The sequence below is a fragment of the Capricornis sumatraensis genome, unplaced genomic scaffold (genome assembly GCF_032405125.1).
Source record: "Capricornis sumatraensis isolate serow.1 unplaced genomic scaffold, serow.2 scaffold1, whole genome shotgun sequence".
NCBI lineage: Eukaryota > Metazoa > Chordata > Mammalia > Artiodactyla > Bovidae > Capricornis > Capricornis sumatraensis.
Window position 1 is genome coordinate 8,735,516 of NW_027184612.1, and position 139,950 is coordinate 8,875,465.

Consider the following 139,950-nt stretch of genomic DNA (forward strand, 5'->3'; position numbering starts at 1 on the left):
GGGCATGCACGTGCGCTTTCCTTCCAGGCTGTAGCAGCAATGTCACGCTTCCCGTCGCGTGGATCATAGGATCTGTGGTTTTCCCTCGAGGCTTTCCCTCGAGGCTTTCCCACAGGGCTGTCCCACGTGCCACCGTGGTGTGAGTCGATCCTCGGCGTGAAAGATGAGCCAGTGCAGGGCAAAGAGCTTCCTCTGGAATGGACTGAGACATCTGGGGGACTCTTGGAATGGTGGTACGACCATGGAGTTCCTCTCGCCTTTCCTGTTGAGAGTGCCTCCTCTTGAGATGCGACGGGAACGCCGGGAATTCTTTCCCGTTGAAAGCAGGCAAAGGATCCCTCATCTCGAGCTACGAGGGGGAAACGGGGCTCCTCTGGATGTGGGCGGGACCATCCTGCTTCCTCTCGAGTGGAGACGGGTATGGAAGTGAACTTCTTGAGTTGCAGCAAGGGTGTGAAAGACCCTTTCGAAGTTCCAGAGGTTAGGTGTCATTAGTCTCCAGACGCCTCATCGGAAATAGGCCTCATCTCGCCTGGAAGGGAGAACTTCCTGGATTTTCTCGAGATGCGGCAGGTGTTCTCGAGTTACGACGGGGACCTCAGGGACCCGCCCTGGTGGCCTCAGGAGAGGCCAGTCCACATGCGAGTTGCTAGGGGGCCTCGCGGGATTCCTCTCCCGTCGATACCGGGGCCAAAAACCTTGTGTGGAGTCAGGGCCGGAAACGAGGATTCCTCTCAGGGGCTGACATGGATCTTTGGGTACTTCTGGAGTCTCCGCAGGGGAGTCAGGCCTCGTCTCGAGTGGGGGCATGCACGTGCGTTTTCTTTCCAGGCTGTAGCAGCAATGTCACGCTTCCCGTCGCGTGGATCAAAGGATCTGTGGTTTTCCCTCGAGGCTTTCCCACAGGGCTGTCCCACGTTCCACCGTGGTGTGAGTCGATCCTCGGCGTGAAACATGAGCCAGTGCAGGGCAAAGAGGTTCCTCTGGAATGGACTGAGACATCTGGGGGACTCTTGGAATGGTGGTACGACCATGGAGTTCCTCTCGCCTTTCCTGTTGAGAGTGCCTCCTCTTGAGATGCGACGGGAACGCCGGGAATTCTTTCCCGTTGAAAGCAGGGAAAGGATCCCTCATCTCGAGCTCCGAGGGGGAAACGGGGCTCCTCTGGATGTGGGCGGGACCATCGTGCTTCCTCTCTAGTGGAGACGGGTATTGCCGGGGTCCAGCCCCGGTGGATCCAGGGAATTCGAAGGGTGGACGGCGTTGGCGTGGAAAGACTTGTTTATTTATTAATATAAGATTAGATTAAGAAACTGTAGTGCAGTAGGAAGATTAAGTGGAGAAAGAGGGCTGAATAGCTTGGTTTACGCGGAAGACCAATAAAATTCCAGACAAGGAATTTGCACCATCTACGTTGGGCCACCGGTGCCCGCTTGAATATCTAAGGGTGCCTCGCCTTAAGCTCCCTTTCTCGCGGATCTTAATAACCAGGGCAAATAAGTAGACCTGGCGAGCCTCCGCGCCCCAGATGGAAATTCAGCCTGAAATTAAAGTAAAGAGCAGAGGGAAGAAAAGGGAGAGAAAAAGAGAGAGAGAGAGAGACACGGGGGGAGCCATATTCCCAAGACACCAGGCCGAGACTAGTCCGAGAAACTGGTCTGAGAATCTGGTCCCGTCCTTTATTGTTCAGAAGGCCTTTTATACTTTTGATAAAACATGGAGATCAATGGGTAACACAAAGTTATGCAGCGTTAGCAGTCCAGACTCTTATCAAAACCAGGCTTTTCTCTCTGCATACCTAATTGTATACACAAGTCTTAGGTAATTTACATCATCTTCCAACCAAAAGGGCCAATTAACATTTTACAGCCTTTTTTCTGATAAGGGTTTGTCAACCACAAGACTTATTTGTGTTGATCTTCCCAAGGTCTGGTGCCACTCTCGGAAAGCACTAAAGAAAGTTACATTCTTAGACAGCAAGGATACAGCAACTTATAACAAGTAGAGGGAGTGCAGTGATTTATAGCAAAAGAGAAGCAATTAACTCAAAAGTCTAGTGTTGCTAACATCAAAACTACTATGTATCTTTTTCTACATCCTGCTTACATTAACATCCTTCCAGGTGCCTAAAAGATAAAGAATAAGGAGGTCTGGCAGCAATCCTTGAGTCAACAGTGAAAACCCTCTACCAATATAATTTTTAACTCTTTAGAAAAGGCTCTGTATCTTTAAGATGCTTTTAAGCTTTGTGCCTCCCGCGGTTGGGGGGCTGTAAGCAATTCACAAGCTGTAAGCTTTGTGCCTCTCGCGGTTGGGGGGCTGTAAGCAATTCACAAGCTGTAAGAGGTCTGGGGAACCTGTTAGGCAGACTAGAGAGCTATCAGAGGGGTTTAACTGAAACATCCCTTTCAAATGCAGAAGACTAAAACCCTGAATTGACTTTTTTCCAGAGAATATCAGAAAAGTGGAAAAGCAGAGCACAAAAGCCGGCAGATTTTTGCTGGGGTACATGCTTAGGAATATCCAGAGGGGTCCCTGAAGTCTGAGCACGCCTTGCGTATGTCAGCTTCCTTCCTCATGACCTTGTCACGGGCGGGATTCCTCACACTGGCTTCCGGCAACTCCCCCTTCTTTATTAGTTTTTTAAAAAAATTAGGTGCAGTTCAGTCGCGAGATTCCGAATGCTCTGCCGAAGAGTCCTGACAACACAAGGAAGCACGATTACAAGGAGCAGGATTATGGCACCCACAGCAGCATAGCTAGAGACAGTAGTCAGAAGAGTTTTTCCAGAAATGAAGTCAGAGAAGGTGTGGAAAAAGTCATTGGCTTCTCCTGCGGCGGTAAAATCTAATCGGGAGTGTTCCAAGGTCTGAATCTGATTATGAAGTTTCCCTAAATCTAAACTAATATCTGAGCTGTTCCAGACACCTAAAATATGATTTTTGACCCTCTCCCATTTAAAATCTGTCTCATTTACTTTCAGGGATGTAACACATATCCACCGGTAATCGGCATGACATGAAAGAGACAATTTCATTTTCAGACTCTGTAATTCATTCCCAATATGCATTACTGCTTCTTCTAAGGCATCAATCCTTATTTCTAGCTTCCTATCTATAATTTCCTGGGTTGCCAGCGTTAGAGAAACATTTTTGGATACGGTGTCAACATATTGGGCAGTATACACTTGTTGAGACAATGATAATGCCGCCACAGTAACAGAAGTAATTGCGGTTATCAAAGCTGATATTCCCAAAACAAGTAAGCCCACAAACCGTCGTGTTCGCATTAAATCTTGTAGCTGTTGCAGTACAGCTAGGCCATGGTTATCATACCAATACGTGGCTACAGTTACAGGTACCATGAGATAGGGCGGACGTTTTAAAACCATGAAAGAGCAAACTTTATATTGAGGAGTTAAACAGGATGAAAGCATACATTGTTCACAAGACACTACATGGGGTCCACCTGTATAATTCAATTGTATGTTAAGTCTTTCAGAATCATTAGTGAAAAGAAAAACATAAGGAGAGGGTAGACAAGCTAAAATAGAGTAAATAGAGGTATTTTTTGGTCGGATTAAAATAATAGGGGCGGTAGCCGCAAGGGCTCTCCAAATTTCTGGCTGCCAAAAGGTTTTACCTCTAGTTATATAAGACAGCATAGGGGGAACAAATTGGTTATGATGCCGTCTGGTGGCAACTAACGGCCAAGAAATTGAATATTCTTTCCAATTATCCAATCTATTGATAAAGTCATCGTCAGACTCAGGGTCTTGACCTGGATTTGGGTTGCTCCAGTCCTGAATCGCACAATTTCTTCCTCCCGGCATATTGTAATCTACTCTCGAATTATAAATACAAGATTTCCAAATCGGATATCCTGAATGATCATCTATAGTTTTCCAAATAACATCTGAGGGAGCAACATCATCACAATTTGGATATTCTGATGGAGTTTTGAGAGACAAAGACTTATAGGGGCCAAGGACCCCAGGCATACGGGCTCGTAATATCCAAGCAGACCGATCCCCTATAGATGCAAATTTAGAGGTTGGGGAATCTGTCATAACTGCTTTTGTGGAGGCTCCAATGCATCCTGTCTTGGTAAAGAAGTCTCCTGTAAGGCCAGGAGGAAAATTAAAGCAGACAGGAAAATCATCTGCTAGTCCTTTAAAGGTATAATTGAAATTAATAGGGTATTGGTCTTTTGTATAGGAAGTATAAGATCCTCCCAAAAGGCGAGGCTGGTCTGTACTAACTCGTATGGGGTCACTGTTCCAAGTAACAACTTGGAAAGTTGGAGGATCCGGGAGAAACGCCCAATATTTGGTTGGAATGGGAGCAGCGCTTACCTGGCAAGAGAGCAAGGCAAGCATGGCAATAAACACCTTTTCAGGAGAGACTGACGATCCCTGTAGGGTAGCTATCCCCTGTGCCTGGCGACAGAGAGCTTTAATCTGTCCCCAGGTGGGCAAGGAGGCTTGTTGGGTTGACTGAGCTGGGCGTCCTAATGGATTCCTGCGAGGCAAAAAATCAGGGGGTGCAATATCCTGTATCTGAAGTCGTGACATCTGTCCAGTGGGTGGCTCCGATCCGCGCCTATCCGGGATCTCCAATGTCAGCTGTCCTGGGGTCAGCGGCGTTTCCCGTGCTGGCGGAGGGAGCGGGGGAAGAGGGAGTTTCTTCCTTTTTAGAGATCGCGGTGGCGGGGGATTCTGGTATCCGGGGAGCTGAGACATGGCGAATTAGTCTGTCTGGAACCCAAATCGGAGCGTCCGCGTCCTGTGGAAAAACACAAGCATACCCTCGCCCATTGGTTAATAAGGGGTCAGGACCTTTCCATTGTCCGGAAAGAAGGTCCCTCCATTTTACTAATGGTTTTGCATTCAATTGCTCTGGGCACCAATGGCGAAGCATTGCAGTGTTTCCGGATGAATCAGCATTTAAGTTATTTATTACGAAAAGAGCATGTTGCAAAATCTGATGGGGGGAACTATATTTAAATTCCCCTTCTTTTAGTTTTTGAATATGGATTTTCAGTGTTTGATGTGCTCTTTCCACAATGGCTTGTCCTTGTGGGTTATAAGGGATGCCGGTGTTATGTTTAATTTGAAATCTTGTACAGAATTGCTGAAAAGATTTAGAAGTGTAAGCAGGAGCATTATCAGTTTTTAAAGCTTTTGGCAAGCCCAGATAGGAAAAGCATGTAAAAAGATGTTGTATTACATCTTTAACTGCTTCCCCTGTACGAGCAGTGGCAATAATAACATGAGAGAAGGTATCTACAGTTACATGAACAAAAGACAGTTTTCCAAATGAAGAGACATGGGTTACATCCATTTGCCAGAGTGCATTAGGTTTGAGACCGCGAGGGTTAACTCCCAGAGGCAAAGCATTCACGGTAGTAGGACAATGTGAACAAGAACGAACAATCTCTCGGGCAGATTCTCGAGGAATTTGAAACTGGTATCGTAAGGCAGTGGCATTTTGGTGATGAAGTGAGTGAGAAGCTCGAGCTTCTTCAAAAACAGAAGCCACTGAAATCCTGGTTAACGAATCTGCCAATTCATTGAGAGCATTTAAAGGGCCAGGCAGGCCGGAATGAGCCCGAATGTGGCCGATAAAGAACGCCCGATTTCTTTTCCATATTTGCTGCTGCAGTTTAGTTAACAAATGGAAGATAGCAGTTTTGTTTTCAGGCAAAACTGCAGTCTCAATGTGTGGAAACAGCCTGACCACATACTGAGAGTCAGAATAAAGGTTAAATTCTTTCTCCGCAAACATAACAAAGGCCTCAATAACAGCTGTGATTTCAGCCCTTTGAGCTGAAGTTTCTTGTGTTTCCAAAAGTTTTTGATGATCTCTTGTGACTATAGAGGCTCTACCGTTAGCCGATCCATCAGTAAAGACTACCTGAGCATCTGAAATAGGGAACTGTTTACACCGGACAGGAAAAATAACTGGATGGTTAGACATAAAATTTAGTAAAACATGCGAGGGTAAATGATGCAAAATTTGACCACAGTAATTCCCTATGGCAATCTGCCAGTCTTCATCAAACATTAAAAGAGCATCAAGCTGCTCCTTATTATATGGAATTACAATCTCTGATGGCTCTTTACCAAACAATTCAATGCTCCGCTTCCTTCCTTTTAGCATTAATGTGGCAATTAAACCAGGATAAGAAGCCACGACTTTTTTAGCTTGGGTAGGAAGATGGATCCATTCTAAAGGGCCGCGTTGCCACAGAACTCCCGTAGGCGCCGTTGGAGTAGCTAGGCAAAGGAACTGCCACGTCATCGTCAAATCAATTCTTTTTACATAGCTATTTGATAAGGCTGCTTCTACTTTGCCTAGGGCTTCTTGAGCCTCAGCTGTTAATTGTCTTTTTGAGGTTGGATCAGGATCCCCGCGTAAAGTGTTAAAAAGAGGTTTTAATTCGGCAGTGGTTAATTTTAAATATGGTCTAATCCAATTAATATCACCTAAGAGTTTTTGATAATCATTTAAAGTAATAAGATGGTCTTTTCTCAATTGCAGCGGGGTATGAGTCACCGTTTCCGAATTTATGACTCTTCCTAAGTAAGTTATGGGCGGATTGATTTGAATTTTTTCTGGGGCAATTTTTAGGCCTCTGTCTGTCAATGCCTGGGTCAGGTCCTGGAGCACAGTCTGCAGGTGAACTCTATCAGGATGAGCTATTAAAATATCATCCATATAGTGAATCATATACACGTGTTCATATTTAGCCCTAGTATCTTCTAGAGCGGCATTAACAAATTTTTGGCATAAAGTAGGGCTATTTTTCATTCCCTGAGGCAGAACCTTCCACTGAAACCGTAAATAAGGCTGTTTAAGATTTTCTGATGGCAGACTAAAGGCAAATCGCTTTTTATCCTCAGGATTTAAGGGAATAGTGAAAAAACAATCTTGTAAATCAATAACAATTATATTATATCCCTCTGGAACGGCTACTGGGGAAGGGAGCCCAGGCTGTAAGGCCCCCATGTCCTCCATGGTGGCATTAATAGCTCTCAAATCCTGTAAAAGTCGCCATTTACCAGATTTTTTCTTAATGACAAAAATAGGAGTGTTCCAGGGGCTATTGGAGGGCTCAATATGTCCCAATTCTAATTGTTCAAAGATTAATGCTTTAGCTGCCAATAATTTTTCCTTATGCAGAGGCCACTGTTCTACCCACACCGGATCTTGAGATTTCCATGTGATGGGGTCGGCAGCAAAAACAATGGCCTCAATTATAAATTTGGATATCCCAATCCAGCACGTAGCTTGCGAGGAGTTGGGCAAATTGGCTCAATTATTCCTGTCTGTTGTTTACCCAATCCTTTTGATGGATCATAGCCCATCTGCAACATCTGAGAGGTCACTTTATCATCAGGGCTAAAAAGTAACACTCCCATTTGAGATAGCACGTCCCTCCCCCACAGGGTAAGGGGGAGCGAAGGAACGACATAAGGTTGGAAAGTTCCACGGGTATCCTCAAATTGCCAATCTAAAATTTTTGCACTTTTGGCTATTGTGGGGGCTCTTCCTATCCCCACCAAGTTATTTTCAGTAGTATGTGTGGGCCAGGAGCTGGGCCAGTCTTTTCCTGAAATGCAAGAAACATCTGCTCCTGTGTCTAATAACCCCACAATAGACTTGCCATTAATCAGGATAGTCTTCATAGGACGTTTCTGAGTAATTTCTGTTATCCAAAAAACCATATCACTAGACCCAAATCCTTTATCCTGCCTTTCATTTTGAGTAGCTGTGCGCCCAATTGCAGTGTGGTAAGGCAAAAGCAAAAGTTGGGCTATTCTTTGTCCCTGATGTATTTGGAAAGTTTTAGTTGGGGGTGAAATCATTATCTGGATTTCTCCTGTATAATCTGAGTCAATTACTCCAGGGATGATTGTGAGACCTTGCATAGCTAAGGAACTTCTGCCTAGTATAATTCCTACTAAACCTGTTGGTAATGGGCCTTTAACTCCTGTAGGTATTTTTACAGTGGGGCTATCTGGTGTTAATATTGCTGAGGTGGTGGAACTGAGGTCCAGTCCTGCGCTGCCTGGGGTTGCTCTGATGAGTTCTGCGATGGGACGAAGGGAATGAATGGGTTCAGTGAGGCTGCCCCAATTGTTGTCGGGGCCTGAGGCTGGCCCCTCAATCCGTTTCCCGACTGCTGGTCGGGGCCCCAAAAGGCTCCATTTCTATGGAATTGTGACCTACATTCTTTTGCCCAGTGATATCCTTTTTGACAACGAGGGCAGAGAGATCTAGGGAGATTAGTAGGCACAGCCGGGGAGGGAGAATTCGGCAGAGAAGAACCGGCTGCTTTTTGGGGACAAGCTCGCATAAGGTGCCCTTCCCGTCCGCAAGAGAAGCAGGCCTTGGATAAACCAATATTCTGGCCTGGACTACTGGAATGACTCTTTGACGGGTTATTTCTATTTGTAAAAAAGGACTGTACTGCCTGCTGGTAAGAATTTCCCTTTATGGCTGCAGCTATGGCAACGCCCTGCATCATCGCTGGTCCTACATCTGCACATTGCCTGATATAATCTATTATTTCCCCAGTTTTTTTAATAGGACGTAAAATGGCCTGGCAGGTAGAATTAGCATTTTCAAATGCCAGTTGTTTTATCAATATACTAGCTGCCTCAGTGTTGGAAATTACTCTGTTGACTGCCTCTGCAAGTCTTGATATAAAGTCTTCATATGGCTCTTCTGGTTTTTGTTTAACATTTGAGAAGGAAGAGGTAGATTCTTTCCCTTCAGGCAACAAACGCCAAGCCCCAAGGGCGCAGGCGGTTACTTGATCTAAAGTGGTTTTATCTAATCCCATTTGATCTCTAAGTGTTCCAAAATCATTAGTCCCTGCCAACATATTTTTTATAATATATCTTGGGCCATATTTTTGGTTAGCATCAGCCTGTTTTTGGGCTAGATCTTCATATTCAGTTCTCCAAAGTACATATTGACCTCCAGACAGACAAGCTTTAGCGACTGTCTTCCAGTCATGGGGTGTCATCCATCTGCCCGCTAAAGCTTCCACCAATGATACAGTGTACGGGGCTTTAGGCCCATACAAAGCACAAGCCTGTTTGAGTTCTTTAATCATTTTCATTGGAATGGGTTCCCAGTGGGGGGCTGTTCTCCCACCACTTCCACCAAATATTATGGGGAAACAAGCCTCAAGGTGGGGATCAAGTTCATCATCTGGGCTAGAGAAAACTCTTCTTCGGGGAGCTTCTAGTGGAGGCCCCTCACCCTTATAGGGAGGGGGGGCAAGGGGTGTCCTATGTCACTTTCTTCGTACTTTGGGAATTTTTTATCCGTTCTGTGTTTAGGTCTTACGGATGTTTTATCTGGGGAATCTGGCCTTAAACTCTCAGGTGCATATAATCTGATGGGGGACATTTGTCTTGAGCCTCTGGAAGCAGAAGGCTTAATTAAGGAAATTTCTCTTGAATTTGTGGAAGCAGGTGGTCTGGTTGGGGAAGTTTTTATTAAGCTCTTTGGAGCAGATAATCTAATTGGAGAAGTTTCTCTTAAACTCCTTGGAGCATCTTTATTTAATAAAGACCAGTCCTCATCAGAATGATCTTGACTTACTTCCTCTTCCAAATCTTCCTCATCTGAAAGCTGCTCTTTTTTGTCATCTCTATCTATTACCTTTTCTTGGGCAGTCATTGCAGCTATCATTTGACTCAACTGCCGATAGTTAGGTGTAGCCTCCTTTTCATCACTCTCCTCTTCGATAGATACCTTTTTCTCTGCACTTTCCTCTTTAAGATGTACCTTTTCAGATTCAGGGGCAGGGTCTAGAGCGTCCCTAATTATATTCCATAAGGAAAAGGCGTCAGTAGGCACCTTTTGTGAGCCATGTTCAGCATGGTAAGTTTTTAGTTGTTTTCCTACTCTCTCCCAGGTGTCTAAGTTAACAGTGCCTTCTTCTGGAAACCAGGGACACTGTTCTTGTACAAAGGAAAAAAATGAATGAATATTGGATTTTTTAACTTTAATTCCTCGTTTAGTTAGTAACTGCAAGATTACTCCTGTAAAAAGCTGTCTTTCTTTTGATTCACTGTTACCCATGTCAGAAAATTAAGTCTTATAGAAAAGTCTACCTCAACAAAAAGGTTTTACCTTTGGCGAGGGGGGTTTTGTTTTCAACCCTAAGATAGCAGGTTTCTTTTCAACCTCTAGAGCACCAGGTTTCTCTTAAACCCTTGAACACTTCCCACTCCTCCTCACCCTGTCTATCCTACAGGGGGGTCCGCGGCACCCTGAGTGGGGTCCTAGCCGTCCCGAACACTCAACACTGGGGGAGTACCCGAAAGTACTCCGGGGGGAGTGATTAAGTCACTCCGGGGGGGAGCAACAGAGAGTGCTCCGGGGGGAGCAACAGAGAGTGCTCCGGGGGGAGCTACAGAGAGTGCTCCGGGGGGAGCTTTTGCTCCGAGGAACCTACCTTCGAATAGCCTGTTCCGGGCGCCACTTGCCGGGGTCCAGCCCCGGTGGATCCAGGGAATTCGAAGGGTGGACGGCGTTGGCGTGGAAAGACTTGTTTATTTATTAATATAAGATTAGATTAAGAAACTGTAGTGCAGTAGGAAGATTAAGTGGAGAAAGAGGGCTGAATAGCTTGGTTTACGCGGAAGACCAATAAAATTCCAGACAAGGAATTTGCACCATCTACGTTGGGCCACCGGTGCCCGCTTGAATATCTAAGGGTGCCTCGCCTTAAGCTCCCTTTCTCGCGGATCTTAATAACCAGGGCAAATAAGTAGACCTGGCGAGCCTCCGCGCCCCAGATGGAAATTCAGCCTGAAATTAAAGTAAAGAGCAGAGGGAAGAAAAGGGAGAGAAAAAGAGAGAGAGAGAGAGACAGGGGGGGAGCCAGATTCCCAAGAAACCAGGCCGAGACTAGTCCGAGAAACTGGTCTGAGAATCTGGTCCCGTCCTTTATTGTTCAGAAGGCCTTTTATACTTTTGATAAAACATGGAGATCAATGGGTAACACAAAGTTATGCAGCGTTAGCAGTCCAGACTCTTATCAAAACCAGGCTTTTCTCTCTGCATACCTAATTGTATACACAAGTCTTAGGTAATTTACATCATCTTCCAACCAAAAGGGCCAATTAACATTTTACAGCCTTTTTTCTGATAAGGGTTTGTCAACCACAAGACTTATTTGTGTTGATCTTCCCAAGGTCTGGTGCCACTCTCGGAAAGCACTAAAGAAAGTTACATTCTTAGACAGCAAGGATACAGCAACTTATAACAAGTAGAGGGAGTGCAGTGATTTATAGCAAAAGAGAAGCAATTAACTCAAAAGTCTAGTGTTGCTAACATCAAAACTACTATGTATCTTTTTCTACATCCTGCTTACATTAACATCCTTCCAGGTGCCTAAAAGATAAAGAATAAGGAGGTCTGGCAGCAATCCTTGAGTCAACAGTGAAAATCCTCTACCAATATAATTTTTAACTCTTTAGAAAAGGCTCTGTATCTTTAAGATGCTTTTAAGCTTTGTGTCTCCCGCGGTTGGGGGGCTGTAAGCAATTCACAAGCTGTAAGCTTTGTGCCTCTCGCGGTTGGGGGGCTGTAAGCAATTCACAAGCTGTAAGAGGTCTGGGGAACCTGTTAGGCAGACTAGAGAGCTATCAGAGGGGTTTAACTGAAACATCCCTTTCAAATGCAGAAGACTAAAACCCTGAATTGACTTTTTTCCAGAGAATATCAGAAAAGTGGAAAAGCAGAGCACAAAAGCCAGCAGATTTTTGCTGGGGTACATGCTTAGGAATATCCAGAGGGGTCCCTGAAGTCTGAGCACGCCTTGCGTATGTCAGCTTCCTTCCTCATGACCTTGTCACGGGCGGGATTCCTCACACTGGCTTCCGGCAGGGTATGGTGGTGAACTTCTTGAGTTGCAGCAAGGCTGTGAAAGACCCTTTCGAAGTTCCAGAGGTAAGGTGTCATTAGTCTCCAGACGCCTCATCGGAAATAGGCCTCATCTCGCCTGGAAGGGAGAACTTCCTGGATTTTCTCGAGTTGCGGCAGGTGTTCTGGAGTTACGACGGGGACCTCAGGGACCCGCCCTGGTGGCCTCAGGAGAGGCCAGTCCCTATGCGAGTTGCTAGGGGGCCTCTCGGGATTCCTCTCCCGTCGATACCGGGGCCAAAAACCTTGTGTGGAGTCAGGGCCGGAACCGAGGATTCCTCTCAGGGGCTGACATGGATCTTTGGGTACTTCTGGAGTCTCCCCAGGGGAGTCAGGCCTCGTCTCGAGTGGGGGCATGCACGTGCACTTTCCTTCCAGGCTGTAGCAGCAATGTCACGCTTCCCGTCGCGTGGATCAAATGATCTGTGGTTTTCCCTCGAGGCGTTCCCTCGAGGCTTTCCCACAGGGCTGTCCCATGTGACACCGTGGTGTGAGTCGATTCTCGGCGTGAAAAATGAGCCAGTGCAGGGCAAAGAGGTTCCTCAGGAATGGACTGAGACATCTGGGGGACTCTTGGAATGGTGGTACGACCATGGAGTTCCTCTCGCCTTTCCTGTTGAGAGTGCCTCCTCTTGAGATGCGACGGGAACGCCGGGAATTCTTTCCCGTTGAAAGCAGGGAAAGGATCCCTCATCTCGAGCTACGAGGGGGAAACGGGGCTCCTCTGGATGTGGGCGGGACCATCGTGCTTCCTCTCGAGTGGAGACGGGTATGGCGGTGAACTTCTTGAGTTGCAGCAAGGGTGTGAAAGACCCTTTGGAAGTTCCAGAGGTTAGGTGTCATTAGTCTCCAGACGCCTCATCGGAAATAGGCCTCATCTCGCCTGGAAGGGAGAACTTCCTGGATTTTCTCGAGTTGCGGCAGGTGTTCTGGAGTTACGACGGGGACCTCAGGGACCCGCCCTGGTGGCCTCAGGAGAGGCCAGTCCCCATGCGAGTTGTTAGGGGGCCTCTCGGGATTCCTCTCCCGTCGATACCGGGGCCAAAAACCTTGTGTGGAGTCAGGGCCGGAACCGAGGATTCCTCTCAGGGGCTGACATGGATCTTTGGGTACTTCTGGAGTCTCCCCAGGGGAGTCAGGCCTCGTCTCGAGTGGGGGCATGCACGTGCGCTTTCCTTCCAGGCTTTAGGAGCAATGTCACGCTTCCCGTCGCGTGGATCAAAGGATCTGTGGTTTTCCCTCGAGGCCTTCCCTCGAGGCTTTCCCACAGGGCTGTCCCACGTGCGACCGTGGTGTGAGTCGATCCTCGGCGTGAAAGATGAGCCAGTGCAGGGCAAAGAGGTTCCTCTGGAATGGACTGAGACATCTGGGGGACTCTTGGAATGGTGGTACGACCATGGAGTTCCTCTCGCCTTTCCTGTTGAGAGTGCCTCCTCTTGAGATGCGACGGGAACGCCGGGAATTCTTTCCCGTTGAAAGCAGGGAAAGGATCCCTCATCTCGAGCTCCGAGGGGGAAACGGGGCTCCTCTGGATGTGGGCGGGACCATCGTGCTTCCTCTCGAGTGGAGACGGGTATGGCGGTGAACTTCTTGAGTTGCAGCAAGGGTGTGAAAGACCCTTTCGAAGTTCCAGAGTTTAGGTGTCATTAGTCTCCAGACGCCTCGTCGGAAATAGGCCTCATCTCGCCTGGAAGGGAGAACTTCCTGGATTTTCTCGAGTTGAGGCAGGTGTTCTCGAGTTACGACGGGGACCTCAGGGACCCGCCCTGGTGGCCTCAGGAGAGGCCAGTCCCCATGCGAGTTGCTAGGGGGCCTCTCGGGATTCCTCTCCCGTCGATACCGGGGCCAAAAACCTTGTGTGGAGTCAGGGCCGGAACCGAGGATTCCTCTCAGGGGCTGACATGGATCTTTGGGTACTTCTGGAGTCTCCCCAGGGGAGTCAGGCCTCGTCTCGAGTGGGTGCATGCACGTGCGCTTTCCTTCCAGGCTGTAGCAGCAATGTCACGCTTCCCGTCGCGTGGATCAAAGGATCTGTGGTTTTCCCTCGAGGCTTTCCCTCGAGGCTTTCCCACAGGGCTGTCCCACGTGCCACCGTGTTGTGAGTCGATCCTCGGCGTGAAAGATGAGCCAGTGCAGGGCAAAGAGGTTCCTCTGGAATTGACTGAGACATCTGGGGGACTCTTGGAATGGTGGTACGACCATGGAGTTCCTCTCGCCTTTCCTGTTGAGAGTGCCTCCTCTTGAGATGCGACGGGAACGCCGGGAATACTTTCCCGTTGAAAGCAGGGAAAGGATCCCTCATCTCGAGCTACGAGGGGGAAACGGGGCTCCTCTGGATGTGGGCGGGACCATCGTGCTTCCTCTCGAGTGGAGACGGGTATGGCGGTGAACTTCTTGAGTTGCAGCAAGGGTGTGAAAGACCCTTTCGAAGTTCCAGAGGTTAGGTGTCATTAGTCTCCAGAGGCCTCATCGGAAATAGGCCTCATCTCGCCTGGAAGGGAGAACTTCCTGGATTTGCTCGAGTTGCGGCAGGTGTTCTCGAGTTACGACGGGGACCTCAGGGACCCGCCCTGGTGGCCTCAGGAGAGGCCAGTCCGCATGGGAGTTGCTAGGGGGCCTCTCGGGATTCCACTCCCGTCGATACCAGGGCCAAAAAGCTTGTGTGGAGTCAGGGCCGGAACCGAGGATTCCTCTCAGGGGCTGACATGGATCTTTGGGTACTTCTGGAGTCTCCCCAGGGGAGTCAGGCCTCGTCTCGAGTGGGGGCATGCACGTGCGCTTTCCTTCCAGGCTGTAGCAGCAATGTCACGCTTCCCGTCCCGTGGATCAAAGGATCTGTGGTTTTCCCTCGAGGCTTTCCCTCGAGGCTTTCCCACAGGGCTGTCCCACGTGCCACCGTGTTGTGAGTCGATCCTCGGCGTGAAAGATGAGCCAGTGCAGGGCAAAGAGGTTCCTCTGGAATGGACTGAGACATCTGGGGGACTCTTGGAATGGTGGTACGACCATGGAGTTCCTCTCGCCTTTCCTGTTGAGAGTGCCTCCTCTTGAGATGCGACGGGAACGCCGGGAATACTTTCCCGTTGAAACCAGGGAAAGGATCCCTCATCTCTAGCTACGAGGGGGAAACGGGGCTCCTCTGGATGTGGGCGGGACCATCGTGCTTCCTCTCGAGTGGAGACGGGTATGGCGGTGAACTTCTTGAGTTGCAGCAAGGGTGTGAAAGACCCTTTCGAAGTTCCAGAGGTTTGGTGTCATTAGTCTCCAGAGGCCTCATCGGAAATAGGCCTCATCTCGCCTGGAAGGGAGAACTTCCTGGATTTTGTCGAGTTGCGGCAGTTGTTCTCGAGTTGCGACGGGGACCTCAGGGACCCGCCCTGGTGGCCTCCGGAGAGGCCAGTCCCCATGCGAGTTGCTAGGGGGCCTCTCGGGATTCCTCTCCCGTCGATACCGGGGCCAAAAACCTTGTGTGGAGTCAGGGCCGGAACCGAGGATTCCTCTCAGGGGCTGACATGGATCTTTGGGTACTTCTGGAGTCTCCCCAGTGGAGTCAGGCCTCGTCTCGAGTGGGGGCATGCACGTGCGCTTTCCTTCCAGGCTGTAGCAGCAATGTCACGCTTCCCGTCGCGTGGATCAAAGGATCTCTGGTTTTCCCTCGAGGCTTTCTCTCGAGGCTTTCCCACAGGGCTGTCCCACGTGCCACCGTGGTGTGAGTCGATCCTCGGCGTGAAAGATGAGCCAGTGCAGGGCAAAGAGGTTCCTCTGGAATGGACTGAGACATCTGGGGGACTCTTGGAATGGTGGTACGACCATGGAGTTCCTCTCGCCTTTCCTGTTGAGAGTGCCTCCTCTTGAGATGCGACGGGAACGCAGGGAATTCTTTCCCGTTGAAAGCAGGGAAAGGATCCCTCATCTCGAGCTACGAGGGGGAAACGGGGCTCCTTTGGATGTGGTCGGGACCATCGTGCTTCCTCTCGAGTGGAGACGGGTATGGTGGTGAACTTCTTGAGTGGCAGCAAGGATGTGAAAGACCCTTTCGAAGTTCCAGAGGTTAGGTGTCATTAGTCTCCAGACGCCTGATCGGAAATAGGCCTCATCTCGCCTGGAAGGGAGAACTTCCTGGATTTTCTCCAGTTGCGGCAGGTGTTCTCGAGTTACGACGGGGACCTCAGGGACCGGCCCTGGTGGCCTCAGGAGAGGCCAGTCCCCATGCGAGTTGCTAGGGGGCCTCTCGGGATTCCTCTCCCGTCGATACCGGGGCCAAAAAGCTTGTGTGGAGTCAGGGCCGGAACCGAGGATTCCTCTCAGGGGCTGACATGGATCTTTGGGTACTTCTGGAGTCTCCCCAGGGGAGTCAGGCCTCGTCTCGAGTGGGGGCATGCACGTGCGCTTTCCTTCCAGGTTGTAGCAGCAATGTCACGCTTCCCGTCGCGTGGATCAAAGGATCTGTGGTTTTCCCTCGAGGCTTTCCCTCGAGGCTTTCCCACAGGGCTGTCCCACGTGCCACCGTGTTGTGAGTCGATCCTCGGCGTGAAAGATGAGCCAGTGCAGGGCAAAGAGGTTCCTCTGGAATGGACTGAGACATCTGGGGGACTCTTGGAATGGTGGTACGACCATGGAGTTCCTCTCGCCTTTCCTGTTGAGAGTGCCTCCTCTTGAGATGCGACGGGAACGCCGGGAATTCTTTCCCGTTGAAAGCAGGGAAAGGATCCCTCATCTCGAGCTCCGAGGGGGAAACGGGGCTCCTCTGGATGTGGGCGGGACCATCGTGCTTCCTCTCGAGTGGAGACGGGTATGGCGGTGAACTTCTTGAGTTGCAGCAAGGGTGTGAAAGACCCTTTCGAAGTTCCAGAGGTTTGGTGTCATTAGTCTCCAGAGGCCTCATCGGAAATAGGCCTCATCTCGCCTGGAAGGGAGAACTTCCTGGATTTTCTCGAGTTGCGGCAGGTGTTCTCGAGTTACGACGGGGACCTCAGGGACCCGCCCTGGTGGCCTCAGGAGAGGCCAGTCCCCATGCGAGTTGCTACGGGGCCTCTCGGGATTCCTCTCCCGTCGATACCGGGGCCAAAAACCTTGTGTGGAGTCAGGGCCGGAACCGAGGATTCCTCTCAGGGGCTGACATGGATCTTTGGGTACTTCTGGAGTCTCCCCAGTGGAGTCAGGCCTCGTCTCGAGTGGGGGCATGCACGTGCGCTTTCCTTCCAGGCTGTAGCAGCAATGTCACGCTTCCCGTCGCGTGGATCATAGGATCTGTGGTTTTCCCTCGAGGCTTTCCCTCGAGGCTTTCCCACAGGGCTGTCCCACGTGCCACCGTGGTGTGAGTCGATCCTCGGCGTGAAAGATGAGCCAGTGCAGGGCAAAGAGGTTCCTCTGGAATGGTCTGAGACATCTGGGGGACTCTTGGAATGGTGGTACGACCATGGAGATCCTCTCGCCTTTCCTGTTGAGAGTGCCTCCTCTTGAGATGCGACGGGAACGCCGGGAATTCTTTCCCGTTGAAAGCAGGGAAAGAATCCCTCATCTCGAGCACCGAGGGGGAAACGGGGCTCCTCTGGATGTGGGCGGGACCATCGTGCTTCCTCTCGAATGGAGACGGGTATGGCGGAGAACTTCTTGAGTTGCAGCAAGGGTGTGAAAGACCCTTTCAAAGTTCCAGAGGTTAGGTGTCATTAGTCTCCAGATGCCTCATCGGAAATAGGCCTCATCTCGCCTGGAAGGGAGAACTTCCTGGATTTTCTCGAGTTGCGGCAGGTGTTCTCGAGTTACGACGGGGACCTCAGGGACCGGCCCTGGTGGCCTCAGGAGAGGCCAGTCCACATGCGAGTTGCTAGGGGGCCTCTCGGGATTCCTCTCCCGTCGATACCGGGGCCAAAAAGCTTGTGTGGAGTCAGGGCCGGAACCGAGGATTCCTCTCAGGGGCTGACATGGATCTTTGGGTACTTCTGGAGTCTCCCCAGGGGAGTCAGGCCTCGTCTCGAGTGGGGGCATGCACGTGCGCTTTCCTTCCAGGCTGTAGCAGCAATGTCACGCTTCCCGTCGCGTGGATCAAAGGATCTGTGGTTTTCCCTCGAGGCTTTCCCTCGAGCCTTTCCCACAGGGCTGTCCCACGTGCCACCGTGGTGTGAGTCGATCCTCGGCGTGAAAGATGAGCCAGTGCAGGGCAAAGAGGTTCCTCTGGAATAGACTGAGACATCTGGGGGACTCTTGGAATGGTGGTACGACCATGGAGTTCCTCTCGCCTTTCCTGTTGAGAGTGCCTCCTCTTGAGATGCGACGGGAACGCCGGGAATTCTTTCCCGTTGAAAGCAGGGAAAGGATCCCTCATCTCGAGCTACGAGGGGGAAACGGGGCTCCTCTGGATGTGGGCGGGACCATCGTGCTTCCTCTCTAGTGGAGATGGGTATGGTGGTGAACTTCTTGAGTTGCAGCAAGGCTGTGAAAGACCCTTTCGAAGTTCCAGAGGTAAGGTGTCATTAGTCTCCAGACGCCTCATAGGAAATAGGCCTCATCTCGCCTGGAAGGGAGAACTTCCTGGATTTTCTCGAGTTGCGGCAGGTGTTCTCGAGTTACGACGGGGACCTCAGGGACCCGCCCTGGTGGCCTCAGGAGAGGCCAGTCCCTATGCGAGTTGCTAGGGGGCCTCTCGGGATTCCTCTCCCGTCGATACCGGGGCCAAAAACCTTGTGAGGAGTCAGGGCCGGAACCGAGGATTCCTCTCAGGGGCTGACATGGATCTTTGGGTACTTCTGGAGTCTCCCCAGGGGAGTCAGGCCTCGTCTCGAGTGGGGGCATGCACGTGCACTTTCCTTCCAGGCTGTAGCAGCAATGTCACAATTCCCGTCGCGTGGATCAAATGATGTGTAGTTTTCCCTCGAGGCTTTCCCACAGGGCTGTCCCACGTGCCACCGTGGTGTGAGTCGATCCTCGGCGTGAAAGATGAGCCAGTGCAGGGCAAAGAGGTTCCTCTGGAATGGACTGAGACATCTGGGGGACTCTTGGAATGGTGGTACGACCATGGAGTTCCTCTCGCCTTTCCTGTTGAGAGTGCCACCTCTTGAGATGCGACGGGAACGCCGGGAATTTTTCCCGTTGAAAGCAGGGAAAGGATCCCTCATCTCGAGCTACGAGGGGGAAACGGGGCTCCTCTGGATGTAGGCGGGACCATCGTGCTTTCTCTCGAGTGGAGACGGGTATGGCGGTGAACTTCTTGAGTTGCAGCAAGGGTGTGAAAGACCCTTTCGAAGTTCCAGAGGTTAGGTGTCATTAGTCTCCAGACGCCTCATCGGAAATAGGCCTCATCTCGCCTGGAAGGGAGAACTTCCTTGATTTTCTCGAGTTGCGGCAGGTGTTCTCGAGTTACGACGGGGACCTCAGGGACCCGCCCTGTTGGCCTCAGGAGAGGCCAGTCCCTATGCGTGTTGCTTGGGGGCCCCTCGGTATTCCTCTCCCGTCGATACCAGGGCCAAAAACCTTGTGTGGTGTCAGGGCCGGAACCGAGGATTCCTCTCAGGGACTGATATGGATCTTTGGGTACTTCTGGAGTCTCGCCAGGGGAGACAGGCCTCGTCTCGTGTGGGGGCATGCACGTGCCCTTTCCTTAAAGGCTGTAGCAGCAATGTCACGCTTCCCGTCGCGTGGATCAAAGGATCTATGGTTTTCCCTCGAGGCTTTCCCTCGAGGCTTTCTCACAGGGCTGTCCCACGTGACACCGTGGTGTGAGTCGATTCTCGGCGTGAAAAATGAGCCAGTGCAGGGCAAAGAGGTTCCTCTGGAATGGACTGAGACATCTGGGGGAGTCTTGGAATGGTGGTACGACCATGGAGTTCCTCTCGCCTTTCCTGTTGAGAGTGCCTCCTCTTGAGATGCGACGGGAACGCCGGGAATTCTTTCCCGTTGAAAGCAGGGAAAGGATCCCTCATCTCGAGCTCCGAGGGGGAAACGGGGCTCCTCTGGATGTGGGCGGGACCATCGTGCTTCCTCTCGAGTGGAGACGGGTATGGCGGTGAACTTCTTGAGTTGCAGCAAGGGTGTGAAAGACCCTTTCGAAGTTCCAGAGGTTAGGTGTCATTAGTCTCCAGACGCCTCATCGGAAATAGGCCTCATCTCGCCTGGAAGGGAGAACTTCCTGGATTTTCTCGAGTTGCGGCAGGTGTTCTCGAGTTACGACGGGGACCTCAGGGACCCGCCCTGGTGGCCTCAGGAGAGGCCAGTCCCCATGCGAGTTGTTAGGGGGCCTCTCGGGATTCCTCTCCCGTCGATACCGGGGCCAAAAACCTTGTGTGGAGTCAGGGCCGGAACCGAGGATTCCTCTCAGGGGCTGACATGGATCTTTGGGTACTTCTGGAGTCTCCCCAGGGGAGTCAGGCCTCGTCTCGAGTGGGGGCATGCACGTGCGCTTTCCTTCCAGGCTGTAGCAGCAATGTCACGCTTCCCGTCGTGTGGATCAAAGGATCTGTGGTTTTCCCTCGAGGCTTTCCCTCGAGGCTTTCCCACAGGGCTGTCCCACGTGCCACCGTGTTGTGAGTCGATCCTCGGCGTGAAAGATGAGCCAGTGCAGGGCAAAGAGGTTCCTCTGGAATGGACTGAGACATCTGGGGGACTCTTGGAATGGTGGTACGACCATGGAGTTCTTCTCGCCTTTCCTCTTGAGAGTGCCTCCCCTTGAGATGCGACGGGAACGCCGGGAATACTTTCCCGTTGAAAGCAGGGAAAGGATCCCTCATCTCGAGCTACGAGGGGGATACGGGGCTCCTCTGGATGTGGGCGGGACCATCGTGCTTTCTCTCGAGTGGAGACGGGTATGGCGGTGAACTTCTTGAGTTGCAGCAAGGGTGTGAAAGACCCTTTCGAAGTTCCAGAGGTTTGTTGTCATTAGTCTCCAGAGGCCTCATCGGAAATAGGCCTCATCTCGCCTGGAAGGGAGAACTTCCTGGATTTTCTCGAGTTGCGGCAGGTGTTCTCGAGTTACGACGGGGACCTCAGGGACCCGCCCTGGTGGCCTCAGGAGAGGTCAGTCCCCATGAGAGTTGCTAGGGGGCCTCTCGGGATTCCTCTCCCATCGATACCGGGGCCAAAAAGCTTGTGTGGAGTCAGGGCCGGAACCGAGAATTCCTCTCAGGGGCTGACATGGATCTTTGGGTACTTCTGGAGTCTCCCCAGGGGAGTCAGGCCTCGTCTCGAGTGGGGGCATGCACGTGCGCTTTCCTTCCAGCCTGTAGCAGCAATGTCACGCTTCCCGGCGCGTGGATCAAAGGATCTCTGGTTTTCCCTCTAGGCTTTCCCACAGGGCTGTCCAACGTGCCACCGTGTTGTGAGTCGATCCTCGGCGTGAAAGATGAGCCAGTGCAGGGCAAAGAGGTTCCTCTGGAATGCACTGAGACATCTGGGGGACTCTTGGAATGGTGGTACGACCATGGAGTTCCTCTCGCCTTTCCTGTTGAGAGTGCCTCCGCTTGAGATGCGACGGGAACGCCGGGAATTCTTTCCCGTTGAAACCAGGGAAAGGATCCCTCATCTCGAGCTACGAGGGGGAAACGGGGCTCCTCTGGATGTGGGCGGGACCATCGTGCTTCCTCTCGAGTGGAGACGGGTATGGCGGTGAACTTCTTGAGTTGCAGCAAGGGTGTGAAAGACCCTTTCGAAGTTCCAGAGGTTTGGTGTCATTAGTCTCCAGAGGCCTCATCGGAAATAGGCCTCATCTCGCCTGGAAGGGAGAACTTCCTGGATTTTCTCGAGTTGCGGCAGGTGTTCTCGAGTTACGACGGGGACCTCAGGGACCCGCCCTGGTGGCCTCCGGAGAGGCCAGTCCCCATGCGAGTTGCTAGGGGGCCTCTCGGGATTCCTATCCCGTCGATACCGGGGCCAAAAACCTTGTGTGGAGTCAGGGCCGGAACCGAGGATTCCTCTCAGGGGCTGACATGGATCTTTGGGTACTTCTGGAGTCTCCCCAGTGGAGTCAGGCCTCGTCTCGAGTGGGGGCCTGCACGTGCGCTTTCCTTCCAGGCTGTAGCAGCAATGTCACGCTTCCCGTCGCGTGGATCAAAGGATCTGTGGTTTTCCCTCGAGGCTTTCCCTCGAGGCTTTCCCACAGGGCTGTCCCACGTGCCACCGTGGTGTGAGTCGATCCTCGGCGTGAAAGATGAGCCAGTGCAGGGCAAAGAGGTTCCTCTGGAATGGACTGAGACATCTGGGGGACTCTTGGAATGGTGGTACGACCATGGAGTTCCTCTCGCCTTTCCTGTTGAGAGTGCCTCCTCTTGAGATGCGACGGGAACGCCGGGAATTCTTTCCCGTTGAAAGCAGGGAAAGGATCCCTCATCTCGAGCTAGGAGGGGGAAACGGGGCTCCTCTGGATGTGGGCGGGACCATCGTGCTTCCTCTCGAGTGGAGACGGGTATGGCGGTGAACTTCTTGAGTTGCAGCAAGGGTGTGAAAGTCCCTTTCGAAGTTCCAGAAGTTAGGTGTCATTAGTCTCCAGACGCCTCATCGGAAATAGGCCTCATCTCGCCTGGAAGGGAGAACTTCCTGGATTTTCTCGAGTTGTGGCAGGTGTTCTCGAGTTACGACGGGGACCTCAGGGACCCGCCCTGGTGGCCTCAGGAGAGGCCAGTCCCCATGCGAGTTGCTAGGGGGCCTCTCGGAATTCCTCTCCCGTCGATACCGGGGCCAAAAAGCTTGTGTGGAGTCAGGGCCGGAACCGAGGATTCCTCTCAGTGGCTGACATGGATCTTTGGGTACTTCTGGAGTCTCCCCACGGGAGTCAGGCCTCGTCTCGAGTGGGGGCATGCACGTGCGCTTTCCTTCCAGGCTGTAGCAGCAATGTCACGCTTCCCGTCGCGTGGATCAAAGGATCTGTGGTTTTCCCTCGAGGCTTTCCCTCGAGGCTTTCCCACAGGGCTGTCCCACGTACCACCGTGTTGTGAGTCGATCCTCGGCGTGAAAGATGAGCCAGTGCAGGGCAAAGAGGTTCCTCTGGAATGGACTGAGACATCTGGGGGACTCTTGGAATGGTGGTACGACCATGGAGTTCCTCTCGTCTTTCCTGTTGAGAGTGCCTCCTCTTGAGATGCGACGGGAACGCCGGGAATTCTTTCCCGTTGAAAGCAGGCAAAGGATCCGTCATCTCGAGCTACGAGGGGGAAACTGGGCTCCTCTGGATGTGGGCGGGACCATCGTGCTTCCTCTCGAGTGGAGACGGGTATGGCGGTGAACTTCTTGAGTCGCAGCAAGGGTGTGAAAGACCCTTTCGAAGTTCCAGAGGTTAGGTGTCATTAGTCTCCAGACGCCTCATCAGAAATAGGCCTCATCTCGCCTGGAAGGGAGAACTTCCTGGATTTTCTCGAGTTGCGGCAGGTGCCTTCGAGTTACGACGGGGACCTCAGGGACCCGCCCTGGTGGCCTCAGGAGAGGCCAGTCCCCATGCGAGTTGATAGGGGGCCTCTCGGGATTCCTCTCCCGTCGATACCGGGGCCAAAAACCTTGTGTGGAGTCAGGGCCGGAACCGAGGATTCCTCTCAGGGGCTGACATGGATCTTTGGGTACTTCTGGAGTCTCCCCAGGGGAGTCAGGCCTCGTCTCGAGTGGGGGCATGCACGTGCGCTTTCCTTCCAGGCTGTAGCAGCAATGTCACGCTTCCCGTCGCGTGGATCAAAGGATCTGTGGTTTTCCCTCGAGGCTTTCCCTCGAGGCTTTCCCTCGAGGCTTTCCCACAGGGCTGTCCCACGTGCCACCGTGTTGTGAGTCGATCCTCGGCGTGAAAGATGAGCCAGTGCAGGGCAAAGAGGTTCCTCTGGAATGGACTGAGACATCTGGGGGACTCTTGGAATGGTGGTACGACCATGGAGTTCCTCTCGCCTTTCCTGTTGAGAGTGCCTCCTCTTGAGATGCGACGGGAACGCAGGGAATTCTTTCCCGTTGAAAGCAGGGAAAGGATCCCTCATCTCGAGCTACGAGGGGGAAACGGGGCTCCTTTGGATGTGGTCGGGACCATCGTGCTTCCTCTCGAGTGGAGACGGGTATGGTGGTGAACTTCTTGAGTCGCAGCAAGGGTGTGAAAGACCCTTTCGAAGTTCCAGAGGTTAGGTGTCATTAGTCTCCAGACGCCTCATCGGAAATAGCCCTCATTTCGCCTGGAAGGGAGAACTTCCTGGATTTCTCGAGGTGCGGCAGGTGTTCTCGAGTTACGACGGGGACCTCAGGGACCGGCCCTGGTGGCCTCAGGAGAGGCCAGTCCCCATGCGAGTTGCTAGGGGGCCTCTCGGGATTCCTCTCCCGTCGATACCGGGGCCAAAAACCTTGTGTGGAGTCAGGGCCGGAACCGAGGATACCTCTCAGGGGCTGATATGGATCTTTGGATACTTCTGGAGTCTCGACAGGGAGACAGGCCTCGTTTCGTGAGGGGGCATGCACGTGCACTTTCCTTCCAGGCTTTAGCAGCAATGTCACGCTTCCCGTGGCGTGGATCAAAGGATCTGTGGTTTTCCTCGAGCCTTGCCCTCGAGGCTTTCCCACAGGGCTGTCCCATGTGCCACCGTGGTGTGAGTCGATCCTCGGCGTGAAAGATGAGCCACTGCAGGGCAAAGAGGTTCCTCTGTAATGGACTGAGACATCTGGGGGACTCTTGGAATGGTGGTACGACCATGGAGTTCCTCTCGCCTTTCCTGTTGAGAGTGCCTCCGCTTGAGATGCGACGGGAACGCTGGGAATTCTTTCCCGTTGAAAGCAGGGAAAGGATCCCTCCTCTCGAGCTACAAGGTGGAAACGGAGCTCCTCTGGATGTGGGCGGGACCATCGTGCTTCCTCTCGAGTGGAGACGGGTATGGCGGTGAACTTCCTTAGTTGCAGCAAGGGTGTGAAAGACCCTTTCGAAGTTCCAGAGGTTAGGTGTCATTAGTCTCCAGAGGCCTCATCGGAAATAGGCCTCATCTCGCCTGGAAGGGAGAACTTCCTGGATTTTCTCGAGTTGCGGCAGGTGTTCTCGAGTTACGACGGGGACCTCAGGGACCCGCCCTGGTGGCCTCAGGAAAGGGTAGTCCCCTGGAGAGTTGCTAGGGGGCCTCTCGGGATTCCTCTCCCATCGATACCGGGGCTAAAATCCTTCTGTGGAGTCAGGGCCGAAACCGAGGATTCCTCTCAGGGGTTGACATGGATCTCTGGGTATGTCTGGAGTCTCCCCAGGGGAGTCAAGCCTCGTCTCGAGGGGGGGCATGCACGTGCGCTTTCCTTCCAGGCTGTAGCAGCAATGTCATGCTTCCCGTTGCGTGGATCAAAGGATCTGTGGTTTTCCCTCGAGGCTTTCCCTCGAGGCTTTACCACAGGGCTGTTCCACGTGCAACCGTGATGTGAGTCGATCCTCGGCGTGAAAGATGAGCCAGTGCAGGGCAAAGAGGTTCCTCTGGAATTGACTGAGACATCTGGGGGACTCTTGGAATGGTGGTACGACCATGGAGTTCCTCTCGCCTTTCCTGTTGAGAGTGCCTCCTCTTGAGATGCGACGGGAACGCCGGGAATTCTTTCCCGTTGAAAGCAGGGAAAGGATCCCTCATCTCGAGCTACGAGGGGGAAACGGGGCTCCTCTGGATGTGGGCGGGACCATCGTGCTTCTTCTCGAGTGGAGACGGGTATGGCGGTGAACTTCTTGAGTTGCAGCAAGGGTGTGAAAGACCCTTTCGAAGTTCCAGAGGTTAGGTGTCATTAGTCTCCAGACGCCTCATCGGAAATAGGCCTCATCTCGCCTGGAAGGGAGAACTTCCTGGATTTTCTCGAGTTGCGGCAGGAGTTCTCGAGTTACGACGCGGACCTCAGGGACCCGCCCTGGTGGACTCAGGAGAGTCCAGTCCCCATGCGAGGTGCTAGGGGGCCTCTCGGGATTCCTCTCCCGTCGATACCGGGGCCAAAAACTTTGTGCGGAGTTAGGGTCAGAATCGAGGATTCCTCTCAGGGGCTGACATGGATCTTTATGTACTTGTGGAGTCTCCCCAGGGGAGTCAGGCCTCGTCTCGAGTGGGGGCATGCATGTGCGCTTTCCTTCCAGGCTGTAGCAGCAATGTCACGCTTCCCGTCGCGTGGATCAAAGGATCTGTGGTTTTCCCTCGAGGCTTTCCCTCGAGGCTTTCCCACAGGGCTGTCCCATGTGCCACCGTGGTGTGAGTCGATCCTCGGCGTGAAAGATGAGCCAGTGCAGGGCAAAGAGGTTCCTCTGGAATGGACTGAGACATCTGGGGGACTCTTGGAATGGTGGTACGACCATGGAGTTCCTCTCGCCTTTCCTGTTGAGAGTGCCTCCTCTTGAGATGCGACGGGAACGCCGGGAATTCTTTCCCGTTGAAAGCAGGGAAAGGATCCCTCATCTCGAGCTCCGAGGGGGAAACGGGGCTCCTCTGGATGTGGGCGGGACCATCGTGCTTCCTCTCAAGTGGAGACGGGTATGGCGGTGAACTTCTTGAGTTGCAGCAAGGGTGTGAAAGACCCTTTCGAAGTTCCAGAGGTTAGGTGTCATTAGTCTCCAGACGCCTCATCGGAAATAGGCCTCATCTCGCCTGGAAGGGAGAACTTCCTGGATTTTCCGAGTTGTGGCAGGTGATCTCGAGTTACGACGGGGACCTCAGGGACCCGCCCTGGTGGCCTCAGGAGTGGCCAGTCCCCATGCGAGGTGCTAGGGGGCCTCTCGGGATTCCTCTCCCGTCGATACCGGGGCCAAAAACCTTGTGTGGAGTCAGGGCCGGAACCGAGGATTCCTCTCAAGGGCTGACATGGATCTTGGGGTACTTGTGGAGTCTCCCCAGGGGAGTCAGGCCTCGTCTCGAGTGGGGGCATGCATGTGCGCATTCCTTCCAGGCTGTAGCAGCAATGTCACGCTTCCCGTTGTGTGGATCAAAGGATCTGTGGTTTTCCCTCGAGGCTTTCCCTCGAGGCTTTCCCACTGGGCTGTTCCACGTGCCACCGTGATGTGAGTCGATTCTCGGCGTGAAAGATGAGCCAGTGCAGGGCAAAGAGGTTCCTCTGGAATGGACTGAGACATCTGGGGGACTCTTGGAATGGTGGTACGACCATGGAGTTCCTCTCGCCTTTCCTGTTGAGAGTGCCTCCTCTTGAGATGCGACGGGAACGCCGGGAATTCGTTCCCGTTGAAAGCAGGGAAAGGGTCCCTCATCTCGAGCTACGAGGTGGAAACGGGGCTCCTCTGGATGTGGGCGGGACCATCGTGCTTCCTCTCGAGTGGAGACGGGTATGGCGGTGAACTTCTTGAGTTGCAGCAAGGGTGTGAAAGACCCTTTCGAAGTTCCAGAGGTTAGGTGTCATTAGTCTCCAGACGCCTCATCGGAAATAGGCCTCATCTCGCCTGGAAGGGAGAACTTCCTGGATTTTCTCGAGTTGCGGCAGGAGTTCTCGAGTTACGACGCGGACCTCAGGGACCCGCCCTGGTGGACTCAGGAGAGGCCAGTCCCCATGCGAGGTGCTAGGGGGCCTCTCGGGATTCCTCTCCCGTCGATACCGGGGCCAAAAACCTTGTGCGGAGTTAGGGTCAGAATCGAGGATTCCTCTCAGGGGCTGACATGGATCTTTGTGTACTTGTGGAGTCTCCCCAGGGGAGTCAGGCCTCGTCTCGAGTGGGGGCATGCATGTGCGCTTTCCTTCCAGGCTGTAGCAGCAATGTCACGCTTCCCGTCGCGTGGATCAAAGGATCTGTGGTTTTCCCTCGAGGCTTTCCCTCGAGGCTTTCCCACAGGGCTGTCCCATGTGCCACCGTGGTGTGAGTCGATCCTCGGCGTGAAAGATGAGCCAGTGCAGGGCAAAGAGGTTCCTCTGGAATGGACTGAGACATCTGGGGGACTCTTGGAATGGTGGTACGACCATGGAGTTCCTCTGGCCTTTCCTGTTGAGAGTGCCTCCTCTTGAGATGCGACGGGAACGCCGGGAATTCTTTCCCGTTGAAAGCAGGGAAAGGATCCCTCATCTCGAGCTACGAGGGGGAAACGGGGCTCCTCTGGATGTGGGCGGGACCATCGTGCTTCCTCTCGTGTGGAGACGGGTATGGCGGTGAACTTCTTGAGTTGCAGCAAGGGTGTGAAAGACCCTTTCGAAGTTCCAGAGGTTAGGTGTCATTAGTCTCCAGACGCCTCATCGGAAATAGGCCTCATCTCGCCTGGAAGGGAGAACTTCCTGGATTTTCTCGAGTTGTGGCAGGTGTTCTCGAGTTACGACGGGGACCTCAGGGACCCGCCCTGGTGGCCTCAGGAGTGGCCAGTCCCCATGCGAGGTGCTAGGGGGCCTCTCGGGATTCCTCTCCCGTCGATACCGGGGCCAAAAACCTTGTGTGGAGTCAGGGCCGGAACCGAGGATTCCTCTCAAGGGCTGACATGGATCTTTGGGTACTTGTGGAGTCTCCCCAGGGGAGTCAGGCCTCGTCTCGAGTGGGGGCATGCATGTGCGCATTCCTTCCAGGCTGTAGCAGCAATGTCACGCTTCCCGTTGCGTGGATCAAAGGATCTGTGGTTTTCCCTCGAGGCTTTCCCTCGAGGCTTTCCCACAGGGCTGTTCCACGTGCCACCGTGATGTGAGTCGATTCTCGGCGTGAAAGATGAGCCAGTGCAGGGCAAAGAGGTTCCTCTGGAATGGACTGAGACATCTGGGGGACTCTTGGAATGGTGGTACGACCATGGAGTTCCTCTCGCCTTTCCTGTTGAGAGTGCCTCCTCTTGAGATGCGACGGGAACGCCGGGAATTCGTTCCCGTTGAAAGCAGGGAAAGGATCCCTCATCTCGAGCTACGAGGTGGAAACGGGGCTCCTCTGGATGTGGGCGTGACCATCGTGCTTCCTCTCGAGTGGAGACGGGTATGGCGGTGAACTTCTTGAGTTGCAGCAAGGGTGTGAAAGACCCTTTCGAAGTTCCAGAGGTTAGGTGTCATTAGTCTCCAGACGCCTCATCGGAAATAGGCCTCATCTCTCCTGGAAGGGAGAACTTCCTGGATTTTCTCGAGTTGCGGCAGGTGTTCTCGAGTTACGACGCGGACTACAGGGACCCGCCCTGGTGGACTCAGGAGAGGCCAGTCCCCATGCGAGGTGCTAGGGGGCCTCTCGGGATTCCTCTCCCGTCGATACCGGGGCCAAAAACCTTGTGCGGAGTCTGGGCCAGAACCGAGGATTCCTCTCAGGGGCTGACATGGATCTTTGGGTACTTCTGGTGTCTCTCCAGGGGAGTCAGGCCTCGTCTCGAGTGGGGGCATGCACGTGCGCTTTCCTTCCAGGCTGTAGCAGCAATGTCACGCTTCCCGTCGCGTGGATCAAAGGATCTGTGGTTTTCTCTCGAGGCTTTCCCACAGGGCTGTCCCACGTGCCACCGTGGTGTGAGTCGATCCTCGGCGTGAAAGATGAGCCAGTGCAGGGCAAAGAGGTTCCTCTGGAATGGACTGAGACATCTGGGGGACTCTTGGAATGGTGGTACGACCATGGAGTTCCTCTCGCCTTTCCTGTTGAGAGTGCCTCCTCTTGAGATGCGACGGGAACGCCGGCAATTCTTTCCCGTGGAAAGCAGGGAAAGGATCCCTCATCTCGAGCTACGAGGGGGACACGGGGCTCCTCTGAATCTGGGCGGGACCATCGTGCTTCCCTTCGAGTGGAGACGGGTATGGCGGTGAACTTCTTGAGTTGCAGCAAGGGTGTGAAAGACCCTTTCGAAGTTCCAGAGGTTAGGTGTCATTAGTCTCCAGACGCCTCATCGGAAATAGGCCTAATCTCGCCTGGAAGGGAGAACTTCCTGGATTTTCTCGAGTTGCGGCAGGTGTTCTCGAATTACGACGGGGACCTCAGGGACCCGCCCTGGTGGCCTAAGGAGAGGCCAGTCCCCATGCGAGTTGCTAGGGGGCCTCTTGGGGTTCCTCTCCCGTCAATTCCGGGGCCATAAACCTTGTGTGTAGTCAGGGCCGGAACCGAGGATTCCTCTCAGGGGCTGACATGGATCTTTGGGTACTTCTGGAGTCTCCCCAGGGGAGTCAGGCCTCGTCTCGAGTGGGCGCATGCACGTGCGCTTTCCTTCGAGGCTGTAGCAGCAATGTCACGCTTCTTGTGGCGTGGATCAAAGGATCTGTGGTTTTCCCTCGAGGCTTTCCCTCGAGGCTTTCCCACAGGGCTGTCCCACGTGCCACCGTGGTGTGAATCGATCCTCGGGGTGAAAGATGAGCCAGTGCAGGGCAAAGAAGTTCCTCTGGAATGGACTGAGACATCTGGGGGACTCTTGGAATGGTGGTACGACCATGGAGTTCCTCTCGACTTTCCTGTTGAGAGTGCCTCCTCTTGAGATGCGATGGGAACGCCGGGAATTCTTTCCCGTTGAAAGCAGGGAAAGGATCCGTCATCTCGAGCTCCGAGGAGTAAACGGGGCTCCTATAGATGTGGGCGGGACCATCGTGCTTCCTCACGAGTGGAGACGGGTATGGCGGTGAACTTCTTGAGTTGCAGCAAGGGAGTGAAAGACCCTTTCGAAGTTCCAAACGTTAGGGGTCATTAGTCTCCAACGCCTCATCGCAAATAGGCCTCATCTCGCCTGGAAGGGAGAACTTCCTGGATTTTCTCGAGTTGCGGCAGGTGTTCTCGAGTTACGACGGGGACCTCAGGGACCCGCCCTGGTGGCCTCAGGAGAGGCCAGTCCCCATGCGAGGTGATAGGGGGCCTCTCGGGATTCCTCTCCCGTCGATACCGGGGCCATAAACCTTGTGTGGAGTCAGGGCCGGAACCGAGGATTCTTCTCAGGGGCTGAGATGGATCTTTGGGTACTTCTGAGGTCTCCCCAGCGGAGTCAGGCCTCGTCTCGAGTGGGGGCATGCACGTGCGCTTTCCTTCCAGGCTGTAGCAGCAATGTCACGCTTCCCGTGGCGTGGATCAAAGGATCTGTGGTTTTCCCTCGAGGCTTTCCCACAGGGCTGTCCCACGTGCCACCGTGGTGTGAGTCGATCCTAGGCGTGAAAGATGAGCCAGTGCAGGGCAAAGAGGTTCCTCTGGAATGGACTGAGACATCTTGGGGACTCTTGGCATGGTGGTACGACCATGGAGTTCCTCTCGCCTTTCCTGTTGAGAGTGCCTCCTCTTGAGATGCGATGGGAACGCTGGGAATTCTTTCCCGTTGAAAGCAGGGAAAGGATCCCTCATCTCGAGCTAAGAGGGGGAAACGGGGCTCCTCTGGATGTGGACGGGACCATCGTGCTTACTCTCGAGTGGAGATGGGTATGGCGGTGAACTTCCTGAGTTGCAGCAAGGGTGTGAAAGATCCTTTCGAAGTTCCAGAGGTTAGGTGTCATTAGTCTCCTGATGCCTCATCGGAAATAGGCCTCATCTCGCCTGGAAGGGAGAACTTCCTGGATATTCTCGAGTTGCGGCAGGTGTTCTCGAGTTACGACGGGGACTTCAGGGACCCGCCCTGGTGGCCTCAGGAGAGGCCAGTCCCCATGCGAGTTGCTAGGGGGCCTCTCGGTATTCCTCTCCCGCCGATACCGGGGCCAAAAACCTTGTGTGGAGTCAGGGCCGGAACCGAGGATTCCTCTCACGGGTGACATGGATCTTGGGTACTTCTGGAGTCTCCCCAGGGGAGTCAGGCCTCGTCTCGAGTGGGGGCATGCACGTGCGCTTTCCTTCCAGGCTGTAGCAGCAATGGCACGCTTCCCGTCGTGTGGATCAAAGGATCTGTGGTTTTCCCTCGAGGCTTTCCCTCGAGGCTTTCCCACAGGGCTGTCCCACGTGCCACCGTGGTGTGAGTCGATCCTAGGCGTGAAAGATGAGCCAGTGCAGGGCAAAGAGTTTCCTCTGGAATGGACTGAGACATCTGGGGGACTCTTGGAATGGTGGTACGACCATGGAGTTCCTCTCGCCTTTCCTGTTGAGAGTGCCTCCTCTTGAGATGCGACGGGAACGCCGGGAATTCTTTCCCGTCGAATGCAGGGAAAGGATCCCTCATCTCGAGCTACGAGGGGGAAACGGGGCTCCTCTGGATGTGGGCGGGACCGTCGTGCTTCCTCTCGAGTGGAGACGGGTATGGTGGTGAACTTCTTGAGTTGCAGCAAGGGTGTGAAAGACCCTTTCGAAGTTCCAGAGGTTAGGTGTCATTAGTCTCCAGACGCCTCATCGGAAATAGGCCTCATCTCGCCTGGAAGGGAGAACTTCCTGGATTTTCTCGAGTTGCGGCAGGTGTTCTCGAGTTACGACGGGGACCTCAGGGACCCGCCCGATGGCCTCAGGAGAGGCCAGGCCCATGCGAGTTGCTAGGGGGCCCCTCGGGATTCCTCTCCTGTCGATACCGGGGCCAAAAACCTTGTGTGGAGTCAGGGCCGGAACCGAGGATTCCTCTCAGGGGTGACATGGATCTTTGGGTACTTCTGGAGTCTCCCCAGGGGAGTCAGGCCTCGTCTCGAGTGGGGGCATGCACGTGCGCTTTCCTTCCAGGCTGTAGCAGCAATGTCACGCTTCCCGTCGCGTGGATCAAAGGATCTGTGGTTTTCCCCCGAGGCTTTCCCACAGGGCTGTCCCACGTGCCACCGTGGTGTGAGTCGATCCTCGGCGTGAAAGATGAGCCAGTGCAGGGCAACGAGGTTCCACTGGAATGGACTGAAACATCTGGGGGACTCTTGGAATGGTGGTACGACCATGGAGTTCCTCTCGCCTTTCCTGTTGAGAGTGCCTCCTCTTGAGATTCGACGGGAACGCCGGGAATTCTTTCCCGTTGAAAGCAGGGAAAGGATCCCTCATCTCGAACTCCGAGGGGGAAACGGGGCTCCTCTGGATGTGGGCGGGACCATCGTGCTTCCTCTCGAGTGGAGACGGGTATGGCGGTGAACTTCTTGAGTTGCAGCAAGGGTGTGAAAGACCCTTTCGAAGTTCCAGAGGTTAGGTGTCATTAGTCTCCAGACGCCTCATCGGAAATAGGCCTCATCTCGCCTGGAAGGGAGAATTTCCTAGATTTTCTCGAGTTGCGGCAGGTGTTCTCGAGTTACGACGGGGACCTCAGGGACCCGCCCTGGTGGCCTCAGGAGAGGCCATTCCCCATGCGAGTTGCTAGGGGGCCTCTCGGGATTCCTCTCCCGTCGATACCGGGGCCAAAAACCTTGTGTGGAGTCAGGGCCGGATCCGAGGATTCCTCTCAGGGGCTGACATGGATCTTTGGGTACTTCTGGAGTCTCCCCAGGGGAGTCAGGCCTCGTCTCGAGTGGGGGCATGCACGTGTGCTTTCCTTACAGGCTGTAGCAGCAATGTCACGCTTCCCGTGGCGTGGATCAAAGGATCTGTGGTTTTCCCTCGAGTCTTTCCCACAGGGCTGTCCCACGTGCCACCGTGGTGTGAGTCGATCCTCGGCGTGAAAGATGAGCCAGTGCAGGGCAAAGAGGTTCCTCTGGAATGGACTGAGACATCTGGGGGACTCTTGGAATGGTGGTACGACCATGGAGTTCCCCTCGCCTTTCCTGTTGAGAGTGCCTCCTCTTGAGATGCGACGGGAACGCCGGGAATTCTTTCCCGTTGAAAGCAGGGAAAGGATCGCTCATCTCGAGCTAGGAGGGGGAAACGGGGCTCCTCTGGATGTGGGCGGGACCATCGTGCTTCCTCTCGAGTGGAGACGGGTGTGGCGGTGAACTTCTTGAGTTGCAGCAAGGGTGTGAAAGACCCTTTCGAAGTTCCAGAGGTTAGGTGTCATTAGTCTCCAGACGCCTCATCGGAAATAGGCCTCATCTCGCCTGGAAGGGGGAACTTCCTGGAATTTCTCGAGTTGTGGCAGGTGTTCTCGAGTTACGACGGGGACCTCAGGGACCCGCCCTGGTGGCCTCAGGAGATGCCAGTCCCCATGCGAGTTGCTAGGGGGCCTCTCGGGATTCCTCTCCCGTCGATACCGGGGCCAAAAACCTTGTGTGGAGTCAGGGCCTGAACCGAGGATTCCTCTCAGGGGCTGACATGGATCTTTGGGTACTTCTGGAGTCTCCCCAGGGGAGTCAGGCCTCGTCTCGAATCGGGGCATGCACGTGCACTTTCCTTCCAGGCTGTAGCAGCAATGTCACGCTTCCCGTGGCGTGGATCAAAGGATCTGTGGTTTTCCCTCGAGGCTTTCCCTCGAGGCTTTCCCACAGGGCTGTCCCACGTGCCACCGTGGTGTGAGTCGATCCTCGGCGTGAAAGATGAGCCAGTGCATGGCAAAGAGCTTACTCTGGAATGGACTGAGACATCTGGGGGACTCTTGGAATGGTGGTACGACCATGGAGTTCCTCTCGCCTTTCCTGTTGAGAGTGCCTCCGCTTGAGATGCGACGGGAACGCCGGGAATTCTTTCCCATTGAAAGCAGGGAAAGGATTCCTCATCTCGAGCTACGAGGGGGAAAGGGGGCTCCTCTGGATGTGGGCGGGACGATCGTGCTTCCTCTCGAGTGGAGACGGGTATGGCGGTGAACTTCTTGAGTTGCAGCAAGGGTGTGAAAGACCCTTTCGAAGTTCCAGAGGTTAGGTGTCATTAGTCTCCAGACGCCTCATCGGAAATAGGCCTCATCCTGCCTGGAAGGGAGAACTTCCTGGATTTTCTCGAGTTGCGGCAGGTGTTCTCGAGTTACGACGGGGAACTCAGGGATCCGCCATGGTGGCCTCAGGAGAGGCCAGTCCCCATGCGAGTTGCTAGGGGGCCTCTCGGGATTCCTCTCCCGTCGATACCCGGGCCAAAAACCTTGTGTGGAGTCAGGGCCGGAACCGAGGATTCCTCTCACGGGCTGATATGGATCTTTGGGTACTTCTGGAGTCTCGCCAGGGGAGACAGGCCTCATCTCGAGTGGGGGCATGCACGTGCGCTTTCCTTCCAGGCTGTAGCAGCAATGTCACGCTTCCCATCGCGTGGATCAAAGGATCTGTGGTTTTCCCTCGAGGCTTTCCCTCGAGGCTTTCCCACAGGGCTGTCCCACGTGCCACCGTGGTGTGAGTCGATCCTCGGCGTGAAAGATGAGCCAGTGCAGGGCAAAGAGGTTCCTCTGGAATGGACTGAGACATCTGGGGGACTCTTGGAATGGTGGTACAACCATGGAGTTCCTCTCGCCTTTCCTGTTGAGAGTGCCTCCTCTTGAGATGCGACGGGAACGCCGGGAATTCTTTCCCGTTGAACGCAGGGAAAGGATCGCTCATCTCGAGCTAGGAGGGGGAAACGGGGCTCCTCTGGATGTGGGCGGGACCATCGTGCTTCCTCTCGAGTGGAGACGGGTATGGCGGTGAACTTCTTGAGTTGCAGCAAGGGTGTGAAAGACCCTTTCGAAGTTCCAGAGGTTAGGTGTCATTAGTCTCCAGACGCCTCATCGGAAATAGGCCTCATCTCGCCTGGAAGGGAGAACTTCCTGGATTTTCTCGAGTTGCGGCAGGTGTTCTCGAGTTACGACGGGGACCTCAGGGACCCGCCCTGGTGGCCTCAGGAGAGGCCAGTCCCCATGCGAGTTGCTAGGGGGCCTCTCGGGATTCCTCTCCCGTCGATACCGGGGCCAAAAACCTTGTGTGGAGTCAGGGCCGGAACCGAGGATTCCTCTCAGGGGCTGACATGGATCTGTGGGTACTTGTGGAGTCTCCCCATGGGAGTCAGGCCTCGTCTCGAGTGGGGGCATGCACGTGCGCTTTCCTTCCAGGCTGTAGCAGCAATGTCACGCTTCCCGTCGCGTGGATCAAAGGATCTGTGGTTTTCCCTCGAGGCTTTCCCTCGAGGCTTTCCCACAGGGCTGTCCCACGTGCCACCGTGGTGTGAGTCGATCCTCGGCGTGAAAGATGAGCCAGTGCAGGGCAAAGAGGTTCCTCTGGAATGGACTGAGACATCTGGGGGACTCTTGGAATGGTGGTACGACCATGGAGTTCCCCTCGCCTTTCCTGTTGAGAGTGCCTCCTCTTGAGATGCGACGGGAACGCCGGGAATTCTTTCCCGTTGAAAGCAGGGAAAGGATCGCTCATCTCGAGCTAGGAAGGGGAAACGGGGCTCCTCTGGATGTGGGCGGGACCATCGTGCTTCCTCTCGAGTGGAGACGGGTGTGGCGGTGAACTTCTTGAGTTGCAGCAAGGGTGTGAAAGACCCTTTCGAAGTTCCAGAGGTTAGGTGTCATTAGTCTCCAGACGCCTCATCGGAAATAGGCCTCATCTCGCCTGGAAGGGGGAACTTCCTGGAATTTCTCGAGTTGTGGCAGGTGTTCTCGAGTTACGACGGGGACCTCAGGGACCCGCCCTGGTGGCCTCAGGAGATGCCAGTCCCCATGCGAGTTGCTAGAGGGCCTCTCGGGATTCCTCTCCCGTCGATACCGGGGCCAAAAACCTTGTGTGGAGTCAGGGCCTGAACCGAGGATTCCTCTCAGGGGCTGACATGGATCTTTGGGTACTTCTGGAGTCTCCCCAGGGGAGTCCGGCCTCGTCTCGAATCGGGGCATGCACGTGCACTTTCCTTCCAGGCTGTAGCAGAAATGTCACGTTTCCCGTGGCGTGGATCAAAGGATCTGTGGTTTTCCCTCGAGGCTTTCCCTCGAGGCTTTCCCACAGGGCTGTCCCACGTGCCACCGTGGTGTGAGTCGATCCTCGGCGTGAAAGATGAGCCAGTGCAGGGCAAAGAGGTTCCTCTGGAATGGACTGAGACATCTGGGGGACTCTTGGAATGGTGGTACGACCATGGAGTTCCTCTCGCCTTTCCTGTTGAGAGTGCCTCCGCTTGAGATGCGACGGGAACGCCGGGAATTCTTTCCCATTGAAAGCAGGGAAAGGATTCCTCATCTCGAGCTACGAGGGGGAAAGGGGGCTCCTCTGGATGTGGGCGCGACGATCGTGCTTCCTCTCGAGTGGAGACGGGTATGGCGGTGAACTTCTTGAGTTGCAGCAAGGGTGTGAAAGACCCTTTCGAAGTTCCAGAGGTTAGGTGTCGTTAGTCTCCAGACGCCTCATCGGAAATAGGCCTCATCTCGCCTGGAAGGGGGAACTTCCTGGAATTTCTCGAGTTGTGGCAGGTGTTCTCGAGTTACGACGGGGACCTCAGGGACCCGCCCTGGTGGCCTCAGGAGAGGCCAGTCCCCATGCGAGTTGCTAGGGGGCCTCTCGGGATTCCTCTCCCGTCGATACCGGGGCCAAAAACCTTGTGTGGAGTCAGGGCCTGAACCGAGGATTCCTCTCACGGGCTGACATGGATCTTTGGGTACTTCTGGAGTCTCCCCAGGGGAGTCAGGCCTCGTCTCGAGTCGGGGCATGCACGTGCACTTTCCTTCCAGGCTGTAGCAGCAATGTCACGCTTCCCGTGGCGTGGATCAAAGGATCTGTGGTTTTCCCTCGAGGCTTTCCCTCGAGGCTTTCCCACAGGGCTGTCCCACGTGCCACCGTGGTGTGAGTCGATCCTCGGCGTGAAAGATGAGCCAGTGCAGGGCAAAGAGGTTCCTCTGGAATGGACTGAGACATCTGGGGGACTCTTGGAATGGTGGTACGACCATGGAGTTCCTCTCGCCTTTCCTGTTGAGAGTGCCTCCGCTTAAGAGGCGACGGGAACGCCGGGAACTCTTTCCCATTGAAAGCAGGGAAAGGATTCCTCATCTCGAGCTACGAGGGGGAAAGGGGGCTCCTCTGGATGTGGGCGGGACGATCGTGCTTCCTCTCGAGTGGAGACGGGTATGGCGGTGAACTTCTTGAGTTGCAGCAAGGGTGTGAAAGACACTTTCGAAGTTCCAGAGGTTAGGTGTCATTAGTCTCCAGACGCCTCATCGGAAATAGGCCTCATCCTGCCTGGAAGGGAGAACTTCCTGGATTTTCTCGAGTTGCGGCAGGTGTTCTCGAGTTACGACGGGGACCTCAGGGACCCGCCCTGGTGGCCTCAGGAGAGGCCAGTCCCCATGCGTGTTGCTAGGGGGCCTCTCGGGATTCCTCTCCCGTCGATACCCGGGCCAAAAACCTTGTGTGGAGTCAGGGCCGGAACCGAGGATTCCTCTCACGGGCTGATATGGATCTTTGGGTACTTCTGGAGTCTCCCCAGGGGAGTCAGGCCTCGTCTCGAGTCGGGGCATGCACGTGAACTTTCCTTCCATGCTGTAGCAGCAATGTCACGCTTCCCGTGGCGTGGATCAAAGGATCTGTGGTTTTCCCTCGAGGCTTTCCCTCGAGGCTTTCCCACAGGGCTGTCCCTCGTGCCACCGTGGTGTGAGTCGATCCTCGGCGTGAAAGATGAGCCAGTGCAGGGCAAAGAGGTTCCTCTGGAATGAACTGAGACATCTGGGGGACTCTTGAAATGGTGGTACGACCATGGAGTTCCTCTCGCCTTTCCTGTTGAGAGTGCCTCCGCTTGAGATGCGACGGGAACGCCGGGAATTCTTTCCCATTGAAAGCAGGGAAAGGATCCCTCATCTCGAGCTACGAGGGGGAAAGGGGGCTCCTCTGGATGTGGGCGGGACGATCGTGCTTCCTCTCGAGTGGAGACGGGTATGGCGGTGAACTTCTTGAGTTGCAGCAAGGGTGTGAAAGACCCTTTCGAAGTTCCAGAGGTCAGGTGTCATTAGTCTCCAGACGCCTCATCGGAAATAGGCCTCATCTCGCCTGGAAGGGGGAACTTCCTGGAATTTCTCGAGTTGTGGCAGGTGTTCTCGAGTTACGACGGGGACCTCAGGGACCCGCCCTGGTGGCCTCAGGAGAGGCCAGTCCCCATGCGAGTTGCTAGGGGGCCTCTCGGGATTCCTCTCCCGTCGATACCGGGGCCAAAAACCTTGTGTGGAGTCAGGGCCGGAACCGAGGATTCCTCTCACGGGCTGACATGGATCTTTGGGTACTTCTGGAGTCTCCCCAGGGGAGTCAGGCCTCGTCTCGAGTCGGGGCATGCACGTGCACTTTCCTTCCAGGCTGTAGCAGCAATGTCACGCTTCCCGTGGCGTGGATCAAAGGATCTGTGGTTTTCCCTCGAGGCTTTCCCTCGAGGCTTTCCCACAGGGCTGTCCCACGTGCCACCGTGGTGTGAGTCGATCCTCGGCGTGAAAGATGAGCCAGTGCAGGGCAAAGAGCTTCCTCTGGAATGGACTGAGACATCTGGGGGACTCTTGGAATGGTGGTACGACCATGGAGTTCCTCTCGCCTTTCCTGTTGAGAGTGCCTCCGCTTGAGATGCGACGGGAACGCCGGGAACTCTTTCCCATTGAAAGCAGGGAAAGGATTGCTCATCTCGAGCTACGAGGGGGAAAGGGGGCTCCTCTGGATGTGGGCGGGACGATCGTGCTTCCTCTCGAGTGGAGACGGGTATGGCGGTGAACTTCTTGAGTTGCAGCAAGGGTGTGAAAGACCCTTTCGAAGTTCCAGAGGTTAGGTGTCATTAGTCTCCAGACGCCTCATCGGAAATAGGCCTCATCCTGCCTGGAAGGGAGAACTTCCTGGATTTTCTCGAGTTGCGGCAGGTGTTCTCGAGTTACGACGGGGACCTCAGGGACCCGCCCTGGTGGCCTCAGGAGAGGCCAGTTCCCATGCGAGTTGCTAGGGGGCCTCTCGGGATTCCTCTCCCGTCGATACCCGGGCCAAAAACCTTGTGTGGAGTCAGGGCCGGAACCGAGGATGCCTCTCACGGGCTGATATGGATCTTTGGGTACTTCTGGAGTCTCGCCAGGGGAGAGAGGACCCATCTCGAGTGGGGGCATGCACGTGCGCTTTCCTTCCAGGCTGTAGCAGCAATGTCACGCTTCCCATCGCGTGGATCAAAGGATCTGTGGTTTTCCCACAGGGCTCTCCCACGTGCCACCGTGGTGTGAGTCGATCCTCGGCGTGAAAGATGAGCCAGTGCAGGGCAAAGAGGTTCCTCTGGAATGGACTGAGACATCTGGGGGACTCTTGGAATGGTGGTACAACCATGGAGTTCCTCTCGCCTTTCCTGTTGAGAGTGCCTCCTCTTGAGATGCGACGGGAACGCCGGGAATTCTTTCCCGTTGAAAGCAGGGAAAGGATTCCTCATCTCGAGCTACGAGGCGGAAACGGGGCTCCGCTGGATGTGGGCGGGACCATCGTGCTTCCTCTAGAGTGGAGAAGGGAATGGCGGTGAACTTCTTGAGTTGCAGCAAGGGTGTGAAAGACCCTTTCGAAGTTCCAGAGGTTAGGTGTCATTAGTCTCCAGACGCCTCATCGGAAATAGGCCTCATCTCGCCTGGAAGGGAGAACTTCCTGGATTTTCTCGAGTTGAGGCAGGTGTTCTCGAGTTACGACAGGGACCTCAGGGACCCGCCCTGGTGGCCTCAGGAGAGGCCAGTCCCCATGCGAGTTGCTAGGGGGCCTCTCGGGATTCCTCTCCCGCCGATACCGGGGCCAAAAACCTTGTGTGGAGTCAGGGCCGGAACCGAGGATTCCTCTCAGGGGCTGACATGGATCTTTGGGTACTTCTGGTGTCTCCCCAGGGGAGTCAGGCCTCGTCTCGAGTCGGGGCATGCACGTGCACTTTCCTTCCAGGCTGTAGCAGCAATGTCACGCTTCCCGTGGCGTGGATCAAAGGATCTGTGGTTTTCCCTCGAGGCTTTCCCTCGAGGCTTTCCCACAGGGCTGTCCCACATGCCACTGTGGTGTGAGTCGATCCTCGGCGTGAAAGATGAGCGAGTGCAGGGCAAAGAGCTTCCTCTGGAATGGACTGAGACATCTGGGGGACTCTTGGAATGGTGGTACCACCATGAAGTTCCTCTCGCCTTTCCTGTTGAGAGTGCCTCCGCTTGAGATGCGACGGGAACGCCGGGAATTCTTTCCCATTGAACGCAGGGAAAGGATTCCTCATCTCGAGCTACGAGGGGTAAAGGGGGCTCCTATGGATGTGGGCGGGACGATCGTGCTTCCTCTCGAGTGGAGCCGGGTATGGCGGTGAACTTCTTGAGTTGCAGCAAGGGTGTGAAAGACCCTTTCGAAGTTCCAGAGGTTAGGTGTCATTAGTCTCCAGACGCCTCATCGGAAATAGGCCTCATCTCGCCTGGAAGGGGGAACTTCCTGGAATATCTCGAGTTGCGGCAGGTGTTCTCGAGTTAAGACGGGGACCTCAGGGACCCGCCCTGGTGGCCTCAGGAGAGGCCAGTCCCCATGCGAGTTGCTAGGGGGCCTCTCGGGATTCCTCTCCCGTCGATACCGGGGCCAAAAACCTTGTGTGGAGTCAGGGCCGTAACCGAGGATTCCTCTCAGGGGCTGACATGGATCTTTGGGTACTTCTGGAGTCTCCCCAGGGGAGTCAGGCCTCGTCTCGAGTCGGGGCATGCACGTGCACTTTCCTTCCAGGCTGTAGCAGCAATGTCACGCTTCCCGTGGCGTGGATCAAAGGATCTGTGGTTTTCCCTCGAAGCTTTCCCTCGAGGCTTTCCCACAGGGCTGTCCCACGTGCCACCGTGGTGTGAGTCGATCCTCGGCGTGAAAGATGAGCCAGTGCAGGGCAAAGAGGTTCCTCTGGAATGGACTGAGACATCTGGGGGACTCTTGAAATGGTGGTAAGACCATGCAGTTCCTCTCGCCTTTCTTGTTGAGAGTGCCTCCCCTGAGATGCAACGGGAAAGCCGGGAATTCTTTCCCGTTGAAAGCAGGGAAAGGATCCCTCATCTCGAGCTACGAGGGGGAAACGGGGCTCCTCTGGATGTGGGCGGGACCATCGTGCTTCCTCTCGAGTGGAGACGGGTATGGCGGTGAACTTATTGAGTTGCAGAAAGGGTGTGAAAGACCCTTTCGAAGGTCCAGAGGTTAGGTGTCATTAGTCTCCAGACGCCTCATCGGAAATAGGCCTCATCTCGCCTGGAAGGGGAAACTTCCTGGAATTTCTCGAGTTGCGGCAGGTGTTCTCGAGTTACGACGGGGACCTCAGGGACCCGCCCTGGTGGCCTCAGGAGAGGCCAGTCCCCATGCGAGTTGCTAGGGGGCCTCTCGGGATTCCTCTCCCGTCGATACCGGGGCCAAAAACCTTGTGTGGAGTCAGGGCCGGAACCGAGGATTCCTCTCAGGGGCTGACATGGATCTTTGGGTACTTCTGGAGTCTCCCCAGGGGAGTCAGGCCTCGTCTCGAGTCGGGGCATGCACGTGCACTTTCCTTCCAGGCTGTAGCAGCAATGTCACGCTTCCCGTGGCGTGGATCAAAGGATCTGTGGTTTTCCCTCGAGGCTTTCCCTCGAGGCTTTCCCACAGGGCTGTCCAACGTGCCACCGTGGTGTAAGTCGATCCTCGGCGTGAAAGCTGAGCCAGTGCAGGGCAAAGAGGTTCCTCTGGAATGGACTGAGACATCTGGGGGACTCTTGGAATGGTGGTACGACCATGGAGTTCCTCTCGCCTTTCCTGTGGAGAGTGCCTCCCCTTGAGATGCGACGGGAACGCCGGGAATTCTTTCCCATTGAAAGCAGGGAAAGGATTCCTCATCTCGAGCTACGAGGGGGAAAGGGGGCTCCTCTGGATGTGGGCGGGAGGATCGTGCTTCCTCTCGAGTGGAGACGGGTATGTCGGTGAACTTCTTGAGTTACAGGAAGGGTGTGAAAGACCCTTTCGAAGTTCCAGAGGTTAGATGTCATTAGTCTCCAGACGCCTCATCAGAAATAGGCCTCATCTCGCCTGGAAGGGAGAACTTCCTGGATTTTCTCGAGTTGCGGCAGGTGTTCTCGAGTTACGACGGGGACCTCAGGGACCCGCCCTGGTGGCCTCAGGAGAGGCCAGTCCCCATGCGAGTTGCTAGGGGGCCTCTCGGGATTCCTCTCCCGTCGATACCCGGGTCAAAAACCTTGTGTGGAGTCAGGGCCGGAACCGAGGATTCCTCTCACGGGCTGATATGGATCTTTGGGTACTTCTGGAGTCTCGCCAGGGGAGAGAGGCCTCATCTCGAGTGGGGGCATGCACGTGCGCTTTCCTTCCAGGCTGTAGCAGCAATGTCAAGCTTCCCATCGCGTGGATCAAAGGATCTGTGGTTTTCCCTCGCGGCTTTCCCTCGAGGTTTTCCCACAGGGCTGTCCCACGTGCCACCGTGGTGTGAGTCGATCCTCGGCGTGAAAGATGAGCCAGTGCAGGGCAAAGAGGTTCCTCTGGAATGGACTGAGACATCTGGGGGACTCTTGGAATGGTGGTACGACCATGGAGTTCCTCTCGCCTTTCCTGTTGAGAGTGCCTCCTCTTGAGATGCGACGGGAACGCCGGGAATTCTTTCCCGTTGAAAGCAGGGAAAGGATCCCTCATCTCGAGCTACGAGGGGGAAACGGGGCTCCTCTGGATGTGGGCGGGACCATCGTGCTTCCTCTCGAGTGGAGACGGGTGTGGCGGTGAACTTCTTGAGTTGCAGCAAGGGTGTGAAAGACCCTTTCGAAGTTCCAGAGGTTAGGTGTCATTAGTCTCCAGACGCCTCATTGGAAATAGGCCTCATCTCGCCTGGAAGGGGGAACTTCCAGGAATTTCTCGAGTTGTGGCAGGTGTTCTCGAGTTACGACGGGGACCTCAGGGACCCGCCCTGGTGGCCTTAGGAGAGGCCAGTCCCCATGCGAGTTGCTAGGGGGCCTCTCGGGATTCCTCTCCCGTCGATACCGGGGCCAAAAACCTTGTGTGGAGTCAGGGCCGGAACCGAGGATTCCTCTCAGTGGCTGACATGTATCTTTGGGTACTTCTGGAGTCTCCCCAGGGGAGTCAGGCCTCGTCTCGAGTGGGGGCATGCACGTGTGCTTTCCTTCAAGGCTGTAGCAGCAATGTTACGCTTCCCGTGGCGTGAATCAAACGATCTGTGGTTTTCCCTCGAGGCTTTCCCTCGAGGCTTTCCCACAGGGCTGTCCCACGTGCCACCGTGGTGTGAGTCGATCCTCGGCGTGAAAGATGAGCCAGTGCAGGGCAAAGAGGTTCCTCTGGAATGGACTGAGACATCTGGGGGACTCTTGGAATGGTGGTACGACCATGGAGTTCCTCTCTCCTTTCCTGTTGAGAGTGCCTCCTCTTGAGATGCGACGGGAACGCCGGGAATTCTTTCCCGTTGAAAGCAGGGAAAGGATCCCTCATCTCGAGCTCCGAGGGGGAAACGGGGCTCCTCTGGATGTGGGCGGGACCAACGTGCTTCCTCTAGAGTGGAGACGGGTATGGCGGTGAACTTCTTGAGTTGCAGCAAGAGTGTGAAAGACCCTTTCGAAGTTCCAGAGGTTAGGTGTCAGTAGTCTCCAGACGCTTGATCGGAAATAGGCCTCATCTCGCCTGGAAGGGAGAACTTCCTGGATTTTCTCGAGTTGCGGCAGGTGTTCTCGAGTTACGACGGGGACCTCAGGGACCCGCCCTGGTGGCCTCAGGAGAGGCCAGTCCCCATGCGACTTGCTAGGGGGCCTCTCGGGATTCCTCTCCCGTCGATACCGGGGCCAAAAACATTGTGTGGAGTCAGGGCCGGAAACGAAGATTCCTCTCAGGGGCTGACATGTATCTTTGGGTACTTCTGGAGTCTCCCCAGGGGAGTCAGGCCTCGTCTCGAGTCGGGGCATGCACGTGCACTTTCCTTCCAGGCTGTAGCAGCAATGTCACGCTTCCCGTGGCGTGGATCAAAGGATCTATGGTTTTCCCTCGAGGCTTTCCCTCGAGGCTTTCCCACAGGGCTGTCCCACGTGCCACCGTGGTGTGAGTCGATCCTCGGCGTGAAAGATGAGCCAGTGCAGGGCAATGAGCTTCCTCTGGAATGGACTGAGACATCTGGGGGACTCTTGGAATGGTGGTACGACCATGGAGTTCCTCTCTCCTTTCCTGTTGAGAGTGCCTCCGCTTCAGATGCGACGGGAACGCCGGGAATTCTTTCCCATTGAAAGCAGGGAAAGGATTCCTCATCTCGAGCTATGAGGGGGATAGGGGGCTCCTCTGGATGTGGGCGGGACGATCGTGCTTCCTCTCGAGTGGAGACGGGTATGGCGGTGAACTTCTTGAGTTGCAGCAAGGGTGTGAAAGACCCTTTCGAAGTTCCAGAGGTTAGGTGTCATTAGTCTCCAGACGCGTCATCGGAAATAGGCCTCATCTCGCCTGGAAGGGAGAACTTCCTGGATTTTCTCGAGTTGCGGCAGGTGTTCTCGAGTTACGACGGGGACCTCAACTACCCGCCCTGGTGGCCTCAGGAGAGGCCAGTCCCCATGCGAGTTGCTAGGGGGCCTCTCGGGATTCCTCTCCCGTCGATACCGGGGCCAAAAACCTTGTGTGGAGTCAGGGCCGGAACCGAGGAATCCTCTCAGGGGCTGACATGAATCTTTGGGTACTTCTGTAGTCTCCCCATGGGAGTCAGGCCTCGTCTCGAGTGGGGGCATGCACGTGCGCTTTCCTTCCAGGCTGTAGCAGCAATGTCACGCTTCCCGTGGCGTGGATCAAAGGATCTGTGTTTTTCCCTCGAGGCTTTCCCTCGAGGCTTTCCCACAGGGCTGTCCCACGTGCCACCGTGGTGTGAGTCGATTCTCGGCGTGAAAGATGAGCCAGTGCAGGGCAAAGAGGTTCCTCTGGAATGGACTGAGACATCTGGGGGACTCTTGGAATGGTGGTACGACCATGGAGTTCCTCTCGTCTTTCCTGTTGAGAGTGCCTCCGCTTGAAATGCGACGGGAACGCCGGGAATTCTTTCCCATTGAAAGCAGGGAAAGGATTCCTCATCTCGAGCTACGAGGGGGAAAGGGGGCTCCTCTGGATGTGGGCGGGACGATCGTGCTTCCTCTCGAGTGGAGACGGGTATGGCGGTGAACTTCTTGAGTTGCAACAAGGGTGTGAAAGACCCTTTCGAAGTTCCAGAGGTTAGGTGTCATTAGTCTCCAGACGCCTCATCGGAAATAGGCCTCATCTCGCCTGGAAGGGAGAACTTCCTGGATTTTCTCGAGTTGCGGCAGGTGTTCTCGAGTTACGACGGGGACCTCAGGGACCGGCCCTGGTGGCCTCAGGAGAGGCCAGTCCCCATGCGAGTTGCTATGGGGCCTCTCGGGATTCCTCTCCCATCGATACCCGGGCCAAAAACCTTGTGTGGAGTCAGGGCCGGAACCGAGGATTCCTCTCACTGGCTGATATGGATCTTTGGGTACTTCTGGAGTCTCGCCAGGGGAGACAGGCCTCATCTCGAGTGGGGGCATGCACGTGCGCTTTCCTTCCAGGCTGTAGCAGCAATGTCACGCTTCCCATCGCGTGGATCAAAGGATCTGTGGTTTTCCCTCGAGGCTTTCCCTCGAGGCTTTCCCACAGGGCTGTCCCACGTGTCACCGTGGTGTGAGTCGATCCTCGGCGTGAAAGATGAGCCAGTGCAGGGCAAAGAGGTTCCTCTGGAATGGACTGAGACATCTGGGGGACTCTTGGAATGGTGGTACGACCATCGAGTTCCTCTCGCCTTTCCTGTTGAGAGTGCCTCCTCTTGAGATGCGACGGGAACGCCGGGAATTCTTTCCCGTTGAAAGCAGGGAAAGGATCGCTCATCTCGAGCTAGGAGGGGGAAACGGGGCTCCTCTGGATGTGGGCGGGACCATCGTGCTTCCTCTCGAGTCGAGACGGGTATGGCGGTGAACTTCTTGAGTTGCAGCAAGGGTGTGAAAGACCCTTTCGAAGTTCCAGAGGTTAGGTGTCATTAGTCTCCAGACGCCTCATCGGAAATAGGCCTCATCTCGCCTGGAAGGGAGAACTTCCTGGATTTTCTCGAGTTGCGGCAGGTGTTCTCGAGTTACGACGGGGACCTCAGGGACCCGCCCTGGTGGCCTCAGGAGAGGCCAGTCCCCATGCGAGTTGCTAGGGGGCCTCTCGGGATTCCTCTCCCGTCGATAACGGAGCCAAAAACCTTGTGTGGAGTCAGGGCCGGAACCGAGGATTCCTCTCAGGGGCTGACATGGATCTGTGGGTACTTCTGGAGTCTCCCCATGGGAGTCAGGCCTCGTCTCGAGTGGGGGCATGCACGTGCGCTTTCCTTCCAGGCTGTAGCAGCAATGTCACGCTTCCCGTGGCGTGGATCAAAGGATCTGTGGTTTTCCCTCGAGGCTTTCCCTCGAGGCTTTCCCACAGGGCTGTCCCACGTGCCACCGGGGTGTGAGTCGATCCTCGACATGAAAGATGAGCCAGTGCAGGGCAAAGAGGTTCCTCTGGAATGGACTGAGACATCTGGTGGACTCTTGGAATGGTGGTACGACCATGGAGTTCCTCTCGCCTTTCCTGTTGAGAGTGCCTCCTCTTGAGATGCGACGGGAACGTCGGGAATTCTTTCCCGTTGAAAGCAGGGACAGGATCCCTCATCTCGAGCTACGAGGGGGAAACGGGGCTCCTCTGGATGTGGGCGGGACCATCGTGCTTCCTCTCGAGTGGAGACGGGTGTGGCGGTGAACTTCTTGAGTTGCAGCAAGGGTGTGAAAGACCCTTTCGAAGTTCCAGAGGTTAGGTGTCATTAGTCTCCAGACGCCTCATCGGAAATAGGCCTCATCTCGCCTGGAAGGGGGAAGTTCCTGGAATTTCTCGAGTTGTGGCAGGTGTTCTCGAGTTACGACGGGGACCTCAGGGACCCGCCCTGGTGGCCTCAGGAGAGGCCAGTCCCCATGCGAGTTGCTAGGGGGCCTCTCGGGATTCGTCTCCCGTCAATACCGGGGCCAAAAACCTTGTGTGGAGTCAGGGCCTGAACCGAGGATTCCTCTCAGGGGCTGACATGGATCTTTGGGTACTTCTGGAGTCTCCTCAGGGGAGTCAGGCCTCGTCTCGAGTCGGGGCATGCACGTGCACTTTCCTTCCAGGCTGTAGCAGCAATGTCACGCTTCCCGTCGCGTGGATCAAAGGATCTGTGGTTTTCCCTCGAGGCTTTCCCTCGAGGCTTTCCCACAGGGCTGTCCCACGTGCCACCGTGGTGTGAGTCGATCCTCGGCGTGAAAGATGAGCCAGTGCAGGGCAAAGAGCTTCCTCTGGAATGGACTGAGACATCTGGGGGACTCTTGGAATGGTGGTACGACCATGGAGTTCCTCTCGCCTTTCCTGTTGAGAGTGCCTCCTCTTGAGATGCAACGGGAACGCCGGGAATTCTTTCCCGTTGAAAGCAGGGAAAGGATCCCTCATCTCGAGCTACGAGGGGGAAAGGGGGCTTCTCTGGATGTGGGCGGGACGATCGTGCTTCCTCTCGAGTGGAGACGGGTATGGCGGTGAACTTCTTGAGTTGCAGCAAGGGTGTGAAAGACCCTTTCGAAGTTCCAGAGGTTAGGTGTCATTAGTCTCCAGACGCCTCATCGGAAATAGGCCTCATCTCGCCTGGAAGGGGGAACTTCCTGGAATATCTCGAGTTGCGGCAGGTGTTCTCGAGTTACGAAGGGGACCTCAGTGACCCGCCCTGGTGGCCTCAGGAGAGGCCAGTCCCCATGCGAGTTGCTAGGGGGCCTCTCGGGATTCCTCTCCCGTCGATACCCGGGCCAAAAACCTTGTGTGGAGTCAGGGCCGAAACCGAGGATTCCTCTCACGGGCTGATATGGATCTTTGGGTACTTCTGGAGTCTCGCCAGGGGAGACAGGCCTCATCTCGAGTGGGGGCATGCACGTGCGCTTTCCTTCCAGGCTGTAGCAGCAATGTCACGCTTCCCGTGGCGTGGATCAAAGGATCTATGGTTTTCCCTCGAGGCTTTCCCTCGAGGCTTTCCCACAGGGCTGTCCCACGTGCCACCGTGGTGTGAGTCGATCCTCGGAGTGAAAGATGAGCCAGTGCAGGGCAAAGAGGTTCCTCTGGAATGGACTGAGACATCTGGGGGACTCTTGGAATGGTGGTACGACCATGGAATTCCACTCGCCTTTCCTGTTGAGAGTGCCTCCTCTTGAGATGCGGCGGGAACGCCGGGAATTCTTTCCCGTTGAAAGCAGGAAAACGATCGCTCATCTCGAGCTAGGAGGGGGAAACGGGGCTCCTCTGGATGTGGGCGGGACCATCGTGCTTCCTCTAGAGTGGAGACGGGTATGGCGGTGAACTTCTTGAGTTGCAGCAAGGGTGTGAAAGACCCTTTCGAAGTTCCAGAGTTTAGGTGTCAGTAGTCTCCAGACGCTTGATCGGAAATAGGCCTCATCTCGCCTGGAAGGGAGAACTTCCTGGATTTTCTCGAGTTGCGGCAGGTGTTCTCGAGTTACGACGGGGACCTCAGGGACCCGCCCTGGTGGCCTCAGGAGAGGCCAGTCCCCATGCGACTTGCTAGGGGGCCTCTCGGGATTCCTCTCCCGTCGATACCGGGGCCAAAAACATTGTGTGGAGTCAGGGCCGGAAACGAAGATTCCTCTCAGGGGCTGACATGTATCTTTGGGTACTTCTGGAGTCTCCCCAGGGGAGTCAGGCCTCGTCTCGAGTCGGGGCATGCACGTGCACTTTCCTTCCAGGCTGTAGCAGCAATGTCACGCTTCCCGTGGCGTGGATCAAAGGATCTATGGTTTTCCCTCGAGGCTTTCCCTCGAGGCTTTCCCACAGGGCTGTCCCACGTGCCACCGTGGTGTGAGTCGATCCTCGGCGTGAAAGATGAGCCAGTGCAGGGCAATGAGCTTCCTCTGGAATGGACTGAGACATCTGGGGGACTCTTGGAATGGTGGTACGACCATGGAGTTCCTCTCTCCTTTCCTGTTGAGAGTGCCTCCGCTTCAGATGCGACGGGAACGCCGGGAATTCTTTCCCATTGAAAGCAGGGAAAGGATTCCTCATCTCGAGCTATGAGGGGGATAGGGGGCTCCTCTGGATGTGGGCGGGACGATCGTGCTTCCTCTCGAGTGGAGACGGGTATGGCGGTGAACTTCTTGAGTTGCAGCAAGGGTGTGAAAGACCCTTTCGAAGTTCCAGAGGTTAGGTGTCATTAGTCTCCAGACGCGTCATCGGAAATAGGCCTCATCTCGCCTGGAAGGGAGAACTTCCTGGATTTTCTCGAGTTGCGGCAGGTGTTCTCGAGTTACGACGGGGACCTCAACTACCCGCCCTGGTGGCCTCAGGAGAGGCCAGTCCCCATGCGAGTTGCTAGGGGGCCTCTCGGGATTCCTCTCCCGTCGATACCGGGGCCAAAAACCTTGTGTGGAGTCAGGGCCGGAACCGAGGAATCCTCTCAGGGGCTGACATGAATCTTTGGGTACTTCTGTAGTCTCCCCATGGGAGTCAGGCCTCGTCTCGAGTGGGGGCATGCACGTGCGCTTTCCTTCCAGGCTGTAGCAGCAATGTCACGCTTCCCGTGGCGTGGATCAAAGGATCTGTGTTTTTCCCTCGAGGCTTTCCCTCGAGGCTTTCCCACAGGGCTGTCCCACGTGCCACCGTGGTGTGAGTCGATTCTCGGCGTGAAAGATGAGCCAGTGCAGGGCAAAGAGGTTCCTCTGGAATGGACTGAGACATCTGGGGGACTCTTGGAATGGTGGTACGACCATGGAGTTCCTCTCGTCTTTCCTGTTGAGAGTGCCTCCGCTTGAAATGCGACGGGAACGCCGGGAATTCTTTCCCATTGAAAGCAGGGAAAGGATTCCTCATCTCGAGCTACGAGGGGGAAAGGGGGCTCCTCTGGATGTGGGCGGGACGATCGTGCTTCCTCTCGAGTGGAGACGGGTATGGCGGTGAACTTCTTGAGTTGCAACAAGGGTGTGAAAGACCCTTTCGAAGTTCCAGAGGTTAGGTGTCATTAGTCTCCAGACGCCTCATCGGAAATAGGCCTCATCTCGCCTGGAAGGGAGAACTTCCTGGATTTTCTCGAGTTGCGGCAGGTGTTCTCGAGTTACGACGGGGACCTCAGGGACCGGCCCTGGTGGCCTCAGGAGAGGCCAGTCCCCATGCGAGTTGCTATGGGGCCTCTCGGGATTCCTCTCCCATCGATACCCGGGCCAAAAACCTTGTGTGGAGTCAGGGCCGGAACCGAGGATTCCTCTCACTGGCTGATATGGATCTTTGGGTACTTCTGGAGTCTCGCCAGGGGAGACAGGCCTCATCTCGAGTGGGGGCATGCACGTGCGCTTTCCTTCCAGGCAGTAGCAGCAATGTCACGCTTCCCATCGCGTGGATCAAAAGATCTGTGGTTTTCCCTTGAGGCATTCCCTCGAGGCTTTCCCACAGGGCTGTCCCAAGTGCCACCGTGGTGTGAGTCGATCCTCGGCGTGAAAGATGAGCCAGTGCAGGGAAAGAGGTTCCTCTTGAATGGACTGAGACATCTGGGGGACTCTTGGAATGGTGGTAAGACCATGGAGTTCCTCTCGCCTTTCCTGTTGAGAGTGCCTCCTCTTGAGATGCGAAGGGAACGCCGGGAATTCTTTCCCGTTGAAAGCAGGGAAAGAATCCCTCATCTCGAGCTAGGAGGGGGAAACGGGGCTCCTCTGGATGTGGGCAGGACCTTCGTGCTTCCTCTCGAGTGGAGACGGGTATGGCGGTGAACTTCTTGAGTTGCAGCAAGGGTGTGAAAGACCCTTTCGAAGTTCCAGAGGTTAGGTGTCATTAGTCTCCAGACGCCGGATCGGAAATAGGCCTCATCTCGCCTGGAAGGGAGAACTTCCTGGATTTTCTCGAGTTGCGGCAGGTGTTCTCGAGTTACGACGGGGACCTCAGGGACCCGCCCTGGTGGCCTCAGGAGAGGCCAGTCCCCATGCGAGTTGCTAGGGGGCCTCTCGGGATTCCTCTCCCGTCGATACCGGGGCCAAAAACCTTGTGTGGAGTCAGGGCCCGAACCGAGGATTCCTCTCAGGGGCTGATATGGATCTTTGGGTACTTCTGGAGTCTCGCCAGGGGAGACAGGTCTCGTCTCGAGTCGGGGCATGCACGTGCACTTTCCTTCCAGGCTGTAGCAGCAATGTCACGCTTCCCGTCGCGTGGATCAAAGGATCTGTGGTTTTCCCTCGAGGCTTTCCCTCGAGGCTTTCCCACAGGGCTGTCCCACGTGCCACCGTGGTGTGAGTCGATCCTCGGCGTGAAAGATGAGCCAGTGCAGGGCAAAGAGGTTCCTCTGGAATGGACTGAGACATCTGGGGGACTCTTGGAATGGTGGTACGACCATGGAGTTCCTCTCGCCTTTGCTGTTGAGAGTGCCTCCTCTTGAGATGGGACGGGAACACCGGGAATTCCTTCCCGTTGAAAGCAGGGAAAGGATCCCTCATCTCGAGCTACGAGGGGGAAACGGGGCTCCTCTGGATGTGGGCGAGACCATCGTGCTTCCTCTCGAGTGGAGACGGGTATGGCGGTGAACTTCTTGAGTTGCAGCAAGGGTGTGAAAGACCCTTTCGAAGTTCCAGAGGTTAGGTGTCATTAGTCTCCAGACGCCGGATCGGAAATAGGCCTCATCTCGCCTGGAAGGGAGAACTTCCTGGATTTTCTCGAGTTGCGGCAGGTGTTCTCGAGTTACGACGGGGACCTCAGGGACCCGCCCTGGTGGCCTCAGGAGAGGCCAGTCCCCATGCGACTTGCTATGGGGCCTCTCGGGATTCCTCTCCCGTTGATACCGGGGCCAAAAACCTTGTGTGGAGTCAGGGCCGGAACCGAGGATTCCTCTCAGGGGCTGACATGGATCTTTGGGTACTTCTGGAGTCTCCCCAGGGGAGTCAGGCCTCGTCTCGAGTGGGGGCATGCACGTGCGCTTTCCTTCAAGGCTGTAGCAGCAATGTCACGCTTCCCGTGGCGTGAATCAAACGATCTGTGGTTTTCCCTCGAGGCTTTCCCTCGAGGCTTTCCCACAGGGCTGTCCCACGTGCCACCGTGGTGTGAGTCGATCCTCGGCGTGAAAGATGAGCCAGTGCAGGGAAAGAGGTTCCTCTTGAATGGACTGAGACATCTGGGGGACTCTTGGAATGGTGGTAAGACCATGGAGTTCCTCTCGCCTTTCCTGTTGAGAGTGCCTCCTCTTGAGATGCGAAGGGAACGCCGGGAATTCTTTCCCGTTGAAAGCAGGGAAAGAATCCCTCATCTCGAGCTAGGAGGGGGAAACGGGGCTCCTCTGGATGTGGGCGGGACCATCGTGCTTCCTCTCGAGTGGAGACGGGTATGGCGGTGAACTTCTTGAGTTGCAGCAAGGGTGTGAAAGACCCTTTCGAAGTTCCAGAGGTTAGGTGTCATTAGTCTCCAGACGCCTCATCGGAAATAGGCCTCATCTCGCCTGGAAGGGAGAACTTCCTGGATTTTCTCGAGTTGCGGCAGTTGTTCTCGAGTTACGACGGGGACCTCAGGGACCCGCCCTGGTGGCCTCAGGAGAGGCCAGTCCCCATGCGAGTTGCTAAGGGCCCTCTCGGGATTCCTCTCCCGTCGATACTGGAGCCAAAAACCTTGTGTGGTGTCAGGGCCGGAACCGAGGATTTCTCTCAGGGGCTGACATGGATTTTTGGGTACTTCTGGAGTCTCCCCAGGGGAGTCAGGCCTTGTCTCGAGTCGGGGCATGCACGTGCGCTTTCCTTCCAGGCTGTAGCAGCAATGTCACGCTACCCATCGCGTGGATCAAAGGACCTGTGGTTTTCCCTCGAGGCTTTCCCTCGAGGCTTTCCCACAGGGCTGTCCCACGTGCCACCGTGGTGTGAGTAGATCCTCGGCGTGAAAGATGAGCCAGTGTAGGGCAAAGAGCTTCCTCTGGAATGGACTGAGACATCTGGGGGACTCTTGGAATGGTGGTACGACCATGGAGTTCCCCTCGCCTTTCCTGTTGAGAGTGCCTCCTCTTGAGATGCGACGGGAACGCCCGGAATTCTTTCCCGTTGAAAGCAGGGAGAGAATCCCTCATCTCGAGCTACGAGGGGGAAACGGGGCTCCTATGGATGTGGGCGGGACCATCGTGCTTCCTCTCGAGTGGAGACGGGTGTGGCGGTGAACTTCTTGAGTTGCAGCAAGGGTGTGAAAGACCCTTTGGAAGTTCCAGAGGTTAGGTGTCATTAGTCTCCAGACGCCTAATCGGAAATAGGCCTCATCTCGCCTGGAAGGGGGAACTTCCTGGAATTTCTCGAGTTGTGGCAGGTGTTCTCGAGTTATGACGGGGACCTCAGGGACCCGCCCTGGTGGCCTCAGGAGAGGCCAGTCCCCATGCGAGTTGCTAGGGGGCCTCTCGGGATTCCTCTCCCGTCGATACCGGGGCAAAAACCTTGTGTGGAGTCAGGGCCGGAACCGAGGATTCCTCTCAGGGGCTGACATGGATCTTTGGGTACTTCTGGAGTCTCCCCAGGGGAGTCAGGCCTCGTCTCGAGTCGGGGCATGCACGTGCACTTTCCTTCCAGGCTGTAGCAGCAATGTCACGCTTCCCGTGGCGTGGATCAAAGGATCTGTGGTTTTCCCTCGAGGCTTTCCCTCGAGGCTTTCCCACAGGGCTGTCCCACGTGCCACCGTGGTGTGAGTCGATCCTCGGCGTGAAAGATGAGCCAGTGCAGGGCAAAGAGGTTCCTCTGGAATGGACTGAGACATCTGGGGGACTCTTGGAATGGTGGTACGACCATGGAGTTCCTCTCGCCTTTCCTGTTGAGAGTGCCTCCGCTTGAGATGCGACGGGAACGCCGGGAATTCTTTCCCATTGAAAGCAGGGAAAGGATTCCTCATCTCGAGCTACGAGGGGGAAAGGGGGATCCTCTGGATGTGGGCGGGACGATCGTGCTTCCTCTCGAGTGGAGACGGGTATGGCGGTGAACTTCTTGAGTTGCAGCAAGGGTGTGAAAGACCCTTTCGAAGTTCCAGAGGTTAGGTGTCATTAGTCTCCAGACACCTCATCGGAAATAGGCCTCATCTCGCCTGGAAGGGAGAACTTCCTGGATTTTCTCGAGTTGCGGCAGGTGTTCTCGAGTTACGACGGGGACCTCAGGGACCCGCCCTGGTGGCCTCAGGAGAGGCCAGTCCCCATGCGAGTTGCTAGGGGGCCTCTCGGGATTCCTCTCCCGTCGATACCCGGGCCAAAAACCTTGTGTGGAGTCAGGGCCGGAACCGAGGATTCCTCTCACGGGCTGATATGGATCTTTGGGTACTTCTGGAGTCTCGCCAGGGGAGAGAGGCCTCATCTCGAGTGGGGGCATGCACGTGCGCTTTCCTTCCAGGCTGTAGCAGCAATGTCAAGCTTCCCATCGCGTGGATCAAAGGATCTGTGGTTTTCCCTCGAGGCTTTCCCTCGAGGCTTTCCCACAGGGCTGTCCCACGTGCCACCGTGGTGTGAGTCGATCCTCGGCGTGAAAGATGAGCCAGTGCAGGGCAAAGAGGTTCCTCTGGAATGGACTGAGACATCTGGGGGACTCTTGGAATGGTGGTACGACCATGGAGTTCCTCTCGCCTTTGCTGTTGAGAGTGCCTCCTCTTGAGATGGGACGGGAACACCGGGAATTCTTTCCCGTTGAAAGCAGGGAAAGGATCCCTCATCTCGAGCTACGAGGGGGAAACGGGGCTCCTCTGGATGTGGGCGAGACCATCGTGCTTCCTCTCGAGTGGAGACGGGTATGGCGGTGAACTTCTTGAGTTGCAGCAAGGGTGTGAAAGACCCTTTCGAAGTTCCAGAGGTTAGGTGTCATTAGTCTCCAGACGCCGGATCGGAAATAGGCCTCATCTCGCCTGGAAGGGAGAACTTCCTGGATTTTCTCGAGTTGCGGCAGGTGTTCTCGAGTTACGACGGGGACCTCAGGGACCCGCCCTGGTGGCCTCAGGAGAGGCCAGTCCCCATGCGACTTGCTAGGGGGCCTCTCGGGATTCCTCTCCCGTCGATACCGGGGCCAAAAACCTTGTGTGGAGTCAGGGCCGGAACCGAGGATTCCTCTCAGTGGCTGACATGGATCTTTGGGTACTTCTGGAGTCTCCCCAGGGGAGTCAGGCCTCGTCTCGAGTGGGGGCATGCACGTGCGCTTTCCTTCAAGGCTGTAGCAGCAATGTCACGCTTCCCGTGGCGTGAATCAAACGATCTGTGGTTTTCCCTCGAGGCTTTCCCTCGAGGCTTTCCCACAGGGCTGTCCCAAGTGCCACCGTGGTGTGAGTCGATCCTCGGCGTGAAAGATGAGCCAGTGCAGGGAAAGAGGTTCCTCTTGAATGGACTGAGACATCTGGGGGACTCTTGGAATGGTGGTAAGACCATGGAGTTCCTCTCGCCTTTCCTGTTGAGAGTGCCTCCTCTTGAGATGCGAAGGGAACGCCGGGAATTCTTTCCCGTTGAAAGCAGGGAAAGAATCCCTCATCTCGAGCTAGGAGGGGGAAACGGGGCTCCTCTGGATGTGGGCAGGACCTTCGTGCTTCCTCTCGAGTGGAGACGGGTATGGCGGTGAACTTCTTGAGTTGCAGCAAGGGTGTGAAAGACCCTTTCGAAGTTCCAGAGGTTAGGTGTCATTAGTCTCCAGACGCCGGATCGGAAATAGGCCTCATCTCGCCTGGAAGGGAGAACTTCCTGGATTTTCTCGAGTTGCGGCAGGTGTTCTCGAGTTACGACGGGGACCTCAGGGACCCGCCCTGGTGGCCTCAGGAGAGGCCAGTCCCCATGCGAGTTGCTAGGGGGCCTCTCGGGATTCCTCTCCCGTCGATACCGGGGCCAAAAACCTTGTGTGGAGTCAGGGCCCGAACCGAGGATTCCTCTCAGGGGCTGATATGGATCTTTGGGTACTTCTGGAGTCTCGCCAGGGGAGACAGGTCTCGTCTCGAGTCGGGGCATGCACGTGCACTTTCCTTCCAGGCTGTAGCATCAATGTCACGCTTCCCGTCGCGTGGATCAAAGGATCTGTGGTTTTCCCTCGAGGCTTTCCCTCGAGGCTTTCCCACAGGGCTGTCCCACGTGCCACCGTGGTGTGAGTCGATCCTCGGCGTGAAAGATGAGCCAGTGCAGGGCAAAGAGGTTCCTCTGGAATGGACTGAGACATCTGGGGGACTCTTGGAATGGTGGTACGACCATGGAGTTCCTCTCGCCTTTGCTGTTGAGAGTGCCTCCTCTTGAGATGGGACGGGAACACCGGGAATTCTTTCCCGTTGAAAGCAGGGAAAGGATCCCTCATCTCGAGCTACGAGGGGGAAACGGGGCTGCTCTGGATGTGGGCGAGACCATCGTGCTTCCTCTCGAGTGGAGACGGGTATGGCGGTGAACTTCTTGAGTTGCAGCAAGGGTGTGAAAGACCCTTTCGAAGTTCCAGAGGTTAGGTGTCATTAGTCTCCAGACGCCTCATCGGAAATAGGCCTCATCTCGCCTGGAAGGGAGAACTTCCTGGATTTTCTCGAGTTGCGGCAGGTGTTCTCGAGTTACGACGGGGACCTCAGGGACCCGCCCTGGTGGCCTCAGGAGAGGCCAGTCCCCATGCGACTTGCTATGGGGCCTCTCGGGATTCCTCTCCCGTCGATACCGGGGACAAAAACCTTGTGTGGAGTCAGGGCCGGAACCGAGGATTCCTCTCAGGGGCTGACATGGATCTTTGGGTACTTCTGGAGTCTCCCCAGGGGAGTCAGGCCTCGTCTCGAGTCGGGGCATGCACGTGCACTTTCCTTCCAGGCTGTAGCAGCAATGTCACGCTTCCCGTGGCGTGGATCAAAGGATCTGTGGTTTTCCCTCGAGGCTTTCCCTCGAGGCTTTCCCACAGGGCTGTCCCACGTGCCACCGTGGTGTGAGTCGATCCTCGGCGTGAAAGATGAGCCAGTGCAGGGCAAAGAGCTTCCTCTGGAATGGACTGAGACATCTGGGGGACTCTTGGAATGGTGGTACGACCATGGAGTTCCTCTCGACTTTCCTGTTGAGAGTGCCTCCGCTTGAGATGTGACGGGAACGCCGGGAATTCTTTCCCATTGAAAGCAGGGAAAGGATTCCTCATCTCGAGCTACGACGGGGAAAGGGGGCTCCTCTGGATGTGGGCGGGACGATCGTGCTTCCTCTCGAGTGGAGACGGGTATGGCGGTGAACTTCTTGAGTTGCAGCAAGGGTGTGAAAGACCCTTTCGAAGTTCCAGAGGTTAGGTGTCATTAGTCTCCAGACGCCTCATCGGAAATAGGCCTCATCTCGCCTGGAAGGGAGAACTTCCTGGATTTTCTCGAGTTGCGGCAGGTGTTCTCGAGTTACGACGGGGACCTCAGGGACCCGCCCTGGTGGCCTCAGGAGAGGCCAGTCCCCATGCGACTTGCTAGGGAGCCTCTCGGGATTCCTCTCCCATCGATACCGGGGCCAAAAACCTTGTGTGGAGTCAGGGCCGGAACCGAGGATTCCTCTCAGTGGCTGACATGGATCTTTGGGTACTTCTGGAGTCTCCCCAGGGGAGTCAGGCCTCGTCTCGAGTGGGGGCATGCACGTGCGCTTTCCTTCAAGGCTGTAGCAGCAATGTCACGCTTCCCGTGGCGTGAATCAAACGATCTGTGGTTTTCCCTCGAGGCTTTCCCTCGAGGCTTTCCCACAGGGCTGTCCCACGTGCCACCGTGGTGTGAGTCGATCCTCGGCGTGAAAGATGAGCCAGTGCAGGGAAAGAGGTTCCTCTTGAATGGACTGAGACATCTGGGGGACTCTTGGAATGGTGGTAAGACCATGGAGTTCCTCTCGCCTTTCCTGTTGAGAGTGCCTCCTCTTGAGATGCGAAGGGAACGCCGGGAATTCTTTCCCGTTGAAAGCAGGGAAAGAATCCCTCATCTCGAGCTAGGAGGGGGAAACGGGGCTCCTCTGGATGTGGGCGGGACCATCGTGCTTCCTCTCGAGTGGAGACGGGTATGGCGGTGAACTTCTTGAGTTGCAGCAAGGGTGTGAAAGACCCTTTCGAAGTTCCAGAGGTTAGGTGTCATTAGTCTCCAGACGCCTCATCGGAAATAGGCCTCATCTCGCCTGGAAGGGAGAACTTCCTGGATTTTCTCGAGTTGCGGCAGTTGTTCTCGAGTTACGACGGGGACCTCAGGTACCCGCCCTGGTGGCCTCAGGAGAGGCCAGTCCCCATGCGAGTTGCTAAGGGCCCTCTCGGGATTCCTCTCCCGTCGATACTGGGGCCAAAAACCTTGTGTGGTGTCAGGGCCGGAACCGAGGATTTCTCTCAGGGGCTGACATGGATTTTTGGGTACTTCTGGAGTCTGCCCAGGGGAGTCAGGCCTTGTCTCGAGTCGGGGCATGCACGTGCGCTTTCCTTCCAGGCTGTAGCAGCAATGTCACGCTACCCATCGTGTGGATCAAAGGACCTGGGTTTTCCCTCGAGGCTTTCCCTCGAGGCTTTCCCACAGGGCTGTCCCACGTGCCACCGTGGTGTGAGTAGATCCTCGGCGTGAAAGATGAGCCAGTGTAGGGCAAAGAGCTTCCTCTGGAATGGACTGAGACATCTGGGGGACTCTTGGAATGGTGGTACGACCATGGAGTTCCCCTCGCCTTTCCTGTTGAGAGTGCCTCCTCTTGAGATGCGACGGGAACGCCCGGAATTCTTTCCCGTTGAAAGCAGGGAGAGAATCCCTCATCTCGAGCTACGAGGGGGAAACGGGGCTCCTATGGATGTGGGCGGGACCATCGTGCTTCCTCTCGAGTGGAGACGGGTGTGGCGGTGAACTTCTTGAGTTGCAGCAAGGGTGTGAAAGACCCTTTGGAAGTTCCAGAGGTTAGGTGTCATTAGTCTCCAGACGCCTAATCGGAAATAGGCCTCATCTCGCCTGGAAGGGGGAACTTCCTGGAATTTCTCGAGTTGTGGCAGGTGTTCTCGAGTTATGACGGGGACCTCAGGGACCCGCCCTGGTGGCCTCAGGAGAGGCCAGTCCCCATGCGAGTTGCTAGGGGGCCTCTCGGGATTCCTCTCCCGTCGATACCGGGGCAAAAACCTTGTGTGGAGTCAGGGCCGGAACCGAGGATTCCTCTCAGGGGCTGACATGGATCTTTGGGTACTTCTGGAGTCTCCCCAGGGGAGTCAGGCCTCGTCTCGAGTCGGGGCATGCACGTGCACTTTCCTTCCAGGCTGTAGCAGCAATGTCACGCTTCCCGTGGCGTGGATCAAAGGATCTGTGGTTTTCCCTCGAGGCTTTCCCTCGAGGCTTTCCCACAGGGCTGTCCCACGTGCCACCGTGGTGTGAGTCGATCCTCGGCGTGAAAGATGAGCCAGTGCAGGGCAAAGAGGTTCCTCTGGAATGGACTGAGACATCTGGGGGACTCTTGGAATGGTGGTACGACCATGGAGTTCCTCTCGCCTTTCCTGTTGAGAGTGCCTCCGCTTGAGATGCGACGGGAACGCCGGGAATTCTTTCCCATTGAAAGCAGGGAAAGGATTCCTCATCTCGAGCTACGAGGGGGAAAGGGGGATCCTCTGGATGTGGGCGGGACGATCGTGCTTCCTCTCGAGTGGAGACGGGTATGGCGGTGAACTTCTTGAGTTGCAGCAAGGGTGTGAAAGACCCTTTCGAAGTTCCAGAGGTTAGGTGTCATTAGTCTCCAGACGCCTCATCGGAAATAGGCCTCATCTCGCCTGGAAGGGAGAACTTCCTGGATTTTCTCGAGTTGCGGCAGGTGTTCTCGAGTTACGACGGGGACCTCAGGGACCCGCCCTGGTGGCCTCAGGAGAGGCCAGTCCCCATGCGAGTTGCTAGGGGGCCTCTCGGGATTCCTCTCCCGTCGATACCCGGGCCAAAAACCTTGTGTGGAGTCAGGGCCGGAACCGAGGATTCCTCTCACGGGCTGATATGGATCTTTGGGTACTTCTGGAGTCTCGCCAGGGGAGAGAGGCCTCATCTCGAGTGGGGGCATGCACGTGCGCTTTCCTTCCAGGCTGTAGCAGCAATGTCAAGCTTCCCATCGCGTGGATCAAAGGATCTGTGGTTTTCCCTCGAGGCTTTCCCTCGAGGCTTTCCCACAGGGCTGTCCCACGTGCCACCGTGGTGTGAGTCGATCCTCGGCGTGAAAGATGAGCCAGTGCAGGGCAAAGAGGTTCCTCTGGAATGGACTGAGACATCTGGGGGACTCTTGGAATGGTGGTACGACCATGGAGTTCCTCTCTCCTTTCCAGTTGAGAGTGCCTCCTCTTGAGATGCGACGGGAACGCCGGGAATTCTTTCCCGTTGAAAGCAGGGAAAGGATCCCTCATCTCGAGCTCCGAGGGGGAAACGGGGCTCCTCTGGATGTGGGCGGGACCAACGTGCTTCCTATCGAGTGGAGACGGGTATGGCGGTGAACTTCTTGAGTTGCAGCAAGGGTGTGAAAGACCCTTTCGAAGTTCCAGAGGTTAGGTGTCATTAGTCTCCAGACGCCTCATCGGAAATAGGCCTCATCTCGCCTGGAAGGGAGAACTTCCTGGATTTTCTCGAGTTGCGGCAGGTGTTCTCGAGTTACGACGGGGACCTCTGGGACCCGCCCTGGTGGCCTCAGGAGAGGCCAGTCCCCATGCGACTTGCTAGGGGGCCTCTCGGGATTCCTCTCCCGTCGATACCGGGGCCAAAAACCTTGTGTGGATTCAGGGCCGGAACCGAGGATTCCTCTCAGGGGCTGACATGGATCTTTGGGTACTTCTGGAGTCTCGCCAGGGGAGACAGGCCTCATCTCGAGTGGGGGCATGCACGTGCGCTTTCCTTCCAGGCTGTAACAGCAATGTCACGCTTCCCATCGCGTGGATCAAAGGATCTGTGGTTTTCCCTCGAGGCTTTCCCACAGGGCTGTCCCACGTGCCACCGTGGTGTGAGTCGATCCTCGGCGTGAAATATGAGCCAGTGCAGGGCAAAGAGGTTCCTCTGGAATGGACTGAGACATCTGGGGGACTCTTGGAATGGTGGTACGACCATGGAGTTCCTCTCGCGTTTCCTGTTGAGACTGCCTCCTCTTGAGATGCGACGGGAACGCCGGGAATTCTTTCCCGTTGAAAGCAGGGAAAGGATCCCTCATCTCGAGCTACGAGGAGGAAACGGGGCTCCTCTGGATGTGGGCGGGACCATCGTGCTTCCTCTCGAGAGGAGACGGGTGTGGCGGTGAACTTCTTGAGTTGCAGCAAGGGTGTGAAAGACCCTTTCGAAGTTCCAGAGGTTAGGTGTCATTAGTCTCCAGACGCCTCATTGGAAATAGGCCTCATCTCGCCTGGAAGGGGGAACTTCCAGGAATTTCTCGAGTTGTGGCAGGTGTTCTCGAGTTACGACGGGGACCTCAGGGACCCGCCCTGGTGGCCTTAGGAGAGGCCAGTCCCCATGCGAGTTGCTAGGGTGCCTCTCGGGATTCCTCTTCCGTCGATACCGGGGCCAAAAACCTTGTGTGGAGTCAGGGCCGGAACCGAGGATTCCTCTCAGTGGCTGACATGTATCTTTGGGTACTTCTGGAGTCTCCCCAGGGGAGTCAGGCCTCGTCTCGAGTGGGGGCATGCACGTGTGCTTTCCTTCAAGGCTGTAGCAGCAATGTCACGCTTCCCGTGGCGTGGATCAAAGTATCTGTGGTTTTCCCTCGAGGCTTTCCCTCGAGGCTTTCCCACAGGGCTGTCCCACGTGCCACCGTGGTGTGAGTCGATCCTCGGCGTGAAAGATGAGCCAGTGCAGGGCAAAGAGGTTCCTCTGGAATGGACTGAGACATCTGGGGGACTCTTGGAATGGTGGTACGACCATGGAGTTCCCCTCGCCTTTCCTGTTGAGAGTGCCTCCTCTTGAGATGCGACGGGAACGCCGGGAATTCTTTCCCGTTGAAAGCAGGGAAAGGATCCCACATCTCGAGCTACGAGGGGGAAACGGGGCTCCTCTGGATGTGGGCGGGACCATCGTGCTTCCTCTCGAGTGGAGACGGGTATGGCGGTGAACTTCTTGAGTTGCAGCAAGGGTGTGAAAGACCCTTTCGAAGTTCCAGAGGTTAGGTGTCATTAGTCTCCAGACGCCTCATCGGAAATAGGCCTCATCTCGCCTGGAAGAGAGAACTTCCTGGATTTTCTCGAGTTGCGGCAGGTGTTCTCGAGTTACGACGGGGACCTCAGGGACCCGCCCTGGTGGCCTCAGGAGAGGCCAGTCCCCATGCGTGTTGCTAGGGGGCCTCTCGGGATTCCTCTCCCATCGATACCGGGGCCAAAAACCTTGTGTGGAGTTAGGGCCGGAACCGAGGATTCCTTTCAGGGGCTGATATGGATCTTTGGGTACTTCTGGAGTCTCGCCAGGGGAGACAGGCCTCATCTCGAGTGGGGGCATGCACGTGCGCTTTCCTTCCAGGCAGTAGCAGCAATGTCACGCTTCCCATCGCGTGGATCAAAAGATCTGTGGTTTTCCCTCGAGGCTTTCCCACAGGGCTGTCCCACGTGCCACCGTGGTGTGAGTCGATCCTCGGCGTGAAAGATGAGCCAGTGCAGGGCAAAGAGGTTCCTCTGGAATGGACTGAGACATCTGGGGGACTCTTGGAATGGTGGTACGACCATGGAGTTCCTCTCTCCTTTCCAGTTGAGAGTGCCTCCTCTTGAGATGCGACGGGAACGCCGGGAATTCTTTCCCGTTGAAAGCAGGGAAAGGATCCCTCATCTCGAGCTCCGAGGGGGAAACGGGGCTCCTCTGGATGTGGGCGGGACCAACGTGCTTCCTATCGAGTGGAGACGGGTATGGCGGTGAACTTCTTGAGTTGCAGCAAGGGTGTGAAAGACCCTTTCGAAGTTCCAGAGGTTAGGTGTCATTAGTCTCCAGACGCCTCATCGGAAATAGGCCTCATCTCGCCTGGAAGGGAGAACTTCCTGGATTTTCTCGAGTTGCGGCAGGTGTTCTCGAGTTACGACGGGGACCTCTGGGACCCGCCCTGGTGGCCTCAGGAGAGGCCAGTCCCCATGCGACTTGCTAGGGGGCCTCTCGGGATTCCTCTCCCGTCGATACCGGGGCCAAAAACCTTGTGTGGATTCAGGGCCGGAACCGAGGATTCCTCTCAGGGGCTGACATGGATCTTTGGGTACTTCTGGAGTCTCCCCAGGGGAGTCAGGCCTCGTCTCGAGTCGGGGCATGCACGTGCACTTTCCTTCCAGGCTGTAGCAGCAATGTCACGCTTCCCCTGGCGTGGATCAAAGGATCTGTGGTTTTCCCTCGAGGCTTTCCCTCGAGGCTTTCCCACAGGGCTGTCCCACGTGCCACCGTGGTGTGAGTCGATCCTCGGCGTGAAAGATGAGCCAGTGCAGGGCAAAGAGCTTCCTCTCGAATGGACTGAGACATCTGGGGGACTCTTGGAATGGTGGTACGACCATGGAGTTCCTCTCGCCTTTCCTGTTGAGAGTGCCTCCGCTTGAGATGTGACGGGAACGCCGGGAATTCTTTCCCATTGAAAGCAGGGAAAGGATTCCTCATCTCGAGCTACGAGGGGGAAAGGGGGCTCCTCTGGATGTGGGCGGGACGATCGTGCTTCCTCTCGAGTGGAGACGGGTATGGCGGTGAACTTCTTGAGTTGCAGCAAGGGTGTGAAAGACCCTTTCGAAGTTCCAGAGGTTAGGTGTCATTAGTCTCCAGACGCCTCATCGGAAATAGGCCTCATCTCGCCTGGAAGGGGGAACTTCCTGGAATTTCTCGAGTTGCGGCAGGTGTTCTCGAGTTACGACGGGGACCTCAGGGACCCGCCCTGGTGGCCTCAGGAGAGGCCAGTCCCCATGCGAGTTGCTAGGGGGCCTCTCGGGATTCCTCTCCCATCGATACCGGGGCCAAAAACCTTGTGTGGAGTTAGGGCCGGAACCGAGGATTCCTTTCAGGGGCTGATATGTATCTTTGGGTACTTCTGGAGTCTCGCCAGGGGAGACAGGCCTCATCTCGAGTGGGGGCATGCACGTGCGCTTTCCTTCCAGGCTGTAACAGCAATGTCACGCTTCCCATCGCGTGGATCAAAGGATCTGTGGTTTTCCCTCGAGGCTTTCCCACAGGGCTGTCCCACGTGCCACCGTGGTGTGAGTCGATCCTCGGCGTGAAATATGAGCCAGTGCAGGGCAAAGAGGTTCCTCTGGAATGGACTGAGACATCTGGGGGACTCTTGGAATGGTGGTACGACCATGGAGTTCCTCTCGCGTTTCCTGTTGAGACTGCCTCCTCTTGAGATGCGACGGGAACGCCGGGAATTCTTTCCCGTTGAAAGCAGGGAAAGGATCCCTCATCTCGAGCTACGAGGAGGAAACGGGGCTCCTCTGGATGTGGGCGGGACCAACGTGCTTCCTCTAGAGTGGAGACGGGTATGGCGGTGAACTTCTTGAGTTGCAGCAAGGGTGTGAAAGACCCTTTCGAAGTTCTAGAGGTTAGGTGTCATTAGTCTCCAGACGCCTCATCGGAAATAGGCCTCATCTCGCCTGGAAGGGAGAACTTCCTGGATTTTCTCGAGTTGCGGCAGGTGTTCTCGAGTTACGACGGGGACCTCAGGGACCCGCCCTGGTGGCCTCAGGAGAGGCCAGTCCCCATGCGAGTTGCTAGGGGGCCTCTCGGGATTCCTCTCCCGTCGATACCGGGGCCAAAAACCTTGTGTGGAGTCAGGGCCCGAACCGAGGATTCCTTTCAGGGGCTGATATGTATCTTTGGGTACTTCTGGAGTCTCGCCAGGGGAGACAAGTCTCGTCTCGAGTCGGGGCATGCACGTGCACTTTCCTTCCAGGCTGTAGCAGCAATGTCACGCTTCCCGTCGCGTGGATCAAAGGATCTGTGGTTTTCCCTCGAGGCTTTCCCTCGAGGCTTTCCCACAGGGCTGTCCCACGTGCCACCGTGGTGTGAGTCGATCCTCGGCGTGAAAGATGAGCCAGTGCAGGGCAAAGAGGTTCCTCTGGAATGGACTGAGACATCTGGGGGACTCTTGGAATGGTGGTACGACCATGGAGTTCCTCTCGCCTTTGCTGTTGAGAGTGCCTCCTCTTGAGATGGGACGGGAACACCGGGAATTCTTTCCCGTTGAAAGCAGGGAAAGGATCCCTCATCTCGAGCTACGAGGGGGAAACGGGGCTCCTCTGGATGTGGGCGAGACCATCTTGCTTTCTCTCGAGTGGAGACGGGTATGGCGGTGAACTTCTTGAGTTGCAGCAAGGGTGTGAAAGACCCTTTCGAAGTTCCAGAGGTTAGGTGTCATTAATCTCCAGACGCCTCATCGGAAATAGGCCTCATCTCGCCTGGAAGGGAGAACTTCCTGGATTTTCTCGAGTTGCGGCAGGTGTTCTCGAGTTACGACGGGGACCTCAGGGACCCGCCCTGGTGGCCTCAGGAGAGGCCAGTCCCCATGCGACTTGCTAGGGGGCCTCTCGGGATTCCTCTCCCGTCGATACCGGGGCCAAAAACCTTGTGTGGAGTCAGGGCCGGAACCGAGGATTCCTCTCAGGGGCTGACATGGATCTTTGGGTACTTCTGGAGTCTCCCCAGGGGAGTCAGGCCTCGTCTCGAGTCGGGGCATGCACGTGCACTTTCCTTCCAGGCTGTAGCAGCAATGTCACGCTTCCCGTGGCGTGGATCAAAGGATCTGTGGTTTTCCCTCGAGGCTTTCCCTCGAGGCTTTCCCACAGGGCTGTCCCACGTGCCACCATGGTGTGAGTCGATCCTCGGCGTGAAAGATGAGCCAGTGCAGGGCAAAGAGGTTCCTCTGGAATGGACTGAGACATCTGGGGGACTCTTGGAATGGTGGTACGACCATGGAGTTCCTCTCGCCTTTCCTGTTGAGTGGCTCCGGTTGAGATGTGACGGGAACGCCGGGAATTCTTTCCCATTGAAAGCAGGGAAAGGATTCCTCATCTCGAGCTACGAGGGGGAAAGGGGGCTCCTCTGGATGTGGGCGGGACGATCGTGCTTCCTCTCGAGTGGAGACGGGTATGGCGGTGAACTTCTTGAGTTGCAGCAAGGGTGTGAAAGACCCTTTCGAAGTTCCAGAGGTTAGGTGTCATTAGTCTCCAGACGCCTCATCGGAAATAGGCCTCATCTCGCCTGGAAGGGGGAACTTCCTGGAATTTCTCGAGTTGCGGCAGGTGTTCTCGAGTTACGACGGGGACCTCAGGGACCCGCCCTGGTGGCCTCAGGAGAGGCCAGTCCCCATGCGAGTTGCTAGGGGGCCTCTCGGGATTCCTCTCCCATCGATACCGGGGCCAAAAACCTTGTGTGGAGTTAGGGCCGGAACCGAGGATTCCTTTCAGGGGCTGATATGTATCTTTGGGTACTTCTGGAGTCTCGCCAGGGGAGACAGGCCTCATCTCGAGTGGGGGCATGCACGTGCGCTTTCCTTCCAGGCTGTAACAGCAATGTCACGCTTCCCATCGCGTGGATCAAAGGATCTGTGGTTTTCCCTCGAGGCTTTCCCACAGGGCTGTCCCACGTGCCACCGTGGTGTGAGTCGATCCTCGGCGTGAAATATGAGCCAGTGCAGGGCAAAGAGGTTCCTCTGGAATGGACTGAGACATCTGGGGGACTCTTGGAATGGTGGTACGACCATGGAGTTCCTCTCGCCTTTCCTGTTGAGAGTGCCTCCTCTTGAGATGCGACGGGAACGCCGGGAATTCTTTCCCGTTGAAAGCAGGGAAAGGATCCCTCATCTCGAGCTACGAGGAGGAAACGGGGCTCCTCTGGATGTGGGCGGGACCATCGTGCTTCCTCTCGAGAGGAGACGGGTGTGGCGGTGAACTTCTTGAGTTGCAGCAAGGGTGTGAAAGACCCTTTCGAAGTTCCAGAGGTTAGGTGTCATTAGTCTCCAGACGCCTCATTGGAAATGGGCCTCATCTCGCCTGGAAGGTGGAACTTCCAGGAATTTCTCGAGTTGTGGTAGGTGTTCTCGAGTTACGACGGGGACCTCAGGGACCCGCCCTGGTGGCCTTAGGAGAGGCCAGTCCCCATGCGAGTTGCTAGGGGGCCTCTCGGGATTCCTCTCCCGTCGATACCGGGGCCAAAAACCTTGTGTGGAGTCAGGGCCGGAACCGAGGATTCCTCTCAGTGGCTGACATGTATCTTTGGGTACTTCTGGAGTCTCCCCAGGGGAGTCAGGCCTCGTCTCGAGTGGGGGCATGCACGTGTGCTTTCATTCAAGGCTGTAGCAGCAATGTCACGCTTCCCGTGGCGTGAATCAAACGATCTGTGGCTTTCCCTCGAGGCTTTCCCTCGAGGCTTTCCCACAGGGCTGTCCCACGTGCCACCGTGGTGTGAGTCGATCCTCGGCGTGAAAGATGAGCCAGTGCAGGGCAAAGAGGTTCCTCTTGAATGGACTGAGACATCTGGGGGACTCTTGGAATGGTGGTACGACCATGGAGTTCCTCTCGCCTTTCCTGTTGAGAGTGCCTCCTCTTGAGATGCGAAGGGAACGCCGGGAATGCTTTCCCGTTGAAAGCAGGGAAAGGATCCCTCATCTCGAGCTACGAGGGGGAAACGGGGCTCCTCTGGATGTGGGCGGGACCATCGTGCTTCCTCTCGAGTGGAGACGGGTATGGCGGTGAACTTCTTGAGTTGCAGCAAGGCTGTGAAAGACCCTTTCGAAGTTCCAGAGGTTAGGTGTCATTAGTCTCCAGACGCCTCATCGGAAATAGGCCTCATCTCGCCTGGAAGGGAGAACTTCCTGGATTTTCTCGAGTTGCGGCAGGTGTTCTCGAGTTACGACGGGGACCTCAGGGACCCGCCCTGGTGGCCTCAGGAGAGGCCAGTCCCCATGCGACTTGCTAGGGAGCCTCTCGGGATTCCTCTCCCATCGATACCGGGGCCAAAAACCTTGTGTGGAGTCAGGGCCGGAACCGAGGATTCCTCTCAGTGGCTGACATGGATCTTTGGGTACTTCTGGAGTCTCCCCAGGGGAGTCAGGCCTCGTCTCGAGTGGGGGCATGCACGTGCGCTTTCCTTCAAGGCTGTAGCAGCAATGTCACGCTTCCCGTGGCGTGAATCAAACGATCTGTGGTTTTCCCTCGAGGCTTTCCCTCGAGGCTTTCCCACAGGGCTGTCCCACGTGCCACCGTGGTGTGAGTGGATCCTCGGCGTGAAAGATGAGCCAGTGCAGGGAAAGAGGTTCCTCTTGAATGGACTGAGACATCTGGGGGACTCTTGGAATGGTGGTACGACCATGGAGTTCCTCTCGCCTTTCCTGTTGAGAGTGCCTCCTCTTGAGATGCGAAGGGAACGCCGGGAATTCTTTCCCGTTGAAAGCAGGGAAAGAATCCCTCATCTCGAGCTAGGAGGGGGAAACGGGGCTCCTCTGGATGTGGGCGGGACCATCGTGCTTCCTCTCGAGTGGAGACGGGTATGGCGGTGAACTTCTTGAGTTGCAGCAAGGGTGTGAAAGACCCTTTCGAAGTTCCAGAGGTTAGGTGTCATTAGTCTCCAGACGCCTCTTCGGAAATAGGCCTCATCTCGCCTGGAAGGGAGAACTTCCTGGATTTTCTCGAGTTGCGGCAGTTGTTCTCGAGTTACGACGGGGACCTCAGGGACCCGCCCTGGTGGCCTCAGGAGAGGCCAGTCCCCATGCGAGTTGCTAAGGGCCCTCTCGGGATTCCTCTCCCGTCGATACTGGGGCCAAAAACCTTGTGTGGTGTCAGGGCCGGAACCGAGGATTTCTCTCAGGGGCTGACATGGATTTTTGGGTACTTCTGGAGTCTCCCCAGGGGAGTCAGGCCTTGTCTCGAGTCGAGGCATGCACGTGCGCTTTCCTTCCAGGCTGTAGCAGCAATGTCACGCTACCCATCGCGTGGATCAAAGGATCTGTGGTTTTCCCTCGAGGCTTTCCCACAGGGCTGTCCCACGTGCCACCGTGGTGTGAGTCGATCCTCGGCGTGAAAGATGAGCCAGTGCAGGGCAAAGAGGTTCCTCTGGAATGGACTGAGACATCTGGGGGACTCTTGGAATGGTGGTACGACCATGGAGTTCCTCTCGCCTTTCCTGTTGAGAGTGCCTCCTCTTGAGATGCGACGGGAACGCCGGGAATTTTTTCCCGTTGAAAGCAGGGAAAGGATCGCACATCTCGAGCTAGGAGGGGGAAACGGGGCTCCTCTGGATGTGGGCGGGACCATCGTGCTTCCTCTAGAGTGGAGACGGTTATGGCGGTGAACTTCTTGAGTTGCAGCAAGGGTGTGAAAGACCCTTTCGAAGTTCCAGAGTTTAGGTGTCATTAGTCTCCAGACGCCTCATCGGAAATAGGCCTCATCTCGCCTGGAAGGGAGAACTTCCTGGATTTTCTCGAGTTGCGGCAGGTGTTCTCGAGTTACGACGGGGACCTCAGGGACCCGCCCTGGTGGCCTCAGGAGAGGCCAGTCCCCATGCGAGTTGCTAGGGGCCCTCTCGAGATTCCTCTCCCGTCGATACTGGGGCCAAAAACCTTGTGTGGTGTCAAGGCCGGAACCGAGGATTTCTTTCAGGGGCTGACATGGATCTTTGGGTACTTCTGGAGTCTCCCCAGGGGAGTCAGGCCTTGTCTCGAGTCGGGGCATGCACGTGCGCTTTCCTTCCAGGCTGTAGCAGCAATGTCACGCTTCCCGTGGCGTGGATCAAAGGACCTGTGGTTTTCCCTCGAGGCTTTCCCTCGAGGCTTTCCCACAGGGCTGTCCCACGTGCCACCGTGGTGTGAGTCGATCCTCGGCGTGAAAGATGAGCCAGTGTAGGGCAAAGAGCTTCCTCTGGAATGGACTGAGACATCTGGGGGACTCTTGGAATGGTGGTACGACCATGGAGTTCCCCTCGCCTTTCCTGTTGAGAGTGCCTCCTCTTGAGATGCGACGGGAACGCCGGGAATTCTTTCCTGTTGAAAGCAGGGAAAGGATCCCTCATCTCGAGCTACGAGGGGGAAACGGGGCTCCTCTGGATGTGGGCGGGACCATCGTGCTTCCTCTCGAGTGGAGACGGGTGTGGCGGTGAACTTCTTGAGTTGCAGCAAGGGTGTGAAAGACCCTTTCGAAGTTCCAGAGGTTAGGTGTCATTAGTCTCCAGACGCCTCATCGGAAATAGGCCTCATCTCGCCTGGAAGGGGGAACTTCCTGGAATTTCTCGAGTTGTGGCAGGTGTTCTCGAGTTATGACGGGGACCTCAGGGACCCGCCCTGGTGGCCTCAGGAGAGGCCAGTCCCCATGCGAGTTGCTAGGGGGCCTCTCGGGATTCCTCTCCCGTCGATACCGGGGCAAAAACCTTGTGTGGAGTCACGGCCGGAACCGAGGATTCCTCTCAGGGGCTGACATGGATCTTTGGGTACTTCTGGAGTCTCCCCAGGGGAGTCAGGGCTCGTCTCGAGTCGGGGCATGCACGTGCACTTTCCTTCCAGGCTGTAGCAGCAATGTCACGCTTCCCGTGGCGTGGATCAAAGGATCTGTGGTTTTCCCTCGAGGCTTTCCCTCGAGGCTTTCCCACAGGGCTGTCCCACGTGCCACCGTGGTGTGAGTCGATCCTCGGCGTGACAGATGAGCCAGTGCAGGGCAAAGAGGTTCCTCTGGAATGGACTGAGACATCTGGGGGACTCTTGGAATGGTGGTACGACCATGGAGTTCCTCTCGCCTTTCCTGTTGAGAGTGCCTCCGCTTGAGATGCGACGGGAACGCCGGGAATTCTTTCCCATTGAAAGCAGGGAAAGGATTCCTCATCTCGAGCTACGAGGGGGAAAGGGGGATCCCCTGGATGTGGGCGGGACGATCGTGCTTCCTCTCGAGTGGAGACGGGTATGGCGGTGAACTTCTTGAGTTGCAGCAAGGGTGTGAAAGACCCTTTCGAAGTTCCAGAGGTTAGGTGTCATTAGTCTCCAGACGCCTCATCGGAAATAGGGCTCATCTCGCCTGGAAGGGAGAACTTCCTGGATTTTCTCGAGTTGCGGCAGGTGTTCTCGAGTTACGACGGGGACCTCAGGGACCCGCCCTGGTGGCCTCAGGAGAGGCCAGTCCCCATGCGAGTTGCTAGGGGGCCTCTCGGGATTCCTCTCCCGTCGATACCCGGGCCAAAAACCTTGTGTGGAGTCAGGGCCGGAACCGAGGATTCCTCTCACGGGCTGATATGGATCTTTGGGTACTTCTGGAGTCTCGCCAGGGGAGACAGGCCTCATCTCGAGTGGGGGCATGCACGTGCGCTTTCCTTCCAGGCTGTAGCAGCAATGTCACTCTTCCCATCGCGTGGATCAAAGGATCTGTGGTTTTCCCTCGAGGCTTTCCCTCGAGGCTTTCCCACAGGGCTGTCCCACGTGCCACCGTGGTGTCAGTCGATCCTCGGCGTGAAAGATGAGCCAGTGCAGGGCAAAGAGGTTCCTCTGGAATGGACTGAGACATCTGGGGGACTCTTGGAATGGTGGTACGACCATGGAGTTCCTCTCGCCTTTCCTGTTGAGAGTGCCTCCTTTTGAGATGCGACGGGAACGCCGGGAATTCTTTCCCGTTGAAAGCAGGGAAAGGATCGCTCATCTCGAGCTAGGAGGGGGAAACGGGGCTCCTCTGGATGTGGGCGGGACGATCGTGCTTCCTCTCGAGTGGAGACGGGTATGGCGGTGAACTTCTTGAGTTGCAGCAAGGGTGTGAAAGACCCTTTCGAAGTTCCAGAGGTTAGGTGTCATTAGTCTCCAGACGCCTCATCGGAAATAGGCCTCATCTCGCCTGGAAGGGAGAACTTCCTGGATTTTCTCGAGTTGCGGCAGGTGTTCTCGAGTTACGACGGGGACCTCAGGGACACGCCCTGGTGGCCTCAGGAGAGGCCAGTCCCCATGCGAGTTGCTAGGGGGCCTCTCGGGATTCCTCTCCCGTCGATACCGGGGCCAAAAACCTTGTGTGGAGTCACGGCCGGAACCGAGGATTCCTCTCAGGGGCTGACATGGATCTTTGGGTACTTCTGGAGTCTCCCCAGGGGAGTCAGGCCTCGTCTCGAGTGGGGGCATGCACGTGCGCTTTCCTTCAAGGCTGTAGCAGCAATGTCACGCTTCCCGTGGCGTGAATCAAACGATCTGTGGTTTTCCCTCGAGGCTTTCCCTCGAGGCTTTCCCACAGGGCTGTCCCACGTGCCACCGTGGTGTGAGTGGATCCTCGGCGTGAAAGATGAGCCAGTGCAGGGAAAGAGGTTCCTCTTGAATGGACTGAGACATCTGGGGGACTCTTGGAATGGTGGTACGACCATGGAGTTCCTCTCGCCTTTCCTGTTGAGAGTGCCTCCTCTTGAGATGCGAAGGGAACGCCGGGAATTCTTTCCCGTTGAAAGCAGGGAAAGAATCCCTCATCTCGAGCTAGGAGGGGGAAACGGGGCTCCTCTGGATGTGGGCGGGACCATCGTGCTTCCTCTCGAGTGGAGACGGGTATGGCAGTGAACTTCTTGAGTTGCAGCAAGGGTGTGAAAGACCCTTTCGAAGTTCCAGAGGTTAGGTGTCATTAGACTCCAGACGCCTCTTCGGAAATAGGCCTCATCTCGCCTGGAAGGGAGAACTTCCTGGATTTTCTCGAGTTGCGGCAGTTGTTCTCGAGTTACGACGGGGACCTCAGGGACCCGCCCTGGTGGCCTCAGGAGAGGCCAGTCCCCATGCGAGTTGCTAAGGGCCCTCTCGGGATTCCTCTCCCGTCGATACTGGGGCCAAAAACCTTGTGTGGTGTCAGGGCCGGAACCGAGGATTTCTCTCAGGGGCTGACATGGATTTTTGGGTACTTCTGGAGTCTCCCCAGGGGAGTCAGGCCTTGTCTCGAGTCGAGGCATGCACGTGCGCTTTCCTTCCAGGCTGTAGCAGCAATGTCACGCTACCCATCGCGTGGATCAAAGGATCTGTGGTTTTCCCTCGAGGCTTTCCCACAGGGCTGTCCCACGTGCCACCGTGGTGTGAGTCGATCCTCGGCGTGAAAGATGAGCCAGTGCAGGGCAAAGAGGTTCCTCTGGAATGGACTGAGACATCTGGGGGACTCTTGGAATGGTGGTACGACCATGGAGTTCCTCTCGCCTTTCCTGTTGAGAGTGCCTCCTCTTGAGATGCGACGGGAACGCCGGGAATTTTTTCCCGTTGAAAGCAGGGAAAGGATCGCACATCTCGAGCTAGGAGGGGGAAACGGGGCTCCTCTGGATGTGGGCGGGACCATCGTGCTTCCTCTAGAGTGGAGACGGGTATGGCGGTGAACTTCTTGAGTTGCAGCAAGGGTGTGAAAGACCCTTTCGAAGTTCCAGAGTTTAGGTGTCATTAGTCTCCAGACGCCTCATCGGAAATAGGCCTCATCTCGCCTGGAAGGGAGAACTTCCTGGATTTTCTCGAGTTGCGGCAGGTGTTCTCGAGTTACGACGGGGACCTCAGGGACCCGCCCTGGTGGCCTCAGGAGAGGCCAGTCCCCATGCGAGTTGCTAGGGGCCCTCTCGAGATTCCTCTCCCGTCGATACTGGGGCCAAAAACCTTGTGTGGTGTCAAGGCCGGAACCGAGGATTTCTTTCAGGGGCTGACATGGATCTTTGGGTACTTCTGGAGTCTCCCCAGGGGAGTCAGGCCTTGTCTCGAGTCGGGGCATGCACGTGCGCTTTCCTTCCAGGCTGTAGCAGCAATGTCACGCTTCCCGTGGCGTGGATCAAAGGACCTGTGGTTTTCCCTCGAGGCTTTCCCTCGAGGCTTTCCCACAGGGCTGTCCCACGTGCCACCGTGGTGTGAGTCGATCCTCGGCGTGAAAGATGAGCCAGTGTAGGGCAAAGAGCTTCCTCTGGAATGGACTGAGACATCTGGGGGACTCTTGGAATGGTGGTACGACCATGGAGTTCCCCTCGCCTTTCCTGTTGAGAGTGCCTCCTCTTGAGATGCGACGGGAACGCCGGGAATTCTTTCCCGTTGAAAGCAGGGAAAGGATCCCTCATCTCGAGCTACGAGGGGGAAACGGGGCTCCTCTGGATGTGGGCGGGACCATCGTGCTTCCTCTCGAGTGGAGACGGGTGTGGCGGTGAACTTCTTGAGTTGCAGCAAGGGTGTGAAAGACCCTTTCGAAGTTCCAGAGGTTAGGTGTCATTAGTCTCCAGACGCCTCATCGGAAATAGGCCTCATCTCGCCTGGAAGGGGGAACTTCCTGGAATTTCTCGAGTTGTGGCAGGTGTTCTCGAGTTATGACGGGGACCTCAGGGACCCGCCCTGGTGGCCTCAGGAGAGGCCAGTCCCCATGCGAGTTGCTAGGGGGCCTCTCGGGATTCCTCTCCCGTCGATACCGGGGCAAAAACCTTGTGTGGAGTCACGGCCGGAACCGAGGATTCCTCTCAGGGGCTGACATGGATCTTTGGGTACTTCTGGAGTCTCCCCAGGGGAGTCAGGGCTCGTCTCGAGTCGGGGCATGCACGTGCACTTTCCTTCCAGGTTGTAGCAGCAATGTCACGCTTCCCGTGGCGTGGATCAAAGGATCTGTGGTTTTCACTCGAGGCTTTCCCTCGAGGCTTTCCCACAGGGCTGTCCCACGTGCCACCGTGGTGTGAGTCGATCCTCGGCGTGAAAGATGAGCCAGTGCAGGGCAAAGAGGTTCCTCTGGAATGGACTGAGACATCTGGGGGACTCTTGGAATGGTGGTACGACCATGGAGTTCCTCTCGCCTTTCCTGTTGAGAGTGCCTCCGCTTGAGATGCGACGGGAACGCCGGGAATTCTTTCCCATTGAAAGCAGGGAAAGGATTCCTCATCTCGAGCTACGAGGGGGAAAGGGGGATCCTCTGGATGTGGGCGGGACGATCGTGCTTCCTCTCGAGTGGAGACGGGTATGGCGGTGAACTTCTTGAGTTGCAGCAAGGGTGTGAAAGACCCTTTCGAAGTTCCAGAGGTTAAGTGTCATTAGTCTCCAGACGCCTCATCGGAAATAGGCCTCATCTCGCCTGGAAGGGAGAACTTCCTGGATTTTTTTGAGTTGCGGCAGGTGTTCTCGAGTTACGACGGGGACCTCAGGGACCCGCCCTGGTGGCCTCAGGAGAGGCCAGTCCCCATGCGAGTTGCTAGGGGGCCTCTCGGGATTCCTCTCCCGTCGATACCCGGGCCAAAAACCTTGTGCGGAGTCAGGGCCGGAACCGAGGATTCCTCTCACGGGCTGATATGGATCTTTGGGTACTTCTGGAGTCTCGCCAGGGGAGACAGGCCTTATCTCGAGTGGGTGCATGCACGTGCGCTTGACTTCCAGGCTGTAGCAGCAATGTCACGCTTCCCATCGCGTGGATCAAAGGATCTGTGGTTTTCCCTCGAGGCTTTCCCTCGAGGCTTTCCCACAGGGCTCTCCCACGTGCCACCGTGGTGTGAGTCGATCCTTGGCGTGAAAGATGAGCCAGTGCAGGGCAAAGAGGTTCCTCTGAAATGGACTGAAACATCTGGGGGACTCTTGGAATGGTGGTACGACCATGGAGTTCCTCTCGCCTTTCCTGTTGAGAGTGCCTCCTCTTGAGATGCGACGGGAACGCCGGGAATTCTTTCCCGTTGAAAGCAGGGAAAGGATCGCTCATCTCGAGCTAGGAGGGGGAAACGGGGCTCCTCTGGATGTGGGCGGGACCATCGTGCTTCCTCTAGAGTGGAGACGGGTATGGCGGTGAACTTCTTGAGTTGCAGCAAGGGTGTGAAAGACCCTTTCGAAGTTCCAGAGGTTAGGTGTCATTAGTCTCCAGACGCCTCATCGGAAATAGGCCTCATCTCGCCTGGAAGGGAGAACTTCCTGGATTTTCTCGAGTTGCGGCAGGTGTTCTCGAGTTACGACGGGGACCTCAGGGACCCGCCCTGGTGGCCTCAGGAGAGGCCACTCCCCATGCGAGTTCCTAGGGGGCCTCTCGGGATTCCTCTCCCGTCGATACCGGGGCCAAAAACCTTGTGTTGGGTCACGGCCGGAACCGAGGATTCCTCTCAGGGGCTGACATGGATCTTTGGGTACTTCTGGAGTCTCCCCATGGGAGTATGGCCTCGTCTCGAGTGGGGGCATGCACGTGAGCTTTCCTTCCCGGCTGTAGCAGCAATGTCACGCTTCCCGTGGCGTGGATCAAAGGATCTGTGGTTTTCCCTCGAGGCTTTCCCTCGAGGCTTTCCCACAGGGCTGTCCCACGTGCCACCGTGGTGTGAGTCGATCCTCGGCGTGAAAGATGAGCCAGTGCAGGGCAAAGAGGTTCGTCTGGAATGGACTGAGACATCTGGGGGACTCTTGGAATGGTGGTACGACCATGGAGTTCCCCTCGCCTTTCCTGTTGAGAGTGCCTCCTCTTGAGATGCGACGGGAACGCCGGGAAATCTTTCCCGTTGAAAGCAGGGAAAGGATCGCTCATCTCGAGCTAGGAGGGGGAAACGGGGCTCCTCTGGATGTGGGCGGGACCATCGTGCTTCCTCTAGAGTGGAGACGGGTATGGCGGTGAACTTCTTGAGTTGCAGCAAGGGTGTGAAAGACCCTTTCGAAGTTCCAGAGTTTAGGTGTCATTAGTCTCCAGACGCCTGATCGGAAATAGGCCTCATCTCGCCTGGAAGGGAGAACTTCCTGGATTTTCTCGAGTTGCGGCAGGTGTTCTCGAGTTACGACGGGGACCTCAGGGACCCGCCCTGGTGGCCTCAGGAGAGGCCAGTCCCCATGCGAGTTGCTAGGGGCCCTCTCGGGATTCCTCTCCCGTCGATACTGGGGCCAAAAACCTTGTGTGGTGTCAAGGCCGGAACCGAGGATTTCTCTCAGGGGCTGACATGGATCTTTGGGTACTTCTGGAGTCTCCCCAGGGGAGTCAGGCCTTGTCTCGAGTCGGGGCATGCACGTGCGCTTTCCTTCCAGGCTGTAGCAGCAATGTCACGCTTCCCGTGGCGTGGATCAAAGGATCTGTGGTTTTCCCTCGAGGCTTTCCCTCGAGGCTTTCCCACAGGGCTGTCCCACGTGCCACCGTGGTGTGAGTCGATCCTCGGCGTGAAAGATGAGCCAGTGTAGGGCAAAGAGGTTCCTCTGGAATGGACTGAGACATCTGGGGGACTCTTGGAATGGTGGTACGACCATGGAGTTCCTCTCGCCTTTCCTGTTGAGAGTGTCTCCTCTTGAGATGCGACGGGAACGCCGGGAATTCTTTCCCGTTGAAAGCAGGGAAAGGATCCCTAATCTCGAGCTACGAGGGGAAACGGGGCTCCTCTGGATGTGGGCGGGACTATCGTGCTTCCTCTCGAGTGGAGACGGGTATGGCGGTGAACTTCTTGAGTTGCAGCAAGGGTGTGAAAGACCCTTTCGAAGTTCCAGAGGTTAGGTGTCATTAGTCTCCAGACGCCTCATCGGAAATAGGCCTCATCTCGCCTGGAAGGTAGAACTTCCTGGATTTTCTCGAGTTGCGGCAGGTGTTCTCGAGTTACGACGGGGACCTCAGGGACCCGCCCTGGTGGCCTCAGAAGAGGCCAGTCCCCATGCGAGTTGCTAGGGGGCCTCTCGGTATTCCTCTCCCATCGATACCGGGGCCAAAAACCTTGTGTGGAGTCAGGGCCGGAACCGAGGATTCCTCTCAGGGGCTGACATGGATGTTTGGGTACTTCTGGAGTCTCCCCAGGGGAGTCAGGCCTCGGCTCGAGTGGGGGCATGCACGTGCGCTTTCCTTCCAGGCTGTAGCAGCAATGTCACGCTTCCCGAGGCGTGGATCAAAGGATCTGTGGTTTTCCCTCGAGGCTTTCCCTCGAGGCTTTCCCACTGGGCTGTCCCACGTGCCACCGTGGTGTGAGTCGATCCTCGGCGTGAAAGATGAGCCAGTGCAGGGCAAAGAGGTTCCTCTGGAATGGACTGAGACATCTGGGGGACTCTTGGAATGGTGGTAAGACCATGGAGTTCCCCTCGCCTTTCCTGTTGAGAGTGCCTCCTCTTGAGATGCGACGGGAACGCCAGGAATTCTTTCCCGTTGAAAGCAGGGAAAGGATCGCTCATCTCGAGCTAGGAGGGGGAAAGGGGGCTCCTCTGGATGTGGGCGGGACGATCGTGCTTCCTCTCGAGTGGAGAAGGGTATGGCGGTGAACTTCTTGAGTTGCAGCAAGGGTGTGAAAGACCCTTTCGAAGTTCCAGAGTTTAGGTGTCATTAGTCTACAGACGCCTCATCGGAAATAGGACTCATCTCGCCTGGAAGGGAGAACTTCCTGGATTTTCTCGAGTTGCGGCAGGTGTTCTCGAGTTACGACGGGGACATCAGGGACCCGCCCTGGTGGCCTCAGGAGAGGCCAGTCCCCATGCGAGTTGCTAGGGGGCCTCTCGGGATTCCTCTCCCGTCGATACCGGGGCCAAAATCCTTGTGTGGAGTCAGGGCCGGAAACGAGGATTCCTCTCAGGGGCTGACATGGATCTTTGGGTACTTCTGGAGTCTCCCCAGGGGAGTCAGGCCTTGGCTCGAGTGGGGCCATGCACGTGCGCTTTCCTTCCAGGCTGTAGCAGCAATGTCACGCTTCCCATCGCGTGGATCAAAGGATCTGTGGTTTTCCCTCGAGGCTTTCCCTCGAGTCTTTCCCACAGGGCTGTCCCACGTGCCACCGTGGTGTGAGTCGATCCTCGGCGTGAAAGATGAGCCAGTGCAGGGCAAAGAGGTTCCTCTGGAATGGACTGAGACATCTGGGGGACTCTTGGAATGGTGGTACGACCATGGAGTTCCTCTCGCCATTTCTGTTGAGAGTGCCTCCTCTTGAGAAGCGACGGGAACGCCTGGAATTCTTTCCCGTTGAAAGCAGGGAAAGGATCGCTCATCTCGAGCTACGAGGGGGAAACGGGGCTCCTCTGGATGTGGGCGGGACCATCGTGCTTCCTCTAGAGTGGAGACGAGTATGGCGGTGAACTTCTTGAGTTGCAGCAAGGGTGTTAAAGACCATTTCGAAGTTCCAGAGTTTAGGTGTCATTAGTCTCCAGACGCCTGATCGGAAATAGGCCTCATCTCGCCTGGAAGGGAGAACTTCCTGGATTTTCTCGAGTTGCGGCAGGTGTTCTCGAGTTACGACGGGGACCTCAGGGACCCGCCTTGGTGGCCTCAGGAGAGGCCAGTCCCCATGCGAGTTGCTAGGGGGCCTCTCGGGATTCCTCTCCCGTCGATACCGGGGCCAAAAACCTTGTGTGGAGTCAGGGCCGGAACCGAGGATTCCTCTCAGGGGCTGACATGGATCTTTGGGTACTTCTGGAGTCTCCCCAGGGGAGTCAGGCCTCGTCTCGTGTCGGGGCATGCACGTGCACTTTCCTTCCAGGCTGTAGCAGCAATGTCACGCTTCCCGTGGCGTGGATCAAAGGATCTGTGGTTTTCCCTCGAGGCTTTCCCTCGAGGCTTTCCCACAGGGCTGTCCCACGTGCCACCGTGGTGTGAGTCGATCCTCGGCGTGAAAGATGAGCCAGTGCAGGGCAAAGAGGTTCCTCTGAAATGGACTGAGACATCTGGGGGACTCTTGGAATGGTGGTACGACCATGGAGTTCCTCTCGCCTTTCCTGTTGAGAGTGCCTCCTCTTGAGATGCGACGGGAACGCCGGGAATTCTTTCCCGTTGAAAGCAGGGAAAGGATCCCTCATCTCGAGCTGGAGGGGGAAACGGGGCTCCTCTGGATGTGGGCGGGACCATCGTGCTTCCTCTAGAGTGGAGACGGGTATGGCGGTGAACTTCTTGAGTTGCAGCAAGGGTGTGAAAGACCCTTTCGAAGTTCCAGAGGTTAGGTGTCATTAGTCTCCAGACGCCTCATCGGAAATAGGCCTCATCTCGCCTGGAAGGGAGAACTTCCTGGATTTTCTCGAGTTGCGGCAGGTGTTCTCGAGTTACGACGGGGACCTCAGGGACCCGCCCTGGTGGCCTCAGGAGAGGCCAGTCCCCATGCGAGTTGCTAGGGGGCCTCTCGGGATTCCTCTCCCGTCGATACCGGGGCCAAAAACCTTGTGTGGAGTCACGGCCGGAACCGAGGATTCCTCTCAGGGGCTGACATGGGTCTTTGGGTACTTCTGGAGTCTCCCCATGGGAGTATGGCCTCGTCTCGAGTGGGGGCATGCACGTGCGCTTTCCTTCCAGGCTGTAGCAGCAATGTCATGCTTCCCGTGGCGTGGATCAAAGGATCTGTGGTTTTCCCTCGAGGCTTTCCCACAGGGCTGTCCCACGTGCCACCGTGGTGTGAGTCGATCCTCGGCGTGAAAGATGAGCCAGTGCAGGGCAAAGAGGTTCCTCTGGAATGGACTGAGACATCTGGGGGACTCTTGGAATGGTGGTACGACCATCGAGTTCCTCTCGCCTTTCCTGTTGAGAGTGCCTCCTGTTGAGATGCGACGGGAACGCCGGGAATTCTTTCCCATTGAAAGCAGGGAAAGGATTCCTCATCTCGAGCTATGAGGGGGAAAGGGGGCTCCTCTGGATGTGGGCGGGACGATCGTGCTTCCTCTCGAGTGGAGACGGGTATGGCGGTGAACTTCTTGAGCTGCAGCAAGGGTGTGAAAGACCCTTTCGAAGTTCCAGAGGTTAGGTGTCATTAGTCTCCAGACGCCTCATCGGAAATAGGCCTCATCTCGCCTGGAAGGGGGAACTTCCTGGATTTTCTCGAGTTGCGGCAGGTGTTCTCGAGTTACGACGGGGACCTCAGGGACCCGCCCTGGTGGCCTCAGGAGAGGCCAGTCCCCATGCGAGTTGCTAGGGGGCCTCTCGGGATTCCTCTCCCGTCGATACCCGGGCCAAAAACCTTGTGTGGAGTCAGGGTCGGAACCGAGGATTCCTCTCACGGGCTGATATGGATCTTTGGGTACTTCTGGAGTCTCGCCAGGGGAGACAGGCCTTATCTCGAGTGGGTGCATGCACGTGCGCTTTCCTTCCAGGCTGTAGCAGAAATGTCACGCTTCCCATCGCGTGGATCAAAGGATCTGTGGTTTTCCCTCGAGGCTTTCCCTCGAGGCTTTCCCACAGGGCTGTCCCACGTGCCACCGTGGTGTGAGTCGATCCTCGGCGTGAAAGATGAGCCAGTGCAGGGCAAAGAGGTTCCTCTGGAATGGACTGAGACATCTGGGGGACTCTTGGAATGGTGGTACGACCATGGAGTTCCTCTCGCCTTTTCTGTTGAGAGTGCCTCCTCTTGAGAAGCGACGGGAACGCCGGGAATTCTTTCCCGTTGAAAGCAGGGAAAGGATCGCTCATCTCGAGCTACGAGGGGGAAACGGGGCTCCTCTGGATGTGGGCGGGACCATCGTGCTTCCTCTGGAGTGGAGACGGGTATGGTGGTGAACTTCTTGAGTTGCAGCAAGGGTGTGAAAGACCCTTTCGAAGTTCCAGAGTTTAGGTGTCATTAGTCTCCAGACGCCTGATCGGAAATAGGCCTCATCTCGCCTGGAAGGGAGAACTTCCTGGATTTTCTCGAGTTGCGGCAGGTGTTCTCGAGTTACGACGGGGACCTCAGGGACCCGCCCTGGTGGCCTCAGGAGAGGCCAGTCCCCATGCGAGTTGCTAGGGGGCCTCTCGGGATTCCTCTCCCGTCGATACCGGGGCCAAAAACCTTGTGTGGAGTCAGGGCCGGAACCGAGGATTCCTCTCAGGGGCTGACATGGATCTTTGGGTACTTCTGGAGTCTCCCCAGGGGAGTCAGGCCTCGTCTCGTGTCGGAGCATGCACGTGCACTTTCCTTCCAGGCTGTAGCAGCAATGTCACGCTTCCCGTGGCGTGGATCAAAGGATCTGTGGTTTTCCCTCGAGGCTTTCCCTCGAGGCTTTCCCACAGGGTTGTCCCACGTGCCACCGTGGTGTGAGTCGATCCTCGGCGTGAAAGATGAGCCAGTGCAGGGCAAAGAGGTTCCTCTGGAATGGACTGAGACATCTGGGGGACTCTTGGAATGGTGGTACGACCATCGAGTTCCTCTCGCCTTTCCTGTTGAGAGTGCCTCCGCTTGAGATGCGACGGGAACGCCGGGAATTCTTTCCCATTGAAAGCAGGGAAAGGATTCCTCATCTCGAGCTATGAGGGGGAAAGGGGGCTCCTCTGGATGTGGGCGGGACGATCGTGCTTCCTCTCGAGTGGAGACGGGTATGGCGGTGAACTTCTTGAGCTGCAGCAAGGGTGTGAAAGACCCTTTCGAAGTTCCAGAGGTTAGGTGTCATTAGTCCCCAGACGCCTCATCGGAAATAGGCCTCATCTCGCCTGGAAGGGGGAACTTCCTGGATTTTCTCGAGTTGCGGCAGGTGTTCTCGAGTTACGACGGGGACCTCAGGGACCCGCCCTGGTGGCCTCAGGAGAGGCCAGTCCCCATGCGAGTTGCTAGGGGGCCTCTCGGGATTCCTCTCCCGTCGATACCCGGGCCAAAAACCTTGTCTGGAGTCAGAGCCGGAACCGAGGATTCCTCTCAGGGGCTGACATGGATCTTTGGGTATTTCTGGAGTCTCCCCAGGGGAGTCAGGCCTCGTCTCGAGTGGGGGCATGCACGTGCGCTTTCCTTCCAGGCTGTAGCAGCAATGTCACGCTTCCCGTGGCGTGGATCAAAGGATCTGTGGTTTTCCCTCGAGGCTTTCCCACAGGGCTGTCCCACGTGCCACTGTGGTGTGAGTCGACTTCTCCGTGAAAGATGAGCCAGTGCAGGGCAAAGAGGTTCCTCTGGAATGGAAAGAGACATCTGGGGGACTCTTGGAATGGTGGTACGGCCATGGAGTTCCTCTCGCCTTTCCTGTTGAGAGTGCCTCCTCTTGAGATGCGACGGGAACGCAGGAATTCTTTCCCGTTGAAAGCAGGGAAAGGATCCCTCATCTCGATCTCCGAGGGGGAAACGGGGCTCCTCTGGATGGGGGCGGGACCATCGTTCTTCCTCTCGAGTGGAGACGGGTATGGCGGTGAACTTCTTGAGTTGCAGCAAGGGTGTGAAAGACCCTTTCGAAGTTCCAGAGGTTAGGTGTCATTAGTCTCCAGACGCCTCATCGGAAATAGGCCTCATCTCGCTGGAAGGGAGAACTTCCTGGATTTTCTCGAGTTGCGGCAGGTGTTCTCGAGTTACGACGGGGACCTCAGGGACCCGCCCTGGTGGCCTCCGGAGAGGCCAGTCCCCATGCGAGTTGCTAGGGGGCCTCTCGAGATTCCTCTCCCGTGGATACCGGGGCCAAAAACCTTGTGTGGAGTCAGGGCCAGAACCGAGGATTCCTCTCAGGGGCTGACATGGATCTTTGGGTACTTCTGGAGTCTCCCCAGGGGAGTCAGGCCTCGTCTCGAGTGGGGGCATGCACGTGCACTTTCCTTCCAGCCTGTAGCAGCAATGTCACGCTTCCCGTGGCGTGGATCAAAGGATCTGTGGTTTTCCCTCGAGGCTTTCCCTCGAGGCTTTCCCACAGGGCTGTCCCACGTGCCACCGTGGTGTGAGTCGATCCTCGGCGTGAAAGATGAGCCAGTGCAGGGCAAAGAGGTTCCTCTGGAATGGACTGAGACATCTGGGGGACTCTTGGAATGGTGGTACGACCATGGAGTTCCTCTCGCCTTTCCTGTTGAGAGTGCCTCCTCTTGAGATGCGACGGGAACGCCGGGAATTCTTTCCCATTGAAAGCAGGGAAAGGATTCCTCATCTCGAGCTACGAGGGGGAAAGGGGGATCCTCTGGATGTGGGCGGGACGATCGTGCTTCCTCTCGAGTGGAGACGGGTATGGCGGTGAACTTCTTGAGTTGCAGCAAGGGTGTGAAAGACCCTTTCGAAGTTCCAGAGGTTAGGTGTCATTAGTCTCCAGACGCCTCATCGGAAATAGGCCTCATCTCGCCTGGAAGGGAGAACTTCCTGGATTTTCTCGAGTTGCGGCAGGTGTTCTCGAGTTACGACGGGGACCTCAGGGACCCGCCCTGGTGGCCTCAGGAGAGGCCAGTCCCCATGTGAGTTGCTAGGGGGCCTCTCGGGATTCCTCTCCCGTCGATACCCGGGCCAAAAACCTTGTGTGGAGTCAGGGCCGGAACCGAGGATTCCTCTCACGGGCTGATATGGATCTTTGGGTACTTCTGGAGTCTCGCCAGGGGAGACAGGCCTTATCTCGAGTGGGTGCATGCACGTGCGCTTTCCTTCCAGGCTGTAGCAGCAATGTCACGCTTCCCATCGCGTGGATCAAAGGATCTGTGGTTTTCCCTCGAGGCTTTCCCTCGAGGCTTTCCCACAGGGCTGTCCCACGTGCCACCGTGGTGTGAGTCGATCCTCGGCGTGAAAGATGAGCCAGTGCAGGGCAAAGAGGTTCCTCTGAAATGGACTGAGACATCTGGGGGACTCTTGGAATGGTGGTACGACCATGGAGTTCCTCTCGCCTTTCCTGTTGAGAGTGCCTCCTCTTGAGATGCGACGGGAACGCCGGGAATTCTTTCCCGTTGAAAGCAGGGAAAGGATCCCTCATCTCGAGCTACGAGGGGGAAACGGGGCTCCTCTGGATGTGGGCGGGACCATCGTGCTTCCTCTCGAGTGGAGACGGGTATGGCGGTGAACTTCTTGAGTTGCAGCAAGGGTGTGAAAGACCCTTTCGAAGTTCCAGAGGTTAGGTGTCATTAGTCTCCAGACGCCTCATCGGAAATAGGCCTCATCTCGCCTGGAAGGGAGAAATTCCTGAATTTTCTCGAGTTGCGGCAGGTGTTCTCGAGTTACGACGGGAACCACAGGGACCCGCCCTGATGGCCTCAGGAGAGGCCAGTCCCCATGCGAGTTGCTAGGGGGCCTCTCGGGATTCCTCTCCCGTCGATACCGGGGCAAAAACCTTGTGTGGAGTCAGGGCCGGAACCGAGGATTCCTCTCAGGGGCTGACATGGATGTTTGGGTACTTCTGGAGTCTCCCCAGGGGAGTCAGGCCTCGGCTCGAGTGGGGGCATGCACGTGCGCTTTCCTTCCAGGCTGTAGCAGCAATGTCACGCTTCCCGTGGTGTGGATCAAAGGATCTGTGGTTTTCCCTCGAGGCTTTCCCTCGAGGCTTTCCCACAGGGCTGTCCCACGTGCCACCGTGGTGTGAGTCGATCCTTGGCGTGAAAGATGAGCCAGTGCAGGGCAAAGAGGTTCCTCTGGAATGGACTGAGACATCTGGGGGACTCTTGGAATGGTGGTACGACCATGGAGTTCCTCTCGCCTTTCCTGTTGAGAGTGCCTCCTCTTGAGATGTGACGGGAACGCCGGGAATTCTTTGCGTTGAAAGCAGGGAAAGGATCCCTCATCTCGAGCTACGAGGGGGAAACGGGGCTCCTCTCGATGTGGGCGTGACCATCGTGCTTCCTCTCGAGTGGAGACGGGTATGGCGGTGAACTTCTTGAGTTGCAGCAAGGGTGTGAAAGACCCTTTCGAAGTTCCAGAGGTTAGGTGTCATTTGTCTCCAGACGCCTCATCGGAAATAGGCTTCATCTCGCCTGGAAGGGAGAACTTCCTGGATTTTCTCGAGTTGCGGCAGGTGTTCTCGAGTTACGACGGGGACCTCAGGGACCCGCCCTGGTGGCCTCAGGGGAGGCCAGTACCCATGCGAGTTGCTAGGGGGCCTCTCGGGATTAATCTCCCGTCGATACCGGGGCCACAAACCTTGTGTGGAGTCAGGGCCGGAACCGAGGATTCCTCTCAGGGGCTGACATGGATGTTTGGGTACTTCTGGAGTCTCCCCAGGGGAGTCAGGCCTCGTCTCGAGTGGGGGCATGCACGTGCGATTTCCTTCCAGGCTGTAGCAGCAATGTCACGCATCCCGTCGCGTGGAGTAATGGATCTGTGGTTTTCCATCGAGGCTTTCCCACAGGGCTGTCCCACGTGCCACCGTGGTGTGAGTCGATCCTCGGCGTGAAAGATGAGCCAGTGCAGGGCAAAGAGGTTCCTCTGGAATGGACTGAGACATCTGGGGGACTCTTGGAATGGTGGTACGACCATCGAGTTCCTCTCGCCTTTCCTGTTGAGAGTGCCTCCGCTTGAGATGCGACGGGAACGCCGGGAATTCTTTCCCATTGAAAGCAGGGAAAGGATTCCTCATCTCGAGCTATGAGGGGGAAAGGGGGCTCCTCTGGATGTGGGCGGGACGATCGTGCTTCCTCTCGAGTGGAGACGGGTATGGCGGTGAACTTCTTGAGCTGCAGCAAGGGTGTGAAAGACCCTTTCGAAGTTCCAGAGGTTAGGTGTCATTAGTCCCCAGACGCCTCATCGGAAATAGGCCTCATCTCGCCTGGAAGGGGGAACTTCCTGGATTTTCTCGAGTTGCGGCAGGTGTTCTCGAGTTACGACGGGGACCTCAGGGACCCGCCCTGGTGGCCTCAGGAGAGGCCAGTCCCCATGCGAGTTGCTAGGGGGCCTCTCGGGATTCCTCTCCCGTCGATACCCGGGCCAAAAACCTTGTCTGGAGTCAGGGCCGGAACCGAGGATTCCTCTCAGGGGCTGACATGGATCTTTGGGTATTTCTGGAGTCTCCCCAGGGGAGTCAGGCCTCGTCTCGAGTGGGGGCATGCACGTGCGCTTTCCTTCCAGGCTGTAGCAGCAATGTCACGCTTCCCGTGGCGTGGATCAAAGGATCTGTGGTTTTCCCTCGAGGCTTTCCCACAGGGCTGTCCCACGTGCCACTGTGGTGTGAGTCGACTTCTCCGTGAAAGATGAGCCAGTGCAGGGCAAAGAGGTTTCTCTGGAATGGAAAGAGACATCTGGGGGACTCTTGGAATGGTGGTACGGCCATGGAGTTCCTCTCGCCTTTCCTGTTGAGAGTGCCTCCTCTTGAGATGCGACGGGAACGCAGGAATTCTTTCCCGTTGAAAGCAGGGAAAGGATCCCTCATCTCGATCTCCGAGGGGGAAACGGGGCTCCTCTGGATGGGGGCGGGACCATCGTTCTTCCTCTCGAGTGGAGACGGGTATGGCGGTGAACTTCTTGAGTTGCAGCAAGGGTGTGAAAGACCCTTTCGAAGTTCCAGAGGTTAGGTGCCATTAGTCTCCAGACGCCTCATCGGAAATAGGCCTCATCTCGCTGGAAGGGAGAACTTCCTGGATTTTCTCGAGTTGCGGCAGGTGTTCTCGAGTTACGACGGGGACCTCAGGGACCCGCCCTGGTGGCCTCCGGAGAGGCCAGTCCCCATGCGAGTTGCTAGGGGGCCTCTCGAGATTCCTCTCCCGTGGATACCGGGGCCAAAAACCTTGTGTGGAGTCAGGGCCAGAACCGAGGATTCCTCTCAGGGGCTGACATGGATCTTTGGGTACTTCTGGAGTCTCCCCAGGGGAGTCAGGCCTCGTCTCGAGTGGGGGCATGCACGTGCACTTTCCTTCCAGCCTGTAGCAGCAATGTCACGCTTCCCGTGGCGTGGATCAAAGGATCTGTGGTTTTCCCTCGAGGCTTTCCCTCGAGGCTTTCCCACAGGGCTGTCCCACGTGCCACCGTGGTGTGAGTCGATCCTCGGCGTGAAAGATGAGCCAGTGCAGGGCAAAGAGGTTCCTCTGGAATGGACTGAGACATCTGGGGGACTCTTGGAATGGTGGTACGACCATGGAGTTCCTCTCGCCTTTCCTGTTGAGAGTGCCTCCTCTTGAGATGCGACGGGAACGCCGGGAATTCTTTCCCATTGAAAGCAGGGAAAGGATTCCTCATCTCGAGCTACGAGGGGGAAAGGGGGATCCTCTGGATGTGGGCGGGACGATCGTGCTTCCTCTCGAGTGGAGACGGGTATGGCGGTGAACTTCTTGAGTTGCAGCAAGGGTGTGAAAGACCCTTTCGAAGTTCCAGAGGTTAGGTGTCATTAGTCTCCAGACGCCTCATTGGAAATAGGCCTCATCTCGCCTGGAAGGGAGAACTTCCTGGATTTTCTCGAGTTGCGGCAGGTGTTCTCGAGTTACGACGGGGACCTCAGGGACCCGCCCTGGTGGCCTCAGGAGAGGCCAGTCCCCATGCGAGTTGCTAGGGGGCCTCTCGGGATTCCTCTCCCGTCGATACCCGGGCCAAAAACCTTGTGTGGAGTCAGGGCCGGAACCGAGGATTCCTCTCACGGGCTGATATGGATCTTTGGGTACTTCTGGAGTCTCGCCAGGGGAGACAGGCCTTATCTCGAGTGGGTGCATGCACGTGCGGTTTCCTTCCAGGCTGTAGCAGCAATGTCACGCTTCCCATCGCGTGGATCAAAGGATCTGTGGTTTTCCCTCGAGGCTTTCCCTCGAGGCTTTCCCACAGGGCTGTCCCACGTGCCACCGTGGTGTGAGTCGATCCTCGGCGTGAAAGATGAGCCAGTGCAGGGCAAAGAGGTTCCTCTGAAATGGACTGAGACATCTGGGGGACTCTTGGAATGGTGGTACGACCATGGAGTTCCTCTCGCCTTTCCTGTTGAGAGTGCCTCCTCTTGAGATGCGACGGGAACGCCGGGAATTCTTTCCCGTTGAAAGCAGGGAAAGGATCCCTCATCTCGAGCTACGAGGGGGAAACGGGGCTCCTCTGGATGTGGGCGGGACCATCGTGCTTCCTCTCGAGTGGAGACGGGTATGGCGGTGAACTTCTTGAGTTGCAGCAAGGGTGTGAAAGACCCTTTCGAAGTTCCAGAGGTTAGGTGTCATTAGTCTCCAGACGCCTCATCGGAAATAGGCCTCATCTCGCCTGGAAGGGAGAAATTCCTGGATTTTCTCGAGTTGCGGCAGGTGTTCTCGAGTTACGACGGGAACCACAGGGACCCGCCCTGATGGCCTCAGGAGAGGCCAGTCCCCATGCGAGTTGATAGGGGGCCTCTCGGGATTCCTCTCCCGTCGATACCGGGGCAAAAACCTTGTGTGGAGTCAGGGCCGGAACCGAGGATTCCTCTCAGGGGCTGACATGGATGTTTGGGTACTTCTGGAGTCTCCCCAGGGGAGTCAGGCCTCGGCTCGAGTGGGGGCATGCACGTGCGCTTTCCTTCCAGGCTGTAGCAGCAATGTCACGCTTCCCGTGGTGTGGATCAAAGGATCTGTGGTTTTCCCTCGAGGCTTTCCCTCGAGGCTTTCCCACAGGGCTGTCCCACGTGCCACCGTGGTGTGAGTCGATCCTCGGCGTGAAAGATGAGCCAGTGCAGGGCAAAGAGGTTCCTCTGGAATGGACTGAGACATCTGGGGGACTCTTGGAATGGTGGTACGACCATGGAGTTCCTCTCGCCTTTCCTGTTGAGAGTGCCTCCTCTTGAGATGTGACGGGAACGCCGGGAATTCTTTGCGTTGAAAGCAGGGAAAGGATCCCTCATCTCGAGCTACGAGGGGGAAACGGGGCTCCTCTCGATGTGGGCGTGACCATCGTGCTTCCTCTCGAGTGGAGACGGGTATGGCGGTGAACTTCTTGAGTTGCAGCAAGGGTGTGAAAGACCCTTTCGAAGTTCCAGAGGTTAGGTGTCATTTGTCTCCAGACGCCTCATCGGAAATAGGCTTCATCTCGCCTGGAAGGGAGAACTTCCTGGATTTTCTCGAGTTGCGGCAGGTGTTCTCGAGGTACGACGGGGACCTCAGGGACCCGCCCTGGTGGCCTCAGGGGAGGCCAGTACCCATGCGAGTTGCTAGGGGGCCTCTCGGGATTAATCTCCCGTCGATACCGGGGCCAAAAACCTTGTGTGGAGTCAGGGCCGGAACCGAGGATTCCTCTCAGGGGCTGACATGGATGTTTGGGTACTTCTGGAGTCTCCCCAGGGGAGTCAGGCCTCGTCTCGAGTGGGGGCATGCACGTGCGATTTCCTTCCAGGCTGTAGCAGCAATGTCACGCATCCCGTCGCGTGGAGTAATGGATCTGTGGTTTTCCATCGAGGCTTTCCCACAGGGCTGTCCCACGTGCCACCGTGGTGTGAGTCGATCCTCGGCGTGAAAGATGAGCCAGTGCAGGGCAAAGAGGTTCCTCTGGAATGGACTGAGACATCTGGGGGACTCTTGGAATGGTGGTACGACCATGGAGTTTCTCTCGCCTTTCCTGTTGAGAGTGCCTCCTCTTGAGATGCGACGGGAACGCCGGGAATTCTTTCCCGTTGAAAGCAGGGAAAGGATCCCTCATCTCGAGCTACGAGGGGGAAACGGGGCTCCTCTGGATGTGGGCGGGACCATCGTGCATCCTCTCGAGTGGAGACGGGTATGGCGGTGAACTTCTTGAGTTGCAGCAAGGGTGTGAAAGACCCTTTCGAAGTTCCAGAGGTTAGGTGTCATTAGTCTCCAGACGCCTCATCGGAAATAGGCCTCATCTCGCCTGGAAGGGAGAACTTCCTGGATTTTCTCGAGTTGCGGCAGGTGTTCTCGAGTTACGACGGGGACCTCAGGGACCCGCCCTGGTGGCCTCAGGAGAGGCCAGTCCCCATGCGAGTTGCTAGGGGGCCTCTCGGAATTACTCTCCCGTCGATACCGGGGCCAAAAACCTTGTGTAGAGTCAGGGCCGGAACCGAGGATTCCTCTCAGGGGCTGACATGGATCTTTGGGTACTTCTGGAGTCTCCCCAGGGGAGTCAGGCCTCGTCTCGAGTGGGGGCATGCACGTGCGCTTTCCTTCCAGGCTGTAGCAGCATTGTCACGCTTCCCGTGGCGTGGATCAAAGGATCTGTGATTTTCCATCGAGGCTTTCCCACAGGGCTGTCCCACGTGCCACCGTGGTGTGAGTCGATCCTCGGCGTGAAAGATGAGCCAGTGCAGGGCAAAGAGGTTCCTTTGGAATGGACTGAGACATCTGGGGGACTCTTGGAATGGTGGTACGACCATGGAGTTCCTCTCGCCTTTCCTGTTGAGAGTGCCACCTCTTGAGATGCGTCAGAAACGCCGGGAATTCTTTGCTTTGAAAGCAGTGAAAGGATCCCTCATCTCGAGCTACGAGGGGGAAACGGGGCTCCTCTGGATGTGGGCGGGACCATCGTGCTTCCTCTCGAGTGGGGACGGGTATGGCGGTGAACTTCTTGAGTTGCAGCAAGGGTGTGAAAGACCCTTTCGAAGTTCCAGAGGTTAGGTGTCATTAGTCTCCAGACGCCTCATCGGAAATAGGCCTCATCTCGCCTGGAAGGGAGAAATTCCTGGATTTTCTCGAGTTGCGGCAGGTGTTCTTGAGTTACGACGGGGACCTCAGGGACCCGCCCTGGTGGCCTCAGGAGAGGCCAGTCCCCATGCGAGGTGCTAGGGGGCCTCTCGGGATTACTCTCCCGTCGATACCGGGGCGAAAAACCTTGTGTAGAGTCAGGGCCGGAACCGAGGATTCCTCTCAGGGGCTGACATGGATCTTTGGGTACTTCTGGAGTCTCCCCAGGGGAGTCAGGCCTCGTCTCGAGTGGGGGCATGCACGTGCGCTTTCCTTCCAGGCTGTAGCAGCAATGTCACGCTTCCCGGCGCGTGGATCAAAGGATCTGTGATTTTCCATCGAGGCTTTCCCACAGGGCTGTCCCACGTGCCACCGTGGTGTGAGTCGATCCTCGGCGTGAAAGATGAGCCAGTGCAGGGCAAAGAGGTTCCTCTGGAATGGAGTGAGATATCTGGGGAACTCTTGGAATGGTGGGACGACCATGGAGTTCCTCTCGCCTTTCCTGTTGAGAGTGCCTCCTCTTGAGATGCGACGGGAACGCCGGGAATTCTTTCCCGTTGAAAGTAGGGAAAGGATCCCTCATCTCGAGCTATGAGGGGGAAACGGGGCTCCTCTGGATGTGGGCGGGACCATCGTGCTTCCTCTCGAGTGGAGACGGGTATGACGGTGAACTTCTTGAGTTGCAGCAAGGGTGTGAATGAACCTTTCGAAGTTCCAGAGGTTCCGTGTCATTAGTCTCCAGTCGCCTCATCGGAAATAGGCCTCATCTCGCCTGGAAGGGAGAAATTCCTGGATTTTCTCGAGTTGCGGCAGGTGTTCTCGAGTTACGACGGGGACCTCAGGGACCCGCCCTGGTGGCCTCAGGAAAGGCCAGTCCCCATGCGAGTTGCTAGGGGGCCTCTCGGGATTCCTCTCCCGTCGATACCGGGGCCAAAATCCTTGTGTGGAGTGAGGGCCGGAACCGAGGATTCCTCTCATGGGCTGACATGGATATTTGGGTACTTCTGGAGTCTCCCCTGGGGAGTCCGGCCTCGTCTCGAGTGGGGGCATGCACGTGAGCTTTCCTTCCAGACTGTAGCAGCAATGTCCAGCTTCCCGTCGTGTGGATCAAAGGATCTGTGGTTTTCCCTGGAGACTTTCTTTCTAGGCTTTCCCACCGGGCTGTCCCACGTGCCACCGTGGTGTGAGTCGATCCTCGGCGTGAAAGATGAGCCAGTGCAGGGCAAAGAGGTTCCTCTGGAATGGACTGAGACATCTGGGGGACTCCTGGAATGGTGGTACGACCATGGAGTTCCTCTCGCCTTTCCTGTTGAGAGTGCCTCCTCTTGAGATGCGATGGGAACGCCGGGAATTCTTTCCCGTTGAATGCAGGGAAAGGATCCCTCATCTCGAGCTACGAGGGTGAAACGGGGCTCCTCTGGATGTGGGCGGGACCATCGTGCTTCCTCTCGAGTGGAGATAGGTATGGCGGTGAACTTCTTGTGTTGCAGCAAGGGTGTGAAAGACCCTTTCGAAGTTCCAGAGGTTAGGTGTCATTAGTCTCCAGACGCCTCATTGGAAATAGGCCTCATCTCGCCTGGAAGGGAGAACTTCCTGGATATTCTCGAGTTGCGGCAGGTGTTCTCGAGTTACGACGGGGACCTCAGGGACCCGCCCTGATGGCCTCAGGAGAGGCCAGGCCCATGCGAATTGCTAGGGGGCCTCTCGGGATTCCTCTCCTGTCGATACCGGGGCCAAAAACCTTGTGTGGAGTCAGGGCCAGAACCGAGGATTCCTCTCAGGGGTGACATGGATCTTTGGGTACTTCTGGAGTCTCCCCAGGGGAGTCAGGCCTCGTCTCGAGTGGGGGCATGCACGTGCGCTTTCCTTCCAGGCTGTAGCAGCAAAGTCACGCTTCCCGTCGCGTAGATCAAAGGATCTGTGGTGTTTCCTCGAGGCTTTCCCTAGAGGCTTTCCCACAGGGCTGTCCCACGTGCCACCGTGGTGTGAGTCGATCCTCGGCGTGAAAGATGAGCCAGTGCAGGGCAAAGAGGTTCCTCTGGAATGGACTGAGACATCTGGGGGACTCTTGGAATGGTGGTACGACCATGGAGTTCCTCTCTCCTTTCCTGTTGAGAGTGCCTCCTGTTGAGATGCGACGGGAACGCCGTGAATTCTTTCCCGTTGAAAGCAGGGAAAGGATCCCTCATCTCGAGCTCCGAGGGGAAAACTGGGCTCCTCTGGATGTGGGCGGGACCATCGTGCTTCCTCTCGAGTGGAGACGGGTATGGCGGTGAACTTCTTGAGTTGCAGCAAGGGTGTGAAAGACCCTTTCGAAGTTCCAGAGGTTAGGTGTCATTAGTCTCCAGACGCCTCATCGGAAATAGGCCTCATCTCGCCTGGAAGGGAGAACTTCCTGGATTTTCTCGAGTTGCGGCAGGTGTTCTCGAGTTACGACGGGGACCTCAGGGACCCGCCCTGGTGGCCTCAGGAGAGGCCATTCCCCATGCGAGTTGCTAGGGGGCCTCTCGGGATTCCTCTTCTGTTGATACCGGGGCCAAAAACCTTGTGTGGAGTCAGGGCCGGATCCGAGGATTCCTCTCAGGGGCTGACATGGATCTTTGGGTACTTCTGGAGTCTCCCCAGGGGAGTCAGGCCTCGTCTCGAGTGGGGGCATGCACGTGCGCTTTCCTTACAGGCTGTAGCAGCAATGTCACGCTTCCCGTGGCGTGGATCAAAGGATCTGTGGTTTTCCATCGAGGCTTTCCCACAGGGCTGTCCCACGTGCCACCGTGGTGTGAGTCGATCCTAGGCGTGAAATATGAGCCAGTGCAGGGCAAAGAGGTTCCTCTGGAATGGACTGAGACATCTGGGGGACTCTTGGCATGGTGGTACGACCATGGAGTTCCTCTCGCCTTTCCTGTTGAGAGTGCCTCCTCTTGAGATGCGACGGGAACGCCGGGAATTCTTTCCCGTTGAAAGCAGGGAAAGGATCCCTCATCTCGAGCTACGAGAAGGATACGGAGCTCCTCTGGATGTGCGCGTGATCATCGTGCTTCCTCTCGATTGGAGATGGGTATGACGGTGAACTTCTTGAGTTGCCGCAAGGGTGTGAAAGTCCCTTTCGAATTTCCAGAGGTTAGGTGTCATTACTCTCCAGACGCCTCATCGGAAATTGGCCTCATCTCGCCTGTAAGGGAGAACTTCCTGGATTTTCTCGAGCTGCGGCAGGTGTTCTCGAGATACGACGGGGACATCAGGGACCCGCTCTGGTGGCCTCTGGAAAGGCCAGTCCCCATGCGAGTTGCTAGGGGGCCTCTAGGGATTCCTCTCCCGTCGATATTGGGGCCAAAAACCTTGTGTGGAGTCAGGGCCGGAACCGAGGATTCCTCTCAGGGGCTGACATGAATCTTTGAGTACTTCTGGAGTCTCCCCAGGGGAGTCAGGCCTCGTCTCGAGTGGGGGCATGGACGTGCGCTTTCCTTCCAGACTGTAGCAGCAATGTCACGCTTCCCGTCTCGTGGATCAAAGGATCTGTGGTTTTCCCTCGAGGCTTTCCCACAGGGCTGTTCCACGTGCCACCGTGGTGTGAGTCGATCCTAGGCGTGAAAGATGAGCCAGTGCAGGGCAAAGAGGTTCCTCTGGAATGGACTGAGACATCTGGGGGACTCTTGGCATGGTGGTACGACCATGGAGTTCCTCAAGCCTTTCCTGTTGAGAGTGCCTCCTCTTGAGATGCGACGAGAACGCCGGGAATTCTTTCCCGTTGAATGCAGGGAAAGGATCCCTCATCTCGAGCTACGAGGGGGAAACTGGGCTCCTCTGGATGTGGGCGGGACCGTCGTGCTTCCTCTCGAGTGGAGATGGGTATGGCGGTGAACTTCTTGAGTTGCAGCAAGGGTGTGAAAGACCCTTTCGAAGTTCCAGAGGTTAGGTGTCATTAGTCTCCAGACGCCTCATCGGAAATAGGCCTCATCTCGCCTGGAAGGGAGAACTTCCTGGATTTTTTTGAGTTGCGGCAGGTGTTCTCGATTACGACGGGGACCTCAGGGACCCGCCCTGATGGCCTCAAGAGAGGCCAGGTCCATGCGAGTTGCTAGGTGGCCTCTCGGGATTCCTCTCCTGTCGATACCGGGGCCAAAAATCTTGTGTGGAGTCAGGGCCGGAACCGAGGATTCCTCTCAGGGGTGACATGGATCTTTGGGTACTTCTGGAGTCTCCCCAGGGGAGTCAGGCCTCGTCTCGAGCGGGGGCATGCACGTGTGCTTTCCTTCCAGGCTGTAGCAGGAATGTGACGCTTCCCGTCGCGTGGATCAAAGGATCTGTGGTTTTCCCTCGAGTCTTTCCCTCGAGGCTTTCCCACAGGGCTGTCCCACGTGCCACCGTGGTGTGAGTCGATCCTCGGCGTGAAAGATGAGCCAGTGCAGGGCAAAGAGGTTCCTCTGGAATGGACTGAGACATCTGGGGGACTCTTGGAATGGTGGTACGACCATGGAGTTCGTCTCGCCTTTCCTGTTGAGAGTGCCTCCTCTTGAGATGCGACGTGAATGCCGGGAATTCTTTCCCGTTGAAAGCAGGGAAAGGATCCCTCATCTCGAGCTACGAGGGGGAAACGGGGCTCCTCTGGATGTGGGCGGGACCATCGTGCTTCCTCTCGAGTGGAGACGGGTATGGCGGTGAACTTCTTGAGTTGCAGCAAGGGTGTGAAAGACCCTTTCGAAGTTCCAGAGGTTAGGTGTCATTAGACTCCAGACGCCTCATCGGAAATAGGCCTCATCTCGCCTGGAAGGGAGAACTTCCTGGATTTTCTCGAGTTGCGGCAGGTGTTCTCGAGTTACGACGGGGACCTCAGGGACCCGCCCTGGTGGCCTCAGGAGAGGCCAGTCCCCATGCGAGTTGCTAGGGGGCCTCTCGGGATTCCTCTCCCGTCGATACCGGGGCCAAAAACCTTGTGTGGAGTCAGGGCCGGAACCGAGGATTACTCTCAGGGGCTGACATGGATCTTTGGGTACTTCTGGAGTCTCCCCAGGGAAGTCAGGCCTCGTCTCGAGTGGGGGCATGCACGTGCGCTTTCCTTCCAGGCTGTAGCAGCAATGTCACGCTTCCCGTCGCGTGGATCAAAGGTTTTGTGGTTTTCCCTCCAGGCTTTCCCTCGAGGCTTTCCCACAGGGCTGTCCCACGTGCCACCGTGGTGTGAGTCGATCCTCGGCGTGAAAGATGAGCCAGTGCAGGGCAAAGAGGTTCCTCTGGAATGGACTGAGACATCTGGGGGACTCTTGGAATGGTGGTACGACCATGGAGTTCCTCTCGGCTTTTCTGTTGAGAGTGCCTCCTCTTGAGATGCGACGGGAACGCTGGGAATTCTTTCCCGTTGAAAGCAGGGAAAGGATCCCTCATCTCGAGCTACGAGGGGGAAACGGGGCTCCTCTGGATGTAGGCGGGACCATCGTGCTTCCTCTAGAGTGGAGACGGGTATGGCGGTGAACTTCTTGAGTTGCAGCAATGGTGTGAAAGACCCTTTCGAAGTTCCAGAGGTTAGGTGTCATTAGTCTCCAGACGCCTCATCGGAAATAGGCCTCATCTCGCCTGGAAGGGAGAACTTCCTGGATTTTCTCGAGTTGCGGGAGGTGTTCTAGAGTTAAGACGGGGACCTCAGGGACCCGCCCTGGTGGCCTCAATAGAGAACAGTCCCCATGCGTCTTGCTAGGTGGCCTCTCGTGATTCTTCTCCCGTCGATACCGGGGCCAAAAAACTTGTGTGGAGTCAGGGCCGGAACCGAGGATTCCTCTCAGGGGCTGACATGGATCTTTGGGTACTTCTGGAGTCTCCCCAGCTGAGTCAGGCCTCGTCTCGAGTGGGGACATGCACGTGCGCTTTCCTTCGAGGCTGTAGCAGCAATGTCACGCTTCCCGTGGCGTGGATCAAAGGATCTGTGGTTTTCCCTCGAGGCTTTCCCTCGAGGCTTTCCCACAGGGCTGTCCCACGTGCCACCGTGGTGTGAGTCGATCCTCGGCGTGAAAGATGAGCCAGTGCAGGGCAAAGAGGTTCGTCTGGAATGGACTGAGACATCTGGGGGACTCTTGGAATGGTGGTACGACCATGGAGTTCCTCTCGCCTTTCCTGTTGAGAGTGCCTCCTCTTGAGATGTGAAGGGAACGCCGGGAATTCTTTCCCGTTGAATGCAGGGAAAGGATCCCTCATCTCGAGCTACGAGGGGGAAACGGGGCTCCTCTGGATGTGGGCGGGACCGTCGTGCTTCCTCTCGAGTGGAGATGGGTATGGCGGTGAACTTCTTGAGTTGCAGCAAGGGTGTGAAAGACCCTTTCGAAGTTCCAGAGGTTAGGTGTCATTAGTCTCCAGACGCCTCATCGGAAATAGGCCTCATCTGGCCTGTAAGGGAGAACTTCCTGGATTTTCTTGAGTTGCGGCAGGTGTTCTCGAGTTACGACGGGGACCTCATTGACCCGCCCTGATGGCCTCAGGAGAGGCCAGGTCCATGCGAGTTGCTAGGTGGCCTCTCGGGATTCCTCTCCTGTCGATACCGGGGCCAAAAATCTTGTGTGGAGTCAGGGCCGGAACCGAGGATTCCTCTCAGGGGTGACATGGATCTTTGGGTACTTCTGGAGTCTCCCCAGGGGAGTCAGGCCTCGTCTCGAGCGGGGGCATGCACGTGCGCTTTCCTTCCAGGCTGTAGCAGCAATGTGACGCTTCCCGTCGCGTGGATCAAAGGATCTGTGGTTTTCCCTCGAGGCATTCCCTCGAGGCTTTCCCACAGGGCTGTCCCACGTGCCACCGTGGTGTGAGTCGATCCTCGGCGTGAAAGATGAGCCAGTGCAGGGCAAAGAGGTTCCTCTGGAATGGACTGAGACATCTGGGGGACTCTTGGAATGGTGGTACGACCATGGAGTTGGTCTCGCCTTTCCTGTTGAGAGTGCCTCCTCTTGAGATGCGACGTGAATGCCGGGAATTCTTTCCCGTTGAAAGCAGGGAAAGGATCCCTCATCTCGAGCTACGAGGGGGAAACGGGGCTCCTCTGGATGTGGGCCGGACCATCGTGCTTCCTCTCGAGTGGAGACGGGTATGGCGGTGAACTTCTTGAGTTGCAGCAAGGGTGTGAAAGACCCTTTCGAAGTTCCAGAGGTTAGGTGTCATTAGACTCCAGACGCCTCATCGGAAATAGGCCTCATCTCGCCTGGAAGGGAGAACTTCCTGGATTTTCTCGAGTTGCGGGAGGTGTTCTCGAGTTAAGACGGGGACCTCAGGGACCCGTCCTGGTGGCCTCAGCAAAGGCCAGTCCCCATGCGAGTTGCTAGGGGGCCTCTCGGGATTCCTCTCCCGTCGATACCGGGGCCAAAAACCTTGTGTGGAGTCAGGGCCGGAACCGAGGATTCCTCTCAGGGGTGACATGGTTCTTTGGGTACTTCTGGAGACTCCCCAGGGGAGTCAGGCCTCGTCTCGAGTGGGGGCATGCACGTGCGCTTTCCTTCCAGGCTGTAGCAGCAATGTCAAGCTTCCCGTCGCGTGGATCAAAGGATCTGTGGTTTTCCCTCGAGGCTTTCCCTCGAGGCTTTCCCACAGGACTGTCCCACGTGCCACCGTGGTGTGAGTCGATCCTCGGCGTGAAAGATGAGCCAGTGCAGGTCAAAGAGGTTCCTCTTGAATGGACTGAGACATCTGGGGGACTCTTGGAATGGTGGTACGACCATGGAGTTCCTCTCGCCTTTTCTGTTGAGAGTGCCTCCTCTTGAGATGCGACGGGAACGCTGGGAATTCTTTCCCGTTGAAAGCAGGGAAAGGATCCCTCATCTCGAGCTACGAGGGGGAAACGGGGCTCCTCTGGATGTAGGCGGGACCATCGTGCATCCTCTAGAGTGGAGACGGGTATGGCGGTGAACTTCTTGAGTTGCAGCAAGGGTGTGAAAGACCCTTTCGAAGTTCCAGAGGTTAGGTGTCATTAGTCTCCAGACGCCTCATCGGAAATAGGCCTCATCTCGCCTGGAAGGGAGAACTTCCTGGATTTTCTCGAGTTGCGGGAGGTGTTCTAGAGTTAAGACGGGGACCTCAGGGACCCGCCCTGGTGGCCTCAATAGAGAACAGTCCCCATGCGTCTTGCTAGGTGGCCTCTCGTGATTCTTCTCCCGTCGATACCGCGGCCAAAAAACTTGTGTGGAGTCAGGGCCGGAACCGAGGATTCCTCTCAGGGGCTGACATGGATCTTTGGGTACTTCTGGAGTCTCCCCAGCTGAGTCAGGCCTCGTCTCGAGTGGGGACATGCACGTGCGCTTTCCTTCGAGGCTGTAGCAGCAATGTCACGCTTCCCGTGGCGTGGATCAAAGGATCTGTGGTTATCCCTCGAGGCTTTCCCTCGAGGCTTCCCCACAGGGCTGTCCCACGTGCCACCGTGGTGTGAGTCGATCCTCGGCGTGAAAGATGAGCCAGTGCAGGGCAAAGAGGTTCGTCTGGAATGGACTGAGACATCTGGGGGACTCTTGGAATGGTGGTACGACCATGGAGTTCCTCTCGCCTTTCCTGTTGAGAGTGCCTCCTCTTGAGATGTGACGGGAACGCCGGGAATTCTTTCCCGTTGAATGCAGGGAAAGGATCCCTCATCTCGAGCTCCGAGGGGGAAACGGGGCTCCTCTGGATGTGGGCGGGACCGTCGTGCTTCCTCTCGAGTGGAGATGGGTATGGCGGTGAACTTCTTGAGTTGCAGCAAGGGTGTGAAAGACTCTTTCGAAGTTCCAGAGGTTAGGTGTCATTAGTCTCCAGACGCCTCATCGGAAATAGGCCTCATCTGGCCTGTAAGGGAGAACTTCCTGGATTTTCTTGAGTTGCGGCAGGTGTTCTCGAGTTACGACGGGGACCTCAGGGACCCGCCCTGATGGCGTCAGGAGAGGCCAGGTCCATGCGAGTTGCTAGGTGGCCTCTCGGGATTCCTCTCCTGTCGATACCGGGGCCAAAAATCTTGTGTGGAGTCAGGGCCGGAACCGAGGATTCCTCTCAGGGGTGACATGGATCTTTGGGTACTTCTGGAGTCTCCCCAGGGGAGTCAGGCCTCGTCTCGAGCGGGGGCATGCACGTGCGCTTTCCTTCCAGGCTGTAGCAGCAATGTGACGCTTCCCGTCGCGTGGATCAAAGGATCTGTGGTTTTCCCTCGAGGCATTCCCTCGAGGCTTTCCCACAGGGCTGTCCCACGTGCCACCGTGGTGTGAGTCGATCCTCGGCATGAAAGATGAGCCAGTGCAGGGCAAAGAGGTTCCTCTGGAATGGACTGAGATATCTGGGGGACTCTTGGAATGGTGGTACGACCATGGAGTTCCTCTCGCCTTTCCTGTTGAGAGTGCCTCCTCTTGAGATGCGACGGGAACGCCGGGAATTCTTTCCCGTTGAAAGCAGGGAAAGGATCCCTCATCTCGAGCTCCGAGGGGGAAACGGGGCTCCTCTGGATGTGGGCGAGACCATCGTGCTTCCTCTCGAGTGGAGACGGGTATGGCGGTGAACTTCTTGAGTTGCAGCAAGGGTGTGAAAGACCCTTTCGAAGTTCCAGAGGTTAGGTGTCATTAGTCTCCAGACGCCTCATCGGAAATAGGCCTCATCTTGCCTGGAAGGGAGAACTTCCTGGATTTTCTCGAGTTGCGGGAGGTGTTCTCGAGTTAAGACGGGGACCTCAGGGACCCGTCCTGGTGGCCTCAGCAAAGGCCAGTCTCCATGCGAGTTGCTAGGGGGCCTCTCGGTATTCCTCTCCCGTCGATACGGGGGCCATAAACCCTTGTGTGGAGTCAGGGCCGGAACCGAGGATTCCTCTCAGGGGTGACATGGTTCTTTGGGTACTTCTGGAGACTCCCCAGGGGAGTCAGGCCTCGTCTCGAGTGGGGGCATGCACGTGCGCTTTCCTTCCAGGCTGTAGCAGCAATGTCACGCTTCCCGTCGCGTGGATCAAAGGATCTGTGGTTTTCCCTCGAGGCTTTCCCTCGAGGCTTTCCCACAGGACTGTCCCACGTGCCACCGTGGTGTGAGTCGATCCTCGGCGTGAAAGATGAGCCAGTGCAGGTCAAAGAGGTTCCTCTTGAATGGACTGAGACATCTGGGGGACTCTTGGAATGGTGGTACGACCATGGAGTTCCTCTCGCCTTTTCTGTTGAGAGTGCCTCCTCTTGAGATGCGACGGGAACGCTGGGAATTCTTTCCCGTTGAAAGCAGGGAAAGGATCCCTCATCTCGAGCTACGAGGGGGAAACGGGGCTCCTCTGGATGTGGGCGGGACCATCGTGCTTCCTCTCGAGTGGAGACGGGTATGGCGGTGAACTTCTTGAGTTGCAGCAAGGGTGTGAAAGACCCTTTCGAAGTTCCAGAGGTTAGGTGTCATTAGTCTCCAGACGCCTCATCGGAAATAGGCCTCATCTCGCCTGGAAGGGAGAACTTCCTGGATTTTCTCGAGTTGCGGGAGGTGTTCTAGAGTTAAGACGGGGACCTCAGGGACCCGCCCTGGTGGCCTCAATAGAGAACAGTCCCCATGCGTCTTGCTAGGTGGCCTCTCGTGATTCTTCTCCCGTCGATACCGGGGCCAAAAAACTTGTGTGGAGTCAGGGCCGGAACCGAGGAATCCTCTCAGGGGCTGACATGGATCTTTGGGTACTTCTGGAGTCTCCCCAGGGGAGTCAGGCCTCGTCTCGAGTGGGGGCATGCACGTGCGCTTTCCTTCCAGGCTTTAGCAGCAATGTCACGTTTCCTGTCGCGTGGATCAAAGGATCTGTGGTTTTCCCTCGAGGGTTTCCCTCGAGGCTTTCCCACAGGGCTGTCCCACGTGCCACTGTGGTGTGAGTCAATCCTCGGCGTGAAAGATGAGCCAGTGCAGGGCAAAGAGGTTCCTCTGGAATGGACTGAGACATCTGGGGGACTCTTTGAATGGTGGTACGACCATGGAGTTCCTCTCGCCTTTCCTGTTGAGAGTGCCTGCTCTTGAGATGCAACGGGAACGCCAGGAATTCTTTTCCGTTGAAAGCAGGGAAAGGATCCCTCATCTCGAGCTCCGAGGGGGAAACGGGGCTCCTCTGGATGTGGGCGGGACCATCGTGCTTCCTCCCGAGTGGAGACGGGTATGGCGGTGAAATTCTTGAGTTGCAGCAAGGTTGTGAATGGCCCTTTCGAAGTTCCAGAGGTTAGGTGTCATTAGGCTCCAGACGCCTCATCGGAAATAGGCCTCATCTCGCCTGGAAGGGAGAACTTCCTGGATTTGCTCGAGTTGCGGCAGGTGTTCTCGAGTTACGACGGGGACCTCAGGGACCCGCCCTGGTGGCCTCAGGAGAGGCCAGTCCCCATGCTAGTTGCTAGGGGGCCACTCGGGATTCCTCTCCCGTCGATACCGGGGCCAAAAACCTTGTGTGGAGTCAGGGCCGGAACCGAGGATTCCTCTCAGGGGCTGACATGGATCTTTGGGTACTTCTGGAGTCTCCCCAGGGGAGTCAGGCCTCGTCTCGAGTGGGGGCATGCACGTGCGCTTTCCTTCCAGGCTGTTGCAGCAATGTCATTCTTCCCGTCGCATTTATCAAAGGATCTGTAGCTTTCCCTTGAGGCTTTCCCTCGAGTCTTTCCCACAGGGCTGTCCCACGTGCCACCGTGGTGTGAGTCGATGCTCGGCGTGAAAGATGAGCCAGTGCAGGTCAAAGAGGTTCCTCTGGAATGGACTGAGACATCTAGGGGACTCTAGGAATGGTGGTACGACCATTGAGTTCCTCTCGCCTTTCCTGTTGAGAGTGCCTCCTCTTGAGATGCGACGGGAATGCTGGGAATTTTTTCCTGTTGAAAGCAGGGAAACGATCCCTCATCTCGAGCTCCGAGGGGGAAACGGGGCTCCTCTGGATGTGGGCGGGACCATCGTGCTTCCTCTCGAGTGGAGACGGGTATGGCGGTGAACTTCTTGAGTTGCAGCAAGGGTGTGAAAGACCCTTTCGAAGTTCCAGAGGTTAGGTGTCATTAGTCTCCAGACGCCTCATCGGAAATAGGCCTCATCTCGCCTGGAAGGGAGAACTTCCTGGATTTTCTCGAGTTGCGGCAGGAGTTCTCGAGTTACGACGGGGACCTCAGGGACCCGCCCTGGTGGCCTCAGGAACGGCCAGTCCCCATGCGAGTTGCTAGGGGGCCTCTCGGGATTCCTCTCCCATCAATACTGGGGCCAAAAACATTGTGTGGAGTCAGGGCCGGAACCGAGGATTCCTCTCAGGGGCTGACATGGATCTTTGGGTACTTCTGGAGTCTCCCCAGGGGAGTCAGGCCTCGTCTCGAGTGGGGGCATGCACGTGCGCTTTCCTTCCAGGCTTTAGCAGCAATGTCACGCTTTCCGTGGCGTGGATCAAAGGATCTGTGGTTTTCCCTCGAGGCTTTCCCTCGAGGCTTTCCCACAGGGCTGTCCCACGTGCCACCGTGGTGTGAGTCGATCCTCGGCGTGAAAGATGAGCCAGTGCAGGGCAAAGAGGTTCCTCTGGAATGGACTGAGACATCTGGGGGACTCTTGGAATGGTGGTACGACCATGGTGTTCCTCTCGCCTTTCCTGTTGAGAGTGCCTCCTCTTGACATGCGACGGGAACGCCAGGAATTCTTTTCCGTTGAAAGCAGGGAAAGGATCCCTCATCTCGAGCTCCGAGGGGGAAACGGGGCTCCTCTGGATGTGGGCGGGACCATCGTGCTTCCTCCCGAGTGGAGACGGGTATGGCGGTGAACTTCTTGAGTTGCAGCAAGGGTGTGAAAGACCCTTTCGAAGTTCCAGAGGTTAGGTGTCATTAGTCTCCAGACGCCTCATCGGAAATAGGCCTCATCTCGCCTCGAAGGGAGAACTTCCTGGATTTTCTCGAGTTGGGGCAGGTGTTCTCGAGTTACGACGGGGACCTCAGGGACCCGCCCTGGTGGCCTCAGGAGAGGCCAGTCCCCATGCTAGTTGCTAGGGGGCCCCTCGGGATTCCTCTCCCGTCGATACCGGGGCCAAAAACCTTGTGTGGAGTCAGGGCCGGAACCGAGGATTCCTCTCAGGGGCTGACATGGATCTTTGGGTACTTCTGGAGTCTCCCCAGGGGAGTCAGGCCTCGTCTCGAGTGGGGGCATGCACGTGCGCTTTCCTTCCAGGCTCTAGCAGCAATGTCACGCTTCCCGTCGCGTGCATCAAAGGATCTGTGGTTTTCCCTCGAGGCTTTCCCTCGAGGCTTTCCCACAGGACTGTCCCACGTGCCACCGTGGTGTGAGTCGATCCTCGGCGTGAAAGATGAGCCAGTGCAGGTCAAAGAGGTTCCTCTTGAATGGACTGAGACATCTGGGGGACTCTTGGAATGGTGGTACGACCATGGAGTTCCTCTCGCCTTTTCTGTTGAGAGTGCCTCCTCTTGAGATGCGACGGGAACGCTTGGAATTCTTTCCCGTTGAAAGCAGGGAAAGGATCCCTCATCTCGAGCTACGAGGGGGAAACGGGGCTCCTCTGGATGTGGGCGGGACCATCGTGCTTCCTCTCGAGTGGAGACGGGTATGGCGGTGAACTTCTTGAGTTGCAGCAAGGGTGTGAAAGACACTTTCGAAGTTCCAGAGGTTAGGTGTCATTAGTCTCCAGACGCCTCATCGGAAATAGGCCTCATCTCGCCTGGAAGGGAGAACTTCCTGGATTTTCTCGAGTTGCGGGAGGTGTTCTAGAGTTAAGACGGGGACCTCAGGGACCCGCCCTGGTGGCCTCAATAGAGAACAGTCCCCATGCGTCTTGCTAGGTGGCCTCTCGTGATTCTTCTCCCGTCGATACCGGGGCCAAAAAACTTGTGTGGAGTCAGGGCCGGAACTGAGGATTCCTCTCAGGGGCTGGCATGGATCTTTGGGTACTTCTGGAGTCTCCCCAGGGGAGTCAGGCCTCGTCTCGAGTGGGGGCATGCACGTGCGCTTTCCTTCCAGGCTGTAGCAGCAATGTCATTCTTCCCGTCGCATTTATGAAAGGATCTGTGGCTTTCCCTCGAGGCTTTCCCTCGAGGCTTTCCCACAGGGCTGTCCCACGTGGCACCGTGGTGTGAGTCGATCCTCGGCGTGAAAGATGAGCCAGTGCAGGTCAAAGAGGTTCCTCTGGAATGGACTGAGACATCTAGGGGACTCTAGGAATGGTGGTACGACCATGGAGTTCCTCTCGCCTTTCCTGTTGAGATTGCCTCCTCTTGAGATGCGACGGGAATGCTGGGAATTTTTTCCCGTTGAAAGCAGGGAAACGATCCCTCATCTCGAGCTCCGAGGGGGAAACGGGGCTCCTCTGGATGTGGGCGGGACCATCGTGCTTCCTCTCGAGTGGAGACTGGTATGGCGGTGAACTTCTTGAGTTGCAGCAAGGGTGTGAAAGACCCTTTCGAAGTTCCAGAGGTTAGGTGTCATTAGTCTCCAGACGCCTCATCGGAAATAGGCCTCATCTCGCCTGGAAGGGAGAACTTCCTGAATTTTCTCGAGTTGCGGCAGGTGTTCTCGAGTTACGACGGGGACCTCAGGGACCCGCCCTGGTGGCCTAAGGAACGGAGAGTCCCCATGCGAGTTGCTAGGGGTCCTCTCGGGATTCCTCTCCCATCGATACTGGGGCCAAAAACCTTGTGTGGAGTCAGGGCCGGAACCGAGGATTCCTCTCAGGGGCTGACATGGATCTTTGGGTACTTCTGGAGTCTCCCCAGGGGAGTCAGGCCTCGTCTCGAGTGGGGGCATGCACGTGCGCTTTCCTTCCAGGCTGTAGCAGCAATGTCACGTTTCCTGTCGCGTGGATCAAAGGATCTGTGATTTTCCCTCGAGGCTTTCCCTCGAGGCTTTCCCACAGGGCTGTCCCACGTGCCACTGTGGTGTGAGTCAATCCTCGGCGTGAAAGATGAGCCAGTGCAGGGCAAAGAGGTTCCTCTGGAATGGACTGAGACATCTGGGGGACTCTTTTAATGGTGGTACGACCATGGAGTTCCTCTCGCCTTTCCTGTTGAGAGTGCCTGCTCTTGAGATGCAACGGGAACGCCAGGAATTCTTTTCCGTTGAAAGCAGGGAAAGGATCCCTCATCTCGAGCTCCGAGGGGGAAACGGGGCTCCTATGGATGTGGGCGGGACCATCGTGCTTCCTCCCGAGTGGAGACGGGTATGGCGGTGAAATTCTTGAGTTGCAGCAAGGTTGTGAATGACCCTTTCGAAGTTCCAGAGGTTAGGTGTCATTAGGCTCCAGACGCCTCATCGGAAATAGGCCTCATCTCGCCTGGAAGGGAGAACTTCCTGGATTTGCTCGAGTTGCGGCAGGTGTTCTCGAGTTACGACGGGGACCTCAGGGACCCGCCCTGGTGGCCTCAGGAGAGGCCAGTCCCCATGCTAGTTGCTAGGGGGCCACTCGGGATTCCTCTCCCGTCGATACCGGGGCCAAAAACCTTGTGTGGAGTCAGGGCCGGAACCGAGGATTCCTCTCAGGGGCTGACATGGATCTTTGGGTACTTCTGGAGTCTCCCCAGGGGAGTCAGGCCTCGTCTCGAGTGGGGGCATGCACGTGCGCTTTCCTTCCAGGCTGTAGCAGCAATGTCATTCTTCCCGTCGCATTTATCAAAGGATCTGTGGCTTTCCCTCGAGGCTTTCCCTCGAGGCTTTCCCACAGGACTGTCCCACGTGCCACCGTGGTGTGAGTCGATCCTCGGCGTGAAAGATGAGCCAGTGCAGGTCAAAGAGGTTCCTCTGGAATGGACTGAGACATCTAGGGGACTCTAGGAATGGTGGTACGACCATTGAGTTCCTCTCGCCTTTCCTGTTGAGAGTGCCTCCTCTTGAGATGCGACGGGAATGCTGGGAATTTTGTCCTGTTGAAAGCAGGGAAACGATCCCTCATCTCGAGCTCCGAGGGGGAAACGGGGCTCCTCTGGATGTGGGCGGGACCATCGTGCTTCCTCTCGAGTGGAGACGGGTATGGCGGTGAACTTCTTGAGTTGCAGCAAGGGTGTGAAAGACCCTTTCGAAGTTCCAGAGGTTAGGTGTCATTAGTCTCCAGACGCCTCATCGGAAATAGGCCTCATCTCGCCTGGAAGGGAGAACTTCCTGGATTTTATCGAGTTGCGGCAGGTGTTCTCGAGTTACGACGGGGACCTCAGGGACCCGCCCTGGTGGCCTCAGGAGAGGCCAGTCCCCATGCGAGTTGCTAGGCGGCCTCTCGGGATTCCTCTCCCGTCGATACCGGGGCCAAAAACCTTGTGTGGAGTCAGGGCCGGGACCGAGGATTCCTCTCAGGGGCTGACATGGATCTTTGGGTACTTCTGGAGTCTCCCCACGGGAGTCAGGCCTCGTCTCGAGTGGGGGCATGCACGTGCGCTTTCCTTCCAGGCTGTAGCAGCAATGTCACGATTCCCGTCGCATTTATCAAAGGATCTGTGGCTTTCCCTCGAGGCTTTCCCTCGAGGCTTTCCCACAGGGCTGTCCCACGTGCCACCGTGTTGTGAGTCGATCCTCGGCGTGAAAGATGAGCCAGTGCAGGGCAAAGAGTTTCCTCTGGAATGGACTGAGACATCTGGGGGAGTCTTGGAATGGTGGTACGACCATGGAGTTCCTCTCGCCTTTCCTGTTGAGAGTGCCTCCTCTTGAGATGCGACGGGAACGCCGGGAATTCTTTCCCGTTGAAAGCAGGGAAAGGATCCCTCATCTCGAGCTACGAGGGGGAAACGGGGCTCCTCTGGATGTGGGTGGGACCATCGCGCTTCCTCTCGAGTGGAGACGGGTATGGCGGTGAACCTCTTGAGTTGCAGCAAGGGTGTGAAAGACCCTTTCGAAGTTCCAGAGGTTAGGTGTCATTAGACTCCAGACGCCTCATCGGAAATAGGCCTCATCTCGCCTGGAAGGGAGAACTTCCTGGATTTTCTCGAGTTGCGGCAGGTGTTCTCGAGTTACGATGGGGACGTCAGGGACCCGCCCTGGTGGCCTCAGGAGAGGCCACTCCCCGTGCGAGTTGCTAGGCGGCCTCTCGGGATTCCTCTCCCGTCGATACCGGGGCCAAAAACCTTGTGTGGAGTCAGGGCCGGAACCGAGGATTCCTCTCAGGGGCTGACATGGATCTTTGGGTACTTCTGGAGTCTCCCCAGGGGAGTCAGGCCTCGTCTCGAGTGGTGGCATAAACTTGCGATTTCCTTCCAGGCTGTAGCAGCAATGTCACGCTTCCCGTCGGGTGGATCAAAGGATCTGTGGTTTTCCCTCGAGGCTTTCCCTCGAGGCTTTCCCACAGGGCTGGCCCACGTGCCACCGTGGTGTGAGTCGATCCTCGGCGTGAAAGATGAGCCAGTGCAGGGCAAAGAGGTTCCTCTGGAATGGACTGAGACATCTGGGGGACTCTTGGAATGGTGGTACGACCATGGAGTTCCTCTCGCCTTTCCTGTTGAGAGTGCCTCCTCTTGAGATGCGACGGGAACGCCGGGAATTCTTTCCCGTTGAAAGCAGGGAAGGGATCCCTCATCTCGAGCTACGAGGGGGAAACGGGGCTCCTCTGGATGTGGGCGGGACCATCGTGCTTCCTCTCGAGTGGAGACGGGTATGGCGGTGAACTTCTTGAGTTACAGCAAGGGTGTGAAAGACCCTTTCGAAGTTCCAGAGGTTAGGTGTCATTAGTCTCCAGACGCCTCATCGGAAATAGGCCTCATCTCGCCTGCAAGGGAGAACTTCCTGGATTTTCTCGAGTTGCGGCAGGTGTTCTCGAGTTACGACGGGGACCTCAGGGACCCGCCCTGGTTGCCTCAGGAGAGGCCAGTCCCCATGCGAGTTGATAGGGGGCCTCTCGGGATTCCTCTCCCGTTGATACCGGGGACAAAAACCTTGTGTGGAGTCAGGACCGGAACCGAGGATTCCTCTCAGGGGTGACATGTATCTTTGGGTACTTCTGGAGTCTCCAAAGGGGAGTCAGGCCTCGTCTCGAGTGGGGGCATGCACGTGCGCTTTCCTTCCAGGCTGTAGCAGCAATGTCACGCTTCCCGTCGCGTGGATCAAAGGATCTGTGGTTTTCCCTCGAGGCTTTCATTCGAGGCTTTCCCACAGGGCTGTCCCACGTGCCACCGTGGTGTGAGTCGATCCTCGGCGTGAAAGATGAGCCAGTGCACGGCAAAGAGGTTCCTCTGGAATGGACTGAGACATCTGGGCAATCCTGGAATGGTGGTACGACCATGGAGTTCCTCTCGCCTTTCCTGTTGAGAATGCCTCCTCTTGAGATGCGACGGGAACACTGGGAATTCTTTCCCGTTGAAAGCAGGGAAAGGATCCCTCATCTCGAGCTACGAGGGGGAAACGGGGCTCCTCTGGATGTGGGCGGGACCATCGTGCTTCCTCTCGAGTGGAGACGGGTATGGCGGTGAACTTCTTGAGTTGCAGCAAGGGTGTGAAAGACCCTTTCGAAGTTCCAGAGTTTAGGTGTCATTAGTCTCCAGACGCCTCATCGGAAATAGGCCACATGTCGCCTGGAAGGGAGAACTTCCTGGATTTTCTCGAGTTGCGGCAGGTGTTCTCGAGTTACGACGGGGACCTCAGGGAACCGCCCTGGTGGCCTCAGGAGAGGCCAGTCCCCATGCAATTTGCTAGGGGGCCTCTCGGGATTCCTCTCCCGTCGATACCGGGGCCAAAAACCTTGTGTGGAGTCAGGCCCGGAACCGAGGATTCCTCTCAGGGGCTGACATGGATCTTTGGGTACTTCTGGAGTCTCCCCAGGGGAGTCAGGCCTCGTCTCGAGTCGGGGCATGCACCTGCGCTTTCCTTCCAGGCTGTAGCAGCAATGTCACGCTTCCCGTCGCGTGGATCAAAGGATCTGTGGTTTTCCCTCGAGGCTTTCCCTCGAGGCTTTCCCACAAGGCTTTCCCACGTGCCACCGTGGTGTGAGTCGATCCTCGGCGTGAAAGATGAGCCAGTGCAGGGCAAAGAGGTTCCTCTGGAACGGACTGAGACATCTGGGGGACTCTTGGAATGGTGGTACGACCATGGAGTTCCTCTCGCCTTTCCTGTTGAGAGTGCCTCCTCTTGAGATGCGACGGGAACGCCGGGAATTCTTTCCCGTTGAAAGCAGGGAAAGGATCCCTCATCTCGAGCTACGAGTGGGAAACGGGGCTCCTCTGGATGTGGGCGGGACCATCGTGCTTCCTCTCGAGTGGAGACGGGTATGGCGGTGAACTTCTTGAGTTGCAGCAAGGGTGTGAAAGACCCTTTCGAAGTTCCAGAGGTTAGGTGTCATTAGACTCCAGACGCCTCATCGGAAATAGGCCTCATCTCGCCTGGAAGGGAGAACTACCTGGATTTTCTCGAGTTGCGGCAGGTGTTCTCGAGTTACGACGGGGACGTCAGGGACCCGCCCTGGTGGCCTCAGGAGAGGCCACTCCCCGTGCGAGTTGCTAGGCGGCCTCTCGGGATTCCTCTCCCGTCGATACCGGGGCCAAAAACCTTGTGTGGAGTCAGGGCCGGAACCGAGGATTCCTCTCAGGGGCTGACATGGATCTTTGGGTACTTCTGGAGTCTCCCCAGGGGAGTTAGGCCTCGTCTCGAGTGGTGGCATGAACTTGCGCTTTCCTTCCAGGCTGTAGCAGCAATGTCACGCTTCCCGTCGCGTGGATCAAAGGATCTGTGGTTTTCCCTCGAGGCTTTCCCTCGAGGCTTTCCCACAGGGCTGGCCCACGTGCCACCGTGGTGTGAGTCGATCCTCGGCGTGAAAGATGAGCCAGTGCAGGGCAAAGAGTTTCCTCTGGAATGGACTGAGACATCTGGGGGACTCTTGGAATGGTGGTACGACCATGGAGTTCCTCTCGCCTTTCCTGTTGAGAGTGCCTCCTCTTGAGATGCGACGGGAACGCCGGGAATTCTTTCCCGTTGAAAGCAGGGAAGGGATCCCTCATCTCGAGCTACGAGGGGGAAACGGGGCTCTTCTGGATGTGGGCGGGACCATCGTGCTTCCTCTCGAGTGGAGACGGGTATGGCGGTGAACTTCTTGAGTTGCAGCAAGGGTGTGAAAGACCCTTTCGAAGTTCCAGAGGTTAGGTGTCATTAGTCTCCAGACGCCTCATCGGAAATAGGCCTCATCTCGCCTGGAAGGGAGAACTTCCTGGATTTTCTCGAGTTGCGGCAGGTGTTCTCGAGTTACGACGGGGACCTCAGGGACCCGCCCTGGTTGCCTCAGGAGAGGCCAGTCCCCATGCGAGTTGATAGGGGGCCTCTCGGTATTCCTCTCCCGTCGATACCGGGGCCAAAAAGCTTGTGTGGAGTCAGGGCCGGAACCGAGGATTCCTCTCAGGGGTGACATGTATCTTTGGGTACTTCTGGAGTCTCCAAAGGGGAGTCAGGCCTCGTCTCGAGTGGGGGCATGCACGTGCGCTTTCCTTCCAGGCTGTAGCAGCAATGTCACGCTTCCCGTCGCGTGGATCAAAGGATCTGTGGTTTTCCCTCGAGGCTTTCATTTGAGGCTTTCCCACAGGGCTGTCCCACGTGCCACCGTGGTGTGAGTCGATCCTCGGCGTGAAAGATGAGCCAGTGCAGGGCAAAGAGGTTCCTCTGGAATGGACTGAGACATCTGGGCAATCCTGGAATGGTGGTACGACCATGGAGTTCCTCTCGCCTTTCCTGTTGAGAATGCCTCCTCTTGAGATGCGACGGGAACACTGGGAATTCTTTCCCGTTGAAAGCAGGGAAAGGATCCCTCATCTCGAGCTACGAGGGGGAAACGGGGCTCCTCTGGATGTGGGCGGGACCATCGTGCTTCCTCTCGAGTGGAGACGGCTATGGCGGTGAACTTCTTGAGTTGCAGCAAGGGTGTGAAAGACCCTTTCGAAGTTCCAGAGGTTAGGTGTCATTAGTCTCCAGACGCCTCATCGGAAATAGGCCACATGTCGCCTGGAAGGGAGAACTTCCTGGATTTTCTCGAGTTGCGGCAGGTGTTCTCGAGTTACGACGGGGACCTCAGGGAACCGCCCTGGTGGCCTCAGGAGAGGCCAGTCCCCATGCAATTTGCTAGGGGGCCTCTCGGGATTCCTCTCCCGTCGATACCGGGGCCAAAAACCTTGTGTGGAGTCAGGCCCGGAACCGAGGATTCCTCTCAGGGGCTGACATGGATCTTTGGGTACTTCTGGAGTCTCCCCAGGGGAGTCAGGCCTCGTCTCGAGTCGGGGCATGCACGTGCGCTTTCCTTCCAGGCTGTAGCAGCAATGTGACGCTTCCCGTCGCGTGGATCAAAGGATCTGTGGTTTTCCCTCGAGGCTTTCCCTCGAGGCTTTCCCACAAGGCTTTCCCACGTGCCACCGTGGTGTGAGTCGATCCTCGGCGTGAAAGATGAGCCAGTGCAGGGCAAAAGGTTCCTCTGGAATGGACTGAGACATCTGGGGGACTCTTGGAATGGTGGTACGACCATGGAGTTCCTCTCGCCTTTCCTGTTGAGAGTGCCTCCTCTTGAGATGCGACGGGAACGCCGGGAATTCTTTCCCGTTGAAAGCAGGGAAAGGATCCCTCATCTCGAGCTACGAGTGGGAAACGGGGCTCCTCTGGATGTGGGCGGGACCATCGTGCTTCCTCTCGAGTGGAGACGGGTATGGCGGTGAACTTCTTGAGTTGCAGCAAGGGTGTGAAAGACCCTTTCGAAGTTCCAGAGGTTAGGTGTCATTAGACTCCAGACGCCTCATCGGAAATAGGCCTCATCTCGCCTGGAAGGGAGAACTTCCTGGATTTTCTCGAGTTGCGGCAGGTGTTCTCGAGTTACGACGGGGACGTCAGGGACCCGCCCTGGTGGCCTCAGGAGAGGCCACTCCCCGTGCGAGTTGCTAGGCGGCCTCTCGGGATTCCTCTCCCGTCGATACCGGGGCCAAAAACCTTGTGTGGAGTCAGGGCCGGAACCGAGGATTCCTCTCAGGGGCTGACATGGATCTTTGGGTACTTCTGGAGTCTCCCCAGGGGAGTCAGGCCTCGTCTCTAGTGGTGGCATAAACTTGCGATTTCCTTCCAGGCTGTAGCAGCAATGTCACGCTTCCCGTCGGGTGGATCAAAGGATCTGTGGTTTTCCCTCGAGGCTTTCCCTCGAGGCTTTCCCACAGGGCTGGCCCACGTGCCACCGTGGTGTGAGTCGATCCTCGGCGTGAAAGATGAGCCAGTGCAGGGCAAAGAGGTTCCTCTGGAATGGACTGAGACATCTGGGGGACTCTTGGAATGGTGGTACGACCATGGAGTTCCTCTCGCCTTTCCTGTTGAGAGTGCCTCCTCTTGAGATGCGACAGGAACGCCGGGAATTCTTTCCCGTTGAAAGCAGGGAAGGGATCCCTCATCTCGAGCTACGAGGGGGAAACGGGGCTCCTCTGGATGTGGGCGGGACCATCGTGCTTCCTCTCGAGTGGAGACGGGTATGGCGGTGAACTTCTTGAGTTACAGCAAGGGTGTGAAAGACCCTTTCGAAGTTCCAGAGGTTAGGTGTCATTAGTCTCCAGACGCCTCATCGGAAATAGGCCTCATCTCGCCTGCAAGGGAGAACTTCCTGGATTTTCTCGAGTTGCGGCAGGTGTTCTCGAGTTACGACGGGGACCTCAGGGACCCGCCCTGGTTGCCTCAGGAGAGGCCAGTCCCCATGCGAGTTGATAGGGGGCCTCTCGGGATTCCTCTCCCGTTGATACCGGGGACAAAAACCTTGTGTGGAGTCAGGACCGGAACCGAGGATTCCTCTCAGGGGTGACATGTATCTTTGGGTACTTCTGGAGTCTCCAAAGGGGAGTCAGGCCTCGTCTCGAGTGGGGGCATGCACGTGCGCTTTCCTTCCAGGCTGTAGCAGCAATGTCACGCTTCCCGTCGCGTGGATCAAAGGATCTGTGGTTTTCCCTCGAGGCTTTCATTCGAGGCTTTCCCACAGGGCTGTCCCACGTGCCACCGTGGTGTGAGTCGATCCTCGGCGTGAAAGATGAGCCAGTGCACGGCAAAGAGGTTCCTCTGGAATGGACTGAGACATCTGGGCAATCCTGGAATGGTGGTACGACCATGGAGTTCCTCTCGCCTTTCCTGTTGAGAATGCCTCCTCTTGAGATGCGACGGGAACACTGGGAATTCTTTCCCGTTGAAAGCAGGGAAAGGATCCCTCATCTCGAGCTACGAGGGGGAAACGGGGCTCCTCTGGATGTGGGCGGGACCATCGTGCTTCCTCTCGAGTGGAGACGGGTATGGCGGTGAACTTCTTGAGTTGCAGCAAGGGTGTGAAAGACCCTTTCGAAGTTCCAGAGTTTAGGTGTCATTAGTCTCCAGACGCCTCATCGGAAATAGGCCACATGTCGCCTGGAAGGGAGAACTTCCTGGATTTTCTCGAGTTGCGGCAGGTGTTCTCGAGTTACGACGGGGACCTCAGGGAACCGCCCTGGTGGCCTCAGGAGAGGCCAGTCCCCATGCAATTTGCTAGGGGGCCTCTCGGGATTCCTCTCCCGTCGATACCGGGGCCAAAAACCTTGTGTGGAGTCAGGCCCGGAACCGAGGATTCCTCTCAGGGGCTGACATGGATCTTTGGGTACTTCTGGAGTCTCCCCAGGGGAGTCAGGCCTCGTCTCGAGTCGGGGCATGCACCTGCGCTTTCCTTCCAGGCTGTAGCAGCAATGTCACGCTTCCCGTCGCGTGGATCAAAGGATCTGTGGTTTTCCCTCGAGGCTTTCCCTCGAGGCTTTCCCACAAGGCTTTCCCACGTGCCACCGTGGTGTGAGTCGATCCTCGGCGTGAAAGATGAGCCAGTGCAGGGCAAAGAGGTTCCTCTGGAACGGACTGAGACATCTGGGGGACTCTTGGAATGGTGGTACGACCATGGAGTTCCTCTCGCCTTTCCTGTTGAGAGTGCCTCCTCTTGAGATGCGACGGGAACGCCGGGAATTCTTTCCCGTTGAAAGCAGGGAAAGGATCCCTCATCTCGAGCTACGAGTGGGAAACGGGGCTCCTCTGGATGTGGGCGGGACCATCGTGCTTCCTCTCGAGTGGAGACGGGTATGGCGGTGAACTTCTTGAGTTGCAGCAAGGGTGTGAAAGACCCTTTCGAAGTTCCAGAGGTTAGGTGTCATTAGACTCCAGACGCCTCATCGGAAATAGGCCTCATCTCGCCTGGAAGGGAGAACTACCTGGATTTTCTCGAGTTGCGGCAGGTGTTCTCGAGTTACGACGGGGACGTCAGGGACCCGCCCTGGTGGCCTCAGGAGAGGCCACTCCCCGTGCGAGTTGCTAGGCGGCCTCTCGGGATTCCTCTCCCGTCGATACCGGGGCCAAAAACCTTGTGTGGAGTCAGGGCCGGAACCGAGGATTCCTCTCAGGGGCTGACATGGATCTTTGGGTACTTCTGGAGTCTCCCCAGGGGAGTTAGGCCTCGTCTCGAGTGGTGGCATGAACTTGCGCTTTCCTTCCAGGCTGTAGCAGCAATGTCACGCTTCCCGTCGGGTGGATCAAAGGATCTGTGGTTTTCCCTCGAGGCTTTCCCTCGAGGCTTTCCCACAGGGCTGGCCCACGTGCCACCGTGGTGTGAGTCGATCCTCGGCGTGAAAGATGAGCCAGTGCAGGGCAAAGAGTTTCCTCTGGAATGGACTGAGACATCTGGGGGACTCTTGGAATGGTGGTACGACCATGGAGTTCCTCTCGCCTTTCCTGTTGAGAGTGCCTCCTCTTGAGATGCGACGGGAACGCCGGGAATTCTTTCCCGTTGAAAGCAGGGAAGGGATCCCTCATCTCGAGCTACGAGGGGGAAACGGGGCTCCTCTGGATGTGGGCGGGACCATCGTGCTTCCTCTCGAGTGGAGACGGGTATGGCGGTGAACTTCTTGAGTTGCAGCAAGGGTGTGAAAGACCCTTTCGAAGTTCCAGAGGTTAGGTGTCATTAGTCTCCAGACGCCTCATCGGAAATAGGCCTCATCTCGCCTGGAAGGGAGAACTTCCTGGATTTTCTCGAGTTGCGGCAGGTGTTCTCGAGTTACGACGGGGACCTCAGGGACCCGCCCTGGTTGCCTCAGGAGAGGCCAGTCCCCATGCGAGTTGATAGGGGGCCTCTCGGTATTCCTCTCCCGTCGATACCGGGGCCAAAAAGCTTGTGTGGAGTCAGGGCCGGAACCGAGGATTCCTCTCAGGGGTGACATGTATCTTTGGGTACTTCTGGAGTCTCCAAAGGGGAGTCAGGCCTCGTCTCGAGTGGGGGCATGCACGTGCGCTTTCCTTCCAGGCTGTAGCAGCAATGTCACGCTTCCCGTCGCGTGGATCAAAGGATCTGTGGTTTTCCCTCGAGGCTTTCATTCGAGGCTTTCCCACAGGGCTGTCCCACGTGCCACCGTGGTGTGAGTCGATCCTCGGCGTGAAAGATGAGCCAGTGCAGGGCAAAGAGGTTCCTCTGGAATGGACTGAGACATCTGGGCAATCCTGGAATGGTGGTACGACCATGGAGTTCCTCTCGCCTTTCCTGTTGAGAATGCCTCCTCTTGAGATGCGACGGGAACACTGGGAATTCTTTCCCGTTGAAAGCAGGGAAAGGATCCCTCATCTCGAGCTACGAGGGGGAAACGGGGCTCCTCTGGATGTGGGCGGGACCATCGTGCTTCCTCTCGAGTGGAGACGGGTATGGCGGTGAACTTCTTGAGTTGCAGCAAGGGTGTGAAAGACCCTTTCGAAGTTCCAGAGGTTAGGTGTCATTAGTCTCCAGACGCCTCATCGGAAATAGGCCACATGTCGCCTGGAAGGGAGAACTTCCTGGATTTTCTCGAGTTGCGGCAGGTGTTCTCGAGTTACGACGGGGACCTCAGGGAACCGCCCTGGTGGCCTCAGGAGAGGCCAGTCCCCATGCAATTTGCTAGGGGGCCTCTCGGGATTCCTCTCCCGTCGATACCGGGGCCAAAAACCTTGTGTGGAGTCAGGCCCGGAACCGAGGATTCCTCTCAGGGGCTGACATGGATCTTTGGGTACTTCTGGAGTCTCCCCAGGGGAGTCAGGCCTCGTCTCGAGTCGGGGCATGCACGTGCGCTTTCCTTCCAGGCTGTAGCAGCAATGTGACGCTTCCCGTCGCGTGGATCAAAGGATCTGTGGTTTTCCCTCGAGGCTTTCCCTCGAGGCTTTCCCACAAGGCTTTCCCACGTGCCACCGTGGTGTGAGTCGATCCTCGGCGTGAAAGATGAGCCAGTGCAGGGCAAAAGGTTCCTCTGGAATGGACTGAGACATCTGGGGGACTCTTGGAATGGTGGTACGACCATGGAGTTCCTCTCGCCTTTCCTGTTGAGAGTGCCTCCTCTTGAGATGCGACGGGAACGCCGGGAATTCTTTCCCGTTGAAAGCAGGGAAAGGATCCCTCATCTCGAGCTACGAGTGGGAAACGGGGCTCCTCTGGATGTGGGCGGGACCATCGTGCTTCCTCTCGAGTGGAGACGGGTATGGCGGTGAACTTCTTGAGTTGCAGCAAGGGTGTGAAAGACCCTTTCGAAGTTCCAGAGGTTAGGTGTCATTAGACTCCAGACGCCTCATCGGAAATAGGCCTCATCTCGCCTGGAAGGGAGAACTTCCTGGATTTTCTCGAGTTGCGGCAGGTGTTCTCGAGTTACGACGGGGACGTCAGGGACCCGCCCTGGTGGCCTCAGGAGAGGCCACTCCCCGTGCGAGTTGCTAGGCGGCCTCTCGGGATTCCTCTCCCGTCGATACCGGGGCCAAAAACCTTGTGTGGATTCAGGGCCGGAACCGAGGATTCCTCTCAGGGGCTGACATGGATCTTTGGGTACTTCTGGAGTCTCCCCAGGGGAGTCAGGCCTCGTCTCGAGTGGTGGCATGAACTTGCGCTTTCCTTCCAGGCTGTAGCAGCAATGTCACGCTTCCCGTCGGGTGGATCAAAGGATCTGTGGTTTTCCCTCGAGGCTTTCCCTCGAGGCTTTCCCACAGGGCTGGCCCACGTGCCACCGTGGTGTGAGTCGATCCTCGGCGTGAAAGATGAGCCAGTGCAGGGCAAAGAGGTTCCTCTGGAATGGACTGAGACATCTAGGGGACTCTAGGAATGGTGGTACGACCATGGAGTTCCTCTCGCCTTTCCTGTTGAGAGTGCCTCTTCTTGAGATGCGACAGGAACGCCGGGAATTCTTTCCCGTTGAAAGCAGGGAAAGGATCCCTCATCTCGAGCTACTAGGGGGAAACGGGGCTCCTCTGGATGTGGGCGGGACCATCGTGCTTCCTCTCGAGTGGAGACGGGTATGCCGGTGAACTTCTTGAGTTGCAGCAAGGGTGTGAAAGACCCTTTCGAAGTTCCAGAGGTTAGGTGTCATTAGTCTCCAGACGCCTCATCGGAAATAGGCCTCATCTCGCCTGGAAGGGAGAACTTCCTGGATTTTCTCGAGTTGCGGCAGGTGTTCTCGAGTTACGACGGGGACCTCAGGGACCCGCCCTGGTGGCCTCAGGAGAGGCCAGTCCCCATGCGAGTTGATAGGGGGCCTCTCGGGATTCCTCTCCCGTCGATACCGGGGACAAAAACCTTGTGTGGAGTCAGGGCCGGAACCGAGGATTCCTCTCAGGGGTGACATGTATCTTTGGGTACTTCTGGAGTCTCCAAAGGGGAGTCAGGCCTCGTCTCGAGTGGGGGCATGCACGTGCGCTTTCCTTCCAGGCTGTAGCAGCAATGTCACGCTTCCCGTCGCGTGGATCAAAGGATCTGTGGTTTTCCCTCGAGGCTTTCATTCGAGGCTTTCCCACAGGGCTGTCCCACGTGCCACCGTGGTGTGAGTCGATCCTCGGCGTGAAAGATGAGCCAGTGCAGGGCAAAGAGGTTCCTCTGGAATGGACTGAGACATCTGGGCAATCCTGGAATGGTGGTACGACCATGGAGTTCCTCTCGCCTTTCCTGTTGAGAATGCCTCCTCTTGAGATGCGACGGGAACACTGGGAATTCTTTCCCGTTGAAAGCAGGGAAAGGATCCCTCATCTCGAGCTACGAGGGGGAAACGGGGCTCCTCTGGATGTGGGCGGGACCATCGTGCTTCCTCTCGAGTGGAGACGGGTATGGCGGTGAACTTCTTGAGTTGCAGCAAGGGTGTGAAAGACCCTTTCGAAGTTCCAGAGGTTAGGTGTCATTAGTCTCCAGACCCCTCATCGGAAATAGGCCACATGTCGCCTGGAAGGGAGAACTTCCTGGATTTTCTCGAGTTGCGGCAGATGTTCTCGAGTTACGACGGGGACCTCAGGGAACCGCCCTGGTGGCCTCAGGAGAGGCCAGTCCCCATGCGAGTTGATAGGGGGCCTCTCGGGATTCCTCTCCCGTCGATACCGGGGCCAAAAACCTTGTGTGGAGTCAGGCCCGGAACCGAGGATTCCTCTCAGGGGCTGACATGGATCTTTGGGTACTTCTGGAGTCTCCCCAGGGGAGTCAGGCCTCGTCTCGAGTGGGGGCATGCACGTGCGCTTTCCTTCCAGGCTGCAGCAGCAATGTCACGCTTCCCGTCGCATGGATCAAAGGATCTGTGGTTTTCCCTCGAGGCTTTCCCTCGAGGCTTTCCCACAAGGCTTTCCCACGTGCCACCGTGGTGTGAGTCGATCCTCGGCGTGAAAGATGAGCCAGTGCAGGGCAAAGAGGTTCCTCTGGAATGGACTGAGACATCTGGGGGACTCTTGGAATGGTGGTACGACCATGGAGTTCCTCTCGCCTTTCCTGTTGAGAGTGCCTCCTCTTGAGATGCGACGGGAACGCCGGGAATTCTTTCCCGTTGAAAGCAGGGAAAGGATCCCTCATCTCGAGCTACGAGGGGGAAACGGGGCTCCTCTGGATGTGGGCGGGACCATCGTGCTTCCTCTCGAGTGGAGACGGGTATGGCGGTGAACTTCTTGAGTTGCAGCAAGGGTGTGAAAGACCCTTTCGAAGTTCCAGAGGTTAGGTGTCATTAGTCTCCAGACGCCTCATCGGAAATAGGCCTCATCTCGCCTGGAAGGGAGAACTTCCTGGATTTTCTCGAGTTGCGGCAGGTGTTCTCGAGTTACGACGGGGACCTCAGGGACCCGCCCTGGTTGCCTCAGGAGAGGCCAGTCCCCATGCGAGTTGATAGGGGGCCTCTCGGTATTCCTCTCCCGTCGATACCGGGGCCAAAAAGCTTGTGTGGAGTCAGGGCCGGAACCGAGGATTCCTCTCAGGGGTGACATGTATCTTTGGGTACTTCTGGAGTCTCCAAAGGGGAGTCAGGCCTCGTCTCGAGTGGGGGCATGCACGTGCGCTTTCCTTCCAGGCTGTAGCAGCAATGTCACGCTTCCCGTCGCGTGGATCAAAGGATCTGTGGTTTTCCCTCGAGGCTTTCATTCGAGGCTTTCCCACAGGGCTGTCCCACGTGCCACCGTGGTGTGAGTCGATCCTCGGCGTGAAAGATGAGCCAGTGCAGGGCAAAGAGGTTCCTCTGGAATGGACTGAGACATCTGGGCAATCCTGGAATGGTGGTACGACCATGGAGTTCCTCTCGCCTTTCCTGTTGAGAATGCCTCCTCTTGAGATGCGACGGGAACACTGGGAATTCTTTCCCGTTGAAAGCAGGGAAAGGATCCCTCATCTCGAGCTACGAGGGGGAAACGGGGCTCCTCTGGATGTGGGCGGGACCATCGTGCTTCCTCTCGAGTGGAGACGGGTATGGCGGTGAACTTCTTGAGTTGCAGCAAGGGTGTGAAAGACCCTTTCGAAGTTCCAGAGGTTAGGTGTCATTAGTCTCCAGACGCCTCATCGGAAATAGGCCACATGTCGCCTGGAAGGGAGAACTTCCTGGATTTTCTCGAGTTGCGGCAGGTGTTCTCGAGTTACGACGGGGACCTCAGGGAACCGCCCTGGTGGCCTCAGGAGAGGCCAGTCCCCATGCAATTTGCTAGGGGGCCTCTCGGGATTCCTCTCCCGTCGATACCGGGGCCAAAAACCTTGTGTGGAGTCAGGCCCGGAACCGAGGATTCCTCTCAGGGGCTGACATGGATCTTTGGGTACTTCTGGAGTCTCCCCAGGGGAGTCAGGCCTCGTCTCGAGTCGGGGCATGCACGTGCGCTTTCCTTCCAGGCTGTAGCAGCAATGTGACGCTTCCCGTCGCGTGGATCAAAGGATCTGTGGTTTTCCCTCGAGGCTTTCCCTCGAGGCTTTCCCACAAGGCTGTCCCACGTGCCACCGTGGTGTGAGTCGATCCTCGGCGTGAAAGATGAGCCAGTGCAGGGCAAAAGGTTCCTCTGGAATGGACTGAGACATCTGGGGGACTCTTGGAATGGTGGTACGACCATGGAGTTCCTCTCGCCTTTCCTGTTGAGAGTGCCTCCTCTTGAGATGCGACGGGAACGCCGGGAATTCTTTCCCGTTGAAAGCAGGGAAAGGATCCCTCATCTCGAGCTACGAGTGGGAAACGGGGCTCCTCTGGATGTGGGCGGGACCATCGTGCTTCCTCTCGAGTGGAGACGGGTATGGCGGTGAACTTCTTGAGTTGCAGCAAGGGTGTGAAAGACCCTTTCGAAGTTCCAGAGGTTAGGTGTCATTAGACTCCAGACGCCTCATCGGAAATAGGCCTCATCTCGCCTGGAAGGGAGAACTTCCTGGATTTTCTCGAGTTGCGGCAGGTGTTCTCGAGTTACGACGGGGACGTCAGGGACCCGCCCTGGTGGCCTCAGGAGAGGCCACTCCCCGTGCGAGTTGCTAGGCGGCCTCTCGGGATTCCTCTCCCGTCGATACCGGGGCCAAAAACCTTGTGTGGATTCAGGGCCGGAACCGAGGATTCCTCTCAGGGGCTGACATGGATCTTTGGGTACTTCTGGAGTCTCCCCAGGGGAGTCAGGCCTCGTCTCGAGTGGTGGCATGAACTTGCGCTTTCCTTCCAGGCTGTAGCAGCAATGTCACGCTTCCCGTCGGGTGGATCAAAGGATCTGTGGTTTTCCCTCGAGGCTTTCCCTCGAGGCTTTCCCACAGGGCTGGCCCACGTGCCACCGTGGTGTGAGTCGATCCTCGGCGTGAAAGATGAGCCAGTGCAGGGCAAAGAGGTTCCTCTGGAATGGACTGAGACATCTGGGGGACTCTTGGAATGGTGGTACGACCATGGAGTTCCTCTCGCCTTTCCTGTTGAGAGTGCCTCCTCTTGAGATGCGACGGGAACGCCGGGAATTCTTTCCCGTTGAAAGCAGGGAAGGGATCCCTCATCTCGAGCTACGAGGGGGAAACGGGGCTCCTCTGGATGTGGGCGGGACCATCGTGCTTCCTCTCGAGTGGAGACGGGTATGGCGGTGAACTTCTTGAGTTGCAGCAAGGGTGTGAAAGACACTTTCTAAGTTCCAGAGGTTAGGTGTCATTAGTCTCCAGACGCCTCATCGGAAATAGGCCTCATCTCGCCTGGAAGGGAGAACTTCCTGGATTTTCTCGAGTTGCGGCAGGTGTTCTCGAGTTACGACGGGGACCTCAGGGACCCGCCCTGGTTGCCTCAGGAGAGGCCAGTCCCCATGCGAGTTGATAGGGGGCCTCTCGGGATTCCTCTCCCGTTGATACCGGGGACAAAAACCTTGTGTGGAGTCAGGGCCGGAACCGAGGATTCCTCTCAGGGGTGACATGTATCTTTGGGTTCTTCTGGAGTCTCCAAAGGGGAGTCAGGCCTCGTCTCGAGTGGGGGCATGCACGTGCGCTTTCCTTCCAGGCTGTAGCAGCAATGTCACGATTCCCGTCGCATTTATCAAAGGGTCTGTGGCTTTCCCTCGAGTCTTTCCCTCGAGGCTTTCCCACAGGGCTGTCCCACGTGCCACCGTGGTGTGAGTCGATCCTCGGCGTGAAAGATGAGCCAGTGCAGGGCAAAGAGGTTCCTCTGGAATGGACTGAGACATCTGGGCAATCCTGGAATGGTGGTACGACCATGGAGTTCCTCTCGCCTTTCCTGTTGAGAATGCCTCCTCTTGAGATGCGACGGGAACACTGGGAATTCTTTCCCGTTGAAAGCAGGGAAAGGATCCCTCATCTCGAGCTACGAGGGGGAAACGGAGCTCCTCTGGATGTGGGCGGGACCATCGTGCTTCCTCTCGAGTGGAGACGGGTATGGCGGTGAACTTCTTGAGTTGCAGCAAGGGTGTGAAAGACCCTTTCGAAGTTCCAGAGTTTAGGTGTCATTAGTCTCCAGACGCCTCATCGGAAATAGGCCACATGTCGCCTGGAAGGGAGAACTTCCTGGATTTTCTCGAGTTGCGGCAGGTGTTCTCGAGTTACGACGGGGACCTCAGGGAACCGCCCTGGTGGCCTCAGGAGAGGCCAGTCCCCATGCAATTTGCTAGGGGGCCTCTCGGGATTCCTCTCCCGTCGATACCGGGGCCAAAAACCTTGTGTGGAGTCAGGCCCGGAACCGAGGATTCCTCTCAGGGGCTGACATGGATCTTTGGGTACTTCTGGAGTCTTCCCAGGGGAGTCAGGCCTCGTCTCGAGTGGGGGCATGCACGTGCGCTTTCCTTCCAGGCTGTATCAGCAATGTCACGCTTCCCGTCGCGTGGATCAAAGGATCTGTGGCTTTCCCTCGAGGCTTTCCCTCGAGGCTTTCCAACAGGGCTGTCCCACGTGTCACCGTGTTCTGAGTCGATCCTCGGCGTGAAAGATGAGCCAGTGCAGGGCAAAGAGTTTCCTCTGGAATGGACTGAGACATCTGGGGGAGTCTTGGAATGGTGGTACGACCATGGAGTTCCTCTCGCCTTTCCTGTTGAGAGTGCCTCCTCTTGAGATGCGACGGGAACGCCGGGAATTCTTTCCCGTTGAAAGCAGGGAAAGGATCCCTCATCTCGAGCTACGAGGGGGAAACGGGGCTCCTCTGGATGTTGGGGGACCATCGTGCTTCCTCTCGAGTGGAGTCGGGTATGGCGGTGAACTTCTTGAGTTGCAGCAAGGGTGTGAAAGACCCTTTCGAAGTTCCAGATGTTAGGTGTCATTAGACTCCAGACGCCTCATCGGAAATAGGCCTCATCTCGCCTGGAAGGGAGAACTTCCTGGATTTTCTCGAGTTGCGGCAGGTGTTCTCGAGTTACGACGGGGACGTCAGGGACCCGCCCTTCTGGCCTCAGGAGAGGCCACTCCCCGTGCGAGTTGCTAGGCGGCCTCTCGGGATTCCTCTTCCGTCGATACCGGGGCCAAAAACCTTGTGTGGAGTCAGGGCCAGAACCGAGGATTCCTCTCAGGGGTGACATGTATCTTTGGGTACTTCTGGAGTCTCCCCAGGGGAGTCAGGCCTCGTCTCGAGTGGGGGCATGCACGTGCGCTTTCCTTCCAGGCTGTAGCAGCAATGTCACGCTTCCCGTCGAGTGGATCAAAGGATCTGTAGTTTTCCCTCGAGGCTTTCCCTCGAGGCTTTCCCACAAGGCTGTCCCACGTGCCAACGTGGTGTGAGTCGATCCTCGGCGTGAAAGATGAGCCAGTGCAGGGCAAAGAGGTTCCTCTGGAATGGACTGAGACATCTGGGGGACTCTTGGAATGGTGGTACGACCATGGAGTTCCTCTCGCCTTTCCTGTTGAGAGTGCCTCCTCTTGAGATGCGACGGGAACGCTGGGAATTCTTTCCCGTTGAAAGCAGGGAAAGGATCCCTCATCTCGAGCTACGAGGGGGAAACGGGGCTCCTCTGGATGTGGGCGGGACCATCGTGCTTCCTCTCGAGAGGAGACGGGTATGGCGGTGTACTTCATGAGTTGCAGCAAGGGTGTGAAAGACCCTTTCGAAATTCCAGAGGTTAGGTTTCATTAGTCTCCAGACGCCTCATCGGAAATAGGCCTCATCTCACCTGGAAGGGAGAACTTCCTGAATTTTCTCGAGTTGCGGCAGGTGTTCTCGAGTTACGACGGGGACCTCAGGGACCCGCCCTGGTGGCCTCAGGAGAGGCCAGTCCCCATGCGAGTTGCTAGGGGGCCTCTCGGGATTCCTCTCCCGTCGATACCGGGGCCAATAACCTTGTGAGGAGTCAGGGCCCGAACCGAGGATTCCTCTCAGGGGCTGACATGTATCTTTGAGTACTTCTGGAGTCTCCCCAGGGGAGTCAGGCCTCGTCTCGCGTGGGGGCATGCACGTGCGCTTTCCTTCCAGACTGTAGCAGCAATGTCACACTTCCCGTTGCGTGGATCAAAGGATCTGTGGTTTTCCCTCGAGGCTTTCCCTCGAGGCTTTCCCACAGGGCTGTCCCACGTGCCACCGTGGTGTGAGTCGATCCTCGGCGTGAAAAATGAGCCAGTGCAGGGCAAAGAGGTTCCTCTGGAATGGACTGAGACATCTGGGGGACTCTTGGAATGGTGGTACGACCATGGAGTTCCTCTCGCCTTTCCTGTTGAGAGTGCCTCCTCTTGAGATGCGACGGGAACGCCGGGAATTCTTTCCCGTTGAAAGCAGGGAAAGGATCCCTCATCTCGAGCTCCGAGGGGGAAACGGGGCTCCTCTGGATGTGGGCGGGACCATCGTGCTTCCTCTCGAGTGGAGACGGGTATGGCGGTGAACTTCTTGAGTTGCAGCAAGGGTGTGAAAGACCCTTTCGAAGTTCCAGAGGTTAGGTGTCATTAGTCTCCAGACGCCTCATCGGAAATAGGCCTCATCTCGCCTGCAAGGGAGAACTTCCTGGATTTTCTCGAGTTGCGGCAGGTGTTCTCGAGTTACGACGGGGACCTCAGGGACCCGCTCTGGTTGCCTCAGGAGAGGCCAGTCCCCATGCGAGTTGCTAAGGGGCCTCTCGGGATTCCTCTCCCGTCGATACCGGGGCCAAAAACCTTGTGTGGAGTCAGGGCTGGAACCGAGGATTCCTCTCAGGGGTGACATGTATCTTTGGGTACTTCTGGAGTCTCCCCAGGGGAGTCAGGACTCGTCTCGAGTGGGGGCATGCACGTGCGCTTTCCTTCCAGGCTGTAACAGCAATGTCACGCTTCCCGTCCAGTGGATCAAAGGATCTGTGGTTTTCCCTCGAGGCTTTCCCTCGAGGCTTTCCCACAAGGCTGTCCCACGTGCCACCGTGGTGTGAGTCGATCCTCGGCGTGAAAGATGAGCCAGTGCAGGGCAAAGAGGTTCCTCTGGAATGGACTGAGACATCTGGGGGACTCTTGGAATGGTGGTACGACCATGGAGTTCCTCTCGCCTTTCCTGTTGAGAGTGCCTCCTCTTGAGATGCGACGGGAACGCTGGGAATTCTTTCCCGTTGAAAGCAGGGAAAGAATCCCTCATCTCGAGCTACGAGGGGGAAACGGGGCTCCTCTGGATGTGGGCGGGACCATCGTGCTTCCTCTCGAGTGGAGACGGGTATGGCGGTGTACTTCTTGAGTTGCAGCAAGGGTGTGAAAGACCCTTTCGAAATTCCAGAGGTTAGGTGTCATTAGTCTACAGACACCTCATCGGAAATAGGCCTCATCTCACCTGGAAGGGAGAACTTCCTGGATTTTCTCGAGTTGCGGCAGGTGTTCTCGAGTTACGACGGGGACCTCAGGGACCCGCCCTGGTGGCCTCAGGAGAGGCCAGTCCCCAAGCGAGTTGCTAGGGGGCCTCTCGGGATTCCTCTCCCGTCGATACCGGGGCCAATAACCTTGTGTGGAGTCAGGGCCCGAACCGAGGATTCCTCACATGGGCTGACATGGATCTTTGAGTACTTCTGGAGTCTCCCCAGGGGAGTCAGGCCTCGTCTCGAGTGGGGGCATGCACGTGCGCTTTCCTTCCAGACTGTAGCAGCAATGTCATACTTCCCGTCACGTGGATCAAAGGTTTTGTGGATTTCCCTCGAGGCTTTCCCTCGAGGCTTTCCCACAGGGCTGTCCCACGTGCCACCGTGGTGTGAGTCGATCCTCGGCGTGAAAGATGAGCCAGTGCAGGGCAAAGAGGTTCCTCTGGAATGGACTGAGACATCTGGGGGACTCTTGGAATGGTGGTACGACCATGGAGTTCCTCTCGCCTTTCCTGTTGAGAGTGCCTCCTCTTGAGATGCGACGGGAACGCCGGGAATTCTTTCCCGTTGAAAGCAGGGAAAGGATCCCTCATCTCGAGCTCCGAGGGGGAAACGGGGCTCCTCTGGATGTGGGCGGGACCATCGTGCTTCCTCTCGAGTGGAGACGGGTATGGCGGTGAACTTCTTGAGTTGCAGCAAGGGTGTGAAAGACCCTTTCGAAGTTCCAGAGGTTAGGTGTCATTAGTCTCCAGACGCCTCATCGGAAATAGGCCTCATCTCGCCTGCAAGGGAGAACTTCCTGGATTTTCTCGAGTTGCGGCAGGTGTTCTCGAGTTACGACGGGGACCTCAGGGACCCGCTCTGGTTGCCTCAGGAGAGGCCAGTCCCCATGCGAGTTGCTAAGGGGCCTCTCGGGATTCCTCTCCCGTCGATACCGGGGCCAAAAACCTTGTGTGGAGTCAGGGCGGGACCGAGGATTCCTCTCAGGGGTGACAAGGATCTTTGGGTACTTCTGGAGTCTCCCCAGGGGAGTCAGGCCTCCTCTCGAGTGGGGGCATGCACGTGCGCTTTCCTTCCAGGCTGTAGCAGCAATGTCACGCTTCCCGTCACGTGGATCAAAGGATCTGTGGTTTTCCCTCGAGGCTTTCCCTCGAGGCTTTCCCACAGGGCTGTCCCACTTGCCACCGTGGTGTGAGTCGATCCTCGGAGTGAAAGATGAGCCAGTGCAGGGCAAAGAGGTTCCTCTGGAATGGACTGAGACATCTGGGGGACTCTTGGAATGGTGGTACGACCATGGAGTTCCTCTCGCCTTTCCTGTTGAGAGTGCCTCCTCTTGAGATGCGACGGGAACGCCGGGAATTCTTTCCCGTTGAAAGCAGGGAAAGGATCCCTCATCTCGAGCTACGAGGGGGAAACAGGGCTCCTCTGGATGTGGGCGGGACTATCGTGCTTCCTCTCGAGTGGAGACGGGTATGGCGGTGAACTTCTTGAGTAGCAGCAAGGGTGTGAAAGACCCTTTCGAAGTTCCAGAGGTTAGGTGTCATTAGTCTCCAGACGCCTCATAGGAAATAGGCCTCATCTCGCCTGGAAGGGAGAACTTCCTGGATTTTCTCAAGTTGCGGCAGGTGTTCTCGAGTTACGACGGGGACCTCAGGGACCCGCCATGGTGGCCTCAGGAAAGGCCAGTCCCCATGCGAGTTGCTAGGGGGCCTCTCAGGATTCCTCTCCCGTCGATACCGGGGCCAAAAACCTTGTGTGGAGTAAGGGCCGGAACCGAGGTTTTCTCTCAGGGGTGACATGGAACTTTGGGTATTTCTGGAGTCTCCCCAGGGGAGTCAGGCCTCGTCTCGAGTGGGGGCATGCACGTGCGCTTTCCTTCCAGGCTGTAGCAGCAATGTCACGCTTCCCGTCGCGTGGATCAAAGGATCTGTGGTTTTCCCTCGAGGCTTTCCGTCGAGGCTTTCCCACAGGGCTGTCCCACGTGCCACCGTGGTGTGAGTCGATCCTCGGCGTGAAAGATGAGCCAGTGCCGGGCAAAGAGTTTCCTCTGGAATGGACTGAGACATCTGGGGGACTCTTGGAATGGTGGTACGATCATGGAGTTCCTCTCGCCTTTCCTGTTGAGAGTGCCTCCTCTTGAGATGCGACGGGAACGCCGGGAATTCTTTCCCGTTGAAAGCAGGGAAAGGATCCCTCATCTCGAGCTACGAGGGGGAAACGGGGCTCCTCTGGATGTGGGCGGGACAATCGTGCTTCCTCTCGAGTGGAGACGGGTATGGCGGTGAACTTCTTGAGTAGCAGCAAGGGTGTGAAAGAACCTTTCGAAGTTCCAGAGGTTAGGTGTCATTAGTCTCCAGACGCCTCATAGGAAATAGGCCTCATCTCGCCTGGAAGGGAGAACTTCCTGGATTTTCTCGAGTTGCGGCAGGTGTTCTCGAGTTACGACGGGGACCTCAGGGACCCGCCATGGTGGCCTCAGGAAAGGCCAGTCCCCATGCGAGTTGCTAGGGGGCCTCTCAGGATTCCTCTCCCGTCGATACCGGGGCCAAAAACCTTGTGTGGAGTAAGGGCCGGAACCGAGGTTTTCTCTCAGGGGTGACATGGAACTTTGGGTATTTCTGGAGTCTCCCCAGGGGAGTCAGGCCTCGTCTCGAGTGGGGGCATGCACGTGCGCTTTCCTTCCAGGCTGTAGCAGCAATGTCACGCTTCCCGTCGCGTGAATCAAAGGATCTGTGGTTTTCCCTCGAAGCTTTCCCTCGAGGATTTCCCACAGGGTTGTCCCACGTGCCGCCGTGGTGTGAGTCGATCCTCGGCGTGAAAGATTGGCCAGTGCAGGGCAAAGAGGTTCCTCTGGAATGGACTGAGACATCTGGGGGACTCTTGGAATGGTGGTACGACCATGGAGTTTTTCTCACCTTTCCTGTTGAGAGTGCCTCCTCTTGAGATGCGACGGAAATGCCGGGAATTCTTTCCCGTTAAAAGCAGGGAAAGGATCCCTCATCTCGAGCTACGAGGGGAAACGGGGCTCCTCTGGATGTGGGCGGGACCATCGTGCTTCCTCTCGAGTGGAGACGGGTATGGCGGTGAACTTCTTGTGTTGCAGCAAGGGTGTGAAAGACCCTTTCGAAGTTCCAGAGGTTAGGTGTCATTAGTCTCCAGACGCCTCATTGGAAATAGGCCTCATCTCGCCTGGAAGGGAGAACATCCTGGATTTTCTCGAGTTGCGGCAGGTGTTCTCGAGTTACAACGGGGACCTCAGGGAACCGCCCTGGTGGCCTCAGGAAAAGCCAGTCTCCATGCGAGTTGCTAGGGGGCCTCTCAGGATTCCTCTCCTGTCGATACCGGGGCCAAAAACCTTGTTTGGAGTCAGGGCCGGAACCGAGGATTCGTTTCAGGGGCTGACATGGATCTTTGGGTACTTCTGGAGTCTCCCCACTGGAGTCAGGCATCGTTTCGAGTGGGGGCATGCACGAGCGCTTTTCTTCCAGGCTGTAGCAGCAATGTCACGCTTACCTTCACGTGGATCAAAGGATCTGTGGTTTTCCCTCGAGGCTTTCCCTCGAGGCTTTCCCACAGGGCTGTCCCACTTGCCACCGTGGTGTGAGTCGATCCTCGGCGTGAAAGATGAGCCAGTGCAGGGCAAAGAGGTTCCTCTGGAATGGACTGAGACATCTGGGGATTCTTGGAATGGTGGTACGACCATAGAGTTCCTCTCGCCTTTCCTGTTGAGAGTGCCTCCTCTTGAGATGCGAGGGGAATGCCGGGAATTCTTTCCCGTTGAAAGCAGGGAAAGGATCCCTCATCTCGAGCTACGAGGGGGAAACGGGGCTCCTCTGGATATGGGCGGGACCATTGTGCTTCCTCTCGAGTGGAGACGGGTATGGCGGTGAACTTCTTGAGTTGCAGCAAGGGTGTGAAAGACCCTTTCGAAGTTCCAGAGGTTAGGTGTCATTAGTCTCCAGACGCCTCATTGGAAATAGGCCTCATCTCGCCTGGAAGGGAGAACTTCCTGGATTTTCTCGAGTTGCGGCAGGAGTTCTCGAGTTACGACGGGGACCTCAGGACCCGCCATGGTGGCCTCAGGAAAGGCCAGTCCCCATGCGAGTTGCTAGGGGGCGTCTCAGGATTCCTCTCCCGTCGATACCGGGGCCAAAAACCTTGTGTGGAGTCAGGGCCGGAACCGAGGTTTTCTCTCAGGGGTGACATGGAACTCTGGGTATTTCTGGAGTCTCCCCAGGGGAGTCAGGCCTCGTCTCGAGTGGGGGCATGCACGTGCGCTTTCCCTCCAGGCTGAAGCAGCAATGTCACGCTTCCCGTCGCGTGGATCAAAGGATCTGTGGTTTTCCCTCGAGGCTTTCCGTCGAGGCTTTCCCACAGGGCTGTCCCACGTGCCACCGTGGTGTGAGTCGATCCTCGGCGTGAAAGATGAGCCAGTGCAGGGCAAAGAGCTTCCTCTCGAATGGACTGAGACATCTGGGGGACTCTTGGAATGGTGGTACGACCATGGAGTTCCTCTCGCCTTTCCTGTTGAGAGTGCCTCCTCTTGAGATGTGACGGGAACGCCGGGAATTCTTTCCCGTTGAAAGCAGGGAAAGGATCCCTCATCTCGAGCTACGAGGGGGAAACGGGGCTCCTCTGGATGTGGGCGGGACCATCGTGCTTCCTCTCGAGTGGAGACGGGTATGGCGGTGAACTTCTTGAGTAGCAGCAAGGGTGTGAAAGACCCTCTCGAAATTCCAGAGGTTAGGTGTCATTAGTCTCCAGACGCCTCATCGGAAATAGGCCTCATCTCGCCTGGAAGGGAGAACTTCATGGATTTTCTCGAGTTGCGGCAGGTGTTCTCGAATTACGACGGGGACCTCAGGGACCCGCCCTGGTGGCCCCAGGAGAGGCCAGTCCCCATGCGAGTTGCTACGGGGCCTCTCGGGATTCCTCTCCCGTCGATACCGGGGCCAAAAACCTTGTGTGGAGTCAGGGCCGGAACCGAGGATTCCTCTCAGGGGCTGACATGGATCTTTGGGTACTTCTGGAGTCTCCCCAGGGGAGTCAGGCCTCGTCTCGAGTGGGGGCATGCACGTGTGCTTTCCTTCCAGGCTGTAGCAGCAATGTCACGCTTCCCGTCGCGTGGATCAAAGGATCTGTGGTTTTCCCTCGAGGCTTTCCCTCGAGGCTTTCCCACAGGGCTATCCCACTTGCCACCGTGGTGTGAGTCGATCCGCGGAGTGAAAGATGAGCCAGTGCAGGGCAAAGAGGTTCCTCTGGAATGGACTGAGACATCTGGGGGACTCTTGGAATGGTGGTACGACCATGGAGTTCCTCTCGCCTTTCCTGTTGAGAGTGCCTCCTCTTGAGATGCGACGGGAACGCCGGGAATTCTTTCCCGTTGAAAGCAGGGAAAGGATCCCTCATCTCGAGCTACGAGGGGGAAACAGGGCTCCTCTGGATGTGGGCGGGACTATCGTGCTTCCTCTCGAGTGGAGACGGGTATGGCGGTGAACTTCTTGAGTAGCAGCAAGGGTGTGAAAGACCCTTTCGAAGTTCCAGAGGTTAGGTGTCATTAGTCTCCAGACGCCTCATAGGAAATAGGCCTCATCTCGCCTGGAAGGGAGAACTTCCTGGATTTTCTCGAGTTGCGGCAGGTGTTCTCGAGTTACGACGGGGACCTCAGGGACCCGCCATGGTGGCCTCAGGAAAGGCCAGTCCCCATGCGAGTTGCTAGGGGGCCTCTCAGGATTCCTCTCCCGTCGATACCGGGGCCAAAAACCTTGTGTGGAGTAAGGGCCGGAACCGAGGATTTCTCTCAGGGGTGACATGGAACTTTGGGTATTTCTGGAGTCTCCCCAGGGGAGTCAGGCCTCGTCTCGAGTGGGGGCATGCACGTGCGCTTTCCTTCCAGGCTGTAGCAGCAATGTCACGCTTCCCGTCGCGTGGATCAAAGGATCTGTGGTTTTCCCTCGAGGCTTTCCCACAGGGCTGTCCCACGTGCCACCGTGGTGTGAGTCGATCCTCGGCGTGAAAGATGAGCCAGTGCAGGGCAAAGAGCTTCCTCTCCAATGGACTGAGACATCTGGGGGACTCTTGGAATGGTGGTACGACCATGGAGTTCCTCTCGCCTTTCCTGTTGAGAGTGCCTCCTCTTGAGATGCGACGGGAACGCCGGGAATTCTTTCCCGTTGAAAGCAGGGAAAGGATCACTCATCTCGAGCTACGAGGGGGAAACGGGGCTCCTCTGGATGTGGGCGGGACCATCGTGCTTCCTCTCGAGTGGAGACGGGTATGGCGGTGAACTTCTTGAGTAGCAGCAAGGGTGTGAAAGACCCTTTCGAAGTTCCAGAGGTTAGGTGTCATTAGTCTCCAGACGCCTCATCGGAAATAGGCCTCATCTCGGCTGGAAGGGAGAACTTCCTGGATTTTCTCGAGTTGTGGCAGGTGTTCTCGAGTTACGACGGGGACCTCAGGGACCCGCCATGGTGGCCTCAGGAAAGGCCAGTCCCCATGCGAGTTGCTAGGGGGCCTCTCAGGATTCCTCTCCCGTCGATACCGGGGCCAAAAACCTTGTGTGGAGTCAGGGCCGGAAACGAGGTTTCCTCTCAGGGGTGACATGGATCTTTGGGTACTTCTGGAGTCTCCCTAGGGGAGTCAGGACTCGTCTCGAGTGGGGGCATGCACGTGCGCTTTACTTCCAGGCTGTAGCAGCAATGTCACGCTTCCCGTCGCGTGGATCAAAGGATCTGTGGTTTTCCCTCGAGGCTTTCCCTCGAGGCTTTCCCACAGGGCTGTCCCACGTGCCACCGTGGTGTGAGTCGATCCTCGGCGTGAAAGATGAGCCAGTGCAGGGCAAAGATCTTCCTCTGGAATGGACTGAGACATCTGGGGGACTCTTGGAATGGTGGTACGACCATGGAGTTCCTCTCGCCTTTCCTGTTGAGAGTGCCTCCTCTTGAGATGCGACGGGAACGCCGGGAATTCTTTCCCGTTGAAAGCAGGGAAAGGATCCCTCATCTCGAGCTACGTGGGGGAAACGGGGATCCTCTGGATGTGGGCGGGACCATCGTGCTTCCTCTCGAGTGGAGACGGGTATGGCGGTGAACTTCTTGAGTAGCAGCAAGGGTGTGAAAGACCCTTTCGAAGTTCCAGAGGTTAGGTGTCATTAGTCTCCAGATGCCTCATCGGAAATAGGCCTCATCTCGGCTGGAAGGGAGAACTTCCTGGATTTTCTCGAGTTGCGGCAGGTGTTCTGGAGTTACGACGGGGACCTCAGGGACCCGCCATGGTGGCCTCAGGAAAGGCCAGTCCCCATGCGAGTTGATAGGGGGCCTCTCAGGATTCCTCTCCCGTCGATACCGGGGCCAAAAACCTTGTGTGGAGTCAGGGCCGGAAACGAGGTTTCCTCTCAGGGGTGACATGGATCTTTGGGTACTTTTGGAGTCTCCCTAGGGGAGTCAGGACTCGTCTCGAGTGGGGGCATGCACGTGCGCTTTACTTCCAGGCTGTAGCAGCAATGTCACGCTTCCCGTCGCGTGGATCAAAGGATCTGTGGTTTTCCCTCGAGGCTTTCCGTCGAGGCTTTCCCACAGGGCTGTCCCACGTGCCACCGTGGTGTGAGTCGATCCTCGGCGTGAAAGATGAGCCAGTGCAGGACAAAGAGCTTCCTCTCGAATGGACTGAGACATCTGGGTGACTCTTGGAATGGTGGTACGACCATGGATTTCCTCTCGCCTTTCCTGTTGAGAGTGCCTCCTCTTGAGATGCGACGGGAACGCCGGGAATTCTTTCCCGTTGAAAGCAGGGAAAGGATCCCTCATCTCGAGCTACGAGGGGGAAACGGGGCTCCTCTGGATGTGGGTGGGACCATCGTGCTTCCTCTCGAGTGGAGACGGGTATGGCGGTGAACTTCTTGAGTAGCAGCAAGGGTGTGAAAGACCCTTTCAAAGTTCCAGAGGTTAGGTTTCATTAGTCTCCAGACGCCTCATCGGAAATAGGCCTAATCTCGCCTGGAAGGGAGAACTTCCTGGATTTTCTGGAGTTGCGGCAGGTGTTCTCGAGTTACGACGGGGACCTCAGGGACCCGCCCTGGTGGCCTCAGGAGAGGCCATTCCCCATGCGAGTTGCTAGGGGGCCTCTCAGTATTCCACTCCTGTCGATACCGGGGCCAAAAACCTTGTTTGGAGTCAGGGCCGGAACCGAGGATTCCTCTCAGGGGCTGACATGGATCTTTGGGTACTTCTGGAGTCTCCCCACTGGAGTCAGGCCTCGTTTCGAGTGGGGGCATGCACGAGCGCTTTTCTTCCAGGCTGTAGCAGCAATGTCACGCTTACCTCCGCGTGGATCAAAGGATCTGTGGTTTTCCCTCGAGGCTTTCCCTCGAGGCTTGCCACAGGGCTGTCCCACTTGCCACAGTGGTGTGAATCGATCCTCGCCTGAAAGATGAGCCAGTGCAGGGCAAAGAGGTTCCTCTGGAATGGACTGAGACATCTGGGGGACTCTTGGAATGGTGGTACGACCATGGAGTTCCTCTCGCCTTTCCTGTTGAGAGTGCCTCCTCTTGAGATGCGACGGGAACGCCGGGAATTCTTTCCCGTTGAAAGCAGGGAAAGGATCCCTCATCTTGAGCTACGAGGGGGAAACGGGGCTCCTCTGGATGTGGGAGGGACCATCGTGCTTCCTCTCGAGTGGAGACGGGTATGGCGGTGAACTTCTTGAGTAGCAGCAAGGGTGTGAAAGACCCTTTCGAAGTTCCAGAGGTTAGGTGTCATTAGTCTCCAGACGCCTCATCGGAAATAGGCCTCATCTCGCCTGCAAGGGAGAACTTTCTGGATTTTCTCGAGTTGCGGCAGGTGTTCTGGAGTTACGACGGGGACCTCAGGGACCCGCCATGGTGGCCTCAGGAAAGGCCAGTCCCCATGCGAGTTGCTAGGGGGCCTCTCAGGATTCCTCTCCCGTCGAATCCGGGGCCAAAAACCTTGTGTGGAGTCAGGGCCGGAAACGAGGTTTCCTCTCAGGGGTGACATGGATCTTTGGGTACTTCTGGAGTCTCCCTAGGGGAGTCAGGACTCGTCTCGAGTGGGGGCATGCACGTGCGCTTTACTTCCAGGCTGTAGCAGCAATGTCACGCTTCCAGTCGCGTGGATCAAAGGATCTGTGGTTTTCCCTCGAGGCTTTCCGTCGAGGCTTTCCCACAGGGCTGTCCCACGTGCCACCGTGGTGTGAGTCGATCCTCGGCGTGAAAGATGAGCCAGTGCAGGGCAAAGAGTTTCCTCTGGAATGGACTGAGACATCTGGGGGATTCTTGGAATGGTGGTACGACCATAGAGTTCCTCTCGCCTTTCCTGTTGAGAGTGCCTCCTCTTGAGATGCGACGGGAATGCCGGGAATTCTTTCCCGTTGAAAGCAGGGAAAGGATCCCTCATCTCGAGCTACGAGGGGGAAACGGGGCTCCTCTGGATATGGGCGGGACCATCGTGCTTCCTCTCGAGTGGAGACGGGTATGGCGGTGAACTTCTTGAGTTGCAGCAAGGGTGTGAAAGACCCTTTCGAAGTTCCAGAGGTTAGGTGTCATTAGTCTCCAGACGCCTCATCGGAAATAGGCCTCATCTTGCCTGGAAGGGAGAACTTCCTGGATTTTCTCGAGTTGCGGCAGGTGTTCTCGAGTTACGACGGGGACCTCAGGGACCCGCCATGGTGGCCTCAGGAAAGGCCAGTCCCCATGCGAGTTGCTAGGGGGCCTCTCAGGATTCCTCTCCCGTCGATACCGGGGCCAAAAACCTTGTGTGAAGTCAGGGCCGGAACCGGGGATTCCTCTCAGGGGCTGACATGGATCTTTGGGTACTTCTGGAGTCTCCCCAGGGGAGTCAGGCCTCGTTTCGAGTGGAGGCATGCACGTGCGCTTTCCTTCCATGCTGTAGCAGCAATGTCACACTTCCCGTCGCGTGGATCAAAGGATCTGTGGTTTTCCCTCGAGGCTTTCCCTCGAGGCTTTCCCACAGGGCTGTCCCACGTGCCACCGTGGTGTGAGTCGATCCTCGGCGTGAAAGATGAGCCAGTGCAGGCAAAGAGGTTCCTCTGGAATGGACTGAGACATCTGGGGTACTCTTGGAATGGTGGTACGACCATGGAGTTCCTATCGCCTTTTCTGTTGAGACTGCCTCCTCTTGAGATGCGACGGGAACGCCGGGAATTCTTTCCCGTTGAAAGCAGGGAAAGGATCCCTCATCTCGAGCTACGAGAGGGAAACGGGGCTCCTCTGGATGTGGGCGGGACCATCGTGCTTCCTCTCGAGTGGAGACGGGTATGGCGGTGAACTTCTTGAGTTGCAGCAAGGGTGTGAAAGACCCTTTCGAAGTTCCAGAGGTTAGGTGTCATTAGTTTCCAGACGCCTCATTGGAAATCGGTCTCATCTCGCCTGGAAGGGAGAACTTCCTTGATTTTCTCGAGTTCGGCAGGTGTTCTCGAGTTACGACGGGGACCTCAGGGACCCGCCATGGTGGCCTCAGGAAAGGCCAGTCCCCATGCGAGTTGATAGGGGGCCTCTCAGGATTCCTCTCCCGTCGATACCGGGGCCAAAAACCTTGTGTGGAGTCAGGGCCGGAACCGAGGTTTCCTCTCAGGGGTGACATGGAACTTTGGGTATTTCTGGAGTCTCCCCTGGGGAGTCAGGCCTCGTCTCGAGTGGGGGCATGCACGTGCGCTTTCCTTCCAGGCTGTAGCAGCAATGTCACGCTTCCCGTCGCGTGGATCAAAGGATCTGTGGTTTTCCCTCGAGGCTTTCCCTCGAGGCTTTCCCACAGGGCTGTCCCACGTGCCACAGTGGTGTGAGTCGATCCTCGGCGTGAAAGATGAGCCAGTGCAGGCAAAGAGGTTCCTCTGGAATGGACTGAGACATCTGGGGGACTCTTGGAATGGTGGTACGACCATGGAGTTCCTATCGCCTTTTCTGTTGAGAGTGCCTCCTCTTGATATGCGACGGGAACGCCGGGAATTCTTTCCCGTTGAAAGCAGGGAAAGGATCCCTCATCTCGAGCTACGAGGGGGAAACGGGGCTCCTCTGGATGTGGGCGGGACCATCGTGCTTCCTCTCGAGTGGAGACGGGTATGGCGGTGAACTTCTTGAGTAGCAGCAAGGGTGTGAAAGACCCTTTCGAAGTTCCAGAGGTTAGGTGTCATTAGTCTCCAGACGCCTCATCGGAAATAGGCCTCATCTCGGCTGGAAGGGAGAACTTCCTGGATTTTCTCGAGTTGCGGCAGGTGTTCTGGAGTTACGACGGGGACCTCAGGGACCCGCCATGGTGGCCTCAGGAAAGGCCAGTCCCCATGCGAGTTGCTAGGGGGCCTCTCAGGATTCCTCTCCCGTCGATACCGGGGCCAAAAACCTTGTGTGGAGTCAGGGCCGGAAACGAGGTTTCCTCTCAGGGGTGACATGGAACTTTGGGTATTTCTGGAGTCTCCCCAGGGGAGTCAGGCCTCGTCTCGAGTGGGGGCATGCACGTGCGCTTTCCTTCCAGGCTGTAGCAGCAATGTCACGCTTCCCGTCGCGTGGATCAAAGGATCTGTGGTTTTCCCTCGAGGCTTTCCCACAGGGCTGTCCCACGTGCCACCGTGGTGTGAGTCGATCCTCGGCGTGAAAGATGAGCCAGTGCAGGGCAAAGAGGTTCCTCTGGAATGGACTGAGACATCTGGGGGACTCTTGGAATGGTGGTACGACCATGGAGTTCCTCTCGCCTTTCCTGTTGAGAGTGCCTCCTCTTGAGATGCGACGGGAACGCCGGGAATTCTTTCCCGTTGAAAGCAGGGAAAGGATCACTCATCTCGAGCTACGAGGGGGAAACGGGGCTCCTCTGGATGTGGGCGGGACCATCGTGCTTCCTCTCGAGTGGAGACGGGTATGGCGGTGAACTTCTTGAGTAGCAGCAAGGGTGTGAAAGACCCTTTCGAAGTTCCAGAGGTTAGGTGTCATTAGTCTCCAGACGCCTCATCGGAAATAGGCCTCATCTCGGCTGGAAGGGAGAACTTCCTGGATTTTCTCGAGTTGCGGCAGGTGTTCTCGAGTTACGACGGGGACCTCAGGGACCCGCCATGGTGGCCTCAGGAAAGGCCAGTCCCCATGCGAGTTGCTAGGGGGCCTCTCAGGATTCCTCTCCCGTCGATACCGGGGCCAAAAACCTTGTGTGGAGTCAGGGCCGGAAACGAGGTTTCCTCTCAGGGGTGACATGGATCTTTGGGTACTTCTGGAGTCTCCCTAGGGGAGTCAGGACTCGTCTCGAGTGGGGGCATGCACGTGCGCTTTACTTCCAGGCTGTAGCAGCAATGTCACGCTTCCCGTCGCGTGGATCAAAGGATCTGTGGTTTTCCCTCGAGGCTTTCCCTCGAGGCTTTCCCACAGGGCTGTCCCACGTGCCACCGTGGTGTGAGTCGATCCTCGGCGTGAAAGATGAGCCAGTGCAGGGCAAAGATCTTCCTCTGGAATGGACTGAGACATCTGGGGGACTCTTGGAATGGTGGTACGACCATGGAGTTCCTCTCGCCTTTCCTGTTGAGAGTGCCTCCTCTTGAGATGCGACGGGAACGCCGGGAATTCTTTCCCGTTGAAAGCAGGGAAAGGATCCCTCATCTCGAGCTACGTGGGGGAAACGGGGATCCTCTGGATGTGGGCGGGACCATCGTGCTTCCTCTCGAGTGGAGACGGGTATGGCGGTGAACTTCTTGAGTAGCAGCAAGGGTGTGAAAGACCCTTTCGAAGTTCCAGAGGTTAGGTGTCATTAGTCTCCAGACGCCTCATCGGAAATAGGCCTCATCTCGGCTGGAAGGGAGAACTTCCTGGATTTTCTCGAGTTGCGGCAGGTGTTCTGGAGTTACGACGGGGACCTCAGGGACCCGCCATGGTGGCCTCAGGAAAGGCCAGTCCCCATGCGAGTTGATAGGGGGCCTCTCAGGATTCCTCTCCCGTCGATACCGGGGCCAAAAACCTTGTGTGGAGTCAGGGCCGGAAACGAGGTTTCCTCTCAGGGGTGACATGGATCTTTGGGTACTTCTGGAGTCTCCCTAGGGGAGTCAGGACTCGTCTCGAGTGGGGGCATGCACGTGCGCTTTACTTCCAGGCTGTAGCAGCAATGTCACGCTTCCCGTCGCGTGGATCAAAGGATCTGTGGTTTTCCCTCGAGGCTTTCCGTCGAGGCTTTCCCACAGGGCTGTCCCACGTGCCACCGTGGTGTGAGTCGATCCTCGGCGTGAAAGATGAGCCAGTGCAGGACAAAGAGCTTCCTCTCGAATGGACTGAGACATCT